The sequence below is a fragment of the Pogona vitticeps genome, chromosome 1 (genome assembly GCF_051106095.1).
Source record: "Pogona vitticeps strain Pit_001003342236 chromosome 1, PviZW2.1, whole genome shotgun sequence".
NCBI classification, from domain to species: Eukaryota; Metazoa; Chordata; class Lepidosauria; order Squamata; family Agamidae; genus Pogona; species Pogona vitticeps.
Genome location: NC_135783.1, coordinates 317,514,883 through 317,659,061, shown reverse-complemented (window position 1 = coordinate 317,659,061; position 144,179 = coordinate 317,514,883). Strand labels below are relative to the sequence as shown.

General features: G+C 40.5%; 1 protein-coding gene and 1 long non-coding RNA gene across 9 annotated transcripts; one reads left to right on the top strand and one right to left on the bottom strand.

Moving 5' to 3' along the window:
• Nucleotides 1-25,420: 25,420 nt before the first annotated feature.
• TTC6 (tetratricopeptide repeat domain 6) lies at nucleotides 25,421-141,491 on the bottom strand. Of its 8 annotated transcripts, none has more exons than XM_072986397.2 (37): nucleotides 141,359-141,491; nucleotides 138,966-140,057; nucleotides 136,532-136,612; nucleotides 135,310-135,411; nucleotides 131,561-131,647; nucleotides 130,685-130,747; nucleotides 129,251-129,340; nucleotides 128,259-128,345; nucleotides 125,344-125,526; nucleotides 122,425-122,567; nucleotides 110,891-111,100; nucleotides 103,666-103,825; nucleotides 101,974-102,078; nucleotides 100,435-100,533; nucleotides 99,761-99,826; nucleotides 92,705-93,216; nucleotides 83,245-83,710; nucleotides 69,867-69,996; nucleotides 66,555-66,730; nucleotides 65,151-65,287; nucleotides 63,304-63,473; nucleotides 61,946-62,066; nucleotides 59,140-59,290; nucleotides 58,099-58,181; nucleotides 55,620-55,696; nucleotides 52,999-53,159; nucleotides 49,482-49,616; nucleotides 48,305-48,454; nucleotides 46,386-46,526; nucleotides 45,621-45,734; nucleotides 45,362-45,481; nucleotides 42,981-43,054; nucleotides 40,477-40,687; nucleotides 36,001-36,153; nucleotides 34,464-34,634; nucleotides 31,779-32,004; nucleotides 25,421-26,136 (listed from the first exon to the last, which is right to left on the bottom strand). In XM_072986397.2, the coding sequence occupies exons 2-37, from the start codon at nucleotides 140,046-140,048 to the stop codon at nucleotides 26,000-26,002; spliced, it is 6,375 nt and encodes a 2,124-aa protein (XP_072842498.2). In that variant the 5' UTR covers nucleotides 140,049-140,057; nucleotides 141,359-141,491; the 3' UTR covers nucleotides 25,421-25,999. The 8 variants fall into 8 exon arrangements, 5 of the variants coding, with proteins under 5 accessions (XP_072842498.2, XP_078248649.1, XP_072842500.2 ...); XM_078392523.1 differs by lacking the exon at nucleotides 141,359-141,491 and adding an exon at nucleotides 140,683-140,766; XM_072986399.2 differs by lacking the exons at nucleotides 45,362-45,481; nucleotides 141,359-141,491 and adding an exon at nucleotides 140,683-140,766.
• Nucleotides 45,729-48,140, top strand: LOC144588944 (uncharacterized). Its single transcript, XR_013544717.1, has 2 exons — nucleotides 45,729-47,563; nucleotides 47,987-48,140. It is a non-coding gene; the product is annotated as an uncharacterized LOC144588944 (long non-coding RNA).
• Nucleotides 141,492-144,179: the final 2,688 nt, after the last annotated feature.

Genomic DNA, 144,179 nt, shown 5'->3' with positions numbered 1-144,179 from the left:
GTATCTCTTATTACCACAGGGATTTGCTGTTCTAGTTTTCCCTAGATCGGATGTGGAAAATATTTTTCCCCCATTCAGATGTTTTGATTACAACTTCCATAGTCCCATGCTGGGTGGGACTGATAGGATTTGTAAGCTGGGTGAGACTGATGGGATTTGTATTGGGGTAAAGCATTTGTAAGCAAATCAATTGAGGGAACAGAGGTCAGTATCTTTGGAAGGTCTGGAAGCCAAGGTTCCACCTCCAGGAACCACTGGGGCAGCACCAGCCCAAAACATGAGCACAATGTACCCCTCCCAAACCCAAACTGGACATTGCAGAAAGTCCAGTTCCAATTTATTATGGGGGACTGAGCCGCCCCCCATCCCCTGACTCTGCTTTATTGCAAGACCACCACTTCTGGAGGCTTCATCAGAAATGGAAAATGACATGTTTTTGCTGATTATTATTTATTTTAATTTGAAGGTGGGTAATGAGGAGCAACACAATGAGGGTTGAGCCCTACACATCCTAATTCCAGCCACAAAAGGCCCTTGTCCACACCCTCTGTTTCTCCAGTGCAGTGAAGTGTTAGCATTGAAAACACATCAGCAAATAAATCCGTGTTCACACGGACCTGGGACCATGGAGGATCAGAGAACAAAGTTGTCATCACTTCTTGATTTGCTGAGATTACCAGTGAACATGACAATCATCCTCAACAGTCAAGTGTAAAATAGGCGTAATAACAACCTTATAATTTTGCTGTGAGGCTAAACAGTATTGCAGTCCTATGTCCTCAGAAAACAAACGTTCCATATGAGTTGCTATGCAAGCAAATTTAATCTGTCTGAGGAAGTGAACTCAAAATTTTTCAGTTTTCCAAGTCTAGACTCGTTATTGAGACCTTCACTTGAATCAGCTTCCTGCAAAATCAGGCCCCCATAGTTGGTTGGTTAGTTTCATTTTTGCGTGCTTCTTTGTTTTGTAGTTTTGCATGTGAGTATATATGTGCCTGTGTGTCTGTGCAAAAAACGGTCATACTCTGTTAATGCCCTTTCATGTGACTCCTATTCAGGAAAGGTACCATTTTGTGCAAGCATTAAGAAATATGCCACTTGCTGCAGGAATTGTGGTAGTCTTATATAGATTGGTGTTTTTTTCTAGGGGCAAAAATAATTGTGAAATTCCACTATATTTCCTCTGAGATGTCTTGGGGAGGAAAAGAATGTCACACAGAAAAATCTTGCTGTGAGGAGAAAAGAGGGACTCCACCTCCTCGGCTTCTTACCAAGAGCCTCTTTACAGGAGAAAGCTGGCAATTAAATAAGAAAAAAAGAATAAAATGCTCTAAGAACATTCCTCTGTTTGTCTGATTCAAAAAGAGGCATCACTGTTGTGCACGTTGGCCAATTAAATAGCACAAAATGCTGTAGAAGCAATGGAGGTCAAAAACAAATATTTGAGAATAAAGTTAAGATAAAAACTGAAGGAGAAGTAAGATATATTTTGTGGCACTTTTAAGTTCTGGTCATTTTTATGTGAAGAAACTCTACTTTCAAGCTGATCCATTTACACGAGTACTGTGTGTCCTCTCCTTTTTAGCAGGTTTCCTCAGAACTGACATGAAAGAACAAGCTGTCTGGTAGTAGCTCTCCAGCAGCCAGATTATATGTACTATTCTTGGCTATCCACTTTGCAGTGTCATTTTAACCTCAGACAATGTAGAAGGACAGATATCTACAGTTGCAAAAAGTTGAAAGGAAAGATACGGGTGCTTCAAGCTCTCCATACCTTTCATGTGGCACTTTGCCCTGTCTCCCACCATTATCTTTGCTGCTGCTCCTCTTACTTAACAGGCCTTGCACTAGACCTCCGTAGCCTTACTAGCCTGTGGTGTTATAAACCCTCCGTCTGCACTCTGCACTACCCAGGGCATACCTTGTAGCCAGATTCCCACTCAAATAAAAGGGGCCAAAACCAGAAGTCCCCCCAGTATGCAATTATGAATTGTAAGCAAAATTACATCTAAAAGAGCTCACATAAAGCAGCAATACTGGGGAACAAAAAGAACCCAGTTTTAAATAGTACCACCTTTAAACAGAATACCAATACAATCTGTTTCATCTCAGTCCTTTTATGAAGATTCATATTCTTTAATATGCCTGTCTGTTGCAAAATTGTCTATTTTACTTTTCACAGTGCTTTTTTAAAAAAGGTTCCCCTTGACATTTTAGTCAGTCGTGTTCGACTCTAGGGGGCGATGCTCATCCCCGTTTCCAAGCCGTAGAGCCAGCGTTTGTCCATAGACAGTTTCCGTGGTCACGTGGCCAGCATGACCAGACACAGAATGCTGTTTACCTTCCCACCGAGGTGGTACCTATTTATCTACTCGCATTTTACATGCTTTCTAACTGCTAGGTTGGCGAGGAGCTGGGACAAAGCGACGGGAGCTCACTCCGTCGCGTGGATACGATCTTATGACTGCTGGTCTTCTGACCCTGCAGCACACAAAGGCTTCTGCGGTTTAGCCCGCAGCGCCACCACATCCCTCATGTGTTAGATATAACATTAGGCTAACCTAAGACATGCATGACTATAAAAATTAATTTGTATATGCACAGAGTAGATTCCACAAAATGAGCTGCCAGAGCATCAGCACACACACACCTTCTGGCCTGAAAGCTCTTCTTCCTAATCCCTACTTTGCAAGTGATGTTTGTGGTTCCCATTAGATCTGGAGGAAATTTTACTTGGTCATGTTTAGGACAGTTAATTCTTATGATTTAATATGCTCTATTAACTTGCAAGGCCCAAGCAGGTTAGTTCATGATAACGACCTTTTGGAGGTCATAAAGCCAGAGGATCACCATAATTCTGAGGCCACTTGATGGCACATAAAAGCAAAAACAGTACACCCTGTGGCTAATTCCTCACACTAGGAAAATCACCCACCCACATCGTACGGTGGGGGGAATCAATAAACAAATAATCCAGTACCAATTATGGGTATATTTGAGTTAAATCCAAGAGGGAATAGTCCTTCTCATGAATAAGTCCATATTATACAACAAAGGAAATGTTGCTTGGAAATTTTTTTGGGGGGGGGTCCTTCAGCTCCCCCAGTCTGCAGGGCTATGCCGGTTGAGGGATTTTGGAAGTTGTAGTCCAACAAAATATATTTTCAAAGCTCTAGATGGGGCATATGCAAAGCTAGGCAGCCGAGAGGTTACATAAGAGCAAGGAGAGAGATTGCCTTCATTAAGAGAAAAATTCCAAGCTTAATGTCATGGACTGACATGGAAGCTGATCAGAAGATTGTTGCACAGAATGTTGAGAAACATATGTGAGATTTGTTAGCCATGTTGGTTTGTTGTCAGAAAAGAGAAACCTTATAGCACCTTCTAGACTAGCTAGTTTATATTTTGTATAGAAGTGTGCCCAAACACACTTCTTCAGATGGAATGGAGTGTCTGTGTCAGGGGGGCGGGAGTTTAAAAACTGTTGGCATGAAGGGTATGTTGGAGGAGGACAACAATAGGGTGTATTGGTTCTGAGTGAAGAAGATCTTTAACAGACAATAGGCAATGATTAATTCTACTGCAATGGTATGACTGGAGACAAAGGCCCAGATGGCTGGCATCTCCCACTTGTACTTCATTAGAAAAATGACATCTATTTGGATGTCATTTGGAAGAATGAAGCTTGAAACTGACAGGATTGACATAGAAAAGGCCAAAGCCACCCATGTACATACTTGGGCAAGCTTCATAGAAAGAATGTCAATATAAGGTAAACAAAAACAAAAAAAACCTGGGGATCGGAAGTAGAAAAACAGGAAGTTGGTCCGTCCAGTATTATCCACCCTGTATGGCCATAAGCCTCCAGAGTGTCAAGCAAGATTGTGTCCTAGCCCTATCTAGATATCTCTGATGTCCTCCTCTGATCCAATGATACTCTTAGCTTCTGAAATCAGAAGAGGTCAGGTGTGTTTGGGAAGGTATTCTAGTTACAAAAGTGTTGTGGATACTGCATGGCCACCTGAGAAGGAGGAGAGGGAAAGGGATGCTTTTGAGAACTGTGGTACATCAGACCCTGCTGGGTGGATAGGTCTGGAATCTACTACCTGGCATATGCACCTGAACGTAGATTCTTTGTGCACTAGGCACCATATTATCTCATTCCTGCTCAGTCCCATGTGGAATGCCAGTTTGTTGTTTCTTTAAATTGCTATGACCTGGGCAGGCCAGATCATATTTTTGTCTCTACGAGCACCTTCAGACTGATAACGGGGTCACAATATTTATTAATGTGGGACTTCCAGTTGGGTGGCGGTGGCTGCAGATGGCTTGTTACTGAGCTCCAAGGAGTATAAGGTTCATTTGCATGATATAAGCTTTTAGCCTTCTTTTTACTGCCTGGGAAGTTTATTGCTGTCAACAAGGCAGTAACTATCAAAAGAATGCTTTTTCCCTTTGCTCTTGCTGGCTGCTGAGAGATGAAGGTCATAAGGGAATACCTGTGATAACAAGGCACTGAGCCAATTAAGATGGACAGACAGTTATAAACTCCAGAATTCTAAGGACCTGAAGCTATACCGTTATAGGATCTACCCATTTTGGATTAAATTGTTTAGGACTGAATAGCTATTTGATGCACATCACTTGTCGGCTTTGTCCCTCTTCGAAGTATATGACTCTTTGACAGTGGTTTGCAGAAAGAGGGTGGGGTGTCTCTCCAGATTGCTGGACCTTGTGTGGCTGTAGTACACTCAAATTGTTTTTGCAAGACTTAGTCTAACAAAAAGCAGAACATTTTGTGTCTGCGAAGGAGGGAGCAACCGCTGGTTTGTGGACACTGGAGAAGCTGGTGAAGAGGACTGATCTCTCTGGAATATTCTACAAGCCGGGTTGGGGCCATTTAAGAAAACAGAGAAGGAATACTGGAACAAGAGACTGAGATTGGATGACAGTTCACTGGAGGATTTAAAACTCTCCCCAGAGCTGATGAGAGACTGTCTGATCAGGCATTTAAAATATCTTACCCTTTACTTTTTACCTCCTATAGGTTTCGGTTGTTTTCTGTTAGCATAAGGTTTGATACTTTTAAATTCTCATTAATTTGGATTAAGGGTCTATTAACAATTATTGTGTTTTCAATTTGGATTGAATTCATTTTGAATTGTGGTATTCACTAGACAGGGATGTAAGAAACTGGGAATTTCTCCCTTACATAACATTACATTGGGACAAAGAAGTAGGAGGCAAGAGAAAATTACTAACTTTTTCCCCCTTAGAGAGGGTGGCATTACCAATAATAAGGACAATAATGATGATAACAATGATGATATATCTAGATCTTCCCACACTCCCAATTTAGACTGGTCAATTGATTATAAAGGTGGGATATATGGAATAGGGCAGGGAGACTTGGAAACTGATTTGGCAACACAGCTGGCCACAGAAGAGAATAATTTGGCCCAGGACAAAATATTTGCGAGTGGGGGTAGAAAGGATTTGGATGACTTCATGATAGCCCAGATACAGGAATTAGAACAAGGGTATATTTAGCCAGACAGAGTCTCTCTCAAAAGTAACTGAGCAGAAAGACGAGATAGATAATAGTACACCTTTTCAATAGGTAAGGGATATTTTAGATGAGATGAAGGTAATAAAATTATTTCTCTATGAATCTCATGAATTGCTAACAACCGTAATTGAGTTAGGCAAGCAGCCTAAAAACAACAGTGAACAAACTAACTTAGGCACTGAAACTCCCCAAACTGCATCTCAGAGCGAAGGAAAAGTCCTTAGAAAGAAGGCAAAGAACAAGTCAAAGAATATAAGCCAAAATAGGATGACTAAGCAATGTACAGAAGGGAAAAGATTAAACCTGAAGGGAACTAAAAATAGAGAAATGAAAAAGAGCAAAAATATAAAAAATATAAAGAAAGAGAAACAATTAGGTCATAAAATGAACTATAATAATTTATTTAAATTAGTAGAGGTTAAACCTAGAAAGAAGGAAAAGGCATCCAGGCCTCATAAAATAAAAAAAAAGGTGGAAAAGCCATAAGGTCCCTACAGCTACACACTTGAAGAATGCCCTCTCTGATAAAGAGAATATAAAAATAGGAAATGACCTATGGGACAATGTCTTAAATATTAGCACTGAGAGTGACAACCAAAGAACAATACAACTAACACAACCAAAGACCAAAGCTCCCTGGAAGCTAAAACTAATGGCCAATATCTTAATATTCTGTGGATACCCAAAATGGAAAGGTATGCTGTCTCAGAACGAACACAGGTGGAATTTAATCAAAATTCTACCAAGTTCAAACATAGATCATCTTTCACAAACTGAAATCTTGTACTACAACTATTCTCATGCTTGTGTAGTAGTTACATTTAAGGACAACATAGATCTACAGTAAGAGAAAAGAACTATCCAAAAGAGGTACAACAGTTGTCAGATATTTTAGAAATACAATGCACCCCATGCCCTTGTTAAGTCCCGAGGATAGAATGATAGACAGGATTAAGCCAGTTTTTGGTATTGAGCTGCCTAAAGAAGATCTCTTCAATCTGGAGGCAGATCTCAGGGGGCAAACAATAGAAGAGCAATATGGCAACAGTGATCCCATAGGACATAAGCAGGATAAGAATTATTTTATAGACAAGATTAAGTCAGATTTTAACTGGTTAGAAGATGACATAGAAACTAATCTCCTCTAGGCTTTTGGAAATTTACCAATAGGTGACCAAGCTTTTATGATAAACCGACTGGAATGTTTGGTGGCTACACTGAAGGATTTGCAGCGGGCCTCCTCTGATAAGACAGAACCAGAGAGCCATCCCTCTTCTATTCACAGGTCTCCAGAAAATATACTGGAGGAGATTAAAAACCACACTCCTCTGGAACCAACTATAATAATAAACAAAGGTGGCTTAAATTACAACTTGATTGTTCCCTCTGATGACCTGGCTCTTAACAAGATACAGCGGGACCTCAACTTACGAATGTCCCTACCTACGAACATTTCGATTTATGAATGGCTCTGTTCGCAAAAATCTGCATCGACATGCGAACGGAGCCTCGAACTACGAGCGGAAAAAAAGCAGGGGAAAAGGGCTAGAAATTCAAATTTCCCGCCTTTTTTTGTTCCATTCAAACCGTTGGTGACGAAGAGGCTGCTCTTTCACCCTAATGGTTAGGAAAAGGGACCCCCAGGAGGTCTCCAGTGGTGGTGGGGGACCCTGGGGAGGTCTCCCAGGGCTTCCTCACCATGATGTGATTGGACACCCAGGAGGTCTCTGGAGGCCTCCTGGGTGTCTGATCGCGATCACCCCCAGGTCTCCGATTATGGCGGGGAAGCCCTGGGAGCTTCCCCACCGCCATTGGAGACCTCCTGGGGGTTCCCTGCCACCACGATCGGCGCCTTCAGGCTTTCCCGGGGCAGACTGGGCCTACCCCCCCGGGAAAGCCTGAAGGCGCTGATTGCGGTGGTGGGGGACCCCCAGGAGGTCTCTAATGGCAGCAGGGAAGCCCTGGGAGACCTCCTGGCGTCCCCTGCTGCCGCAATCGGAGGCAGTGGCCACCCAGCGCTGGGAGGCTTGAGCTGAAACCCAGCCAGCTCAAGTCTCCCGGCGCTGGGCGACCGCTGCCTCCGCCGCAGCTGGGGGCGAGCAGCCGAATCACCCCGGCCAGGCTCAAGCCTCACGGCGGTAGTGGTCACAGTGGTGGCGATCACAGCAGCAGAGGACCTCCAGGAGGCTTTAGTGCTGTTTTCTGCTTTTTTAAAACTGTTCTGGGTGGCTTTTGAAGGGTGGCTTTGGGCTGGGGGGGGTTATGTTTCTGTGCTGTGTCTTTTTTTCAGTCCCAGCGTGGGACTTGCAGTGCTTTATTTTTAATTTTTTGGTATTTTTTTCTTCCCTTGGAATATATTAATTGGTTTTCAGTACATTCCTATGGGAAATGGTGCCTCGACTCACGAACTTTTCAACTTGTGAACACCGTTCCAATACTGATTAAGTTTGTAAGTCGAGGTACCATTGTAACTGAGGAGACGGTTCTATCTTCGGCTATGTCTAATAGAAAAAGGGCATTGAAGGATATACAACTTAACTTTGAACGAGATGAAAGGGAGTTCTCAGGAGAGAGCAAGTGTCATTACAGACGCACAATCACGGGTACCAGACCAGGATACAAATAAAATTGCCCTCATATCATGGAATATAAATGGATGGATCTGACTCTCCCAGGACACTGAATCAAGAGAGTATCTTTCCTCTAAAGACATTGTATTGATACAAAAAAAACTTGGGTCCAGGAAAAGGTGGAACCTCTGGGGTAGGTCATGGAAGATACAAGGGAGGCTTAGGAGTGTTGACTGCCACATCCCTGTGTGTAAGCATAAGGTTGCTGCCATCCTTCAAACAACATGAAATGCCCATCCTTGCTCATTTTGAACATTGGGATTTGCTGATAATAAATGTGTATTTACCCCATCAAAAGAAAAAAATCACAGACTCTGGAAATATGGACAGAATTTGAAGTCTATGTAGCAGAGCTGCATCATTCTTATCCCAACACATACAGTGGTGCCCCGCTAGATGCTTACCCTGCATGACTTCAAAATTGCTTGACGATGACATTTTTGCTTGACGATGACATTGTGATCGCAAAACAATGGTTCCAATGGGGTAAATTCTGCTTTACGTTGATTAGGAGCCTGTTTTTTCCAGCTCCACAAAATGGCTTCTCTCCCTTCTCAAAATGGCTGCTTTCCAGACGGAAGCTTCGCATTACAGCGATTTTAACAGCTGATAGGCGGTTCTCTACGGATCGAAGGGGAGACCAGGAGAGGTCCTGCTGGATGATGAGGTATTTCCCCATTGGAACATATTGACTGGTTTTCAATGCATTTCAATTAGGATTTTTTTTTGCTTGACGATGATTTTGCTTAACAGTGATTTTGCTGGAATGCATTATCGTCGTCAAGCGGGGCACCACTGTATGTGATTCTGGGAGGGGACTTCAACTCTCGTATGGGCCCTAATGATCAAGCCCTATACCATCAACATAAAGCATACCCTCCTACATCTGGCCTCTTACACCAGGCTTAACCTGCACATTCTAAATCCAGCTGAATTCACCTACCTGACAGGAACTTGAATGAGCCAAATAGACTATTTAATCATCTCATCAAATTTAATTCCATTACTGGAGAATCTGGAAGTAGCAACAAAATTCCAAAGCAACCATCTACCTGTCTCACTAATTATGAAAGCCCCTTTTTCTTACCTAAGAAGTGACAATCAATACCCACCCATGATACTTCCTGAGGGGGGAAATATACTATTGGGATAAAGATGGACCTGGATCTATGGACTTTCCTTGCATCTGACAACATGTAAAGCATTAGGACATCTATAATGAGCACGAGCAGCCCCGGTGGAAATTTATGAGGAGCTGATCTGCGAGCTGAAACAGTCTGTTACTGGCAAAGCAAAAGTGACCCAACAATGGCACCACCCAACTTCAAAGCCATGGTTTGATAAGGAATGCGTACTAGCTAAGAAAGTCTTGCAGAGCACCTACCAAGTCTATAAATTAAGTTCTGACCTGAAAGTGGCCCAAATCCTCCTGAAAGAGAAAAAAATCTACAAATAGCTGAAAAAAGAGGCCAAGAAAGAAAGTAGACCTTGTCTAGAGGGGCGGGGTAGAAATTGAATAAATAAATAAATAAATAAATAAAACTGGGAAAAATGATCCTAGCAGCAAAATCTAAGGACTCGACCCAGTTCTGGTGGCTGATAAAGATTTCTCCAACCTCTGGGTCAACACTTTGATATTGTTATATCCATTCAGATACATGGGAGAAGCACTTCCGAGACTTATATAAATATGCAGATGTGGCCCAGTTGAGATGGAATAGCACACTTGAAGATGCTCCACCATGGACACCAGTGTCAACCTCTTAAATATACATTTTAATAATAGCCCAGATGAAAATGGGGAAAGCCCGTGGAGAAGATCTGATTCCACCAGAGGCAATCAAAAATAATTTGGAATAGGAGGCAGAGCTTCATCGCGGTGCTGCCAGCAGCTCCTGGGAACAGCTCCCAGGAAAAGCTGGAACCACCCTGTCTGGGGTCCCTCTAGAAATGGGGGATCGAAGGGGAGACCAGGAGAGGTCCCTCTGAAGCAGTTGGTGAGCACCAGAAGGAAGAAGATTGGGCAGCAACCTGGTATTACTTCCCTCTGAAAATTCACCCGAACACAGATCGGATGCGGGAGCCATTTTGGCAGACAGCTGTGAGCAACTCCACCCCCACCCCCCCAAAGAGAGGAGAACAAGCAATACAGCATTGAAAATGTATAGTAACAAAGTAAGTTGAAGCCCTTGATTTATGAACAACCTCATTAAGCTGAAAAAGAAATAAGAGTGAAAATACTTGGACAAAAGAAGATAAGGAGCGGCGCGTTTTGCTTACCAGCCTGCTTCTTCAAAAACGAAAACTGATTCTTAAACAGAAGGCTGGTTTAAGGCCGAAAGAGAGACAGTGAGATGGAAAATTCTTTTGTTTCTGAAAAAAATCCTAGAGTGAAATACCACTGAACAGGCTTTAAGAGACTGAACTTTTGTGAATGCTGTTTACCCTGGACCTTTCTCCCTAGACTGTGTGGGACGCTGATAACAGAATCTTGCTGTATTTTTGGAGGAGGAGGAATAAGCTTTTGGAAGAATGAAATTGGACTGTGAATCATCAGCGAGACAATGCAACCGACTAGACTGAGGAGCTAGGAAAACCAGGACTGGAGTTGTTTTTTCTTTTATTGAATCTTTGGATTAATTACCTTTTTTATGCAAAAAGTTTTCAGTCTCTCTCTCTCTCTCTCTCTCTCTCTCTCTCTCTCTCTGAATAGTATATCAGGCCAAAGCAAAAGAAAATTTAAAAAAGAAGACAAAATGTTGTGGCATTTTAAAGACTAATTGCTTTATTTTAATGCGAACTTCCCTGGACTAATCCTCAATGGACTTGTTCACAAAAGCTCACATTAAAATACAGCTACCTCTTCTAAAAGTCTCTGGATAGTGTTCTTCCTGTTTCCAGGCTAGAGTGCACAAATGGTAGTTTTAGGAACAAAGTGAAGCAGAGTTGTATTTTGTTTCTCATGTTTCTTGATTACGAGATGTCACAGCCTAGGCCTTTGTCTACCATAAGAAGGAAGGGAGGCGAATAAACCAAACATCTTCCCTATTGTCCTTCCCAACTTGTGTTCCTCACTACTGCAACTGAGAGAACATCCTTATTTTTCATATCTGTCTGCACTAAAAGTGTCTGTTACCTTTACAGCATTTTTCCATTAATTTCTTTATTGACCCCATCAGTTTTCTAGGTTTTGAACTGGCTGGTTCCATTTTCATTTCTATAGGCCAAGAACAAGCAAAGTGACATTCTGAAGGTATCCATAGAATCATAGGATAATGTAGTTGGAAGGGGCTTATAAGGCCATCAAGCCCAACCCTTGCTCAGAGCAGGAATCCAAATCAAATGATTGTCTAGTTTTCTCTTGAATGCCTCTAGCATTGTAAAAAACTCAAAACATCTGAGGTAATTGGTTCCATTGTCATTCTGCTCTAACGATTAGGACATTTTTCCTGATATTCTACCAAAATCTGGTTTCCCATTATTAATCTGAGTCCATTATTAAGTGTAATAATGCACTCTGAGATGATAAAGAGCAGATCTTGTCCATCCTTTGTATGATAATCTTTCAAGTGTTTAAAAAGTGCCATCATATTTCCCCTCAGTCTTCTTCTCTCGAAGCTAAACATACCCATTCTTTCTGTCTTCCTCATAGAGCTTGGTTTCCATCATCATCTTTGTTGTCCTCCTCTAAACTTGTTCCAGTTTGTTGGCATCTTTCTAAAGATTCAATGTTCAGAACTAGACACAGCTCTTAATATGAAGCCTAACCAGTACCAAATAGAGGGGAACTAGTATTTCACGGGATTGGAGACTATTTAGTTAATGCAGCCTAAAATAACTTTAGCTTTTTATTTTTTTTTAATTTAATTTTATTTTTTTGCAGCCACACTGCACTGTTGGCTCATATTCAGCTTGTGATCAACTATTCCAAGATCCTTCTCTCCTGTAGTATTACTGAGCCAACTATCCCCCATATTTTATCTGTTGGGATATTTTCCCTTTAGAAGTAGAAATTTGCACTTATCTCTCTTAAATTTCCTTCAGTTGTTTTCAGCCCAGTACTCAAGCCTATCAAGATCTTTTTGGCCCTTTTTGAACATAGGGACACTGTTAGCCCTCCTCAGTTCATCTGGCATGTCACACATCCTCCTTTATTTCAAGAAAATAAAGACAGTGGTTCTGAGAGACCTGATCTTAAAGCCAGTTCCTTCAATAATCTTGGATGCAAATTCATCTGGCTCTGGAGATTTGAACTTGTTCAAAGTAATATTGACTACAGTGGTGCCCCGCATGACGACGATAATCCGTTCCATTAAAATCACTGTACAGCGAAATAATCGTCATGTGAAAACAGTTTCCCCATTGGAATGCACTGAAAACCGGTTAATGTATTCCAGTGGGGAAATTACCTCCTCGTCCAGTGAAGATCCTCCGTAGGGCAGCCATTTTGTGAGCGCCGATCAGCTGTTTTTAATTGCTATCTTCCGAAGCAGGGGTCCGGAAAACAGCGGGAGGCCATTTTGTGAAGCCGACGATCAGCTGTAAAGATCGTCCTTTTGTGATTAAACGGTCCGTGAAGCACGGACCAAGTCGTCGTCAAGCGGAATTCCCCCATTGAAATGCCTGTTTTGCGAATCACTATAGCGATCACAAAAGACATCGTCATGCGGTTTCATCGTTCTGTGGGGTCGTCATGCGGGGCACCACTGTATTTATTTATCACTCTCAAGCTGCAATCAGTTGTTGAGGTACAACTGGCAGCATAGCTTAGCTGGTTGAGCTCAATGGGAATGGGAGCCTGACAACATCTGGAGAACTGCTCTTTGCTCACCCTTGATATGCACTGTTCTAATTCTCATACACACCCCTCTCTATCACACACACCCTCACACACACACACACACACACACACACACACCTCCCCCTCTCTCTCTCACACACACACACACCTATGCACACCTATTTACTTTCTGGTTTCTCTATAAACTAGGCTTGTTTTACTACGTCATGTTACAGTGCCCTGGATGATCCAGTGTTATGGCAACGACCATGGCATGAACAGCCTGTAAATATCAAATAACACAATGTCTAAATAGAAAGCAACCTTTTATAGTTAAAACCAAACACTCTAGGGGATAACCAGTTTCCTCCCAGAGGGACTCATATGAAACTGGAGTGGGGAATTTTTTTTCTCTCTCTCTCTCAAATACCACATTATCTTGTAGGATAAACTGTCAAGATCTATACACAAGTCATGTGTAGGACTCATCTTTTACATTTCCTCTTTTCTTTCTGCATGGCAGCCAGTGATCTGAGCTAGGGAAAACCGTATCCCACCTCTGCAGTATGAAGTGCCCCCTCCCACAATTCTACAACTTGGTACTATTGCCCTCTTTTCCCTCCAAGCCCAGAAATCTGCTGGTGAAGATCAGATCCTCCTTGGTAGCAGTCCAGACTGATCGCTTTTAGAAGGCTCTTGAAATAAAGCAGGGCCACATGTGAACTTAAGGTGCTATGTTGCTAACTCCTGATCTTAAAGACACCCAGCCTTTCTTGCTGCCCTTCCTTGTAGTAAAAGGATTTACACAGATTGCAATGATCAATTTACTGGCCAGAACTACACCCTTACGAAGAAAAACTGGAAACCACTTCTGAATACTCTATAACTCAAAAAGATTGAAAAGGGTCACCGTAAGTCAGAATTGACATGATGGGACATATTTTTTATTAAATACGTGCAACAGGTTAAGCTGGCCAGAGATATAGTTGTGCCCAAGAAATCAGAGCTTGGAGAAGTTAATTTGGGGAAGTGTGATATCCAGAATCCCCAGCCACTGTGATCATTGGGTGATCTGGGAGAGAGAATCCAAAAAAGGAAGTTTTCCAAGTTCTGAAAATAATCACATTTGGATTGAAAGCTGTTGGGGGGGGGGAGGAATAGAGAGACATTGCCCTCTAGTCTTACTGAAGGTGATTTCTGCATGTTGCCAAGAATTTTGTCCATAATCTTCATCTGGGCATAATCCTCCACACTCCATGGTGTTGCTATCTCTCTGCTATATTTCCACAAGGGGAAAGGGGAAGAAAGAAATGTATAGGCAAGAGTGTGAAATGAGAGATTAATTTTCTGTATGAGCCCCTAAAGTATGACTGGTAGGGGAAAAACAAAATTTTGTTTTTGTTACAAGGATGTGTCATTCCATCTGTCTATAATCCTATTAAGCAAACTGATGTGTTCCAAGCAAGTCAGCACGTAACGCATGTGAAAGCCTGCACAGCAAATAGCGCTGATTGGAGAACATTCTTTCTGAGCAGGAAATTCTCTCTAAGGATCACAGCGGAGGGCACAAAATCTGCTCCAATGTGACTCAGAGTTGGCAGTAGCAATAAACAGCTATTAATGTTAGAGCATTGTGAGATGCTGACTTGGGAAATAATAATCATCATGAAATCAATGCATTATGATTTACATCAAAGCTAAATTGATAGCTGCTGCTGTGGCAAAAAGACAGGACGAGCTAGCAAACCAGCCTACCAGCCTGCAGCCCAAGTACTTGTTAATTCAAATTTATATGTCAAGTTCAGCTGATTCCTCTGTACAAATAGAGATGGCACCTTAAATCTATCATACGTTTCCATGGATTTTTGCTCACTTCATGGGGTGCATCTCAAAAGCACATGCCACAGAAATCTTGCTGGTTGTGCTAGTTTTAGTTTTTAAAATGGCACAGAACTATTTTGTTAGTTTTGCTGCAAGAGACCACACAACTACCCTTCTAGACTTAGGGTGCAACTACACAGAGAGGGAAATGTGGATGTAAACTCATACCAAGAGATATGTTTCTCTTCTATTTAAGTAGTCACCAATGAAGAGGAGGAAACACCTTCTAATTTAAGTTCTGTTGCAGTTCTGTTGGAGTGCCTGTAGGTGACATGGTTCAAAGGAACTGACTTAAAGAAGGCGTTTTCCTTCCTCAGTTACTCATTTCCTCATCTTATCTTGCCTACCAAGAGAGTTCTATTAAACTGTAATAAATGAATATATACATACATAAGCAAGTGAATGAACTGGAACTCTGCCTGCCTAGAAGAAGCTGTTGGAGGGGGAAGGGGGGGGAAAGAAGCATAGAAAGGCTTTGAGTAGAGTGAGCGCTGGTGCTGCTTGTTTGTGTTTGGGGGAGGGAGCTCATGAGGCAAGAGCTGAAGGGAAAATGCTTTGGCAAAGCTGATTCACATGTCCCATTGCATCATGTGATCAGCAGAAAAAATGGAAACCAGCCCACCCCAAACCCATAGTATTTCACACATTTTTTCTGATGTAATCAGGCTCTCTGTTAAGTTTTTCTCCTTCACTTTTTTCCCCTACCTGTCCATGTTCTTTCGGCAGCATCAGTAGATAGTTTGTCATTTTTGCATAACTACAGCAGTAGCCTAAACCTACCATTGCTTTGGGTCCAAGATGAATACCCAAGACACTGCCACCAGGGTCCAGGAAGTTGCCTGTTAAAAGGCTGGCCCATAATTCTGTGAAAAAATTGAACAGTCCTGTAGGATGTGTTGCAAGAAAGGCTTTCGCCAATATCTCACACTAGTCAAACTGGTGCTACAGTTGCATTTAAAATTAGAAAAATAATCAGACATGAAGCTTTTAAAAAGACAGAAGAACAACATCCAATAACAGCAAAAACAAAGCACTGGAATCAACAATTTAGGAGTCACATAATGTGGATTTTCCATAATAATATCAGAGTGCATAGGATCAGTATGTGTGTGTGTGTGTGTGTGTGTGTGTGTGTGTGTGTGTGTAAAATGATCCTATGCACTCTGATATTACTGAAAATTCACATTATGTCACACCTAAATTGTTGATTTTTATATATATATAATGATCCTATGGGGACATCTAGTGAGTAACCTTATACCAATACTGATTTTAAAATATCTATTATGGAACATATATTAACTCTCCTTAAAATAGCACACAGATATTTAACACGAATGGGCTTGGAACATGGGCATTTTATCCAAGCCAGATTCTAAGGAAATTTAGGGTAGTAAAATGTCCTGAAACAAACCCAATTGCACTGTCAGAAGAAGAACATTTACTTGCTTTCTCATGTCAGCTTTTGTTTGAAAAACTTCATGGCATCTTGTTTTTGTCCCGGTAGTCCTCACTGGAGAAACAAAACAACAGCCCAAATTCTGTTTGTGTAACATTGCATGACAGACACACACACACACACACACACACACACACACACACACACACACACACACACACACACACACACACACACACACACACACACACACACACACACACACACACACACACACACACACACACACCCGGTTAGGTCCTGAAACTCTCTAAGGCTCCTTATTGCCTTGGGCAAGCCTTTGGGGACCTCAGGATGGCAGCAAGGAGGATTTAATTGCCCAAAATTACTGTCAAATTGAATCAAACTGAATCAGTTACAGAGGATTTGACTCACTAAATCCCCATTGATTCTGTGGGCCTATTTTAGTGCAATTTACTATGCAAGGCAAGAGAATTTTGACTGTTGCTTAAAATCATGGATTGCTGCAGATTTAATACACAACAGTACATATAAATTATGGAGAATAAGGTTGTGCTCACGAGTAGGAACTACTGATTTAGTGCTTTAAACTAGAAAACTAGGGTTTTCTTGGGGAGAAGAAGGTGCAATATTCCCTTAGTTTTCTGGTATAAACCAGTGATGAAAAGAGGTGGAGGCATATAGAAGATAACCCAACAGATGATAGTAGTTCTATGTCTGGATATTTGTATTATATCCGAAAATAATTTTTTTTGCTGTTCTAATTGCATGGCTGCTAAAATCCTTGAAGTTTCTTCAGCTCACCATCCAGAGAATAACTGTAGAATTGAATGATGCGCCTTAGAGTGTTCTTTGAATTAGTAATACCCAACAGACAGTTTATAACAGCTGTAATTAAGAGACTGGGGGCCATATTTCCATCTAATTAAAGCTCGCCTCTAAATTGACAGTCATATGGAGAAAGTTGCCACATGCTTAATGAGAAGAAATTACCTTTGAACATTGACACTCTAGCTCTGGGGTACCCGGAAATGCTGAGGCACAAAAAAGAATGAGGAGAAGAAATCACCCTCTGGACTCATTACCTTTGTAATTTACATCAAAGCGAGAATTAGCTAGTATTCAGGTTAATCTACATTCACGTCTCCTCTAGGGAACTGCATGTCAATAGTCAGTTGCACCCATTTTCCTCCAAATCTTCTAGGTGCCTGAGCTGAGAGTAGCAAATGCTCATGAAACAAACTTGGCTACCCTTTTTCAGCCCGTCCAGGCCCAACTGGAAAGTAAAGATCACTTCAGGTAAGAAGTTCAACTATCTGTTGAATCTCATCTTAGTTTTCCCCACTTAGCTTCAACTGTCAAATTAGAACATGTAAATGCCACCTGCTTTATGTGCTTGGTTTTTCCTTCCTTTTCCTCCATGGTATAAGAAATATGGCTTCTTCAAAATTCCATTCCACAATACTAAAAACCTGCAGACACTCAGTATTCACAGCACTAGACGAGATGGATCAGTCTGACACAATCTATGGCAACCTCCTGAGTACCTTTCTGTGTAGATGTTTTTGAAATAAAAAAATTAAGGAAGGACAAATTTATTTTTTATTTATTTATTTATTGCATTCATATGCCACCCATCTAGACATAGTCTACTCTGGGCGGCTCATAACATATACAATTAAAACAAAAATTAAAAAGACAGAAATTAATCTCAGCAGCCCAATTGAGCCTCGGGGCAGCTAACTTGCCCCAACTGTCCCCATATCTTCTGGGCTCAGATTGGGCTAGCTAGTGACATGTGCATCCATCAACGGCCCAAATCCTGTTCTTTTAATTTTGTGCAGCATAAACTGATGATGTCATCAGCTTGTTCCCCTAGAAATTATTTTAATTAATTAAATGCTTCCTATCTTCCCATTTGAGGTTTCAAGACTAGTTTGGCTTTTGCTGTTGTTTATACTTAGGACTGCTGAGTTCCTCTGGAAAATGCTTTCGATCAAATAAACATTTTCCAACCTCCCTTTTCATGCATTCTCTTTCAACTCGTGTGATATAGCTGTTTTTCCATACAATGTGCTTAGTCTTCAATGTTCTCTTTTGATAAGCTGTATGTCGTTTTTGCCCGCACCCAAAACTTTCTGAGTCTTGACAGTCATTAGTAATACAGAATAGCTGCACAGTCCTTTTATCATTTTTCAACTATTTCCTGTGCTCCTACATTTTTCTTATGGATTTCTCATCCTTGTGCTAAAGAGAACTTGTTTGGAACTTCTGGCTCTGAAGGAGTTTGCCTCTAGTCATGGGGCACAAGATTGCTCACATTTCAGCTTCCCTGCAGATACAGGCATTCATCAGTAGTTTTACTGTGTCTTTGCTTGATGGCAACAAGTGTTTCACAAGGAAGATGTAACTCACTTTTTGCTTATGGCCCACCCCCTAAACCATGAAACAAAGTCAGCCTAATCTCGGCCCTTATCTCAGCCTGATCTTTTTCACAAGTTCCTTGTGAGAATAAAATGGAAAGCCAGGAGGTGATTTAGGGCATTGTAGAGGGCTTGGACAGTGGGTAGGGCAGAACAAAATATGTTCTCTGGAAATATGTTATCTGAATGGCAGATTTGGGAAAGCTGTGAGTATATCATTATGATACTGCATGTGCATCGTAAACCTTGATTGTACCGCATAGCACTTTGACAGATTGTGTGTGTGTGTGTGTGTGTTTAGTCGTTTAGTCGTGTCCGACTCTTCGTGACCCCATGGACCAGAGCACGCCAGGCCCTCCTGTCTTCTACTGCCTCCCGGAGTTGTGTCAGGTTCATGTCGGTTGCTTCGCAGACACTGTCCAGCCATCTCATCCTCGGTCGTCCCCTTCTCCTCTTGCCATCACACCTTCCTAACATCAAGGTTTTTTCCAAGGACTCTTTTCTCATGAGATGGCCAAAGTACTGGAGCCTCAGCTTCAGGATCTGTCCTTCCAGTGAGCACTCAGGGTTGATTTCCTTTAGAACTGATAGGTTTGTTCTCCTTGCAGTCCAGGGGATTCTCAAGAGCCTCCTCCAGCACCACAATTCAAAGGCATCAATTCTTCGGCGGTCTGCTTTCTTTATGGTCCAGCTCTCACTTCCATACATCACGACAGGAAAAACCATAGCTTTGACTATTCGGACTTTTGTTGGCAAGGTGATGTCTCTGCTTTTCAAGATGCTGTCAAGATTTGTCATCGCTTTCCTCCCAAGAAGAAGGCGTCTTTTAATTTCAGGGCTGCTGTCTCCATCTGCAGTGATCATGGAGCCCAGGAAGATAAAATTTGACACTGCCTCCATATCTTCCCCTTCTATTTCCCAGGAGGTGATGGGACCAGTGGCCATGATCTTAGTTTTTTTGATGTTGAGTTTCTTTGACAGATTAAAAATCCATATCTCTTTCAACTACCTATGAATATGAAAACAGTAATGAACTAAACATAACTTGACAAGAGGACTACAATACCAGTCCATCATCAGCAAAGCTGCTATAAAAGACTGGGAGTCAGGCAGAGCATTGGGGCAATGAAGCATGGTAGATGTAGCTCCACAGCTGAAGCCCAGCCCATTGTGAAACAAATTTTCCTCTGTTAGCTTAAAGGCCTAATTCCTACACCATCGCCTAGCTGCTTCAGCAATAAATATCACCAGATAGGAGCCACAACTACAAGTTGACATGTGTGTCCTTGCATCCTATTTTGGAGAGAAAGGCAGGACATGGACTTAATAAATAAATCAAAATCAATTTTTCTAATTCATATATTGTCACTGCCAGGGGGGTTATTTTATGTTATATTATGTTGATGTTTCATATTATTCTTGGTTGGGTTTTTTGTTGTTGTTTTTGATGTTGTGTGTATCTGACTTTTGTAAACCAACCAGAGCAGTGGCTTGTCACTAGATAGGTGTTATATCAACCAACCTACCTATCTACCAACCTCTTGTTCCCAGCTGTTTTATGTCTGGTATGAAATCCTAGCAGTTTAGCAGTAATTATGCATGGGTTGCAATGCTTTTGCATTTTGGATTTGTTGCTTTATTTTAATTTAACTTCAACAAAATAATTTTATACTGCAAACTAAAAGGGAAGAAATAGTGAGAATGTGTTTCTCTTCTTTATGCAGTATGCATAGCAGCTATTTCCAAGTGAAAGTACTAGCATCAGATATTGATAATACAAACAAACATTATAGAAAAACAAAATGAGCCTTGTGACACAAAACAAAATTTATAGATTTTGTCTCAGCTTTTATTGTCTATTATAATTTTAAAAAATGTTATTCGCAAAGGCTTTCACGGCCGGGATCTAATGGTTGTTGTGGGTTTTTCGGGCTTCTTGGCGGTGTTCTGAAATGTTGTAAAGAGAAATTCCATGCTGCCCTCTACTGGTGGTTCACTGGCATTTTTATTTCATGGTGGAACTTTATAGTGAGATTTCCAAACTTTTTAGCATTGTGCTTCCTCTTTGATTTTTGAGAAAGCATCCCATCTCCACACTTTTCATTTAGTATTAATCAACCCCCTTCACCCAAAATTTCAATTTGCAATTTAAAATTTAAAAAACCCTAACAAAAATAATTTAAAATAGCCATGAATTGTTTTTCTTAATGAAAAATTAAATTATGAAAAATCTCACAACCTTGCATCCTCCTTGGAATTTCTTCATACCTCCTCAGTTTGCAAACCAATGTTTTATAGGCATACTATGCTTTTCCTTAGAGAATAAGAAAACTTTCAAACTGGTTCAAGTTAAATTTAGCAATACAAACTTTCTCAAATTTCTTCAATCTAAGGTGAAGGATGAACTATATTTCCCCAAATATCCTATGATATTTGCTCCGATTTTCTGCATTTCTCCTCTACTTCCTGCACACCTTCATTCCTTGATCAATTTTGCTCATCTCTGTTTCCAGCTCTACAACATTGTACTGAAAAGCACTGACCAGAAAAGATTCGAAACATGGTCACACCATGGATCAGTATTATAGCACAAGCAACCTCAGTTTTTATTATTGTGCCAAGAATTCCAGCAGAGAACTTTTGGAAACTTTGGAGTTCTGGGTGTCTGCTGATGCCTTCTTTATGTGTGGGTGATACTGTTTTTTCATCCTAAGCAATGAGACTCACCACCACCACCACCCCAATGGAGGGAAGATATGGAATTATTTCTTATATGACATAAACCAACTACATGTGTATTAGTGGCCGACCAGCTTCAGGCTCTCTTGGATGAAACAGATGCCCTGGATCCATTCCAATCGGGCTTCAGGCCGTGCCACGGTACAGAGACGGCATTGGTCGCCCTGTATGATGACTTGTTGAGGGAGACCGACAGGGGTAAACATCCCTGCTGGTCCTCCTTGACATCTCGGCGGCCTTTGATACCGTCGACCACGGTATCCTCCTGGGGAGGCTCTCTGAGCTGGGAATTGGTGGCCTGGCACTTGCCTGGCTCTGTTCCTTCTTGGAGGACCGACCCCAGAGAGTACAGCTTGGGGAGAATGTCTCGGCCCCATGGAGTCTCAACTGTGGGGTTCCACAGGGGTCAATTATTTTCCCAATGCTGTTTAATATCTATATGAGGCCGCTGGGCAAGATCATCAGGAGGTGTGGGGCATCGTGTCATCAGTACACTGATGACACCCAGCTCTACATCTCCTTTTTTCCAACTGCAGGTGAAGCTGTCCTGTCCCTTCAGCGCTGCCTGGGGGCTGTATTGCAATGGATGAGGAAAATGGGCTGAGGCTGAATCCGGACAAGACGGAGGTTCTGAGGGTAGGTGCCCTCACTGTTGGTGGGTTGGGCGACTCCCTCTCGTTTGGGGGGGTAGCCCTTGCCGCAAAGAGTGGAGTCCGCAGCCTGGGGATCCATCTGGACCCGGCGCTCACCATGGAGACTCAGGTGGCGTCGGTGGTCCACACAGCCTTTTTCCACCTTTGGTGGATAGCCCAGCTGCGACTCTATCTTGATGTGGGGGCGCGCACTACCTTGGGTCATGCACTCGTAATCTCGAGATTAGACCACTGTAATGCGCTCTACGTGGGGCTACCTTTGAGGCTGACGCGGAAACTCCAGGTGGTGCAGAATGCGGCAGCCAGACTCCTTAGTGGAGCGAGAAAACACCATCACATATCTCCTATTCTGGCCACATTGCATTGGCTGCCCATTTGGTGCTGCTTCAAAGTTCTGATGCTTACGTTTAAAGCCCTAAACAGTTTAGGGCCTCGATACCTGGCAGAACGCTTACTCCCACCCAGTTCTACCAGTGTCACTCGAGCGAGTCAGGAGGTGAGGCTGAGGAGCCTGACGCTGAGGGAGGCCCGGAAGGAAAAAACAAGAAACCGGGCCTTCTTGGCAGTGGCTCCTCGCCTCTGGAACAACTTACCTCCGGAGATTCGCACAGCCCCCTCGCTGGGCATTTTTAAAAAACAACTGAAAACATGGATGTTTAGGCAGGCCTTCCCTTCTCCAGTTAATTCCTAATTCCTTCCTCTCCTTTTTTAAAATGATTTTTTTTCCTTTTGCCATCTTGTAGAAATCCTCTTAATTATGTAATTTTTTTTCTCTCTCTATTATATATACATTTTTCACAGAGGTAGCTATATTACCCTGTTTTAGCATTTATAGAAAACAAAATGAAAACAAAAGTATTGTCACACTGTTATGACTAACACGTTAATTTCTATGTTAGTTTTTGTGGATTTTCATTCACTTCCTTTGTAATTCATGAAAACTTGCTCTGAAAGAAATCTGCTAGTTTTAAAAGTACAATACTTTTTTTTATTTGTTTCATACCTACATTGTTATCCAAATACTGATGCTTAGTCTGTACCACTTCAGCACATAAGCTTCAGAAACTATTTTCTATGAGAGCCTGACTACATCAGTTTAAATTACTTCTCTTATGTGACACCATGGAAAAGCAAAAGTAAAGAATGAGAATAAAAATCAAACAGAATGGAAAAATACATTGCAAGAAAAAGAAAAGTCAGCACCTCTGAAAGACATTGACGTTAGGGATCTTTTGCTTATTATGAACACAAATTATTTCCTCAGCACAGAGGCACTGATCTCTTACAGAAAAGGAGATGATCTACCATTTTTATTATTAGCTTCTACCTCCACCTTATTTTTTTACATCAAAGACCCTTAAATATACATTGTGGCAAGAACAATGAACTTCAAGACAATTACCTGCTCTTCCTCTGTGCAGCTGAAGGTGGATCCCACTGGCAATAAGAACCGCAGTTAAATTGATTTAAATGTTATTTAAATCTATTTATAAATTCCCGGGCACACGACGCATGGGTGAAATCAATTTATTTCAGCTACAAAGTGAGTTGGGTTTTTTTTCTAACTGTCTAGCAGGGGATTTTTAAAATACGTTGCTTCTAAATTGATTCAATTCAATGTGGTTTTGTAGATGTGCTCACTGCTGTCATTTTAATGTGTGCCTATGTGGATTTTCGGTGGCAGGGGCACCACCATTTTTCCTTTTTGTTTGTTTGTTCTTAAAATGTTTAGCACGGCATCACTTCATCAATACATTTGGCATTAGAATCACCTACCCTATTCTCACCATTCGGCCAACAAAGGAGCCAGCAAGGCAGTAGAAAGCCAGAGGGCCCAGAGTGAACGCAGAGCATGCATGCCAGGGCACAGACAAGTCAGGTGCAAGGTCTGAGGCTCTAGCATTGGAAGTCTCTCCCCCCCCCCACATTCCCATTTTTCCAGTCATCTGGAGCCACCACTCTGGTGTTTTCCCCACGGTTTCTAGCTATTATTATGATATCAGATAGCACCTCATAGACACTCTATTTAATCATGTATCACTTATTTTAAAAAATACTTTAACCAAAAATGTAAAAGCAAAAAGCAAAGTGTGCTGCTTATATACCACCCCATAGTGCTTAAAGCACTTTCTGGGTGGTTTACAATTTAATTATGCAGGCTACACATTGCACACACACCCCCAAGCAAGCTGCGTACTCAGTTTACCGACCTCAGATGGATGGAAGGCTGAGTCAATCTTGAGCCGGCTACCTTGGATTGAACCCCGGGTCATGAGCACAGTTAGGGCTGCAGTACAGCAGTTTAGCCACTATGCCACGAGGCTCCTTAAACAGAAATTGAATCGATTCCAGTGTAAATTGCCAAACTGATTTTAACTACAGTGGGGTCTCGACTTACGAACGACCCAACTTGCGAACAATTCGAGTTACGAACCTGCCCTATAGGGAAAGTAAGGACTCGACATGCGAACTTCCCTCGAGTTATGAACAGGGGGAAAAGTCCCCCCTCCCTCCCCTTAGAGGCTTCTGGAGGGGGGGAAAGGGTCAGAAACTTAAAAATAAATACTGTACTGTTAAATAAAGTCACTTACCAGGCCTTGGTAGCCCTCAAACCACAGGAAAAAGAGCAGGAAAGAGCTAAAAGCCAACACCCAGAAAGAGCCTGGCAGCCATTTTGTGGTTTTCCCCGCTCCTCTCCCCGCCTAACAGCTGATCGGCTGGCTCTGAGCAGGCTTCTGGAGGCTTGCTCAGCACCTAAAAAGCCTGCCTGAGTGCCTTTGTGCTGAAAAAATCAGCACAACATGCTTTAAAACATTATTTAAAATTGGCTTCGTTTTTTTAAAAAAAAAAGAGTTCTAAAGTGCTGCCTTTAGTGTTCCCTGCCTTCCCTGAACCTAAGGGGGAAAAAGAAAGAGAATATCCCCCTCTAGTGGCAGAAGGCAGAATAGCAGCTTCCCATTAGTTTCTATGGACAGAAAAGAGCAGATACGGATTAAATGGTTTTCAATGCATTCCTATGGGAAATGCAGATTCGACTTAAGAACTTTTCGACTTGAGAACCACCTTCCAATACAGATTAAGTTCTTAAGTCGAGACCCCACTGTACCATCAAAATAATTTAAGTGAAAGTGAATACACCTACCAAATTATATACCATGTGATTTTACAGAGTTTTTTTTAAAGTCAGGAATGAAATCAAGGTAAATCAGCAGTGTGACCGAGACTTGACTTAGGAGAATGAAAGTGAAGAATATGGGGAAAGTCTCAGGAACTGTCATCTGCTTTCCTTGCACAGCTTTTTGAACAAACTGTCAAGAAGATTAGATGCAGTAGTACCAGTTTCGCATATTTATTTTACTTGTACAGAAATTGTAATTCTACCCTCATAACACCTATGTTCTGCACAGAATGGATGGCCTACAACAATATAAAATTATAATCTCATAAAATATAATAATAACACATTTAACACAATACAAATATTAAAATAACATTAAAATAAAGAAACACTTATTGGCAACCTTACTGGTTGAATAGATTGGACTTTGAGCGAGATGTATAAGCTTTTACAATCACCTTGAAGATTCCAGCAACTTTAGTACATGTTTTCAAAATATTATAATTTAATTCCATTTACCAAATAATATATTTATACCAGCTTCAACCAATTTTGATTTCAGGGAGTGAACACACAAATTAACATTGAAATATATAATAGGATTCATTATATGTGAAGATTCCTATTCTGTTGATGAAAATAAGATAAATACAGAAAATTGTGTAAAATGTAAACATTACAACAACATATTTAAGGCATTAGTGCAAATTTAATACAGCAGATAGCAACAAATGATGTACATTATAAACCATAATAATGGAAGCCACTGTATTTCTATATATATTTTCAACCAGTGCTGATAAGCTCTTGGATACTGACAGCTTTCTTGTAATCAGCAATAGCTTCTCTAATGAAACCCATTTTGCCACGAATATCAGCTCTAAGCTTGTACATCAGGGAATCGTAAGGCTGAATTGATAGTGCTGGAAAAAAAAAGGTATCTTCTTAAGGTAAATAATAACTGTATGTGCCATCAGCACTCTGCCATCTTTTCCCAGGTACACTACAAATCCCATAATCAAAAAGTCACCTAGGGATGGTGGTTCCAATATAAGTGGAAACTTTTAAACTTAAGAATTACATGGGTCCTAACACTGGATCTCAGCTTCCTACCCATTGGAAAAGAAAGACAAATGCACATGCAACAAGACTAAATCTACACAGCAGTAACAATTCCTTGAACCACTTTCAAATGTACTTCTTCCGGAGCAGAAACAATACCCATAATTAACAAAAGGCTAAGTGGTGCTCCTCTTAAAGTCTTTTATAGACACTAAAGTAGCTGTGTTAGGGAAATGGGCTGGTGGGGAAACAGTAGGACCATTGGAAGAGGAGCATCCCTAAGGCCTACTCCTGTGGCCACAGCTCCCTCCTCAATCTTTTTTCCTCCTAATTCACGAGCATGGCACACACCAATCACCCAGGCAACAACAAAAACCACAAATTAGATTTCAGAAATGGTGGAACCATACCTTCTCTACCTACACTTGGCCTCCCCACTCCCACCCTGTAAGATGTAAAAACAAATACATTGTCATATTTAAACAAGCACTGAATTCAAACAATTCTGAAGAACATTCTAAAGAATTCTTAAAAAAAAACTTCCAAGAAAAGGAATTACGTCTCAAATATATGTGCATGTGTGTGTTTACTCTCAAGTAATTGGGTACAGAATTGCAGCCTGACAAATTTTACTATTATCTAATAAACTAGAGGCCAATTCATAACATCAAGATAAACTGCTGACACACAGGCAGTAAGTAGCAACTTCAGTGCATAGAAAATATTTTGTAATTTATAATGTATAAATTGGTGATTTTTCTAATGTTTGATGGACAAACAAATAAATGTAATATTAACATGCCCATTTTAATTCATTATTTCTTACCACTGGTCCTTTAGGTTCTAATTTTCTGGCATTCTGCAATATGACACTGAAATAAATTATGAGGAAAATATCTTCTTGAACATCCCAGAGCTCTCCCTCTGTTGGATGACAGAGCAGTGTGTGTGAACTCTCTCTGTTCAAACCTAGTGTATTGTTCTTAGATGTGGTGAACTCTCTCTTTGTAGAGTAAAATTTTAAAAAAATCTAATGTCAGTCTAATTTGCTTCTAGATTGTGAGAGGAAATGGAGATGCAGGTGTCATCTTCTCTTTTGTCTCAGGCAACAAGACATGAAGAGGTTACCTACCTGTAACCATAGTTCTTCTAGTGGTCCTCTGTGAATCCACACAATTGAGTTGTTCTGCGCCTGCGTTGAATGTCTCGGAAGATTCTAGAGCTTATAGACACATAATTAGTGGGGCATTCCCCTGTGGAGTGCATGCTCCGCCCATCCTGATTCCCCTCAGTTTGTGATAATTGTCCACCAAGTAAAGGAGTTATTTCAGACAAAGTGTGACAGACAGAGGGGAGGATGGGTGGGATGTGTGGATTCACAGAGGACCATTAGAAGACCTATAGTTACAGGTAGGTAACCTCTTTTTCTTCTTCGTGGCCTCTGTGAATGCACACAGTTGGGTGACTAGCAAGCTCACTTACCAGATGGTGGGACATCACAGTAGGAAAGATGCCAGGACAGCTCTGCCAAAGCTAGCATCACCCCATGCTCTAACATCTAGATGGTAATGTCTGATAAAGGTTGACGGGTTAGACCATGTAGCCACACGGCACATGTGAAGTAATTCAATTCCACACTGGAAGGCACTAGATGTTGACAGCGCTCTGGTGGAATGTGTCGTTGAATGACCAGGAGGCGATTTGCCTGATAGTTCATAAGCCAATGAGATGGTTTAGATGATTCATCGAGATATAGACTGCAGAGAGGCTGGTGCTCCTTTGTGAGGACCATGGAAGCATAGAAAAAGTCTACTTGATTTCTAAATGGCTTGGTCCTGTCAATATAGAATGCTAGAGAGCGTCTTACGTCTAGTGAATGGAGCATGCACTCGAGAGGTGTAGATGGTGATGGAAAAAGAGTTGGTAGAATGATTGGTTGATTGATGTGGAAATCAAATACAATATTGGGCAAGAAGGAAACATCAAAATACAGTGTGACTTTATCCAGATGGAACTGTAGAAAAAGTGGGTCTGAACGAAGGGCAGTGAGTTCACTGGCTCTTTTAGCAGATGTTATTGCTACCAAGAAGGAGGTTTTTAATGATAATAACTTAAGATTGCAGGTAGCCATAGGTTCAAAGGGTGGATGCATAAGTACATTGAGGACAAGTTGTAGGGACTATTGAGGGACAATACATTGGCATGGAGGACGAATATCATTGAGTCCCTTGAGAAATCTTTTTAAAGTTGGGTGAGAGAAATGTTTAGCTGATTTAGAGTTGTTAGGTTGATGAGCAATGATAGCTGAAATATATACTTTCAATGTAGAGTAAGACCGTCCAAAGTTGAACAAATGAAGAAGGAAGGTGAGTAGAGTTTTCAAAGAAACTGGGATCTCATGCAGGGTCAGAAGACCAAGCAGTCGTAAGATCGAATCCACACAACGGAGTGAGAGCCTGTTGCTTGTCCCAGCTCCCGCCAACCTAGCGGTTCGAAAGCATGCAAATGCGAGTAGATAAATAGGGACCACCTTGGTGGGAAGGTAAAAGCGTTCTGTGTCTAAGTCGCACTGGCCATGTGACCACGGAAGATTGTCTTCGGACAAACGCTGGCTCTATGGCTTGGAAACGGGGATGAGCACCGCCCCCTAGAGTCGAACATGACTGGACAAAAAATGTCAAGGGGAACCTTTAAAAAAAAGAGAACACTTTCCATTTGTTTTTATATTGGAGCTGTGTCGAGGGTTTTCGGGACCGATCAAGCATGTCCTTTATGGTGGGAGTATCCCTCAAACTGTCAGATTAAGAGACGGGATGTCCGGGTGGTAGATCATCCGTCGTCCTGTGTCAGAAGGTTGGGGACCAGAGGGAGCTGGACCAAGTCTGTTGACATCGACCTGAGGTGGGTGAACCATCGTTCACCATGGCCACCATGGAGCAATGAGAATTGCATTGGAATCGAATTGACGGATTTGAATGATAGTCCTTTGTATGAGTGGTATAGGAGGAAATAGATAAAGTAGGTCCTTGTTCCAATCCATCATGAATGCATCCCTGATCAAATTTCTGTCAACACCTGCTTAGGAGCAGTAGCGTTGGCATTTGGTGTTCATTTGAGAGGCAAAGATATTGATGGTAGGATCACCCCAAAGTTTGCAAAGGATGTCAAATATGGTGTCATTTAGAGACCATGCATCCTCGATGTCAGTCAGCTGAGATGATCTGCCAGGAAGTTGTCTTCTTTAGCTATGTGAACTGCTATTGAGAATATGTGGTGTAGACAACACTATTCCCATAATTTGAGGGTGAGGTAAAGGAGAGACAAAGAATGTGTGCCTCCTTGCTTGTTCACATAGTACAGAGCAGTGATACTGTCTGTAACAAGCTGGACTGCACACCCCACAATCAGTGGTAAGAAGGCATGAAAGGCTCTGTGAAAGTAGAGGAATGATAATGTCTAGTATCAGCATCTAAAAATGTCAGGGTCAAATAAATTTATTGAGAATCCTGAGATCGAGTATGGGTCGAAGTACTCCATCCTTTTTGGGTACAGTAAAGTATCTGGAGTAAAAGCCATCCCTGAAATTATGTGGAGGGACTGTGATAATGGCTTGTTTTTGTAGGAGAAGGGAAACTACTTATTGGAAAATTGTTGAATATGGGGTATTTTTTATTTTTCCAGTTGGTCGAGATGATTTAAATTCAATAAAGTAACCATGTTTGATAAAAGAGAGGACCCATTTATCATTAGTTATAGACTGCCATGAATGAATAAATGGACTTAGTCTCATTTGAAAGTGATTCTGAAACCAAGGAAATTGCAATATAAGATTACGCTATTGCTCACCCTTTTCTGAGGTCAACGAAAGGGCTGATGACACTGTTGGTGTCGATTTCAAAAGGGTAATGGTGCTGGTGTTGATTGTCCCTGAAATGGCTTATCAGGTGCTTGTGGAGTATACTGTCGATACTGTTGAAATTGTTTATTTGTTTGTTTGTTTGTTTGTTTGTTTATTCGATTTATATCCTGCCCATCTGGTCTGGTCGACCACTCTGGACGGCTTCCAATAAGGTGTATATGATAAAACATAAGGATTTTACAAACAGTCCATAACACATACAATAATAAAATGAATAATAAATGAAAGAAAAAATAAAGAATTAAATATTGACAGGAGGGAAGGCCTGAATATACAGCCATGTTGTTGATATGGTTGTTGATAGAAAGGCTGTTGATGATATTGTGGATGCTGTTGGAATCTGTAGGGTTGTTGTGCCGAATAGGACTGGGCGGTTTTATGTATTTTATGCAAATTTTCCATAACTGTCAGTTTTTTTATTAAATAGTCTGGAGCCGTCAAATGATTAAATCTTCAATGTTTAGTCTTTTTCGATAATGTTTTGTCCTTTTTAGAAGATTCTAGGTGTCAAGTTGTGGATTTCGGTGTCGATCCCGACTTCGACTCTGATACTGACTTCGACTTCTCCTTGGTGTGTGGAGAAGGAGTTGTTGGAGTAGGAGCAGGCAAAGGTGGAACTTGCTGCTCAACTTGAGGGTCCGGTGAGTGTGTAATCTCCATGGGAGCCGGATGGAGTGACTTCTCCCAAAGGGACGATCTAAACCTTTGGAGCCGAAGCTTTAAGGCTGGTTTTGTCACCTTCGTACATGCAGCACAGGAATGAGTTGTGTGTTGCTCCCCAAGACAAAAAAGGCACAAATCATGCCTGTCGGTTAGTGAAATTTTATTTGAGTAAACCACACACCATTTGAACGGCCCTGAGATGGCCATAAAGACTGGGCAGAATAGGATGGGAAACTGGTTGAGAAGGGGGGGGAGACAAAACGCCGGTAGAAAAAAATGGAGAAGACTCACAGGGGAATGTCGATAAAAGGAATAATAATAATCATGAACAAAATAGGTTGTTTCAAATATGATTAGAATGCTACGATCTGAAATTGTTCTCTCTATCCGAAAGAGGTCAGAATGACACGGCAGAAAAAAGGAACTGAGGGGAATCAGGATGGGCGGAGCATGCGCTCCACAGGGGAACGTCCCACTAATCATGTGTCTTTAAGCTCTAGAATCTTCTGAGACATTCAGCACAGGTGCAGAACAACCCAATTGTGTGCATTCACAGAGGCCACAAAGAACTTTTGGTTGCACATGGACCACACAAGGGTCCCCTAAATAGAAGAAGCCTGGTGCTGATGGTTTTGACCCTAACTAGTAGAAAAAAGATTAAAGGGACATTCATAATAGGAATCACTCCTGTCCTAAGTGGTTTACCCAACCTGGAGCCTTTTTACTGATTAGTTCTGTACGAATAATGAAGAAGCACTGTCCATGCGTGCTTAGATGTTGGATGAGCTCAAATGCCTCACCTTAGCAGCACTGTTTGCCCTTCTGGATTCAAAAGGAAAAGTTTTACGACTTAATTTCTCCATTAAAATAAATAAATAAATAAGTAAAGATATCAAGTGTATATAATCCAAACATTACTACCTTTTGAAATGTCTTCCTCAGCTTGCTCATATTGCTGTAGCATGTTGTACAGATTCGCCTTGTTAAAATATATTGCTGCAGAGAAAGGAGAGAGGCAAACTGCCTTCTCAAAATCTTCTTTTGCCTCTTCAAAATTTTTTAGCAGTGTATTGGTAATAGCTCGATTCAAGAATGCAGATTCATTTTGGGGATCAAGTGTCAGTGCCTTCGTATAGTAGTTGTTTGCCTATAAAATTATGAAATAGAAATGTTGCTTTCTGAAATAACTGAATAGTTTTGTTCAGAGTTATAGTCTAATAAGACACATTTACAAAACAAAAGACATTTCTAAAAGACATTATTTAAAAGTAAAAAGCATAAATAAGTTTAAATAATCTTTAGCCTTTAAGCATATTAACAATATATACATACATAATTATTTTAAGTACTCATCCAGCCAAACCAATATGATTATAAGGAAGAAGATCCATGTTGATTATGTTGCTGGCTTCTACAAATGAAGTCTGCTGCTACACAGGGGACAGTCTAGGTGGATGATGTACTCCATAGTGAGAGAACAGCAACTGGCCAACAAACTTCCATATGAACCTACCCGGCAGTTAAGATCTAGCCAGGGGGGCCTTTTGAAAGAGCCGTCCCTTAAGGAGGTAAGAGGGACGGCTTGTAGGCAAAGGGCCTTTTCAGCAGCTGCCCCCAGACTATGGAATGCCCTCCCGACTAAGATTCGTCTGGCGCCGACGCTGATGACATTTTGGTGCCGGGTCAAAACCTTCCTGTTCCAGAAGGCTTTTAATTGAAATAATATTAGCTGTGGGTCCGATGGCAATTTTTATATATATTTTAATTGTATTTTAATTGTTCTAAATTTTATTGTATTTTAAATGTTGTAAGCCACCCAGAGACCTTTGGGTAGTATGGGCGGCATATAAATTAAATAAATAAATAAATAAATAAATAAATAAATAAACAAACAAACAAACAAACAAACAAACAAACAAATGACCTGCTCCACTAGAGGTTTTCCTCCTTTTAGAAGAAGGAGGAATCTTTCCAAGCAACCCCCTTGCACCCTCAAATTAAACTGTGGGTAATGGATATTAAGCGGCAGTGAGTGTGGACAACGTGAATCAACTTGCCATCACAAGCATAAGCAGCTAGCAAAGAAGTTCAGCTAGCACTGAGAGATCACACAAATTAGGAAGAAACTAGCAATGTTGCCCTAAACAGCAGTGCCAGCAGTTGTATTCTGGAATCCAAGTCCCACACCCCTGCAACAACAGGGCACACTTTTTGGGAAACTGTATTGACAAGCATGGCAGGGATTTGTCCTCCAGATATATCACCTTAGAGGAAGGACATGGCAGAGGTACAGGTGTGCATGCAGGATCTCTGCAAATCCAAAGAGACCGTCCCCTTGTCTTACCAGGCTGGAAGGAGTCTGGACGTATGACCAAAGTGGTAGCAGCTGCACCCCGCTGAAGATGACACCATGAATATGATCAGATCATGCCTTCCCATCCCAAAGGACAAATACAGGCTATTAATAATAGCCTATATTTGTCCTTCGGGATGGGAAGGGGTTTCCAAACTTTTCACATGGAGAGCCACATAATAGATTTGCAATATTTCCGAGGGCCGAATGAATGTATGCATATGCATGTATGCATGCACTCCCACCCAGCCGCTTGCACATATGCACGCAGTCCTGCTCACCTGCATGTGCACACGCACGCATGCACACACACACACACACACACACACACACACACACACACACACACACACACACACACACGGATGGCTGGATAAAAAGGCCAGGCGGGTTGGATGTGGCCCACGGGCTGTACTTTGGAGACCCCTGGGCTATAACCAGAAAGCAAGATCAAACAGTGTGAACAGAAATGCTAAAAAAGATAAATAAACAAAATGTGAAACAAAATGTACCAAATATAAGATGAGGCCTATTTGCCATTAGATTTAGATAATATAGTTGAAATTAACAGTGAGAATTGCAGTACAAACACCAAGACAAATGCCTATCTAATCACACTCTCAATAAAAAAAGCTAATTGTGTGCTATCAAGTCAATTATGACATATGGCAACACTTTTCAGGGTTTTTCAAGTAGAGAGTACCCAGAAATGATTTACCATTCCCTTCTTCTGGTGGCATCCCAGGACTTTGCAGCTTGCCCAAGGCCACACAGGCTGCCTCTTACCTGATAAGCATCATTATCAGCTTACCATACAATATATTCTACTGTTAAAATAGCATTAATAGTGTATTTATTGTAGAAACAGCTGCTTTTGCATTTCATAGGATATTTAATCACTGCTTAATAATCCCCCATGAGACACTGCCAGATATCAGGCTACAGCAAAACCCAAGCACTTCCATAGCTGTTCAGTTTGGAGAGGATGCAGACCTGCTGGCGCTAACCAGATCCTATGATATCTGTGCTTCCAGGATCAATATGATCAACAAGGTCAGCAGAGTTCTTCCTCTGACATTGTCCTCCAACCCAAGAATTTATGCACTGATTTGGTTAGGCTGGAATAACAGCTGTGAGTAACCTGTCCTTTTACTTAGAAACCAATACGTTACAGATCACAGTCATGAGTAAAGCATTGCTAACTCGAAGAGAAATTTTCAGAAAAATCTGGGAGCACAGAATGAAATACACACCTGTGAGAACTGCTTGTTAACGAAGTAGATATTTGCTGCATTGTAATATGCCAAAGCATATTTGGGATCAATGGTGATAGCCTGCTGATAGTCTTTCATGGCACAATTTAAATATCCCATAAACTGGTTAATGACACCTCGATTTGTAAGCAATTCTGCATTGGTAATTATCTGAAATATAGTCAGAGGAAAACAAAAGTTTGTAAGAACAAATACACAAAGGCTATATCTGACTAAAATATAATGTGCATCTCAAACAGAACAGTAAACTTCAAATTACAGCATCAGCGGAAAGGGAATATTTATAGCCTAAGAAAAGATGCAGAGTTGCAATTTCGTCTCTTCCATTCTGTTTCCTATATTAAAAGGATGATTGCAGAATAGCAACCTATATTAGGAGATCTGTCTCCATTCACAGAGTACACTGGTTGAATGGAAATGTGTGCGATTGATCAGAATTTGAAAACAGTATAGAAAATATTATCTATTATGATAATTTGTTGGATACTTTTTAAAATAATGAGAAGAATGATTTCAGATTTCATTTTTAACTTAAGAGAGCTCATATTTGTTAGGTTTTGATATAATAAATAGCATGATTTTAATTACGATTTCATTATATTTTTGCTCAGCTAGGGATAAAGAACTATATAAAATCTGGGAAGTCTTTTGTAGTGAAATGAAATGAGCTCTGGTTTAAAACCTTGGAATATTTTCCATGGAATAAGAGCTCTGTTGTGCCAAATATCAATAGTTAATTTCATGTAATGAATTAAATTTATATTTATTTATTTATTTATTTATTTTATTTCTATCCCGCCTATCTGATCATATTAGACCACTCTAGGCGGCTTACAGTAAAAACAACAATGTAATTTTAAAACTTTACAGCAGAAACGTAAATTAAAAAAATAAAGAACAGAATAAGAAAAAAGATCGTCAAGGGTTTTCTGTTGGGAAGGCCCGCCTATACATCAATGTTTTTAGTTGTTTCTTAAAAATGCCCAGCAAGGGAGCCGTGCGAATCTCAGGGGGCAAGTTGTTCCAAAGGCGAGGAGCCACCGCCGAGAAGGCCCGGATTCTGGTCTTTTCCTTTCAGGCCTCTCTCGGCGTATATTAAAGATTTTCACTACTATCATTAATAATTTGCTCTTACAAACAAATTAATTTTTGGTGTTTACTAACAATTAACAATTTACTAACAAATTAATTTTTAACATAACGTGCTTGTTACTGAGAGTAAGAGCTGGAAAGGAAATAAAGTGATTTGATTTATTAAATGGGTCAACTGAGTGAGGGATTCTGTATCTGTGTCTTTTGTGTGACTGTGCAGGAGGTGGAAAATAATGGAAGAATGGTACATGAGATAAGTAGTACGATGTAGAAAAAGGCCACAGGTATGGTTCATGTGTACCTAGAGGTCAAAGATAAGGAATAATTTATTAGAAAACTGAAGAAATAATGTAAGTGATTAAAAGACTAATTACAAGCAAGAAAGCTTTTCAATTCTGACTAATACCAGAATATATTTTTTTACCTTTAGTGCAGCATTTGTATCTTGAAAGGCAGCAAAAGTATCACCCATTTGAAGACAGACTATGGCTCGTCCATCATATGCAATGTGACATTTTGGATCAAGAAGAATGGCTGCTGTGAACTGGGCCCAAGCTTTCTGAAACTTTCCAAGAGCCTAAAATAATTTGATATAACCATTAAGGAAATGAGATAATGGCAGGCTCATCCCATTAAAAAGTTGCTTGAAGTAATAAACTGCAAGGAAGAAAACCATTCTTTTCTAATTAAGGGAATATGTTGGCTTTGGTCGTCCCCTATAAATTTTAGGACAGAGATGATGCTGGCCATGGTAATCAGTCATGGACTCTACTGTAAACATATGATATATCTGCATACATCACAAATTATATGTAAAAATCAAAATCTAGGACTTCTCAATTAAACATAACAAGAACACGCCATGAGAATGTCCACCACATGTAAATCACAGATTCGTATAGTATGGCCCCACCAAATATTATTGGACAGCATTATTCTTTCTGGTTCCGTATTCTTAGTCATACTGATTTTTAAAAAGCCAGCCCTCCATCATGATTGTTTGTTAGTCTTTAACATTGTTTGTTTAAGTATTGTAAAACACCCTAGGTTTTATGTATTTGTGAAGGCTTTCACGGCCGGGATTTAATGGTTGTTGTGGGTTTTTCGGGCTCTTTGACCGTTTCTGAAGGTTGTTCTTCCTAACGTTTTGCCAGTCTCCATGGCCGGCATCTTCAGAGGACAGCACTCTGTGCTCTGGTGGAGATTGTTTGGGAGTTGAGTATTTATGGCTGTGAGATCAGCTTTTGTCCTTTTCAGGAGATGGGTGATTATGGTGATCAATGTGTTTTTGTTGTGGGTGTATTGTTGTGATAAGGAGGAGAGATTATCTGTCACTGTGGTTGACTATACGGACTCCCCAAAATCCACAAGGACTCAATCGCACTCAGGCCCATTGTAAATGCCATCGACTCCCCAACATATGAATTAGCCAAATACCTAGTGACCCTCCTACAGACCCACATTGGACAAACCTCATCCTACATCAAAGACTTAGGACATTTCATAAGCAAGATCAGCGTCCTAAAACTTAACCCTGGGGACAGACTGATCAGCTTTGATGCATTATCTCTGTTCACCAAGGTACCGATAAAGGACACTCTGACACTCATCCAGCAGATCTTTCCAGAAGACATCAAGACCCTTTTCAAACAGTGCCTAACCAGCTATTTTCAGTGGGATAATGAATTCTATGAACAGACAGATGACGTGGCCATGGGGAGCCCCCTCAGCCCGGTTATAGCAAACTTCTACATGGAGCATTTCGAAAAACTGGCCCTGGTTTCAGCACCTTTTGCACCCACAGTCTGGTTCCGATATGTGGATGACATCTTCACATTTTGTTGCCACGGTGAAGAAAAACTGGAAGAATTTCTGAACCATCTCAACAGCATCCACTCAAATATACAATTCGCCATAGAAAAAGAAACAGGGGGTCAACTTCTGTTCTTAGATGTCATGGTCATACACAAAACTGACCTCCGATTGGGACACAAGTTCTACAGAATACCCATACACACAAACCGGTACCTACACAAAAACTCCAACCACCACCCACAGCAAAAAAGAGGCATAATCAAAACACTGGTACACCGTGCATATTGGAACTGTGAAGCTCAGTTTCCCAGCACTGAACCCAACCATTTGAAATGGGCTCTAAAGGCAAATGGCTGCTCCAAAAATGAAATCACATGAGCCATCAAGCCAAGAAAACAACACCAAACTGAAGAAGGAAAACAGCCAACCACAAACAAAGTATTTCTGCCATACATCAAAGGGGTCACGGACCGCATGGAGAAACTTTGGAAAAAACACAACTTACAAACAGTATTCAAACCCACCAAAAAAATACAACAAATTTTACGGTCAGCAAAGGATAGAAGGGATCCCCCTCACCACTGCAGGAGTATACCGGATACCTTGAGGTTGTGGCCAGGTATATATTGGAACCACAAAACAAAGTATCCACAACAGAATCAAAGAACATGAGAAACATTGCAGACTAAAACAACCAGAAAAATCGGCAGTAGCTGAACATCCCCTAAAACAAGCTGGACATGAAATTCTATTTCAAAATACTGAAATACTGGACAACACCAGCAATCATTACATTAGACTGCACAGGGAAGCCACTGAAGCAGCAGAACGTCAACAAAAAAGAGGAAAGTTTGAAACTCAACAAAATTTGGTTCCCAGCACTGAAAAATACAGCATGCAAAAGGTCAACGAACTCTACCCAGCCACAAGGACCAGTGATCACTACACACAAAAGATCAGCTAATGCCACCCATCAATCACAGTGACAGATAATCTCTCCTCCTTATCACAACAATACACCCACAACAAAAACACACTGATCACCATAATCACCCATCTTCTGAAAAGGACAAAAGCTGATCTCACAGCCATAAATACTCAACTCCCAAACAACCTGCACCAGAGCACAGAGTGCTGTCTTCTGAAGATGCCGGCCACAGAGTCTGGTGAAACGTTAGGAAGAACAACCTTCAGACATGGCCAAAGAGCCCAAAAAACCCACAACCCTAGGTTCTCTTGAAGAAAAGGGTGGGGTATACGTACAACTGAGAGGAAACATTTTGCCAATCCTGGTGGAAACAGGGATTCCGTAAGAAGGGATTATTGAGAAGGCAGTATAAAAGCCAGTGACAATCCACAAATTGAATCAAGAAGATGAGCACTTGAAAACTCTTTGAATTGTTTTTTTCTTCTTCACCTTCCTGGCTTTTGTACTCTTCAGTGAAGTATGAGGTCTTTTATAATTAGGTTGCATAAAAGATTTAGGCACAGATGGAATGGGGCATCCACAATTGATCCATTAGAGATGCTGCTAATACCGCCAGCAACACTAAGCCTCTGATATTGTGACTGCAGATTTCAACCACCAAAGATACTTGGAGTCAAGAGAGCTGACCCACTGTAGAAGTATTGTCACGAGTACTTCATCTTAGATATTCACGTAGACAAAGAAGCTATGAATAGCAACATGTTCTGAACAGTTAAATCAGAGGCTTGAAGAGACTTTTTCCAAAAATGTTGCCTTAATTTGGCCTCTCTGTTCTGGAGACTAACTTTGCTGAAATCATAACAATTGGAATACTATTGTGTCAAGCATCCACCACCAAGACAAAAGGAACACCTTGTATGATCATCTGAGGAGACAATATTCTCTCTAAAAATGACACATTTCTTTAAAAGTCACAGCTGCCATAAACAGAATCAAAAAACCAGTCACAAGATAACCAGAAGATTTTCCCCCTCCTTTTGTTTTAAGAAATAAGACAGGGAGAAAATCTTTAAAACAAAAACAAAAACAAAGAGCTGAAAATGAACCAAAGCAACTCAACAAATACATTGCAACAAGAAATTTCTGTCTGATGCTCTCAGAGATGCAGATGAAAATGACTTAAGGTAAAACCATTATGGTGGGCCCAAGCACATGGACAGAAGGGTGGAGGAGGGTTCCTTCCAAAACCTAGATAGAGCCATAATCTTAGAACTGCAGAGCTGGCAGGGATGCTATGGATCATTGAGTCCAGCTCCTGTCAAGGAAGCTCAGTGGGTAATCAAACTCCCAACCTCTAGCTCTGCAGCCAGATACCTGTAGTGTCGATAGTTATAAACTTGTCTCTGTACAGGGCAAGAGACCACAGAGGAGAAGAAGAAAACAATACTGCTGTCTTCTACGGGTAGTCCAGGGATTTAGTAGCAGGAAGCTGTACTATTTCCCATTGCAATTCCTTAGAAAAACAGACATGTAAAAAGCCTTTTCCAAGGTGGCAAAACTTGGAATTTCACATGTTGTTAAATAGCAAGAGTGCTGGTTAAAACACATACAGGTCTTAAATAAACATGAAATATTTGTATTCGTATCTCAAGGGCAAGGAGGTGGGATGACAAGTCTCCCTGCTCAGTTGTTGAGTGCTTGGCTGTATGGAGAGGTGGGGAAGCACCAGCCAGGCTACTTCCACTATTGGCACTATGCAGCTGATGACAGCTGTGCATGCCACGTTTAGAGCAGTAAATGGGCCTGAAGGTTCTAGGGGGAGGGTTTGGTTTCTGCTGGTACCCGTGGTGCTGATATTCATATTCATATCTCTCAGGGATATGTATACGAATATCCCATGCCTAGTCTTAAATAATTCAGAGGCCATAAACTTGTTTTCATTCACTAACACTAAATTTAAGCTGGATTACAGACAAAGGGAAAGAGCTGTGTCATAATTTCTCTATAGGTGCATATAATTTAATCCCAAAAAAAGGAGTTAAAGATTCTCAGGTATTATAAATGAACCAGTCCTTGAAACAATTTCACAGAAAATGATCAGGTTAACCTTCTTTTCAACAAGGTATTACAGCCACATTACAGCCGCAACTGCATTACCTGCAAATTGTATCCTAAGCAAACTCTGGCCTTTATAGAAATTGGATTCAGATGTAAAGCTTTCAAGAAGTCCTTCAGGGCTTGTTCCGTGCCTTCCACATGACCATATTCCAGGTATGAATTCCCTCGTCCAATGTAACCATCCAGAGAAAAAGGATCTAATTTAAGGACCTTAGAAAATGACTGCACAGCTTCTTCATATTTCTGAAGCCTAAATCAATATGCATATGAAGGCTATTGTTACTATCAGAATGCTTAATGCAGAATACTTTAAGATACATTTTAACAAGAAAGGAAGCAAAAGAGCATACATTAATTTTGTTTACAGACAGCTTCTGGCTATAATTTCCTATTTCCAACATATTTCTCCTCTCTATCCAACATTTTCTTATGTGGCAAGATTTATAACATTTATTTATTTAGCTATCAGAACAGCTCTGCCAAAATTCTGTCACAAATTGTACCAGTGAAATCAGTTGGTTCAGATGCAATCCCCAATTTGCTATTTCTCCAAACCATCCAATTATGGTTTCTGCATGCTCTGCAAACCATGATTACACCCTGGTCACTAATCATAAATCATGGTCTGCTGGTGCATATGAAATGTCAAAACATATCAGCTTCTAAGAAATCTTGTTTATTTTAGAGTGTTAAGTGAGGGACATTCAAACCGTTTATCAGAAAACCTGTTTTGGATTATTGTGTGCTATGTGTGCACTCACGTACATGACATTACTGAGTTAAATATTAGGATAGATGACATTTGATAAATTGTTCTCGTAACTAGAGATATGCATGAAATGAACCATGAACCCAAAAACATAATAAAGTGGGTTGGTTCATGGTTCACCAACTAGTTTGTGGATCCCATTTTTCCAAAGCAAAATGAAATGCCTAACATTTCCGTCTGTGGCACTTTGTTTGCTTTGGCAAAGTGAGAGGCCCATGCACTCTATTCCCAATGCCTCCGTCACCTACACCTACCTGTTCCTGCCACTGCCACTGCCATCACTGCCAGTGCCATCCTTGGAGGCAGCAGGTCCAGCTTCCCTGCCAGAAGCCATCTGCTGCCTCTTAGAATGTGCCCACCTATCAGCTGGGTGGTGGGTGGACACTCAGAAGCAGCGACCCAGCTTCCTGGAACTTCTTCTGGGCATGCACTCAGCTGACAGGGGAGCACATGCTCAGAGACAGTGCCCAGTTTCCTTGCCAAGAGCCTGCTGCCATCTCTGAGCATGTGCCTGAAGAGGCAGACAGAGGCTGCACAAACCAGATAAATAAACCGCAAACTGGTTTGTTTTCCAGATGTTTGTGGCCATGAACCACAAACTATCACAAACCACTGTTTTTCCGGTTTATGCCCATCTCTACATATAACACAAAAGCTACATACAGTCTTTAAAATATGCATTTCATTGTATCAAGGCCTCAGAGTAAGGAGTTAAAATGACTTCTTAAACTAACAAAAGTTACTTATATCATATCATTTTTTTCCTCCATGAAATCTTCTGTAGAATTTGTAATAAAAAGCAAAGTTTGCTGCTTATATACTGCCCCATAGTGCTTAAAGCACTCTTTGCGTGGTTTACAATTTAATTATGCAGGCTATACACTGAGAAACATGTCCATAAAAAACATGTACATCACCATTCCAGAATATTTATATGCAAGAAGTACACAGAAAGCATATGGGCATGCCCAGGAGATCTGAGTACATAATACCTATTACTGATATCCCCTCAATAATTAGAACAGGAACAGACAGCATTATTCTCATGCAGTTGTGCTACAATAGCTTGAGTATAACAATTTATAATGGTCAGAGAAAAAAAGCTTGCAAAGCCAGAGGTTAAACCTTAAGCTGCCTACTCAGTTGGTGTGAAACATCCATCGAAAGTGTTCTTTTACAGTTAAATACAGACTAACATTTTTCTTGAAAGAAGTGATAGAAATGAGAATCAATAAACATCATGCAATAGAATGTAATGTCATTACCATGGATTGAGTAACTGCACCACATACACACTTGTAGAGATGTGTGTATTAGTCAGTTTATCAAAATAACATTTAAATAACTATATATCTAGCTTATTGATTTTCAAATCAGTGCACAGGTCTAAGAAGCTTTCTGTGGAATGCTGTTTCCTAGCAACCACTAGAAAATAAGCAAAAAGATAGTGAACCATTGCGCTACAAAAATGGATAAAGAAAAGAGGCCTGGTTCCTCAGGAAGAGAAAATCCCTCACCTTTAATTCAAGACTAGCTCTGCCACATAGGATAGTGAAACCCCCTGCTTGAGAAGGCATGTGGATGAGAAAGATGGACAGGAACTAGTGTTCAAATGGAGTCATTTGTGCTCCATATCAAGCAGTGAAATTATCTTAGGTTACCTCTGCTTTCTTGTTCATCTTTGTCCACTACATCTCTGCAAACTCGTAACTGTAACAAAAGGTGACATCAAAACACATATTCCAAACTCCTGCTGATCAGTATTTAATATTACCTGTGACAACAGAGTCCAATAACCTGAAGCAGTTTAGTATCTTTGGGTTTACTCTGTGCTGTCTCTAAAAAATCCTAAAAACAGAGGAAGAGAATACTTGTTATGCACCTGATACTGATGTTGGAGGCACCATCCAATAAGTACCAGTAGTAGAGATGGATACGAACTGGAAAAATGATGGTTTGTGGTTCATAGCTACCCACAAACCACAAACTATCAAAACTCTGAAAAAACAAACTGGTTCATGGTTGATTTTTCAGGTTCGTGCCAGAGTGTGGACTGCCTGCCTGCCTGCTTCTCCCCCAACCACTGTCTCTGTGACCTCCTACTTTCTCTTGAAGTCTCCACTGCCCCTGTCACATCTATTATGACAAGCAGCTAGGATGGTTGCCTGTGCACATGAGCCCAGTGATCAGCAGACAGGTGGCTGCATGAGCACAGGCAGCAGGTCTTGTTTCAAGGACCCAGACCTACAGCTTCTGTGGAAGCACCCACCTGTCAACCAGGGCACAACCACTGCCTATGTGTACATACCTGCTGCTCAGCTAAGTGGTGGGTGCAGATGCACACCCAGCAGTCCCAGGCCTCCTGCCTGTCAGGATGGTGGCGGTGGCTGTGGTGGCAGCTTGAAGCCTGGGTATAGAGCTAACGGGGGCAGTAGGAGGTGGCTAAGTGGTCATCTCCTTTTGCCAAACAAAGTGAAGCACCAAGGGGAGAAAAATCCAGTGCTTTGTTTCATTTCAGCAAAATGGGATTTCCAAATGAAACAATTCACAAGCCCAGTTTGGGGATTTTTTCTGGCTTGTGGTTTGGTTCCTGCCCATCTTTAACCAGCAGTAATGACCCCTGTACGCTTGCTATGAAATAGATTCGTTTTACTGCTGAGTGTTATTTGAGTGATTTCCTCACAACAGAAGAACTTGCACTTAACACACTGGGGATAAATTAATTTTATGATTTCACCATATTTTCCATGTATAAGATGCCCCCAATGTATAAGATTCCCCCCCCACTTTTCTAACCCAAAATTTCTTTCTTTGTAAAGAAGTGGAGGGGGAAGGCAGGGATCAAAGCGATTTGATTCCTGCTTTTCCCCTCCACTTTCTTGGGAAGAAAGTGGAGGGGGAAAGTGATTCCTTCTTTACCCCTCCACTTTCTTGAAAGTACTTTTCCGCACCACTTTCTTTGCAAAAATCTACTTTCCCCCGTCACTTCTTGCAAAAATAGTTGAGGGGGTGCTTTCCCCCTCCACTTTCTTTGAAAAAAGTCAAGGGGGGAGCAGGGATCAAAGGGCTTTGATCAAAGCGTTCCTTACATTACATTACATAGGCATCCTTCAGTCTCGAGAGACTATGGTGACATGCTCTGAATTGAGGAATGTCCTCTCCAGAGCATGAAGCCCGGGTAAGGTAATATGGAGGATAGGCTGTTACCCAAGCAGCAGATCCCCCCTCTCCACATTGCTGAAATGGTCCAATGGAAAGGCAAGAGCCAATACAATTGGTTCCAGCAATGTTGCAGGAGTTGGCAGAACGACATGAGCTGCCTTCGGGACTCCAGCTCCGGATTTTGCCTCTAGGTTAACTCCTGAAGCCTTTTCCATGAGTGGATATAGCCACAAGGCAGTGGAGGTTTGAAATCGGAGTTTTCCTTCTCCTAGATGTGCTGCCTCCCATGGCTGACGAGCCCCACCTATATATCAAAAGAGAATTTCATTATTAAGGCTTCCAGGAGCAGAAACCCACATTATTATCCTCAGATGTTTTTAGGAAAGCCATAGAGGACAGTATATGTGACCCATAAGGCACATTTTATCTGACTTATTAGAAACCATTTTTGACAGCTATCTAGATTATGCATTCTGTACTAACTCTGCTTTCTGAGCCATCCTCAAAAGTATCGGCATATACAGTGTAAGACAAGTAATATACTGTAGATGGGAAGTTACCATGGCCTGAATTACTGTGAAAAGGTTAATCCTGTCCAGGAATCACTGACAAAACACTCAAACTGAACTTCCTATAACAAAATTGAATCCTAGAGGAGCGCCAAGCTGTAACTGCTCCATCAGGGTACTGCAAACTTACCAGGGTCAGATGTCCACCCAATTCCTGGACCAAGCAACCTCATGTTTTTTGTTTTTTTTTTTGTGATTCAGTTTTAGTTTACTAACAACTGATTTTTTTCATTAAATATATTTCTGAACCAATCTAAATAATTGCCCTATCCATAGGGTAGGATGTTTTGTTACTTTGCATTATGTTTTTGATACTGTATCAAACAATGGAATTCATAAAACCTTTTTTTTTCAAGCTGCTGCACTCTATATTAGAGAAATAGGAAACATATTTTTAATATACTGAATCAAGAAAAATCTATACCTCCAATGCATTAGTATATTCTTCCAGTTCTGTGTAAAGCAATGCACGGTTGATCAACACTTTCAAGACAATGTCCTTGTTTGCTTCAAGAAGAAGAACAATCCCATAATCTATCAAAGCCTATAAAATATATATTACATCATAATTGTATGCATTTGTAGAAACAAAGAATTCTCCACTGTATGAAGATGCTCGAGTCTTTATTAAGTCAATTGAATAATATTCTATGAATGCTAATTTTACATAAAATAAAGCTTACCTTTTTGTACTCTTTCAGCTGGTGGAAGGAAATTGCTCTATTATAATATGCCAAAATGCATGTATTGTCCAAGAGTGTAGCATTAGTTAAATCTTCAGCAGCCTCCTTATAGGTCTATAAAAAGATAGCATAGTATTAGATGTTATCATCTGAGATCACAGTAAACCTGTGTATATATATAAAAATAAAAACTTTGTGCATCCGCTGGTAGGAATTTTATTGATCTTCCTTCCAATATGCAGCAGTGGCCCCCAGTGGTCCTCAGTGAGAATGGCTCTGAAGGAATAACACTGCATAATGAAATACTGTACTCTTATTCCCGGGAGGATTTTTTTTTCAAACTAATATGAACATTTGTTTCCAATGCCAGCAATGATGTTATCTCATGACTAGTATCTTTCCCACTAGGCCATCAGATATGAGTAAACATGCACAGGATTACAATGCTAATCTTTGAACTTCACAGAACTCTTTTTATTATCCATATCAATTTCTTTACCTTATGCTATTACCGATAGAATTATTTTACTAGAGTTAACATTATCCAATTCTGAAATTTTATTCAAGTCTTGTTACTCTGCAAGTTGTTATTATGATGAAAGTGTATTCCTAAAGCCATGTTCAATTATGATTGATTACTTCATTCATCTACAAATCAACAGCTTCTTCTGGTCCAGCAATGAACTTCAAACATACATCTTCATCTGTGACAGACTTTGCATATGCGTCACTCCCAAAAATTAAGACAAGAGTAGGCATGTTTACCCTGTTATAAAATTTCAGGACTCCTCTGTAAAGGTAGGCTCTCACACTTCTGGGCTCAATTTTGATGGCTTCAGTACAATTCATTATTGCCTTAGAAAATCTTCCTTTGCTCCCATAATAAGCAGCTCGACTTAAATATGCCTTTTTCCAGACAAACATAAACACATTACAGAACAAAACCAGCTGGGTATACTCCAATGACATCATATTGTCTACATGATATTGACTTATGATTCTAACAGAGGAATAAAAAGTGTAACATTTTCAAACTCTAACCTGTCCAAAATGTTTTGTAAATGTCACTAGAATCAGGCATGTTAACAAGAAGTTATCATATACACACAGCAGCCAAAAGCATTTCTATGTAATAAGCATTTCTATGTAATAAGCATTAAATGAAAACTAGCTTATAATCTGCATCTGGGAAAATGTTTTTGTCCTACTAAATCATGCATTAATTTTGTTGCAATTCCCAGGAGGAATAAGAATGCACAAAATGTCACAGGGCGCTATTGTAAATATAATCCATGCTATTGGCCAGAATCCTATTATGACTTTATTCTGGAGTAAGTGAACGTGTGTAAAATGTGGTGGTAAATTGTAGCCTTTTAAAAGGTACTCGGTATATGACCAGCCATGTAACTAGGTAAAGGTAGAGGTTCCCCTTGACATTTAGTCCAGTCGTGTCCAACTCTAGGGCACAGTGCTCATCACCATCTCCAAGCCATAGAGCCAGCATTTGTCTGTAGACAATCTCAATGTTTTAAATGGGTTTTTTTCGCTGTGCGATGATCGGTTCCCTGCTCTGGGAATCGATTTTTGCTTTAAGACAATCAGCAAACAGCTGGTCATCGAGTTTCAAAATAGCCGCCGGCTGAAGGAAATGGCCCCCCACTGTTTTCTAGGACGGATTCCTCGCTTTACAGGCACCGAAAATGCTTGCCATATGGAGGATCTTCACTGGACGAGCAGGTATTCAGCCCATTGGAACGCATTGAATGGTTTTCAATGTGTTTCATTGGGTTTTTTTATTTTGTTTGACGCCGTTTTCACTCTACAGCGATTTCACTGGAATGAATTAACGTCATCAAATGAGGCACCACTGTATATGGATGAAAGAATGCCTGGGGAAAGTGAATGAACACTTGTAAATACATATACACATAGGCTCTCCTGAGGTAGGGTTGCCAGATACACGGGTACTAAAAGGAGGACATAGAAAAACAAAAAGGAGGACAAAGGAGGACATATTGGATGTTTCATTTGAATTGTTCCAGATTAAACCCACAATCAATACAATTTTATTACAATAGCTGCCAATAAATGTCTCTTAGTGAACTGACCAAGAAACAGTCATGTTAAAAAATAAAAATAAATTCAATGGAGGCTTTTTTTTCAAAATACCAGGGGTGGGCAGGCAGGTGGGGGTGGGGAAAACCAGGGGGAAGGGGGTCCTTCCACCTCTCCCCCTCCCATCCAAAATTATAAAATAAAATATACAAAAGCCTGACATTTTATCTTTGCCTGCCTGACGGAGAACATTAGGCTAAAAAGGAGGACATGTCCTCCTTTTTCCTGACATCTGGCAACCCTATCCTGAGGGGAAAACCACATAAAGCATTACAATAAGGGTACTGTACTAATGGAAAGTATTGTGGTGATGGATAGATGTCTTCATGTTATTTTACTTTTTTGGTTATGAAGAGGATTTAACTCACTTCTTAGTTGCTTGTGTTGTTCAGACAAAAATGAAAACATATTCATGACCATTCTTAAACATACGTAGGTGTTGGTACAAAGCTTTTTCCTAAATAAGGAAAACTTAATTTAACAAGAATCAACTTTCCTATTAAACTTAATTTTTCCTCTACTATTTAGTACTTACGGCAGACCTTCAACAATCAAATAATGAGCTTTACCTGAAAATGCTTTGGTGAAACACTAAGTGTTTTATTAAAATCTAATATGCATTTAGCTTGCTGAAGTTGCATTCTGCATAGCCCTCGCTGATAAAATGCATCTGCATAATGTGGGTATAATCGAACAGCAGCAGTAAAAGCATCACATGCCTAAAAAGATAGTATAATAGGCTTTAATAAATATTTTTCAAATGGTTGGAATATTAGCATCTAAAGTTAATTTAGTAACATTCTTCATATTTTACTTTTTAGTTCAATTTATAGCAAATTTGGCATACTGTGAAAATACAGACACTACAAGATAAAGCACTCAGTTTTTAATATATATCACAGCATTTCCTTCTATAAAATTGAAGTTTCAAAGATGAGAAAAAAGAGAATAGAAATGCATTTTACATTTAACTGCTAAAACAGGTAATTTTAAAGATCTTTCTCTGCAGCAAATCGGGGATAATGGTTCTGAACACATACTACTTTGCCAGATAGTTTGTTCATACAGCTCCACATATACCATAGTTAGTTCTATGAATTATTTATAATCAACATGTATAACCTGCTTTTACACATACCATGAAGTATAACTAATAACAAAGATGCTAAGAACATTACAATAAACTGCATATGAAAACAATAATAGTAAAAATTTAAGGACAATACCATAGGTTTAATGCAATAGTACAACCATACTTAGGAATGACAAGATTAAGCTGGTGGGCCATAAGCTTTATTGAACTGAAGTCAATAGCAAGGGAACTTCATGAGTGCATGTGGGTGGGAAGTTCTAAAGTTTGTGCAGAGCCCATTAAAATGCTATCTTCTCATGGCACCAGTGGCATCATATAAACTTTACATAGCAGAAACATATTTTCCCCTAATCTTAATACTCAAGCAAATTCATAGTGTGGAAACCTGTTATTTTTAAAAAAAACTGGACATAAGTTGGATGTACTATAGGGGTATGGCTGAAATGATTTCAATAATTGCCTCTTCATCCCAATTCCCAAATTTCCTTTCCTGGAGTGCTCAAAAAGAGTTTAATATATATTTTAATATTTAGGAAATTAGTGAAGAATGACTTAAAATATTTCATCTCAGAATTCATTTTCAACTCAACAATCAGAACTCTAATCTACAATACTTAAAACCAAGAATACAGAACTCTAAAAAAAACAGTTACCTCAAACAAAGAGATCTGTTCCATGTAGCACTGTCCTATTAAAAAATACATTTCTGCAGCTTCAAACGTATTGGGTGGATTTTTTGCAGTGCCAGTCAGCAACTTTAACGCCTGTTTAAAACTAGCTATTGCATCCTGTAATAAAAGGTTAATGACAATTTCTTTTTATTTTAGTGTTGTAGATTATCAGCTCCTGTACCTATACCATGAGCAGAAACAGCAACCACCAGCCCAGCCCACTCCACAGCCTTTGAGAAAGGTCTTTCTGTTCCGCTTTTGCTGAGACTCCAGAGGCTGGATCTGGTGCTCTGACACTGAGTGACAGTCTGAACTGATAAACCAACACCATCTGTCCGAGTCACATTGTCAAGTCCCTATGAACCCACTGCCACCTGGCCCCACCTCCACACACCTGCTGCCACCATCATCTTCAAAGCAAGCAAGCCTTGGCCCACCCACACACTGGTTAGCTGATAGGCCGGTGCAAGCAGGCTTTCTGAAACAGGATGAATGTTCTAGTATGCAGGGTGTCCAAATACCTTTCACTGTGATGCTCTAGCCTGCCACTCTTATAGGCCAGGTCCTCCTACCTGCTGGCCTATCAGCTGGGCTGTGTATGCACAGTCCCAAGCCTCGGGGCCAGGACCAAAGACTCAGACAATTGGACTTGGGGCTTGGGACTCGAACCCTGAAACTTGCACTCAGACTTGGGACTCAGTCCTGGAGACTTACCAAGAGGGTCTGGCTGAGCTGATACTAAGCTAAGTGAGTCAGTGCTAAATCCAAAACCCTTTGAGTTCAGAGATGTTGGAAATTACAGAGAGTTACCATGATCCTGGTTTAACTATGTGGCTATGAGTCAGGCTGAGAGGGGTTTGGATCTGGCATAATTTTCCCCCACCCACAACCTTTTTAGCTCATCTGCTGCCTGCTCTCAGCTAGCACAGCAATTGTGTCAGCAGATCTGAGATAAGCTGGCATAAGGGTAGTTGTGCCAACACAAGAGGCTTCTGTCTATTCCAGAGCTACAAGGACTTGCATATCTTTGAGTTCAGGTCATACTGCTAGGCAGTAAAGTCATGGTCCTAGCCCTAAAGAATGACTGAAGGACTGAGTTGTTCCAATGTATGTAAATATTGTTTGGTAGAAAGCAACCTGACTGCAGAAAAGAAGAACCGGCTACTGGAAAGGGCAGTCTGAAATGGGGAGATAACCAACCTTTAGGCTGATTTTAGAATAATTAGGTTTAACTATGTCATATTGGTTTGGTTATAGAAGAACTGAAGTAAGTAAGTTGTGCGCCATGACAATTCAGAGTGTTGCCTTCAGCTTGGGATATTTTCTTGAACAAAAACAAAAATTATTGTGAAACTTTAAAGCTGAAAAAATATTTGGGGGAGATTTTGTGAGTTGCAATCTATTTCTTCAGACATAAGGATTACAATTCTCGTACTTAAACACATCACACATGAATAAAAAAATTGGATTGTAATCCATGAACACTTACAATGAAATACTGTATTTGATGGCATATAAGACTTTTTTGCCCTGAAAAACATGCCTCCAAGTGGGGGGGTCGTCTAACCGCCTAGAGTTGTCTTAATTGACTAGATAGGCGGGATATTAAATAAATAAATAAATAAATAAATAAATAAATAAATAAATAAATAAATAAATAAATAAATAAATAAATAATACGCTGGGTGCACTTCAGTTGGGATAGACATAGCTGCCCATAGTGGCCTTCCGATGCCCACCCACCTCATTCTACATACCATCCAGTATCGCGCGGTATCCAGGGGCTTCCCCCACCCAAACCGATGAAAACCCCAACAGCCCACAGCGGATATATCCACGTGTCCCCGACAGGCAGCCTGCACAGGCACGGAACTCACCCCGTTCTCGGCCAGGGACTCCCCAGTGCGGATGGGAAAGGCAAGGCTGCCGGGGCCTCCGGCTACCGTCTTCGGGATTCCCCCTGCACCCACCGAGAGAAGACGGACGGAAGTGGGTAGGCCGGCCCGCAAACACAGGCTGCACCATCCGGGAAGGGTGTCCCTGATGCTCCTTCCCACCCCTGGGCCTGCCGCCGAAACCAACGCAAGCCTCCTGGGGTTGCTCAGGCGCGGCTGCTCCGGCTGGTCTGCCCCGCTGCCACGGCGTCCTCCCCTCCCAGCTTCCAAGCCCTCGTCGGGTGATTCTCTGGCTGCTGTGACTGAGGGTGGAGGATCTTATGAAAAGCGGGCTCGCCCTCTCGGTCTGCCCTGCCGCCACCTATCCGCGTCCTTTAAAACCTTCCCCTACCACCTCAGGTAAGCCCTACCATCGCTTGGGCCCCAATCCGCGGCACGCCTCGCTATGGGGGGAGGGGGTAAAAGGCAGAGGGAGGGGTAGTCTTATACAGCAAGAATATAACAAACTCTACATTTTGAGTGGAAATGTTGGAGTCGTCTTATCCACCCAGTCGTCTTATATGCCGGCAAATACGGTAAGTGTGTTAGCCTTAAATGTAACTCTGTTAATGCCTCATTAACTCTGGGCAGATGAAGCTAGCACAGCACAAAGGGTAATCCTAAAAACCGTGTTTTCTGGAGAAGAAAGTGACTAATTAGTTGTTTTTTTAACTGTGATTCTTTGTGCAGATCTGTGAAATCACACTAATGAGACTATGGTTTTGCACCTGCACAGAGCATGATTCAGAACCTTCTAGAGCTAAACCACAAGGCAGGAAGCCCACCTCTATCCTTCATCACACATGTTTACAGTACACGAACCTTGGGTAAAGACTCTCAATTCTAGTCTTCTGCGCACTTGAGAAAATAAGCAGACTAGACACAAGAGGAGAGGAGAATGGGTTGTGTGAGCTCACCAGATAACCCCTTGAAGAACCACATTTAAAAGCAAACCCTTGTTCTTCATTGGTATCTCTGTGACTTACACTACTGGAGAGTGATAGTACAGAAAAAAGACCTTGTCCACTTGTATTTCTACTTAAAACCATCTTTCCTTCCCCTTTCATAGCTGGCCCATACCTTCCTGGCACAGAGCTAGGGCATGTATTCTTTTGGAGATGATTCATGGAGATGCAAAACAGCTCTTTGTTCTGCCTTCATTGACCAAGAGTTTAAATAAATTGCACTGAAGATAAAGCCATTTTAAGTACTGGCCAGACTGCACCAAATTTCACAGTGTGGACAGGCCTTTCAGAGATAGAACTGAGATCTAAATTAGGAACAAGAATGCTCATATGTGGGGCTATCTTACACCAGTAATCGGAACATTTCTTTAAAAGTGCCCCAAAGGTCATAAAATCAGTCTAAGCCTGCAAAAAACAAAGAAAGGTTGGCTAACATATTACTGTCTATAACACAGAAGAACAAATGTTTTGTGGTATAAGAAATGTTGACAGATCAAGAAGCCAAATATTCATTCAATCCCATGGCAAAAGTCTATTTCAGCCACACCCATTTTCCCCTTTCCATTCAAAATTACACAAATGTAAGAGTGTTTCTTTAACCTTGTGTTTTCTGGCTTTCATTTGGATTTTTCCAAGCAGAACAAACATGGCAGGCTCAGGCTCCTGTTTGGTAACTGACAGTGCACACTCAATAGCTTTGTTATGATTCTGACAAAATGACTGAACGAGTGCTTCTTGAACAAGAGAACATTCAAGGGATCCTGGAAGAAATGTAAAGAAAATATTTTTGATGGGTTTACTAATTTCTATAATTCCACAAATCCATACTAGAGATGGGGATGAATTAAAAAATGAATTGCAAAATTTATCAAAAATTGCTAATTCATCAATTTGTATTCATATGACTAATGCCCCAACAAATAGGAATCAAAAAATTTGAGACATTTTTGTTCATAAATTCATTGGGCTATAAAATGCCCCCCAGGCACCCAGAGACAACAAACTTGAATAGGTGCTTCCCCTGACTGTCCTCTACAATCCCTCCAAGTTTGGTGAAGACTGGGTTTTGGATGTCCATGTTATACATCCACAAAGAAGACCCATCCAGAAAAGATCCGCCCCAGGAACCTAGAGACACCAAAATCACAAAGAAGCTTCCCATGACATTCCTGTACAATATTTTCCAGTTTGGTGAAGATTGGGTTAACACACACATACGTGAAAAAAAGGAACTTCCAAAGCCAGCAGAAGATCATTTCTAGGGTTTTGAAATCAATGGTTTTTGAAAGCAGCTGATTTCTGAAGTGGATTAACAGCAGATGTTTGCTGCCATAGGATTCTCTCAATATAGTACTAATCTACTACGACAAACAGAGGAAGGAAAATCCAACAGACAAAATGATTTCAAAGGTTTTTAAGGGGTTATAAAGGGCTTTTCCAATTTCTTGAAAAACGATTTCTGATTAGAAATCAGTTGGACTTAATGAAGGTCACTCAGCCGCTGTGCAGGGAGACTTGTCCTCCCTCCCCATCCCTGGAGTAGGTAGGCAATCGGGAAGAGAGTGGCACTCTGGGATTAATTGGAAGGATGAGCGAGGCTGCTGCTGCCACCTGACACATGACTGGACTGTCTGGCCCCAGGGGCCAGACCCTTGTTAAGTTCAGCTGTGTGGGAATATATGTATACAAATACCCCCATCTCTATTTCTGATCCATTTCAACCTGATTTCTTAAGAAAGAGAGAAGATGGGTGGGTACTATGGGCACAAATTCCAGTGAGATTTGCCCTTAGAGCACCAAGAGCAGCCCATGGAAAGGATGAGCTCTCTGACTCCAAGATCCCAAGCTGCATTCATCCATCCCATCTATCCATCTATCCGTCTATCCGTCTGTCTGTCCATCTTATCTATCTATCTATCTATCTATCTATCTATCTATCTATCTATCTATCTATCTATCTATCTATCTATCTATCTATCTATCTATCTATCTATCTATCTATCTATCTATCTATCTATCTGTCTGTCTGTCTGTCTGTCTGTCTGTCTGTCTGTCTGTCTGTCTGTCTGTCTGTCTGTCTGTCTGTCTGTAACTCTACCACTAGCTGAAACTACACTAGCAGAAAGCAGTTTTGCATAATTCAGCCTTAAATAGTTTCCTAATCAAGGGATGGTGCCTGACAAACCTCTGTAGGAAGCCTGTTCCTGAAGAAAGGGGCCACGAATAAGAGAGTTCAGTTCCATGTGTTTGGGCTTCCTTGGGTGTTTCAACTGTTAGCATCAGTGACTATGAGGAGCATGTGGGATGGATACCTGTTTTCTGAGAGTCTGCCAAATATCAAGGTCCTAAACCATTAAGGCTTAGCATTTGATGTCATTCCTGCCATGTTCATCAGTGTCACCACTTTATATGAATGATGTGATACAGGCCTACACAACTTGGGGTGAAATCTAACTGAGAAAAGCCACTCATATGATGGCAACTGCAGTGTTTTTTCTCCTCCTCTGCTTTCACACAATTGGTTGCACCACTATATGATTGGTGTGAAAATGAGAATGTAGCAGAGGGGAAGAAATGCTTGCATAGTTGTGCAGTTGTATAAACGAATAGGATTTTGGCAAAAGTACAAGGCAGAACATGTATGCAGTCATGCATATGTTTGACTACCATAACCCACCAAAAAGGCATGATTTATACAGGCATTCATACATAAACATGCTAGTGTGATATTATATGCATGGTTGGAGGGGATCTGTGGCTCCTGAATATCCCCCTACTAAATGTGTTTAGAATTTACAAATATATGAGCCACATAGTAGAAGTCCTTTGAATATGCAGCATTTGTTTCCCTGTTCATTTAGGGTTGAAGAGAGAAAAACAGAAGAAATATTTTGTGACCCTCAGCCCGTAGCAGTAGCAGCACAGTATCATCACGTTCTGTTTTAAATATTTTCTGAGATCTGTGCCAAGCACCAAAGAACAGTTCCACAGGCTCAATGGGATGTTGAGTTTGTTTTTTCTTTGAAGCAGCAGCATCTCATGCCATCTATCAAACCACTTTTGAATTGGGAAGGGAAATCTAAAAGAAATTGTAACTGGGCTTGAGGGGTATCTGCTTTACAACGGAAAAAAATTATAAACAGTTCCATTTAGGATGTTTCAAGTAACTCCTTGTACTATGACCATGTTTCCATAGAAGTCAAAACAGAAATAAACCTCACCTTGGTCCATTTTAGCCACTTGGTATATACAGAAACTTGCAAGTTCATAATTCTTCATTGCGAGTAAATACTGTCCTCTGAAAAAGAATTTTAGCAAATCTAAATTGCTCAGAACTTCTGCACTTTAGTTAACATCTCAACATATATTAACAGAGCATTCCTAAACAGGGGACAGTTAAGTGTTCCTTTGCTCACCACTTCTAAAATATTGTCAGCTTACAGTAGTCAATGCAGAAGGCAGTTCTTTCTATTCTTTTTTTAACTATTCTTTTTTTCAAAGCTCTTTTATTCCTATAGGTCCTAATCCTGGAGTTCCTCTTGGCAATGAAGGGGCCATGAACTTCAAAGATCCAAGATCACCTTCATCTCACCCCTGGTTTGTATGTGTATTTGTAATTCCTATGAACCAGTTTAGCATATTGGGTGAGAAATCTTGAAGAAAGAGATTGTGAAAAGTTACAGTTCAAAGAGAGAAAAACAAAGCTGGTAAAGAACTGGATTACTGTTGTTTAGGACTGAGTCCGTCAACACATTAATTGCAATTTATGTGCATAAGGGTGTATCTGGAAGGCATGTTCTTTGTAGCTTTGGTATAACTTGTTATCTGTGTATTTTCTTCTGAAGTTTTAAGGTAGTACTTATCAGAACTGCTGTTTTTTTTTGGGGGGGGTGCCTATAGGACTATACAAGAGAAATTTCTGAGAGACAGGAATGCTTTAGGACTCAGAGCAGAATGAGATGTTATTGATAGCCTCTGATGAGAGCTGAAAGCATCTTACTTTTGGAAATACATATTTAAGGCAGTCTTTAGTTTTTAAGAAAATCATACTTCAAAGAATTCTGATATTTAAGTTCTGAAAATTAATTTTAAACCAAAGCAAGCTAATTTGTAGACTTCAGGAGGTGAGAAAAGCTCATGTTGTATATTCAGGTGCTTTTGCCAGTTAAGGAATCTTTTCTTTTAATGATGGATTTTCTGCTATATTTGTTTGTCCCCTGAAAAGATTATGGAATAAAGAGAGCTTGCTGTATATTTCTTTATAGTAGTCTTTTGCTGGTTCATCAGGGACTCTCAATCTCTTTTCATACAGAGACACTAAATCTAGTTGTAGATTACATTTTTGTTGAAGTTGTTTATTTACAGGTTTTTTAAATGCAAATCTTTACAAAGTTTACAGTTAAGTTTGCCACACGAAAATACTACTAACATGACTGGAGAATTAGGTGCATCTGGAGGTGCTCTTCATCTAGTTCCCATGTTTCTCCCAAGGTTAAAATTTAACAGCTCTCATAAGATTAAAAACATGTAATAGGATTAAAAACAGGTTCTGGCTCGTTTGGAGAGACCTTTCACAGACTGATCTCCTTCTACAGACCTGTTACTTTGCATGAACAAAGTGACACTGGAATAAGGCAAAACTAGCTTGCTCTCCCTCATTATAAATTTAGTCCACCCAGATCATAGGCATCCTTCAGTCTCGGGAGACCATGGTAACATGCTCTGAATTGAGGAATGTCCTCTCCAGAGCATGAAGCATGGGTAAAGTAATAAGGAGGATAGGCTATTACCCAAGCAGCAAATCCCCCTTCTCCACATTGCTGAAATGGTCCAATGGAAAGGCAAGAGCCAATACAATTGGTTCCAGCAACATCGCAGGAGTTGGCAGAACGAAATGAACTGCCTTCGGGATTCCAGCTCCAGATTTTGCCTCTAGGTTAATTCTTGAAGCCTTTTCCACAAGTGGATATAGCCACAAGGCAGTGGAGGTTTGAAATCGGAGTTTTCCTTCTCCTAGATGAGTTGCGTTCCATGGCTGACAAGCCCCACCTACCCGGCCTGCTCTTTAACAGTGTGCAAGTATGATCCAACCCTTAGAACTTTCCTGCCTCCCAGGTGTATACAAATCTAATTAGCTTTCCTATTTACCATATTAGGGCCAGAGATAGAAAAAGAGAAGCTGGTCCTGGGACACACTCATTTTAAGTTTCCCAGGGGAAAAAAAGTTTCCCAGGGGAAAAAACTCAGCAAAATGCCCATGCAAACTCAGCAAAATGCTCATGCAAACGTACCTGGCCTTCAGCCTCAGCCCAGCTTCCCAGGGAAAAGGCCCAGGGTCCTGGGACACGCTCATTTAAAGCAGAAATCCTCACCCTCTAGGCCCCACCTCCAGGCCATGTGGTGGGGGAGACAAAACAAAGAAAACCCAGGGGGGAAAAACTCAGCAAAATGCCCATGCAAACGTACCTGGCCTTCAGCCTCAGCCCAGCTTCCCAGGGAAAAAGGCCCAGGGTCCTGGGACACGCTCATTTAAAGCAGAAATCCCCTCCCCTAGGCCCCACCTCCAGACCATGTGGTGGGGGAGACAAAAAAGAAAACCCAGGGGAAAAAAAAACTCAGCAAAATGCTGAAGGGCTAAATAGGACTAAAGATATTATGTAACAGTATATTAAATCAGCCCCAATAATATTAGAATGTTACCTTTTTAAGCACAAGTGTGCTGAGTTGGGCTGAAGATGAATGGCTCTGTTTATATCCTTAACTGCACTCTTTAAATCATGGATCTGTTATTTTCAGAAAGACAAACATTTATTATTCCTAATTTCTGGATACTGCTATAACCTTCAGTGCATCACCTGTGACAGAAAATGTGTCTTTCTTTGAACAGTTTAAAAACAGCTTTTCATAAAACTATAAGCATAAGTGTGGCCTAAAACAGTGGCCATCCAGTTCCACATTGTCCCCATAGTATCTAGAATAGTACAACTATATTCCAATATCAGAGTATGCACAAAGGAACATAGGTAAAGGAAAAGGCTCCCCTTGACAAATTGTTCAGTTGTGTCCAACTCTAGGAGGCGGTGCTCATCCCCATTTCTAAGCCGTAGAGCCAGCGTTTGTCCATAGACAGGTTTCCGTGGTCACATGGCCAGCGTGACTAGACACGGAATGCTGTTACCTTCCCACTGTGGTGCTACCTATTTTACCTACTCACATTTTACATGCTTTCAAACTGCTAGGTTGGCAGGAGCTGGGACAAGCAACGGGAGCTCACTCCGTCGCGTGGATTCAAACTGCTGATCTTACAATCTTGCAGCCCAGAGGCTTTGCGGTTTAACCCGCAGCGCCACCATGTTCCCTGTACAAAGGAACATAGGGAATAGCAAACTATGTAGAGCAGATCTAAAAAACCAAAGGATTTTAACACAACTTCCAAACAAATAGGTGGAGTATTATGCTAGGTGTCAATCTGGAATGTATAACATAGTCAATTCAAATGTTTCTTTATGGGAATTTGCCGCAGGACTGTGTAAGAACTTTTCTCTTTCGACTATACTGGCTGCTATTTGGCTTGCAGGCCTAGAAGTGAAAGAATTGTGCCCACAAAGGAAACAGTGAGCCAGGCCTCTAAAACAAACATGATATGCCTTCATTCACACAAAGAAACGGCAGAGAGGAAGTTAGTTACTCATCACAATTGCTTGTTACAGAAATTTTAAAAGACAGATAATTAATAGGTACCTTGTTATATGCTTGCGCTCTGCACAAATAAGGTCTAATATCTAAAGGATCAACCTGAATGGCATGAGTGAACTGTCGAATAGATTCAAAATAATGATCCAAGTGTAACATGAAGATCAGTCCAATATTTACATAAGCTTCAGTAAGAGTCCTAAAAATAGAAACAGAATTTATGAGTGCTAGATTACATAATATGTCTTTACAGTGTGCAGTTTCATAGCATCTACTGCATTAAAACACATGTACCTTCAGGGCTCTTCCCCATAGAGCATTTTCCTCTCCACCACTTTCTGTCTAGGTGCCAAATGCTTAAATGGTTTATTGGGATGCATGCAGTCATGTTTAGAAAGCCATGTCTCTTCTTCAATGATTTTTAAATAATCTTGGGAGGAAAACTGGAATGAACTACAGTATTCTGCTAGAACACTGTTGCTGTTTTTGTTTTGCTTGCATGCTGCTGTAGCTTTTTGTCCCTAACATTCACTGCAGATCCATTTCTATTCCCTTTAAGAAATCAGCATTTCCTTTTTAAAAGGAAAAAAACCTCCATTCAATAATATTCTTGAAGGATTTCACGGCCAGGATGCGATGGCTGTTGTAGGTTTTTCGGGCTGTCTGGCCATGTTCTGGAGGTTTCTCTTCCTAATGTTTCACCACTCTCTGTGGCCGGCATCTTCAGAGGACAGGAGTTAGAACACAGACTGAAGATGCCAGCCACAGAGACTGGTGAAATGTTACGAGCGAAAAAAAAAACCACTCCTGAACATGGCCAGACAGCTCCAAAAACTTACAACAACGATCTGTTCAATAACCTTGAAGAAATTGTGCAGAAATCTTTAATAAATAAGCTTCTATTTATGTGATTTATTTATTGCATTTTTATGTCAGTTTCTCTCAGGACTTGAGGCTCTCACAACATCCAAATAAATAGGAATTAAAACAAAAGATCTAACCCATTAAAAAGCTATTAAACATGGTAATATGAAAACACTGATCTGAAAACTATTTTTGAAATGTAAAACATTAAAAAGACATCTATCTGTAAAGGTGATGGGACCTTAAAGAAGGTCTCCCTGATAGACCTTAAGACCTGAGGTTAACATGGATTTTTGTTGCTGTTGTTGAGCAGTGGTATAGTATAACTGAAAGCTTCCTGATAAGAAGATCTTGCCATCTACGCTCCACCCTCCACTTTTTTCAGTGGCATTGTTTTAATTCCATATCGTAGGAGGAATAAACCAGGCAATGCAATATATGCAGACAGAGTGTCCCATGATAGTCATATGGACAGTGCATCACAAAGGATAATCAGAGACCTCCTGATACCTTCTACCAACACTGAACCTTTGGTCTGAACTACTACTAAAAATTTGGGTGTACAACATAAAAATACAAAAGCAATGAGATATTATACAATAGGCTCAAAGTCATGGCAGGAGTTGGAATAATTTCAATAATACTGTAGCTCGCTTTTCATAAGCCAGCACAAGAATGTGCTTAATCGGCAAAGCAGTGTTCCTTTGGTTCCATGCTTTTCCTCTGGCTTATCAAAGATATGAAAAATGCTTATTTAATAAATTATTGGGAATGGATATGTCATAGAAGCATAGAATTGTGGAACTTGAACAAATCCCAAGGGTCATCACATCAGACTCCCTCGTGAAGGAGGAAATAAATGGCTATAGTTCATATGAATTTTTCTTTCTTGCAATTTGAATCTGTAGCCACAGCAGATAAGCTTGCTCTATTGTCTTCATAACAGTTCTTCAGATATTTAAAGATGGCCATTACACCACCTCTCAGTCTTTTCTAGGAAAAAACATATCCAGCTCTTTCAACTATTCTTCTCAGAGTTTGGTTTCCATATCTTTCACCTTTTACCATCTCAGTCAATCTCTTCTACATACTGTACATTACAGCTTCTCAATCTTTTAAAACTGTGCTGCCCAGAACTGGTTGTAATATTCCAGGTAAGGTCTAGTCAAAGCAGAACAGAGCAGTATTGCTACTTCCCTTGATCTAGGCACTATACATCTATTGATGCAGTCTTGTAATGTGTTCATGTTGCTGTTGACTTATCCAACCAATACTGTTCTCCCCTCCATATCAAAACATTTTTACATAATCGTGGCACTCCAAAAAAAGTCACACAACTAAAAATGAAGATAAATTAGGGGGACCACTTTCTAAAAGAAGGAAGAAAAGGGGCTGGGCAGCTTAGAGACCTCTGGGTAGAGTGGGCGGCATATAAATTAAATAAATAAATAAAAACTTTCAATGATGATTTTATGGCACTGAGTAGAGAACTGAATACAAGGAAGACGTCTAAACAGGAAGATGCTTGTTGTACTCTTGGAACATGCATGGTGAAGAAACCACAGTCCGCTCTGCCCAAGATGAGAGAGAACAAGAATTCCCTGAATAAAGTTCGAAAAAGTTATACATTCTCTTTGAGCAAGTTGAGATCCCCAGCTGTAGAATGACACATAAAAAAATATTTAATGTGACCTGATTCCATGGGATGACTTCACTTGAAAGCAGCTTAGCTATGGTTGTTTCCAATTTCAGAATATAGGATAAGACTGTTTTGTTTCACCCTCAATGAAGCAAAAATTTTCTTGCTGTTATTACACATTTGTAAAAGTTGCTAAGTTTTTTTGTTATTCTTTATCATTCTTTTAATTTGAATTGTATCTTATTGTCTTAATTTATTATTATACTGTGTTTTGTCAACTTTGATTAACTCTAAAGGTTCTTATACTAAAGTGTGAAAAATTAAGCAAGGAAGGAAGGAAATAAGATGTACCTGTCCAATTCTAGTGCACCTTTAAAATCATAGATTGCCAGCATCCACTGTTTCTGTTCTGCATACAAGACTCCACGGTGAAGGAAAGCACCAAGATTGTCATAACTGTCATCAAGAAGTACTGGAAAAGAGAAAAAGAAGATATTTAACTTATTGTATAGATTTTCCTTCATTGCATCTTAAAAAATAATGTATACTTCTCCGAGTATACAAGAGTCAATTCATCGTTTATTAAATGATTTCTGCTTGGTTTGTCATATACTGTATTGTTCTGCCACAAGACATTCTCCTTGCAAAACTATAGGTCTGATTTTTATTTTATTTTATTTTTAGTAGTGGAAGAGATACAATTGTATCCATATATTAAGTAAATTATTTTAACATGATGAGAAAGAATTGTAAAGTATCTACACGAATTAAATGCAAACAAAAGTTTGTTGTGAAACATTTGCTCATATATACACATAGTGCAGTATTTGAGAAGTTAAACTACAGCAACCAAAGCCGGCTAAATACACATTGATAAAATGTGGGCCACCCATATCTAACTAACACTGTTAATGTTTTGTTTAAATCACATCCATCATAATCTCCCACTGTGCCTCCTTGATGGGGACTAAACCCAATGATCCATAAGGTCCCTGCAGTTCTAAGATTATTATTAAAAAGTACCAGGCACAATCAAAATGATGAAAACACTGACTGGTATTACACAACAGATACAAGTTTTAACCAAAAATCAAAATATTGACACAGTATGTATGCTGTTCCTAATATTGTCTTTTTTGTAGTTCTGATGATGTTGTTTCTGATATCTGCAACTGCTTATAATACTATGTGAAATTTCTTGATATTGCTCCCAAACCCCCAATAACTACAAAGACCACTGAAATGTGTTTCATCCACAAGATGTTTTGATTGCCAGATCTCTGTATTTTGTTGGTTTTTCCAATTCTTTATATTCAACTCTGGCATCCCCTAGAATTGTAATGTCAATGATCCAGACATTTCTTCATTATATTACTATGTCTGGTGTGTTATGTTCAAGGTGTCTATCAGTCTGGATCTGAAAATCCTACAAGATCTTGATTTTGCCATTTTCTGACACCTTCTCTATCTGACGTTCCCATGGGTTTTTGGAGGCTGGCAAGCTATATTTTTTCGCATAATGACCATTGAACTAATTTTACCACTCTATCTTGTCTAATTGTGTGATCTGTTTGTGGAGTCTGGAAAATCACAGATTAGGTGTAGCACAGTTTTATCTTTGTCTTGGCAGAGTCAACATTTGTTGTTAGCACTAATTCCTTGAGTCTTGTTATTATTAACGTAGTTTGGCCTGTACATGGAAGTGATACCAGAAATGCTGAAGTCCTGCAGGGCTTGTTTTGGATCAATCTTCCGCAAAATACAACCTCTATAGTAGTACGCAAGCCAATTGCGAGGATTCAAGTGAATCGCAGCAGAGAAATCCTCAGCTGAATTTTTATATTGCTTTTGTTTAAGATGTGCTCTTCCTCGATAGGTTCTAGAATAAAAGCATATGCCTTTTAATTTTCTAACCATAATTTCCATAGTCTGCATTTATTTATATGTTGTTTAAATGCAAGCTATGTGCTAATTGTATCCCAGTGTGTTTAATGTCATTGAAACATGTCAAGAACAATATCAACCACGTATTATCAAATCATGGCTCTCTCAGAGAAATAAATTATAATTGCATCATCTGGATTTGCTTCCAAGTGGAAATGCTCAGAAAGGAGAGGCAAGAGGGGGAAAAAACTAATGGACAATTTAATAACATAAAGATTAGATTAGAGAAAACAATTTGTAAAAAAAAGTACTCATCTTTCATTTGGCTAAAAATAAAAGATAAGTTATTGTAGCGTTCTCCCTGCTCATCAATATTCATGTTGAGATTTGCATGCACCAATGGGAGTTGTTCAGGGGAGCAGTTAAGGAGGGAGAAGAAAAAGGAGGGAGATTAGAAGAGGAGGAAGGGCATTTGAGTTGGGAGTTTGGAGTGAAGAGTGAGAGGGTGGTAGAGAATAGAAAGGAATATTGTTTTAGTTGAGAACTAACGACACTGACTGAACTTTTATTTCTTGTAACAATAAACAATTTCTACTTGGTTTTTAAATGACACGTTGACTGAAACGCTGTCTTTAATATTGAAAAATGTTGAGGTAATCTCAGCTACACTAGAGGCTGTTCCAAGTCGTCCATACAAAGCACGCTACCATAGAGACTGAATGATGCCTAATCTTGATGTAATCAACTGGTTACAGCTGGCAGCCGAACAGCACGTGGCTTGTGCCTTTGTTTGGTGAAACAACCAAGGGGCAAGCGGGAATGTGACAATTATTTTTAAAAATGCTGTACAAGTTAGATGCTTTTACAGACCTACTACTTTCTTCTAATTTAAAAAAGAAAATACAAGGATTAAGCACACGATTAAGTTGCAATATTAAGAAAATAAAAAGTGTCACAAAGAAACATGACTAAAGCCAACATAATAACTTTTACTCCAACTGAAGCACAAATATAGGAAGAAAAAGTCTATGTAGCTAATTCCAAAACCAATCATTTCTTATATTATTGCAGTGTCCACATAATGAATGGGGATTCATGAAAACAAACTTCCTTATTTTCACTGTCTCTTTGTAGCTTCAACGCACCCAGAGGAGTGAAGACCTTTGAAAACTGAGTAAAGGCACTCTAATGAGCAGATGATCTGCCAATTATTGGAATAACATAGTTCCAACATTCTTATACAGTTTCAAAAATATTGCCATGAGTATAACATTTATTCTCCCTTCTCTCTTGCAATCTACCTTTCCATAGATTCCCCACTGTGCCTCTTTTACAGAGGTTGGACTCAGTGATCCAAAAGTCTCTTCCAGCTCTGCAGTTCTCAGATGATTAAGTATGTTCACAACTATGAATGCCTATATTCATATCTACTCAGTTGCAAGTTCAGAAACCATATGTACTAAAAGCAAAGATCGTCAAACACAAATACAATCCATCACCACTATGGATAGGGTAATATGTACTTTCTTCTTCATAAACACATTATTTCCATGATATTCATATATAAGGTAAACAGACAGACACAGAAAACACAGGTGCTCTCCTACACTCTATATTCTGGATAAGCTATAACTACTGATACTTCTCATTTACTCTTACAATGTTTGCTTACCTTGCTTCGGCATTATTTGGATCTTCTTCTATCACAGTTGTAAAATCATTAATAGCTACATTCCAGGCAGATTTGTTAAAGTAATATATTCCATGCTTCATGAGTGCATCTATTCTTTTGGGATTATAGCAAAGACACTACATTGAAATTAAAAAAAGCAACATTTCCATAATTGCCGTATTTGCTCTTACAGGTTTAACAATCCTATAAAATGCAAGTAACATTATTTTATTTTAACATATTTCATAATTGAAAGGGCAAAAATACATTAGTTAGAATCCTATTGGAATCTGTATAAAGTTTATCTAACCTGCTGTTGCTAGTTGATAAGGTATCAGGGTGTATCTTGGTTACTAGACATGCCTAGCACCTTCTCAATTAGCTACAGCAAATTACACAAATCTTATATGAACACCAATAGGATTTTAGCCACTAAGTTTTTAATTATTTTAATTAGTTCATATGTGAAGTAGTAGCAGCTGTAATCTTTTACATACTTTCTTGAAAATATATCACCTTGAGCAAAATGAGACTTGGTTCTAAATAGACTTATACCAAATTGTATTGTAAATATAGTAGGATTACTAAATGATTTTGTTAATAGGTTAGCTAACTTATCTAATTAAATCAGCTACTTTAAGATCTGGCTTTTGGTTATGTGTCATATTTTAATGTGAATAACTTTGCTGAATTCCATGCTAGTAGACATGGAAAGCTCTGGCAAATGGCTACAGCCAGAATCTGAAGAATACACAACTAATTTTGTGTGCTTAAGGTTGTGAAAATGTGAGTTCAGTATTGAAAGGATACTTTAGAGAACAGAATGGAAAATAAGCAACATTCTCAGATAAAGTTAGTTATGTACAAAATGAAGTTAGACACAAATTAGCTAAGCTATTAACAAAATCATTTAATAATCTTACTTTATTTACAATACAATTTGGTATAAATCTACTTAGAACCAAGTTTCATTTTGATTCTAAGGGTAGTAAGGGATTCTCTTACTACCAGGCCTACAAAAGAAGAGGGCTAAAATTGTAGAGGAATCTGAAGACATAATTTAAGCACTAGGTCAAATGTGTCAGCTAAACTAGACATTTTGAAGGAGATGTGTAAACAGTGTATTAACTTCCTACCTCCCCAGTATAAGATACAGCTTCAGAGGCTTCAGATAGAATGAAGAAAGGGGTTCGAGCAAAGCAAAGAAGCTACTTAACTCTTCCTTTTCTTCCCATTTGTTTATTCAAACTATTCTCCCTGATTGCTTTCTACATATGGAAAGAAAGTTAGTCCTATATATTTTCCACTCTTTGAGAAACATACTTTCAACAAGTCCCCCCAGGATACAGAACAAGATCTCCTATTTCTTTCGATTCTGAAGAATATATAGATAGTAACACTTACTTTGGAATAATCTTCCATCGCCAATAGTAAATCACCTTCTTGTTCATAGGCTTCACCTCTCTTGTAATATATTTCATCATCAGTAGGTCTACATCTCACAGCAAGAGTGTAATTTATAATTGCTAAAGAATTATCCCCTTGCCTTTTATATATATCAGCTCTTGACAGATAAGCATCTATGTATCACAAGTGAACAACAAAACATTAAACAATCTCTTAATCCTTATTGCAGGAGTTGACAAAGTGTGGCCATTCATTCATTCATTCATTCATTCATTCATTTAAAACTTAAACCTCACCCATTTAATGAGCATACCACTACTCAGAGTGCCTTACAAAATATTATAAAACATACAGGTAAAAATATTAAAACCATATAAAATGTATTAAAAGAAAACAAACAAAATCCTTTACATCAGACCTGGGCAAAGTGCAGCCCGAAGGCCACATTTGGCCCGCAAGCCGCTCCTCTCCGGCCCGCGGACAGTTTTGAACATCAAAACCATTTACAGTGGTGCCCCGCATAGCGACGATAATCTGTGCAGCAAAAATCGCTGCAAAACGATTTCGTCGCTATCTGGTTTTAAAAAGCCCATAGGAATGCATTGAAACCCCTTCAATGCGTTCCTATGGGCTTAAAACTCACCTTTAAGCGAAAATCTTCCATACGGTGGCCATTTTTACTAAGTGAGGAATCCGGGCAAAAACACAGTGGGCGGCCATTTTTTTTTACCCGGCGGCCATTTTGGAACCACCGATCAGTTGTTGGAAAATCATCGCTATGCGATGATCGGTATGCGAAACAGGGTACCGATCATCGCAAAGCGATTTTTTCCTATCTAAATCATCACAGTGCGATTGCTTTTGCGATCGCAAAATCTTCGTTGCTACACGGATTCGTCGTTAAACGGGGCGCCCGTTAAGTGAGGCACCACTGTATAGCTTTTTGTCTAAAGTTGATCAGCTGCTTATCTTTAACATACCACAAAAAACCTCTTTAGTATTTCTGAAGATTAACAAGTTTAAAATAAAAACAATCATAACATCACTGTTTCATTTTATTTTTAAATAAAGTTGGTTCGGCCCCCGAACACAGTTCAAATTTTTCATTTGCCCCCCTTATATAAATTAATTGCCCACCCCTGCTTTACATGTTTTTGGACTGCAACTCCCACCACCACCACTACCCAACATAGCCAATGAGGAGGAATACTGGGTTACAACATCTGGGGGGCCAAAAGTTGTCTGTTGCCTTATCAACAAGGAACATACATGTTTATTTAAAAATTCTTAGTACAAACTTTTGAATCAATTTTTACAGAAAGATGTGAGCAAAATCTGCAAATATATTCCTATGAAAATCTTTCTGCTTTCTTGGAGCATCATAGCAAAAGATGACTAATCCCAGTCAAACAGACTGAATTGATTTAAAAACTTCATAGGTTTAGCTTCCAAGTAAAAAGTTTAATAAAACAATAAAATATCAAGTTTTCAACAAGGAAAACACATCTTATCGTCTTCAGGATTACGAACAGCATAGTAACTACATTGCTTAAGGTGCAATAAATAAACAAACAAACAAACAAACAAACACTTAATGTGATTACATCACAAAACATTCCAGGTGTACTAATTGCTTAATCAATTTTCTGCTGTTCTGATTAGATCAATTATAGGAAGCCACAAGTCACTAAATCTTTCTCCTTCCTCCCAGTTTACCTCATTATTTCTTACACATACTTCTAAAGATTCCCTTATCAGTTTAAAATTCCAATAGTGTGACTGAAACAGTTTTTTTTTTGTTTCAATAAAGCAGATACTAAGTTTCCCAGACATGTTTTACTAATGCAGACTTTTCTTCCTGACCCAATCTAAGATAGAACTGCTGTTCTCTGTATTGGATTTCAGTCCTTCTTCCTGTCTGTCTTACATATGTCAAACCACATGAACACGGGATCTCATGAACACCAGGGAGCCCTAAACCCCCAAATCTTTCACAGGCTGCATACACTGACTATTTTTTAAAGGGTCTAAAAACTGCTTTAATCCCAACCTTCTTTAACAAGCTTTCTACCATGCTGCAGTAGGTCAAAACAGCAACATTTCTTATCAGGTCCTTCATTGGAAATTAAATATTTTAAGTCCTTTCTCTACATCTGCCTAAATGACTCAGTGGGCAAATCCAAATTGATCAAACTACAAAACTCTTAGATAACCTTTCCCTTTATAGTTGCTAGTAGAGATGGAGACAAAGCACCAAAATGGCGGTTTGTCTTGGTTTGTGGGTTGTCAAACTTGATGACCCATGAACCTTGAATTGCCCCACAGTCACCCAACAAACCATGAATCCATTTGTTGGTTCATTGGGTCACATTTTTTTAGATAGCCCCCAGGAATATCTAAAAATAAAAATGAAAAGACCCAGCCCCCACAGCCTTCCTATGCCACACAGTATAGGAAGAGGAGGAAAGGGGTCAAAGCGATTCCCCCAGTCCCTGCAGGTTGGCTTGAGGATGAAAGTGGGACCCAAGCCATCCTGCAGCCTCACTGTCTTTGCAAAGGCAGCAGGGCTGGGGGATTGCTTTGATCCCACTGATCCCTTTCCTCCTCTGCCTATACCGTGCAGGCATAGGAAAAGGAGGAAAGAGGAACCAAGCCATCTCACATCCCCAGGGTTGGGATTCCCTTTGGGCAGGCTTTAGCAAGCCTCCTGAAGGGAAAATCTTTCTCTGCTTGTGCCCCCAAGGAACAGCTGATCCCCGGGGGCATAAGCAGATACGGAACAAAGACATGAATATAAAAAGAGTTATATTTGTTGCTTCCTATTCGTTAGGGTCTCTAGACCTCAAAAATACGAAGCAACAAATATCTGACAAATCAGAGATATTCATTGAATTTCCTGATTTTTTTATATTCCGCCCCATGTCTAGATGTTAGTTAAGACAATTTCAACATCTTTTAAACTCTAGAACAGACAACTCTAACCTAATCCAATATAACCTAATAACTGGAAAGTACCCTATGGATCATTGAGTCCAGCTTCTGCCAAGGAGGCACAGGGGGAACTGAACTCCCAGCCTCTGGCTCCACAGCCAGGTACCTAAACCACTGAGCTGTCCAGCAGGTCTAAATAGCTTACAATGAAATAGATGATGGTATAAATGGAAATAAGTTCACTCTGCATGTTTTATGGAATTAGCACAGGACATGACTGTTTCAAAATATAAGAATCTTAAGTGCATCATTCTATTATGGAGGTCACACAAGAGGCCCAAGCCAAATTTTGGATAACAAAATTCCAAAGATACTTGCCTGCATTATTCTTGTTGCACTTTATTATGAAATTCAGGTCTTCCAGTGCTTGAAGAATTTTATTATGGTAAAGAAAAAGTAAATGTCTGTGCCAATATGCATTAACCAGCTTTGGTTCTAAGCTTATTGCCTGTGAAAAGTAAAGAAACAGATTGTCAGTTGCAATTAAGCATGTTTATTAGAGATCGGGATGAATATAAAAACAAATCACTATTTTCAACCAATATAGCTGATTCATCGAATTTTAAGTCCCAACAAATACGACTTGATGAATATTTTTCCGATTTTATTCATCAATTCATCAATATTCATCTATATTTGTTACCCTTTCGGGGCCTCTCGATGCTATCTCTGAGCTTGCTGGTGCCAATCAGAGCTCTTGCCCATCAGGAGATCCTGGATTAGCATGTTAGGCAGCCAATAGTGCTGCTGAAAGAGCTGTGGGGGATGTAACTTTTACAGAGGCTTTATAAGCCTTTTCCCCAGAGCCACTTCCCACTTCTGTTCTGATTCTCTCCAGAGTGAGAACAGTTGCTGTTGGCTGGTGCTTGTGTGCTACTTGCTTGCTAGCTGTGGCTGTGCTTTTTTCACTTCTGTGGTGGCAAAGCAGACACTTCTTTTTCTTGTTCATTTTATTACTAGAACTTTACTGGGAATTTGGGGAGGGATTTCTTTAGCGGATTTCAGTTAGCTTAGGCTACTTCTTTATTATGGTAACTTCTTTTTTGGACGCTTGTGTTCACAGTGGGGGGAGGAATTTGGTGTGTGACCGTGGAATCCCTTTCCCAACAACATTTAATTGCTGTGGTTGTGTGTGTGTCTCATTCTGAGACTTAGTTGGCAGGGCTTTAAGTTTAAAAAACTTAGTTACTTTTGGAGCCTTGTGTTAATTTGTGTCTCTTCAGACACAGTGGGTGGGGGAAATTTGGTGTGTGACTAGGTCGGTCAAATACCTCAGTGCCCAATGGGCCCACAGTCTACTTTGCTGCCAATTGCCTCAGTGCCCAATGGGGCCAAAGTCTACTTTGCTGTCATGTGCCTCAGTACCCAACAGGATCAAACACTACCTCAATAACAAATATCTCATTGCCTCCTGGGGCAAACTCTTCGTCACTGGCAAATGTGCTGTTGCTGAAGTTAAACTCTACCTCAATGCCTCATTCCTCTGTGTGGCTGGCAGAGACAAATCAAACTCCCTCAATGCCATCTGTTTCTGTGCCACATAATAAACTATCCTGGGGGGACCCAATTTGTGGGTGAATAACTCAGATGTCCGATATCCAATCTTCACCAAACTTGGCAGGCATATTGGGGAAAGACATAGGAAGCTTCGGTGTGATTTAGGATTCTCTAAGTACCTGGGGGGAACTTTACTGGGGGTGTCCTCCTTGTGACTATATAACTCAGGTATCCATTACCCAATGTTCACCAAACTTGCTGGACTTGTAGAAATCCATCTTAGGAAGCTTCCCTGCAAATTTGGTGTCTCTAGCTCCTTGGCAGTTTTATAGCCTTTTAAAGCAAAGATGAATTGATGAATCAATTCGTGGATTCATCAATGATTCGTATTCATTGATTCATTAACCTTGATCAATCATGAATCACAACAAATTGCCATTTTTTAATTCATCCCCATCTCTAGTGTTTATACATTCCAGTGCATATAAGCAACAAACCTCAGCAAAAGAAAGGCTTCAGCCACTCAGTTTCAAGAATCCAGGACAAGTGTCAGTCACAGTGAGCTAGAAGCAGACTTTACTAAAACAGTACTCAAAGCACAGAGAGGTCCTCTATTATCCATGCAAAGCTCCAGTTCGAAAGAAGCATATTTATTTATTTATTTGGCTTTTAAACCGCCCATCTAGATAAATCTACTCTGGGCAGTAGATTAGAGATGGGCACGAATCTCAGTTCAGAGGTTTGTGCTGGTTTGTATGCATGTTCCTTTTCCCCACCTCCCCAATTGTATTCCTCACTCACCCACCAGCATGCGATCCTCTCTTTCTCCTCTTTGGTTGTTCAACCAGTCTCTAGTAGGAGCATAGGCTTCCCAGCCCCACCTCCTTAGCTGATCAACCACTCAGACAAGGAGACAGAAAAGGAAAACCTATGCTCCTACCAGAGACTGGTCAAACATATCCACTATAGGCTAAAAGCTCTGCATGTCATCAAAACTACTAATGACATCACCACTACTGCTAACAGCCTCTGATATTTCTATATTGCACTGCTTTTTCAGCATAGTGACAACAAAACTTAGAAAAATACATTTTTGGAGTTCAATAAGTATCAGCCCAACAAACCTCTGTCATTTGAGCATTCCATAAACTATGCACCACTACACAAAATGCTCAGATGTTACCTAATTAAGAGTTAGAGCATAGCTGCTTACATGTGCAACAAATGTTAGATATGTATTGCAGAATAAGGAATGCAGCTTCACAATTATATAAGATATTCATGACACATATTTTAGTTCAGGCTTGAAAGCCAAACAAAATTTATGCTGCCATAAATTAGCTGACAAGTTTCAGCTGCAAATTGCCACAAGTTAAGAAAGGCAGTGTAGCTGTCAAATGCCAAGTAACATGACTGATATATTAGAGCAAATGCCTAACCAGACTTTTTACTTACAGGAATTCACCGCTGAGATTTACACTAGTGGGCATAACTAATAAGATCCTGGCCTATGTATTATAAATGAGTAGAATATAACACAAAAGAAACAGCACAAGTTCTGGGGTCACCCGTAATTAGGGTGTGAGGTGGGTCTGTTAGCCAGTCAAAAAGAGCTAGGAACCATGCCTAGAGTGACCTCATTTTGAGGCCTACGTGTTGCACTACTGATGTCATAGATGCCATAGTGCCAACGACGTGTTGAACTGTTAATGCAGGTACCAGTAAATGAGGGGTGAAGATGCAAAGCAATTATATCAGGTTGAGTCATTTGTCTGTTGGGAGGAATGCTTGGGTGTGAGTGGAGTCTAAGAGTGCTCCTATATAATGGACAACCCTTGTGGGCTGTAACTTGGATTTTTGTATGTTTACAGCAAGGCCGAGATCACAGAGAATGGACAGTGTAAAGTGAATGTTCCATTGTGCCTTGCGATGGGAGGAAGCTATGAGGAGCCAGTCGTTGATGTACGAGAAAATGTGGGTCTTGTGAAGTCTGAGGTAAGCTGCAACAGGAGCCATGAATTTGGCTCTGAGAGCTGTTGTGAGTCCGAATGGGTGTATTTTGAATTGGTAGGCTTGGGATCCAAGCTGGAAGCGGGGATAGGGCCTGTGAGATGGATGGATAGAAATAGGTGTCTCTCAGGTCTATAACAGCAAACCAGTCATTTTTTCAGAGCAGGGGAAGGACAGACTTGAGGGCAACCATACGGAATTCTGTCGTAATGATGTAGAGATTTAGTTCTCTGAGGTTAAGGACAGGGCAAAGGCCTCCATCCTTTTTGGGGATGGTGAAATAACAATAGGAAAAAAACTCTGCCTGTTTGGTACAGTCATGCCCCGCTAGATGACAACCTCGCTGAATGACGAAACCACAGGAAGATTTTTTTGTGATCACTATAGCGATCGCAAAATGATGTTTCCTATGGGGGATTTCCACTTGACGTCTTCGCAAAACGACGATTTTTCCGGTTCTGCAAAATGGCTTCCCTTCACAAAATGGGTGTTTTCCAGACAAAAGCTTTGCAAGACAGCGATTTAAAACAGCTGATTGGCAGTTCTCTATGGGCGATCTTCGCTGGACGACGAGGTATTTTCCCCATTGGAACACATTAAACGGTTTTCAATGCATTCCAATGGGGATTTTTTCTTTTTTGGCATGACGCCAATTTCGCTGCACAGCGATTTTCCTGGAATGGATTATCGTAGTCATGTGGGGCACCACTGTATATTGGTTCTATGGCATCTTTGAGCAGTAGTGCCTGTATTTTGTCTTGCAGGGTTTACGATGGAGGTGTGATGGTATGCGATGGTGGAGGGAGCCAACAGAACTGTATGCAGTATCCGGTTCAGATGATGGAGAAGAGGCAAGCATCCGTGGTGATGGATTCCCATACAGGTAAGTGTTTCCAGAGGGTGGGGGCTGTTTTGGATCTTGGCCGGCTGGACATCAAACATGGTGTTTGGTTTTGCAGTCATTGTGCCTGGTTGTGGCCTGTTGATGTGGTTTGGCCCAGTAAGGTTGTTGCTTGTAGTAAGATGTGTAAGACGTTTGCCTCTGAGGTTCCTGATGGAACTTCTGGTAGGAGTTATAAGGGTGCCATCATTGAGTGAACTTAGGGCATTGCTGGTATGTAGGATAGACTCCCCATCAGCTAGCAGCTGTTCTTTTCTTTTGAACATTTTCTAGAATATTGTCTGTTTCAGAATTGAAAAGATCTGTCCCATCAAATGGGAGGTCTTCAATACGCCCTCTCGCATCTTCAGCTAGGCCAGTGGTTCTTAGCCAGGAGAAATCCATGGAGGTAGCCATGGATTTAGCTATGGCATCGACAGTTTGTCTGTCTGACAGCATTTGCTGTTTTGCAACTGAAAGCCCTTCCTGCTGGAAGGTTTGAGCCAATACCTTTTTGTCCTCTGGAAGTGCTTCAGTGAAGGTGGACATATTGTCCCAGAGGAACTGCTGGTAAACACCCATGGCTCCTTGCTAGTTGGCGACTCTTATGGTGAATGCAGAAAAAGACTATATCCACCTACCCATGAAGTCGATCCGCCTGCTGTCCTTATTGGGCGGTATGAGAATATGACAATGTCGAGATTCGAGACTGGGGAGCCTCAAAAAAGATTGGGTTCAGGGCTGGTTGTTTCCAAAGAAAAAAACACTCCCAAATCATGAACTCGATAAAGGTTGTCGATGCGTTTCGACATTGAGTGAGACAAAGCTGGTTTTGACCATGAGCATTGGGCAGTGCTAACTAGGGACGGTAACATAGAAATGAGGTGTCCTTGGAAATCGGATCATAGAGATGATCCGCTTGCACAGTTGTGGGTCTATGTATTTGGAGATTCAGGGACTTAGCCGTGCACACCATCAATTGTGCATAAGTTTGAAAGTCCTCCGCTGGAGATGGAGGGTCGGCATCTGCTAAGTCAGACTCCAGTGATGTGAGCAAAATAGATGATGTTTGCAGTCTGGGGTCCTGTTTGGAATGCTCGGCTTCGTATTGAGAATACCATGGATCGACCTTGGTATTGAGGGGCTGTGGCTTGAAGTATTGGTGCTGATTGGATGTTGATGTCGAAGGCGCATCCATGGACAGATGTTGAGGGGTGTGCATTGGCATCGATGCGGCATCTATGGGCAGTGGTCGATACTGAAGATCATCAATATCAGAGCTAGTATCTTGATGATGGCAAAATGGAGGCTTGGAAAGTGGTTGATATCAAGGATTGTTGATATCAGAGCCAGTATCTTGATGGTATCGAAATGGAGGTTGCTGCCCAGATGGCATAAATGTCAATGGGTCGCATTGGATGGGTGTGGAGTAGATAGATGCCAGTGATGCAGAGCAGGATGATATATTCTTATGGACAGGAAAATAACGATTTTCTGGAGCTGCAAATGCACCCTGAGCTGAGGAGTATTGATCAGCTGCTCTGGGTTTTTTAGGTGCTGCCTTGTGGTAAGCCACATGGGTTGCTTGAGGATCATAAAGGTAAGACTGAGGGCTGCCGTGAATGAGGCCTCTGATGTGGCACCACAGTCGAACTGGGAGAACAACTGGTTGATAGTGCTTGGCAGGCTTATTGGTTGAGCCCTGATTGGGGCAAATAGCTACCTGATGATAGTGCTGAGTGTGAGTCAATTCCACATGTGAAGATATATTGCTGGTCTCGCATAGCTGGTGCCCTTGATGATGTGTCGGAGGCTGAGGTGGTAGGCCTGTTGGGACCGAGTAGGGCGCAGTCTCAGGTTGCGTTTCAACTCCTTGCATATCGGGCGAAGCTGGGAGAGCCAAATTGTTGAGGGCTAGCCAGGGAGGATGTGAGCTGGTCCACCCGCTCCTCCCATTCTGGTGACTGTGATGAATATGGTTGATGAGGTGGAAGCACTTCATCCGAGAGTGAACCCATGCATATTAGTAACCGTTGGGGATTTTGCCTTCGAAGATTTAGGTTTCTTCGGTGGCGAGCGTTCCTGAGCCAAAGGTGGATAGTTTCCGTTTGGTGGTTGTTTTCTATGTCGATGATTTTGGCATCAAATGTTTGGCTTTGTGCCCCTTAGCGGACAATGTTGAAGGGGCATCAGAGTGCAATTGCGTGGCTGAAGGGCACTGTTTTGCCATCTCTGAAATGGCTTTATCCATGGCCTTAGCTTGTGAGGAGGACTTACACGCAGGCTGAGCCACAGATTTTGTAGACTGGAGGGATTGTTCCCGAAGCTTAAGTCTAGAAAAACTACAACACAATGTTTAAACAGGCCCACGGGGGCCATGAAAAAATAAAGAAAAAGGAAGGCGGGCTTCAGCCGTAAGGCCATGGTAACAAAGAAAAAACCCACTGCTGCTGCTTCTTCTTTTTGAAATAATATCTCTAGTGCCATGTTTACAGTAATTGTTATAAACAATAGAGTTCTTGCACACTTGCAATTTGCAGGCTGATAAAACAGGTGGAAAAAGAGGGCATGTATGCTATGCTGCTAAAGATTCACAACTATTTGTTCAAAAATATCCTGTGCCAATAATGACTATGAATGTACCTGTAAACTGTATATCGCAATTATGTTTTCCTATATGACCATGCCACATCATGGCATGGTCATATAGCAAAACCTAGACAGCATCTTAAAAAGCAGACAAATAAATCACTTTGCTGACAAAGATCCACATAATCAAAGCTATGGTTTTTCCAGTAGCGATGTATGAAAGTGAGAGCTGGACCATAAAGAAGGCTGACCGCCGAGGAATTGATGCTTTTGAATTGTGGTGCTGGAGGAGACTCTTGAGAGTCCCCTGGATTGTAAGGAGAACAAATGTATCCATTTTGAAGGATATCAACCCTGAGTGCTCACTCGAAGGACAGATTGTGAAATTGAGGCTTCAGTACTTTGGTCATCTCATGAGAAGAGAAGACTCGCTGGAAAAGCCCCTGATTTTGGGAAAGTGTGAAGGCAAGAGGAGAAGGGGACAACAGAGGATGAGATGGTTGGACAGTGTCATTGAAATGACCAACAAGAATTTGACCAAACTCCGGGAGGCAGTGAAAGACAGGAGGGCCTGGTGTGCTCTGGTCGATGGGGTCATGAAGAGTCGGACATGACTTAATGACTAAACAACAAAAATGCCACATCATAGAAACTTTCACCTTCACTTACATTACAATGGTGCCTCTACTTATGACCATAATCCATTCCAGAAGGTGGAATGTAAGTCGAAATGGTCATAAGTCGAAGCATGCATTCCCATAGGAATGCATGGGAACGCAATTATTCCATTCCAGCCAAAAAAATACCCCCCCCCAAAATAAAAATAAAGCACTGCAAGCCCCATAGGGCTGCAAAAACAATAACAACCCAAAAATAAAGACCAAGCGCCACGCTGGGACTGCAAAAAAAAAATCACCAAAACCGAAACAACAAAACATCACAGAAACATAACACCCTCCCAGCCAAAACCCACCCAGAAAAGTTTTTTAAAAGGAAAAAACAGCACTTTACCTTGCCAGGCAGTCCCAAGCCACCTCGATGGCACTCACTCCCTGGCTGCAGCTGAGGCAGTGGCAGCAGGGCCAGCCATGGCGGAGGGCAAAGCTGGGGCAAGCAGCCGAAGGTCCTGGCCAGGAGGAGCCTCTCCTTCCAGCGGGGCGCAAGTGCGACCATGACGGTGGCCCAGCTCTGGCGGCTGCTCATCAGGGCTCCTCTCTGCCCTCCACGGGGCCGATGCCGCCACCACCGCTGGCTCCCGGTCCTCAGCAGAGGGGCAGAGGGGGCCCTGATCCCAGAGGAAGGGTCCTCCCGTGCCACAGCCTCATCCTTCCTGGCGGGTTGCGCTCAGTCCTTGGCCCCACGGGACCTGAACCCAGCAGCAGCGGCATCAGCCCCGTGGAGGGGGGTGAGGAGCGCCAAGGGCTGCCCCCACCTCCCCCCACCGCTGCATCCCTTTCCCTAACTGTTGAGGCAAAAAAGCTACAAAGAAGCAGCCTCTTTGCCACCAATGGTTAGAAATCTGAATTTCCCACCTTTTCCCCCTGCCTTATTTTGGTCGTTAGTGGAAGCTCCAGCCGCAAGTAGAAGCAAAATTTTGCGGCTGGAGTTGGTCGTAACTTGAAATGGCCGTAAGTAGGGACGGTCGTAAGTCAAGGCACCACTGTATAGCAGGAAAAAAAGCCAAATGGTGCTATTAAGAACAAAAGGATTAAAAAGTAATAATTTATATGACATTCATTCCAGATTAACTGCATCTTTTTAAAAAGCAGATTCTAAATGATTTAAATGGTTGTGACTAGAAATGTTAAAATTATTTTTAAATTCCCAAAAAAAAAAAAAAAAGAATTCTGGGGGGGGGGGGGCAGGAAAAATTTTTTCCAGAATAGAAATTTCCATTTCTCAGTCAGTCCAGTCTAGACAACTTCACACACATACATTTTTTTTCTGGGGGAAAAAAATCCACACACACACACATATTTTTTTTCTGGAACAATCGCAATTTTTAGAAATTTTACATCTCTAGCTGTGACCTTTGAAATCTTAACAGTTTGTATGAGAGAAGAAAGTTTAAAATCGTTTCACTGTTTCTAAAGCCACCCTGAGTTTGCTTTGCATAGAAAGGTATGATTCTAGAAATTTCTAGTATAAATAGCTTACCAGGAGACTTGTGAGAGTTACATACTGATAGGCCTCTGCAATAATCATGAGGTGGTATGTCACCAGTGATAAAATGTTGTTGTCACACAGTAACTACTGAGGGCATAACAATCTTCTTCTGTCAAGCACATTCAATGTCACTGTAATCATCCTTTGCACAGTCAATACTGTCAACCATAACAAGAAGATTATATCAAGATGTGATGTGGAGTTTATCCAAGCTTCATCTGCTATGCATTCCCCACAGTATAGTTGCTGTCAGAGGATGAAAGAAGCTTACAGCTCCATTATTTGTTTTCTGTTCCTGACTTGGTAAGGCAACATACTTTAGAATGAAGTGAGATTCCCCTACTCCTGTCACAGGATGCCTGCCTTCAGTACACAGAGTCATTAACCTGTATGTTCACAGCCAGTTCAAACAGTCATAACTGAAGCAATCACCAGTCCAACTGTAGCATTTGCAAACATGCTTGAACAAATAAACAAGAATCTGTGAGGGCTCTAGAACTTTTCCATGTTTAGGCAATGAATACTATCTCAAGAATTTCCAAGTGGATAGCCATGTTAGTTTGTTGCATCAAAAACAAAGAGTCTTGTCCTATCTTGTGTTGTTGTTATTTAGTCATTTAGTCATGTCCGACTCTTCGCAACTCCATGGACCAGAGCACGCCAGGCATTCCTGTCTTCTACTGCCTTCCCAAGTTTGGTCAAATTCATGTTGGTGATGACACTGTCCAACCATCTCATCCTCTGTTGTCCCCTTCTCCTCATTCCTTCACACTTTCCCAACATCAGGATCTTTTCCAGGGAGTCTTCTCTTCTCATGAGATGGCTTAAGTACTGGAGCCTCAGTTTCATGATCTGCCCTTCCAGTGAACACTCAGGGTTGATATCCTTTTAAATGGATAGGTCTGTTCTCCTTGCAATCCAGGGCACTCTCAAGAGCTTCTCTGAACACCACAATTCAAAAGCATCAATACTTCGGTGGTCAGCTTTCTTTATAGTCCAGCTCTCACTTCCATAGATCACTAAAAGAAAAAACATAGCTTTGACTATGCGTACTTTTGTTGGCAAGGTGATGTGTCTGCTTTTTAAGATGCTTTTGCATAGTCAATGAAGCAGAAGTAGATGTTTTTTTTCTGGAACTCTCTGGCTTTCTCCATAATCCAGTGCATGTTAGCAATTTGGTCCCTAGTTCCTCTGCCGCTTCGAAATCCAGCTTGTGCTTCTGGCAGTTCTCGGTCCCCATACTGCTGAAGCCTACCTTGGAGGATTTTGAGCATAACCTTGCTAGCGTGTGAAATGAGTGCAATTGTATGGTAATTGGAGCATTCTTTGGCACTGCCCTTCCTTGGGATTGGGATGTAAAGAGATCTTTTCCAGTTCTCTAGCCACTGCTGACTTTTCCAAACTTGCTGGCATATTGAATGTAGCACCTCATCAGCATTATCTTTTAAGACTTTAAATAGTTCAACTGGAATGCCATCACCTCCACTGGCCTTGTTGTTAGCCAGGCTTTCTAAGGCCCACTTGACTTCACTCTCCAGGATCTCTGGCTCAGGGTCAGCAACCACACTATCTGGGTTGTTCTGGGACATCCAGATATTTCTGGTATAATTCCTCTGTGTATTCTTGCCACTTCTTGGTATCTTCTGCTTCTGTTAGGTCCCTCCCATTTTTGTCCTTTATCATGTCCATCTTCGCACAAAATGTTCCTTTAATATCTCCAATTTTCTTGAACAGATCTCTGGTTTTTCCTTTTCTATTATTTTCCTCTATTTCTTTGCATTGTTCATTTAAGAAGGCCCTCTTGTCTCTTCTTGGTATTCTTTGGAAGTCAGCATTCAATTTTCTGTAACTTTCCCTATCTCCCTTGCATTTTGTTTCCCTTCTCTTCTCTGCTATTTGTAAGGGCTCGTTGGACAGCCATTTTACCTTCTTGCATTTCCTTTTCTTTGGGATGTTTTTTGTTGCTGCCTCCTATACAATGTTACAAGCCTCCATCCATAATTCCTCAGGCACTCTGTCCACCAAATCAAGTTCCTTAAATCTGTTCTTCACTTCCACTGTGTTTTCATAAGGGATTTTGTTTAGATTTCACCTGACTAGCCCAGTGGTTTTTCCTACTCTCTTCAGTTTAAGCTTGAATTTTGCTATGAGACGCTGATGATCAGAGCCACAATCAGCTCTAGGTCTTGTTTTTGCTGACTGTATAGAGCTTCTCCATCTTTGGGTGCAGAGAATATAGTCAATCTGATTACGATATTGCCCATCTGATGATTTCCGTGTGTAGAGTCACCTCTTGTGTTGTTGGAAAAGTGTGTTTGTGATGACCAGCTTGTTCTCTTGACAAAACTCTATTAGCCTTTGCCCTGCTTTGTTTTGAACTCCAAGGCCAAACTTCCCTGTTGTTCCTTTTATCTCTTGACTACTTTAGCATTCCAATGCATAAATGGGATTACTGTGATGCTGAAAGGTCTGCTTTGGATTTGTATTGAAATCATTCTATCATTTTTGAGATTATGTCCCATTACAGCTTTTCCCACTCTTTTGTTGACTATGAGGGCTACTCCATTCCTTCTACGGGATTCTTGCCCACAATAGTAGATATGATAATCATCTGAATTGAATTTGCCCATTCCTGTCCATTTTAGTTCACTGATGCCCAGGATGTCAAAGTTTATCCTTGTCATCTCCTGTTTGACCCCATCCAGCTTCCCAAGGTTCATAGATCTTACATTCCACGTTCCTATGCAGTATTTTTTCTTTGCAACATCAGACTTTCCTTTCATTTCCAGGCATGTCCACAGCTGAGCATCCTTTCAGCTTTGGGCCAACAGCTTCATTAGCTTTGGTGCTACTCATACTTGTCTTCCACTCTTCCTCAGTCACATGTTGGAGGCCTTCCAACCTGAGGGTCCCATCTTCCAGCGTCACATCTTTTAGCCTTTTGTTTCTGTTCATGGGGTATTCTTGGCAAAGATAGTGGAGTGGCTTGCCAATTCCTACTCCAGGTCTGAACACTCAACTATGATCTGCCCATCCTGGATGTCCCAGCTTTGGATAGCCCATAGCTTCACTGAATTACTCAAGCCCCTTCGCCACGACAAGGCAACAATCCATGAAGGGGTGTCCTATCTTACTTATTAACAAATGTGTTGTACCAGAGGATCTTGGGAACACAATATATTTCACCTGATGTCAGATGCTTGTACCACAATAAATGTATTATTCTATAATACAGATTATAGTATATATGTAATGTAATGTAATCTCTTGTATTATTACTTATAGTACATATATTACTATAAAAATATAGCACACTGCCTATTTGCATGCCATACACATTTTGTATTATCCTCACCTATGGACAGATATATTTTATTTCAATGTTGTTACTTATTCATTTGCTTCCTGTTCCAAAGAAAACCACCTCCTCAGGAATGCTGTACCTTTTTAACTCTTTGTTCTTTCTAGGTAAGTTAAGACTAAAAGTAAAAAGCAATTAGTAGCTGATAATCCACCCAGGTTAGCTCCTTAGTTTCCTACTCTCTTGTCCCCAGAGTAACTTCTCAAACACATTTTGGCACTTCTAAAACCATCATCCCACAAAACATGCATTACATCCAATTCATCAGTAAATCGGTTTTATCATAGATCATCCCTTCTCAGAAGATCACCACCCAGCCAACAGGAACCATCTCCCAGAAGAAAACTTCTTGTTTTCTTTCTAAGATAATATTTATCTCTTCTTTCTTCTCTTTGTTATCAAAGATTCAGCTTCCCATAAGACCCACTTCTTGATTTGTCCCATTATGATTAGTCCTGTGGGATGTATGTTTTGTTTCTGTTCCTCTGTTTGCCATTACATTTTTCACCATCCCTGCAATGGCACGTTATTCTCTCCGCCTCCTGTCTCTAAAAAAAATCTTATATGCTGCTGAGACAAACTGAATACTGATTTGAATTTTAAGTGATGCTCAATTTAAAGCTTCATATTACTTGATTTTCCTGTCACTTCTAATACATCAGTATTCTTCTGATCTAAGAGCTGGTATGTGTTCTATTCTGAGTCGGCTAATGTTACTTTTTTGGACTACAGCTTCCAGAATTCTCCAGAAAACATAGTCAATAGTCATAGCTGTTTGGAGAATTTTGAGAGCTATAGTCTAAGAAGGTAATATTTCCAAATTTTCTTCTAATATAGGTACACAGTGTAATTTCCCAATGGCACACAATTATTCCTGGTTCAATATTAAAAAAAAACATGTTTACTTAATACATATGTATACACAAAGTAACAAGTGCAGCATCATTATCTAATTATCTGCTAAAAGGCTAAGGTTCCAGATATCTATCCACAGTGAGTTTCTCCATGTTAAATGATTATCCATTTTAATTGAGAGAAAGGGATACATAAAGATACTCAGTCATGCTCTGATATGAAAGGGATGTTGTTCCCTTTTCTCAACATATTTGGCATATCAAGAGTGTCCAAGCTTTTCAATAAGGTAGTAAAAAGCAATTAGTAGGTATAAAATGAAATATTAGTTTTAAACTAACCTTTTCCAAATCGTCCATAGCTGCCTTCATTTTGCCTATTTTCCTGTATAGTGCTCCACGCCTACAATAATTAAATGCAGATAAACATTCTTCATTTATCTGACTTATTCTATTAATCTCAGACAGACATTGCTCAAGTTCCTCTGTTCTGCCTTCTATAAGAAGAGGGTTCACTGAATCTGTTATTTCTTTTTCCTTTGTTTCTTCCTCTGGTTCCTTTTTGCTTGATACTGACTTATCTTCTGTAGATGGCCTACTAGGAGGGTACAGCTCATCAAACCATTTATTCCAGATCATTCTGACGAAAAGATAATCATCGGTGTCTTCAGGCTTTCTACCTTGTTCTTCCAGAAATTTTGCAAAATCTAGCCAACATGGAAGACTAGGACTTCGATAATGTTGAACTGCTCGAGATACTTGGATTATGAATTTATTATGTGTAGGAAGCTTCCCCAGAGACACTGACCTGAATTAAATAAATAAAAGGAAATATGTAATTAACACGGACACAAAGGTACATAATATTCAAGCATTACACTGTATGAGACAGATCCAGCTAGAGATAGTGAAAAACAAAGCATTTCACAAATTCTCCTTCACTTTATTAATATAGAAACTGTTCAATTTTACATAGAGCTCTGTAACTGTGCAAAACTGGCAAATAAATGCGTTAACTAGCCTAAAGCAGTAGTGGCCCAACTTCATACAAGAAGTCCAAATGACATCTACCTTTCATGGTGGTTAAATCAACCTAATAAGCCAAAAGAATAGTTCAGTAGTACCACAGCAGATACTGTGCATATCCTCAGACAATTTGTCTGCTCCCTGCAGTACAAATCCTTACAGTTTGTTCTTCTCACTAGACAATGTTCTCTCCTGTATTTCTTTGTTTTAAACTTATACTTTACCTGTTTTGTATAAAAGAACTGAAAGCAAAAAAATGGTTCTTTCATATAACAACTCTCATCAATTAATAACATTTATTAAACTTCCTTATTTTTACCATCACTGTTATTCATTTGCTTCATGCTGCTAAAACCATAAACTAATGATCTGCTGTTTTTAATAGCATGCCTTACTTTCCTGCCTAATAGTAGATTGAACCTGGACTTAGAAAGATGGCACTAATTAACTGGAAAAAAAATATCACCAATGGCTTTTGCAAGTGCTTCTGTATGTCATGGTAGTGCCACTGGTGGCATTGTGCAAGGTGTTCAATATCCCAAACTCAAGAATGAGCAAAGTTTGCTATGATGGGAGTGGGGGTTAAATGGAGCACCGCAATTTGTGGACCATGAGAAAAAGAAGAAAATAGAGAAACAAAATAGTTTCCATTTAAATAAAATGTGTATTTTTTCTTCCTACCTGGTTAATGTATATCCAGAACACACCATATGGAAAACTGGATTCAATTCTGATTAAGGAGGAGTAAAAATTGGAAGACTATGCATATGACACCAGGTTGCTAGCAAAAAATAGCAGTTATCAGAAACAATGACAGATAAAGGCTTAAAAAAAAGGACTAAAGCTGAAAATTTAGAAGACAAAAATGTTGGCCAGTATCCTATTGCTGAAGAACAGCAGTGTTAACTGCAACAGCATAACTTCTATTGGTAAGCCGTCAAAAGAGTTGTCATTAGTTAAAGAGCCACCACTTGTATTGTTTGTTGCATGGCCAGTCACACAAGCTGCATGTTACAATGAATGGAAGGGATGACTCCTTAAATAGTGGCAATTCACCACTGTGATTTATGCTGTTGCACTTACGCCAGCTTACATAAGTAATAATGCTCTGGCCAATGAAGACAGTAAATACAAAAGAATAGGTAACATTGGTGTGGAGAAGGAAGAATTTGAAATTCTGAATTTGTATACTTTAGTTCAATCATAAACCAAAACAAAGACTTCAACAACAACAAAAAATTAAAAAGAGATAAAGCCTGTCTGGACCGTTGGTCCAGATAGGCGGGATAAAAATCAAATAAATAAATAAATATAAATAAATAAATGAATAAATATAAGTAAGTAAGTAAGTAAGTAAGTAAGTAAGTAAGTAAGTAAGTAAGTAAGTAAGTAAGTAAATAAATAAATAAATAAATAAATAAATAAATAAATAAATTGTAAATATATCCATTAAGAAACTAGAGAAGATCCTTATGTGTAGGGATGTGACACCAGAAATGATAGATTATGCTATTCCTAATTATTCTGTGTAGATGTGAACACTGGTTAATGAAGAAAGCCGAAATGACGTGCTGAAGGAGAGTTCATGGACTGCCAGAAAGAAAAATATGCAGAGTGGGCTAGACAGTAAAACTTGATTTAAATCACTATTTTGACATTAAGTATTATTCTTGCTAGCTGTTATAACCTTAATATTTAAACCTAGATGAAGGGTTATCATTCATTTTTAGAATAGTAACTTTTCAGCTGAACTTTATCGTTCTATAAAAAATTAATGATTATCTGGTTATTTCCCATTTGAAATTGATAAGTACAAAATTACTGCAAGATTAACTATATCCAGTTTAATAGATTAATCATTTATATTTGGGCAACTTTTCTGCTGTGCTTTATTGGAAGGAGAAAAATGCTCATTAACAATAAGAAATTAATTGTTTTATTTTACTAAAATAATAACATTTGTAGAAGTACAAGTAGATTGATTAAAAACTAATCTTTTTATAATGATGAAAACATTTGACCTATAGTTTCTCTTAACCAGAAAACCATCTTTAGATAGATTTTTACTTAAAACATTTAATCAAACAAAATTCAATTTAAATTTTAAGAGTCCAATTTAAATTTTTAAAAAAATGTTTTTTAATCATTGATTTGTATCCACCCTACAAATAAGTGAGTTTTAGATCAAATCAATCTTGTACTCTCACTAGAAAATGAAATGATTGAGCTAAAGCTACCGAACTTTGGGCATGTCATGACAAGGCAAGATTCATTGGAAAAGACAATGATGTTTGGAAAAGTTGAAGGCAATACGAAAAGAAAATGACCTCATATGAGATAGCTTGAAAGAAAGCCACAACAGTTAGTCTGCAGTATGTGAGAAGGGCTATTAATAACATGACCTTCTGGATCACTAAATCATAGTTTCCATAACACAGAAGAGCCTTGATGGCACATAACAACACCTTAACAACACTGACACCCACTGGGCTTCAAGGGTGGGAATTAGCTATGCCACTTCACATTGACATAGTTTAGATATCTGATTCTGCTGCCTCTAACTGGAATGAAGGGACTGTGAATCCGGCAGATCTAAGGCTGTCTGACACTCAAAATGCCCCAAAACAACCCTTTTGAGGGCTTACCAATAGAAGATTGACAGGTTACCCACCTGTAATTGTAGTTCTTCGAGTGGACCTCTGTGATTTACATCCTGGGTGATCCGCACCTTGGCGCCAAGGCTCCCCTTCCAGTTGTGTCAACCGCCGCTACATTAAGCAGAATGGTGCGACAGTGGGAAGGACGGACGGGATGTGTGAATCAAAGAAGTCCACTCGAAGAAGTACAATTGCAGGTGGGTAACCTGTCGTTCTTCTTTGTGGCCTCTGTGGATCACACCCTGGGTGACTAAAAAGCTGTCTTACCTGGAGGCAGGGTGTCATGCCAAAGTAGAAGCTAGAACAGCATGTCCAAAGGTCACATCAGACTTTTAACGGAGATCAAGTCTATAATGCCAGATTAAAGTGGGCGGCTGTGCCCAAGTGACAGAGGCGCAGATGTTTGGAAGAGGTACGCCGCGTAGGAATACCACAGGGGTCGCCACTGCTCTAGTGGACTAAGGGTGAATCACCTTCAGGACTGGTCTGCGTGCCAGTTGATAGACAAGGTGAATGGATGAAGCAACCCATCTAGATATAGTTAGAGGAGTCACCTGGCAACCTTTAGTAGGTGGTTGGTAACTTATGAAAAGTCAAGGTAAACAGCTGAAAGGTTGGGTGCGTTGGACATAAAAGGCAAGGGCTCCCCTAACGTCTAAAGTATGGAGGATTCTTTCTTGAGTTGTGGATGGTGACAGGAAGAAGGAAGGAAAGATAAACAGCTGAGAGAGATAGAATTGAGATACGACTTTGGGGAGGAAAGAAATATCCATGGATAGTTTGACTCTGTCCGGAAAAAACTGTAAATAAGTATAGTCATGACGTAAAGCCACTAAATCAATAGTTCATTGAGCTGAGGTGATGGCGACGAGGAAAACCATTTTGAAGGTAAGTAGCTATAAATAAATTGAAGCTAAAGTTCAAAAGAGCTTTAGTAAGTTGTTGCGGTACAAGCGTTAGTGACTATTGTGGGGAAGGTGGGCAGGTATCTGGGTAGATATGAGATAGACTTTTAAGAAAATGTTTCAATGTTGGATGCTTGAAGAAATCAACTACCAGACAGTTAGTGAACTGATAAGAAACTATGGCAGAGAGGTAAACTCTCAAGGAAGAGAGGGAAATGAAGAGAAGAAAGGCTGATAAACTTGAGATGAAGCAAAAAATGTAGAACAGTAGCAAGTGATGGGTAGACAAAAGGCAATGAAGAAGTTTCAGTGAAAGATTCAAATCTGTTCCGTTTATACAGGTAAACCTTTCTTTTTGTTGTTTAGTCGTTTAGTCATGTCTGACTCTTTGTGACTCCATGGACCAGAGCATGCAGGCCCTCCTGTCTTCCACTGCCTCCCAGAGTTGTGTCAATTTCATGTTGGTAACTTCGGTGACACTGTCCAACCGTCTCATCCTCGTCCGCTTCTCCTCTTGCCTTCACACTTTCCTTACATCAGGGTCTTTTCCAGGGAGTCTTCTCTTCTCATGAGATGGCCAAAGTATTGGAGCCTCAGCTTCAGGATCTGTCCTTCCAGTGAGCACTCAGGGTTGATTTCCTTCAAAATGGATAGGTTTGTTCTCCTTGCAGTCCAGGGGATTCTCAAGAGCCTCCTCGAGCACCACAACTAAAAGCATCAATTCTTCGGCAGTCAGCTTTCTTTGTGCTCCATCTCTCAATTCCATACATCACAACAGGAAAAACCATAACTCTGACTATGCGTACTTTTGTTGGCATGATGATGTCTCTGCTTTTAAAGATGCTGTCGAGTTTTGTCATCGCTTTCCAAGAAGCAGCCGTCTTTTAATTTTGTGGCTGCTGTACCCATCTGCAGTGATCGTGGAGCCCGAGAAAGTAAAATCTGTCACTGCCTCCATCTCTTCCCCTTCTATTTGCCAGGAGGTGATGGGACCAGTGGCCATGATCTTAGTTTTTGATGTTGAGCTTCAGATCGTTTTTTTCACTCTCCTCTTTCACCCTCATTACGTGTTCTTTAATTCCTCCTCACTTTCTGCCATCAGAGTGGTATCATCTGCATATTGGAGGTTGTTGATATTTCTTCTGGCAATCTTAATTCTGGTTTAGGATTTCTCCGATCTGGCCTTCCGCATGATGTATTCTGCATATAAGTTAAATAAGCCAGGGGACAATATACAGCCTTATTGTACTCTTTTCCCAATTTAGAACAATCAGTTGTTCCATATCCACTTCTAACTGTTGCTTCCTGTCCCACATATAGGTTTATCAGGAGATAGATAAGGTAGTCAGGCACTCCCATTTCTTTGAGGATTTGCCATAGTTTGCTGTGGTCCATACAGTCAAAGGCTTTTGCACAGCCAATGAAGCAGAAGTAGATGTTTTTCTGGAACTCTCTTTGATTGACAGAGGACTTCATTAGTGAGGTGGAATCCTCCACATTGCCAGGTGCAGAACAGGTAAGTCTGGGTGGAGTACTTGGGCATTGTTCTATGTGAGGAGGTGGGGCAGGTGAGGGAGGTGGTGTCACGTTCCCGGGGGTTACAACAGCAGAGTCCGATAAGCCAGTCCTATGTCAGGAAGACAGGGAATGCAGAGCCAATTTCCAAATACCAAAGCCAATTCACACAACGTAGTCCAGGGTCAGAGTCCAAAGCCAAAACACACAATGTAGTCCAGGGTCAAAGTCCAAAGCCAAGGATCCAGGGAACAAGGTTCAAGGTTGTCAGGAGCATGGATGCAAGCCAGAGGTTTGACTTGTTGCTTCCATGGGTTTTCAGCCATCTGAGAGCTGCTTATATAGTAAAAACAGCCCTTGAACTGCTGGAAACCTTTTCATCATGTTAGAACTCAGGGCTAGTTGATCAGATGTTTCTGTGGGCAGCCTTCAAGTGATCCTCTGACCTTTTTGTCATAAGTCTTCCCCAAAGCCTGGCCCGAAGCCTGTCTACTGGGGGAGGAGAATCTGGAGGCAATTCAGGTGGTTGTATTTCTGATTCCTCAGCATTCTCCTCAGCTACAGTTAACCCTTCAGGTTCCAGATCTTTGGCTGCACTCATGACAGGTGGTGAATGTGTGATGAGAGATTGTGAAGGACTGGAAACCAGGGGTTTTTCAGCCACCATGATGGCATCTGGTTTGTCTTGTAGGCGGATGTCACCCCGGGGGTTACAACAGCCAAAATCTGATAAGCCAGTCCAGGGTCAGGAATACCAAGAATGCAAAGCCAATGTCCATAAACCAACTCACAGAATACAGTCCAAGATCAGAGTCCAGAGTCCAATACACAGCGTAGTCCCGGTTCAGAGTCCAGAGTCAGGAACACGGTTCAAGAAGCGTGGATGCAAGCCAGGGGTTTTGACTCGTTGCTTCCACAGAAATTCTGGCTGGCTAGGAGCTGTTTTATAGTAAAACAGCTCCTTGAGCTGCTGGAAACCTTTCCATCCTGTTAATACTCAGGGCTAGTTGAACAGATATTTCTGTGGACAGCCTTTGAGCGATCCTCTGACCTTTTTGTCCTAAGTCTTTCCTGAAGCCTGACCCCAAGCTTGTCTGCTGGGGAAGGAGAATCTGGAGGCGATTCAGGTGTTTCTGATCTCTCAGCATTCTCTTCAGCCTCAGTTAAGTGAGTGTCTCGTTAGGCCTTGCGAAGGGAATGAGTTACGAGGAGCCATTTGTCGATATATGGAAATATGAGAATTTTTTGCAACCTGATGTAAGCAGCTACTGGTGCCATGCACTTGGTGAATACTCTTGGAGCTGTTGAAAGGCTGAAAGTAAGCCTTTTGAATTGGTAGGCTTGTGATCCTAGCTGAAATTGAAGGAATTCTCTATGTGAAGGATGTATTGAAATATGGAAGTATGTGTCTTTGAGATCTATGATAGTGAACCAGTCATTTTTGCGCAGTAAAGGAAGAACTGATTAGAGGGTAACCATACGGAATTTTGAGGTAATGATGTACTTGTTTAACTCTCATAGGTCTAAGATAGGGCAAAGACCTCCGTCCTTTTTGGGTATGGTGAAATAGCAAGAGAAATCCCTTCGTTGTGTTATGAGAAAGGTTGTATGGCATCTTTGAAGAGTAAATTTCTTATTTCCTCTTGTAGGGTTGGAGATGGTGGAGTAATGATGTGTGTTGCCGGAGGAAGTTGGAATGGATGTGGTAGCCGTCGCGGATGATGGACAGTACCCAGGCATCTGTAGTGATGGCTTCCCAGACAGGTACTGTAGGTGTTTCGAGAGGGCAGGATAGTGGGGTTGTGTGCGATCTTGGTCATGGGAGTCAAATGTGATGTTTGGGCTTGCAGATGTTGCACTTAGTAATGAGTTGTTGGTGGGGTTTATTTCTTTGGTTTCTGAAATAGGGTGTATAAGATGTTTTAGAGAATAACGTTGGAATTTTTGATACCGTTGTCTCCATTGATTTTGTTGGGGACATTGTCGGTAAGATGGATAAACTCCCCAACGCCTAGCTGCTGATATTTTCCTTTGCATGTTTTCCAAAATATCATCAGTCTCAGCATTAAAGAGGCCTGCCCCATCGAATGAAAGGTCTTCAATACGTGCACGGGCATCCTCAGCCAGGCCAGCTGTCCTTAGCCAAGAGAAATGTCATAGGGAGCAGGTTGGAGTTGATGTGGGTCATGGTGATATGGCCATTTCGACACCGATGGCTGTCGAAATTGAGGCCCGCCATGAGAAGGTATGGCTGATCTGGATAGAGCAACTGGCTGATTGGTGGTTGCAGTCTGTCCGGTCGATCACTGGTCAGGGCAAAAGGCAACCCGATGAGAGTGCTGAACACGGGTCTGAGCCACGCGTGATGAAATAACGGCTCCAGGGACTGTTGAGGTCGATGTCTCTGAGGAGCTCGTGGTGGACGATCAGATGTTACCGAAAAAGGCATGGTCTCTAATTTTTGTTCGGAGTCGACCCTGTCAGGTGAAGCAACTGCAGAAGCGTCGCTCAAAAGAACAGAGTGTTGAGGACTGGGAGGATAAAATGTTAATCGATCGACTCTGTCATCCCATTCCAGTGATTGGGAGCAGGGTTGATGAGAGGGGATTCTGTCATTGTCAGAAGACGAACCAACAGAGATTGATTTGGCGGTTTATTGAGGCTGCTGAGAAATGACTGCAACTTTAGGTTTATGCTGTTTAGGTCTTTTAGGCAGATAAGGCTCTGGAACTGAAGGGGCTTCAGTGGACATTTGACGTTTAGTGGAGAACTTCGATATCGAGGATTTCGGTATCGAGTGCTTCAATTTATGGGTTTTTAAAGTTTTAGACAAAGTGTACAGAGTGTTGGAGTGGGATGGTATGGTCGATAGACATTGTTTGAGGCTTCAGAAAGAGTCTTTTCCATTGCTTTGGTTTGTGAGGTGGCCTTACAAGGAGGTAGGGCCATTTGGTTGGTTGAAGGGATTGTTCCCAAAGATGGTGTTTTAATCTGGATAAGCGAGAATGGAGGACTCTGCGCTTGAAGTTCTTACAATGCTGGCAGGAGGACGTCTGGTGTACTTCTCCCAAGCAAAAAAGATACTTGCCATGGCCATCGGAGAGTGATATTTTGTTATCACAGACCACACAGTGTTTAAATAGGCCCAAATGGGCCATGAGTAGGAGAAAATGATTTGAGGAGAAAAAAGAATGATGAGGGGTGCTGCGGCCAGAAGCCAAGCAAAGTAGAAAAGAAAAAAATCTCTGATGATAATGAATTTGATCTAAAAGTTCAAAGGAAAAAAGATTGATAACAGGAAAGAATCAAGAATAAACTCTCTTTCTCTTTTACTCACAGAAGCAGAACTATGAGGCTCTCAATGTGGCAGTTGAAAGAAAACTGAAAGGGGAGTCTTGGTGCCAAGGTACTTATACGAGGGGAGAGGGGCCTCAGTTTTGCTACCACAGAAGCTCTAGAACTTTCTGATGATGCTCTACACAGGCACGGATTGCCCAGGGTGTGATCCACAGAGGCCACGAAGAAGAACTATATCTGTGCAATTTTCTGGAGGCTGTGACACAGAGGTATATTGGCTATCCAAATCAGGTCCAGCCAGCAGATCTGGGACTTTGGATTGCTCTTTGATGAAAGTCTTATATGAATTTAATATAAAATCAATACAATTATGAATATATATTTTGCAAATTAAACTACAACCTTTTAAGAATCCGTGGAGGTTCATTTAATTTCTCACATACAGTTTCCAATACTTGAGGAGTAATACATCTCCCTGATTTCAGTGATTTCCTTCTAGATGTTTTCTTTGGGAAAACTATGTATGTAATCCCAGCTTTTCGCGCTTTTTCAGCAAGGGCTATGTCATCCAGAGGTGGAACATGCTCAGCAGGTTCTGTAGCAGAGGAAAAAAGACTTCCTGCTGCTAATTTCATTGTACTTGTCAGAACGGAATCAGAATCTCTTTCTGTAGTAGAAATTCCCTGACTGGTAGGCAAAATTATCTGATTAGGAACAGTTTTGATTTCCTGAAGCTTTGCAGAAGAAATTTTAGTTTCTGGAATAACAGCTTCAGCATCTGCTGAAGAAATGTGTTTCTTCATAATACTAATCTCTTCCATAGTGGTTCTGAAATTTGTAGAAATCTTTAAACTTGTTTTATCTCTGTATGATGACAATTCTGGAGCACTTTTTGTTCTTCTAATTGAATCTACCTGTAAGGAAGAAAAATAGGAAATCTCATTTTGCTTTATATTTGTTTGGGAGTATTCTAAAGAGCAATCAAAACACTGTAAGATGTCATAAATAACACTGAAATATGCTGAAATGTGCATCAGTATATCCCAATTAAAGAAAAAAAAGTTTTAAGACTTGTTTAAATTAAGGAACATGAATGTACAAATCTTAACCTGACCAGATTGCTGAATCAAAGCATGTTCCAGAAGGTTTTTAACTGAAATCATATCAACAGTGGGTCCTGATGGCAATTTTTAGAGCACTCTATTTTTATTTGTATTTTAATTGTTTTATCTTTTTACTGTATTTAAATTGTTGTAAGCTGCCCAGAGACCTTTGGGTAGTGTGAGCGACATATAAGTTAAATAAATAAATAAATAAATAAATAAATAAATAAATAAATAAATAAATAAATAAATAAATAAATAAATAAATAAAGAGAGAGAGAGAGAGAGAGAGAGAGAGAGAAAGAGAGAAAGAGAAAGAGAAAGAGAAAGTGTGCGAGACCATTCCCTGTCTGGACAGTGCCACTGAGGCCATGGTACCCATGAAATCCAAGGCTGCACCAGGAACTAGTGCCTCAACATGAACGCTGAAATTCCCCAGAAGCATGAGACTAAGAGACTGCAATCTGGCAGCAAAGTCCGTCAGCCTCAGAAGGGATAGTGGTGGTTCATGAACAGCTGATACACCAACACTAGCCCCAACCTGTCCCATTGGTCAACAGACACTCCAACCCAGTGTTGGCTAGGGAAGCAATCATACTAACCTTGATAGAATTTTTAAATACAATGGCAACGCCACCTTTCTGACCCTCCAGTCTGCCCTGATGGTGAACACAGTAATTGTGGAGCAAATCTGAGAGACAGCTACCCCACCTTCAGCATTCGCCCAGGTCTCCATGATACAAGCCAGGTCAACTCTTTCATCATTAATAAGATCTGCAATTAGTTGAGACTTGTTCTGGACTGACCTGACATTCAGCAACAAAAGGGTCAGCATGGAGACCATGAATCGAGCTGATTATCTTGCACCCGGGTGAGGGCTGGAACACTAGACCCTGGGATTGATATTAAAGATAGAGGCTGACTTCTCCTAAAACAACCAACATTCCTTTCAGCACCATATCTTCCTCTTTCCCATCACCACCAGAATCTACATATGCCCTGTAAGAATGGTAGGGGCCCTCCCTGGGAAAAGTTAGGTTACCTACCTGTAACCATGGTTCTTCTAGTGGACCTCTGTGAATTCACACAAATGGGTTTCTTCTGTGCCTACACAGGATGTTCGGAAGATTCTAGAGCTTAAAAAAGAGCAACAATTTAGTTCCCCCCCCCCCCACCAGGGAGCTAGCTCCTCCTCCTCAGCCTTCCCTTCAATTCCTTGTAGTCCATTGTTACCATATAGAATAGGTATTAAAAATAATAGCAACGTGACAGACAGAGGGGAGGATGGGAGGGATCTGTGAATTCACAGAGGTCCACTAGAAGAATCATGGTTACAGGTAGGTAACCTAACTTTGTTCGTAGTGGGCTCTGTGAATGCATACAAATGGGTGATTAACAAGCTTACTCACCGGATGGAGGGCCATCACAACAACAAAGATGTCAGTGTCGCCCTTCCAAATGTGGCATCCTTCTTAACCCTGATGTTGAGGTAGTGCTTTGCCAACATCAGAGGATTGGACCAGGTAGCCACTCTACAGATGTTCTGTATCTGTATTCCACGATGCAGAGCGGTTGATGTTGAGACTGCTTGTGTGGAATGTGCTTTTAAGCTGTCCGGTATCATTTTTCCAGAAAGTTGGTATGCCATCTGGATGGTTTGGACTGTCCACCTCGATATAGTTTGAGGGGAAGCAGGGGCACCTCTGTTTGGTCCATGAAAGTATATGAATAATCTAGGCGATTGCCTAAAGTACTTTGTCCTGTTGAAGCAGAAGGCAAGGGCCCTTTTGACATCTAATATGTGGAGCTTGCACTTCATTGGGATAGACAGAGACGGGAATAGCATCGGTAAAACTATAGATTGGCTAAGGTGAAAGTCCGATACCACTTTAGGGAAAAAGGAAATATCAAAGTACAAGGTGATCTTATCAGGGTGCAGTTTCAGGTACGGAGGATCCGACCTCAATGCGGCTAGTTCACTGGCTCTTTTTGCGCAGGTGATCACAACCAGAAAAATCGTCTTCATAGAAAGCAACTTTTCGTTACAAGTGGCCATGGGTTCAAATGGCAGTTTCGTGAGTACCTCAAGAACCACTGGGGAACAATGCATTGTGATGGTGGTCTGATATTCTGCAGACCTTTCATAAATTTCTTAAGAGTCGGATGAGAGAAAAGTATAGCAGACCGGAAACTGGGCAGTTGATTAGCTATTATGGCCAATATATATACCTTAAGGGTAGATTGTGAGAGTCCGAGGTTAAATAGGTGTAAGATGAAGGTAAGTAAAGTTTTGAGGGAAGCTGGGATGTGGGGGGTCAGTCTCTTGGATTGAGTAAACTTGATAAATGATTTCCATTTGTTTTCGCAGTGGACAGTTTCTGTGCCAGATCTAGAATTCTGTGGAACTCGGGGTTATTCTCCACACGATCGGACTCAGGGATTGTACATCTGGGTGGAGTGTGGATCTGTCGTTTTGGGATAGAAGAGCTGGCAGTGGAAATAAGTGAAAAAAAATTTTTTGATATCCTTCTCAGGTAGGTGAACCATGGCTGTCAGGGCCACCATGGGCCAATCAGTATAGTTTCCGTTCCGTACTGAATGATCCTGATAACTGTCCTTTGGAGCATTGGTATCAGTGAGAAGATGTAGGTTAGTTCTCCTGACCAATCTATCATGAAGGCGTCTCCAAGAGGCTCAGTGTCTACTCTCCACCCTGGAACAGTATCTGGGACACTTGCATTGTGTTGAGTTGTGAAGAGGTCCAGCATTGGCTGGCCCCATTTGAGGCAAATGTCCTGAAAGACCAATTCGTTCAGTGACCATTCGTGTGCACAGGTAGGCAGTCCGCTGAGACAATCTGCTAGATAGTTGTCCTCTAATTATATGTGGATAGCTTGAGAAAAAATGTGGTGGGCACGGCACCAGAATCTTATGCTTAGGTGGAGGAGAGGCAAGGAGTGTGTTCCTCCTTGTCTGTTCACATAATCCATGGCCATGGTGTTGTCTGTAACAAGCTGACCCGCTTTTCCCTTGAGGTGCAGCAGAAAGGCTCGAAAAGTGTTTATAATGGCCAACATCTCCAGTTGATTTATACGGAGCGCCTGTTCCCTTTTTGTCCACAGGCCATTTATCCGGAGCTATTGACAATGAGCTCCCCATCCCATCTTGTTCTATTTTAGTATCATCTGCAATGTTAGCCGACCTAAGCCATGCATGTCTCTTGATTGCTATCAAAGTTGTCATGGACTTCGATGCCGTGTCTGCGGTGTGCTTTGCCACTACTCTTCGTTGTTTCGCCAGAGTTGTAGCCTCTGTATATATATTTATTAGCTCCAATTTTGTTGGTTCGGGTGCTGTTTGCAATGTAGGGAGCATTTTATCCCATAGATTTCTTTGATAGGCGCCCATGGCTGCCTGGAAATTGGAGATCCTAATTAGTAGCACTGCTAGCAAGTAAAGTTTTCTCCCCAAAGAGTCAATCTTGCATCCCTCTCTATTCATTGGGGCCATAAAAGATCTGGTGCGGGACTTGTACTGTGTAGATTCGACTACTATCGAATTAGGAATTGGGTGTTTGGCTTAAAAGTCCTATTCCGAGCTGTGAGTTTTGTAGTGATGTTCCACTCTGCATGGAATCAGGAGGGTTGAAGGTGGCTTGTCCCATGATTCTTTCACAAGCTTGATCAGTGCTGGGATAAGGCTTAAGCTGGGTGGCTGTTTTTTATCTTGTTCTAGATTGTGGAATACGAGGTCCTTCTCCTGTTGCAGAGAGATTTGTACATTAAGCTGCAGGGTTTTAGCCATGTGCAGTATGAGTTGGGCATATGATGTGTAGTCCTCCGACAGTGATATCTGAAGTATATGCACAGGAGTGTTGGCTTTGAGATGCACCCTATGAAGAAGAGTCTTCATTACAAGAAGACAGAGAGGCTATCGAGGGTGAACTGTGTAATTCCCCAGTGTGTGCCCTTGGTATGGGGTTGATGTCCGACTGTGTAGATGCCGAGAAAGGTTTGGTGTTGATGTCATGTGGGCCAGAGTAAAGTTTGGTTATATCAACTGTTGGTCAGCTTCCGGTGTCTCTAGATTGTTTTTTTAGGTAAGGTGATTTCTGTTGCCACTGTCCTCTTTCGAGGTGGTCAAATTAGGGAGGTAGAAGCATCCTCTCGGTGTCGAGAAGGAATTCCCAGCTGGGGTGTCATAGGGAAAGTACCAAACTCGTGGGGGTAGTTCGGTCCCCTGTATTAATCTTGGTAACCATAGCCATGGTATGGGTATGGATGGTACTGATCAAAGTAGTGGTAGTCATAGTGTGGCGGGCCTTCGGCATGGCAAAATTATTCGTCATGCGTATAAGGTTCATATGGAGAGGTATGCTTACACTTCTCCATTCTCTTTTTCTGAGCGCATTGCGTGGACTCCTGTTCCGATTCAATGTCAATGTCTGCCTGCCCTGAAGATCGAGGGCTCGAATGGGCCATGGCCGGGCTGGAAGGTACATCAGCCTCAAATAGGCCTGAGTTAGGAGACATGATAAGTATGTCATGAGGTGCCTGGGCTGGAGGAATTGCATGCTCCTCTCTGTCTGAAAGCCCAGGGTTCTCCCTTGAAGATTCCTCCATGGGTAATGGGACCGGAGGAAGGGGTGCGGTGGTCAGCTTGGCAATTTTCTTTTGCTTCTTATTTTTGTCTTTTTCCTTTTTCTTTTTCGCAGAGTCGTCAGACCATGCCTGAGCCCTGACAGAGGCTGATTTGGATAATTTCTGAGAGTCTTTAGGTTTAGTAAGTATAGATGTTGAACTGGATAGAGATTGTGCAGCCGGACTAGAAACGGTCTTAGCAGCCTCCGGACAAGGAGGGTTAGACAAGGGAAAGGTTTGCACCTGCATAGCAGGATTCAAAGTCTTTTCATAGAGAAATGATCTTAATCTCTGCAGTCTAAGCTTAATTGCTGGCTTAGACAGGCTCCTGCATGCGGTGCATGACAGGGTTTGATGGAATTCCCCAAGGCAAAATAAACATTTATCGTGCCCATCCGTTAACGGAATCATACAGAGGCAAACAGAACACCTCTTAAAGCCCCATCATCATCATAGGCATCCTTCAGTCTCGAGAGACTATGGTAACATGCTCTGAATCGAGGAGTGTCCTCTCCAGAGCATGAAGCCCGGGTAAGGTAATATGGAGGATAGGCTGTTACCCAAACAGCAGATCCCCCCTCTCCACATTGCTGAAATGGTCCAATGGAAAGGCAAGAGCCAATACAACTGGTTCCAGCAATGTCGCAGGAGTTGGCAGAACGACACATGCTGCCTTCGGGACTCCAGCTCCGGATTTTGCCTTGAGGTTAACTCCTGAAAGGAGCTATAAAAAGTAGGGGAGATAATAAAAAGAAAATGAGGGGGAACTCCAATGGTTGGAGGGGGAAAGGCAGGAAGGCACAAAAAGAACAAAATGTGGGTTCTAATTACTGCAGGGGGGGGGAAACAAACAAGATTTAAGGTTGAAAAGATGTGACAAATAAGGATAGCTAAAATCTAGAATCACTTTCCTTAATCGCTCTACTGTTCCTCACGTCCTAACCTAAAGGCGGAAAAAAAAGAACTGAAGGGAAGGATGAGGAGGAGGAGTTAGTTTCCTAAGGGAGGAAACTAAATTGTTCCTCTTTTTTAAGTTCTAGAATCTTCCGAACACCCTGTGCAGGCGCAGAAGAAACCCATTTATGTGCATTCACAGAGGCCACTATGAAGAAAGACAAGACTACCTCACTCCAGGAGAAGGGGGGAAATAAATAATAATAATAACAGTAATATTTAAAAATTGATTAACTAGCCCCACAAGTAAAAGGTGCCTAGGATAAAATCAAAGTACAAAACACATTACTTAAAATATCTAACTAATAAAAAGGGGGCAAGTATGCAAAAAAAGAAAAAATAATTAACAATGACAGTAACAATAACAAAAATAGTAGTAATATCAATAATAAAGTGTTAATGAGAAGGAGATATGGTAGGGGGGAAATGGAAAATGGAATTACATACGTATCCAGTCTTCGGTTCACATGAACATGTAACTATGAAGATAGGAACCTCTATGGATCCAGCTCATTTTCAGGAACAGTAGATCTGAATCCAGCCTAAATTTCAGCTAAACTTTTAACCCAAAACAACAAAAATATACTAGATATAAATGTTATTCATGTCAACTCTGAAGAAAATCCCACTGAGACCAATGAGGTTTATTTTTATTAAGTGTGCCCAGAATTGTACTCTAAGTAGATGCATAATTAAAAATATTTGACCACGCTGCAGACAAAAATAGTGCCATGCAATATAACAAGTAAATATTACAATACCTCTGATTCACTTCCAGAAAAAAAAAGCTGTGGACAAGAACTACATCGTCTACGTAGTGTTAAATTCTACAAAGAAAAACAAAGGTTAGTTTATTATAGTTGTTCTTAAGAACAACAACATATTTTAATACATTTTTTAAAATCTATGAGCTATGCTTAAATTATTAATGTGCATGGAAATATTTAACTAAATTTACTTTAGGAATGTTAAAATGTGAGACTAATATGATTGCTTTTTACATTAAATTAAACTGACATGATATGTGTAGGCAATACTGATTACCTCTAGAGTTTGAGTAGAAGTGCACAGTGAATTTTCTTTCTATTTTATTGTGGGACCAGTGAGAGTCCCCCCTGACCACAAGGGTGGGTGCTCCACTTCTTGGAGAAGGTCTGCCGGATTCCCCATACTCATCTGTGGACTGGGGCATTGGTGGGATGGAGGTGGATGACACCCTCAAAGCCAACAGATGTGGTGATGGCGGGGCTTGGGCTTAAGGAGAAGCAGGAGGCAGAGGAGGGGAACAGGTGGGCAGATGGCATGGACTTGGAAGAATGTGAGGCTCATCAGGTACACTTGGGTCTGCCAGGACCAGGCATGGTGCTGAGAGGCTTGAAGGCTCAAGAATCAGCACAAATTGTGGCATATTACACAATACTAATGTGATACACACTGAAAGTATGTTGTCAAAGTCGTCATCAGAATCTGATTCTTCTTTGTCTCGAAGATCACAGGAAAAGTTTTCATAAATAACTCCACTAATCAAATTGCTCTGGAAAATAAAGTATATTTTGTTTTATTATTAATGTAAATATGAACCCAGGAAACAGTGTTCCAACTTTAGTTTATTTCATAAACCTCAGGCTGACATTGTATATAAAGATCAGAACTGTACAATTAAGATTTCTCAGAATCAGATTTTCAAAGTAGATGTCTAATAGTAGGTTTCAGCAACAACAAAAACAAAACAAAAGCAAAAAACTAACAAATGTATCTCACTGTGAGCTTTTGTAGACTACCATCTATGTCTGAAGAAATAACTAGTAATTCGTAAAAGCTCACAATGAAATAAATATTTTAAGTTTTAAAGGTACCACAATACTTTTGTTTTGTTTTGGAATCAGATCATTTTCACCTAGAGTGGTCATAACTGACCAGATAGGCGGGATATAAATAAATAAATAAATAAATAAATAAATAAATAAATAAATAAATAAATAAATAAATAAATATCATTTCCGCATTGGTCTTACAGAAGAGACAACATTTTCTGAGTAAGTCAAACAGTACATTTTCTTCAGGCAAACTGTGTTTGATATGCGATTCTCACCCTTTAGAGTTACATAGGTTTCTTTCTTATACTTAAATTATTTAATCAATGATTTTTACTTGTTTTTATTGTTTTACAAAGACTATAAGCTGCCTTGAGCACTACTTTGTACTTGAAAGGGGTGTGTGCAAATATAACTAACAACTAAAACAACAGCCACAGTAACAACAACAGTATGACATCGCCTAATTCATTTTTATATTGTTATGTGTCAGAAAGTTAGAACTGACTTATAGCAACATAATAGGGCTTTCAAGGTAAGTAAGATATTTATGGAGTGGTTTTACCAGTTGTACACCTCCAGTGCACTTCCATGACTGAGTGGACATTTGGACCCAGGGCTTCTGGGTCCTAATCCATCACTCTATCACCTCTCTGTATCAGAGCAAAGCAGTAAGAATTATATTCTTAGAACTGCAGAGCTAGAAGGGACCCTATGGATCATCAAGACCAGCCCTTCCATAGAGCCTCAATGGGGAACCAAACTCCCAACTTCTGGCTCCACAGTCAGGTACCTAAACCACTGAACTGAGTTCAGTGAAATTTCTGCAGCAATAATATAATAATTGTATGCTGTCAAGTCGATTCTGATCTATAATGACCCTTTCCAGGGTTTTCTAGGGAGTACTCAGAAGGAGGACTCAGGAGTGATTTACCATTCCCTTCTTCTGTGGGCAAAATGGGGCTGGGCAAGACCATACAGGCTGGTCTTCTCCCAGGAGGCCCATTGAAGGCCCAACCTCTGGCTCCACAGTCAGATACCTAAACCACTGACCTATCCAGCCAGCTAATTTCCATATAACCTATTAATTGTATATCTCAATATGGACACTCCAAGGATAAGCAAATGTGGTGTGTTTCGAGTATGTGCATAAAGTTTACCTCATACTTTGAAAATAAGGTTTCTTTCATAAGAGAAAGAGAAGCAGCGAATTTTTGTGGAGCTGGTGTCCAAAACATTTTGAGCGACGCTGGATGAAGTTTCACCTTCAAAACAATTTTTTAAAAAACATTAGTATATAAACTGTTATTGTATTACAATCCTAGACATATTTCTTCCGAATATTGTACTTATATGGCTGAGCCCAAAGCCTTAATTGCTAGAGGATCACAGGGAGGAGCATTCTTGAGAAACTGAAACTGCTTAGATGTCTCTGAAAGAGCTATGCAGCCCTGTATTTGCATTACTAATTGTTGGATGCAGTGTTGTTCCCTCCTTCCTGACAGCTTGTATCTGACTATGTGATGTTTTATCACAGTGTATTTGGAAATCTAATACAAACTACTTCACCATATTCAGGAACTGGCAGTTCCAGAATGTGAAATACTGGGCAGGAATTTTATTCAAATGCTAGGCAACCCTCTCTGTACTTCACTCCTGCCTTTAGATGTGATTAGATGGCAAGAAAGGATTATGTCTGATCATACTAGAAAGGGTCACTCTGCCAGGAACAATTTTCCTTAAAGTGACCCTTTTGTTCATCAGGAAGTAATTCCAGCCCAGGCCCCCAAAATAGTAGCTCTGCTGCTGGTCCAAACCCTACAGCTTGGATACAGTGAAGTCAAGCTAGAGGGTTACTCCCTGTATATTGTGTGATTGCCAGGAAATAGTTCACACTGAACCACACTACAAGTAGTCCAAAAAACAGGTTACAGTGGTGCCCCACTTGACGACGATAATCCATTCCAGGAAAATCACTGTTAAGCAAAATCATTGTCAAGCGGAAAAAGCCCCATTGGAATGCATTGAAAACCAGTTAATGCGTTCCAATGGGGAAATACCTCATCGTCCAGCGAAGATTGCCCATAGAGAACTGCCGATCAGCTGTTTAAAATTGCTGTCTTCCGAAGCTTCTGTCTGGAAAACAGCCATTTTGCGAAGGGAAGGAAGCCATTTTTTGGAGCCGGAAAAAAACCATTGTTTTGAGAACAAACGGTTCGCAAAGCAGGCACCTAATTGACATAAAGCGAAAAAAACCCATAGGAGCCATCATTTTGCGATTGCTATAGAAATTGCAAAAAAACTTGTCATCAAGCAGGGTCGTCATCAAGCGGGGTCATCATCAAGCGGGGCACCACTGTATATGCTTTTGTGATCCACCCTACTCTGCTGGAGGGCAGGCTGCTGTGTGCTTGGTAGATCTGGTACAGAAACTAGCATGTTACCTACCATAATACACAACAGCAGAGTATACACACTTTAAGGCCATAATCTACAGTGACAGAATATTCTCAGGAGCAACTGAAATGAGACCAGAGCTATTCTAATAATTGAATTTTATTATGAATACATGCAAACTTTATGGAGGAAAGGAAAGGAATGTGAAGAGGAAGAAAGCCACTGAGGCTCCTTGATTATATTTTTGTACATAGATAAAGGGGGATGGGGTAGAAGTTGGAAAGCTACCTTTCTTTCCTTATGCTCTCTGACACCTTACTATACTTTTTTAAAATAACTACCTCCCATTTCTTCTTACAGAATACCAGGACAGAACTAGAAGGACAAATATACTGTTATACTTTAAAATATTGAGTTTAATAAAATACATTATTAGAAGCATTATTTAGTCTTACTTGCTTTCCTAACAATTCCAATTGAGGTTTTTCAACATAATATTCGGCTACTCTTTGCCATTCAGGCATACTTCTTGGTGACCGTGGAGGCAGAACCTTAATTCCATCTTCCTGACTGCTTTGGTATACTTCTGAAATAGGAAGTCCTTCATGACAAATTCTGAAATAAAATAAATGCTGAGCAATCATGGAGCTATTTCTCAAGTATATTAGTAAACACAATACTGTTTACTCAGTCCATATTTTAAAATAACAACAACAAAAAATATAGCACCTACATCAGAAGAAGCAATGAAGCATTTACTATTGACTTTTATTCCAAACACATTGCCCAAAGTGCAAGTAGGATACAAGTCATGTGCCAGCACTCACAGAATATTAGCCATTGCCTCCATCTGCCCTAGGTTTATGAAGCAGAGGAAGAACAACAAGGCAACCCAGCAACTAGGATATTAAAATATGTTATGTGGCTTCACTAATTATCAGTATTAATGCAACAATCTAATCTCTCTCATTTGTATCTCTACAATTAAGTAGCACCATCCCACAATACCACAGAAAGAGATTTTAGATTATGATACGAGCATCTTAATGCTCACTTCAAAACAGTGGCAAGTCTGGATAAATAGAAACATCCAGTAAAACAACCTTCTAGAGTTATATCTCTCCTTGATTTTAGTGCACTGGAATGGGAAACTGGCACAAGCACAGGTTGCAGGTTTCATTCTAAGTTTGAACCATAGTAACTAAAATTCATGGATTGCTGCCTTGTCGTGGTGAAGGGGCTTGAGTAACTCAGAGAAGCTATGGGCTATGCCATGCAGGGACACCCAAGATGGACAGGACATAGTGGAGAGTTCGGACTAAACGCCATCCACCTGGAGTAGGAAATGGCAAGCCACTCCAGTATCTTTGCCAAGAACGCTCCATGATCAGAAACAAAAGGCAAAATGATATGACGCTGGAAGATGGGCCCCTGAGGTCAAAAGGCGTCCAACATGCTACTGAGGAAGAGCGGAGGAAAAGTACAAGTAGCTCCAAAGCTAATGAAGTGGTTGGGCCAAAGCCAAAAGGATGCTCAGCTGTGGACGTGCCTGGAAGTGAAAGGAAAGTCCGATGCTGCAAGGAAAAATACTGCATAGGAACTTGGAATGTAAGATCTATGAACCTTGGGAAGCTGGAGGTGGTCAAACAGGAGATGGCAAGAATAAACATTGACATCGTGGGCATCAGTGAACTAAAATGGACAGGAATGGGCGAATTCAGCTCAGATGATTATCATATCTACTATTGTGGGCAAGAATCCTGTAGAAGGAATGGAGTGGCCCTCATAGTCAACAAAAGAGTGGGAAAAGCTGTAATGGGATACAATCTCAAAAATGATAGAATAATGTCAAAATGAATCCAAGGCAGACCTTTCAACATCACAATAATCCAAGTTTATGTACCAACCAGCATTACTGAGGAGACTGAAACTGAACAATTTTATGAAGATTTACAACACCTTCTAGAACTGACACCAAAGAAAGATGTTCTTCTCATTCTAGGGGACTGGAACGCTAAAGTAGGGAGCCAAGAGATAAAAGGAACAACAGGGAAGTTTGGCCTTGGAGTTCAGAACGAAGCAGGACAAAGGCTAATAGAGTTTTGTCAAGAGAATAAGCTGGTGATCACACAAACTCTTTTCCAACAACACAAGAGGCGACTCTATACATGGAAATCACCAGATGGGCAATATCGAAATCAGATTGATTATATTCTCTGCAGCCAAAGATGGAGAAGCTCTATACAGTCAGCAAAAACAAGACCTGGAGCTGACTGCGGCTCTGATCATCAGCTTCTCATAGCAAAATTCAAGCTTAGACTGAAGAGAGTAGGAAAAACCACTGGGCCACTCAGGTATAATCTAAACCAAATCCCTTATGAATACACATTGGAAGTAAAGAACAGATTTAAGGAACTAGATTTGGTGGGCAGAGTGCCTGAAGAACTTTGGACAGAGGCTCGTAACATTGTCCAGGAGGCAGCAACACAAACCATCCCAAAGAAAAGGAAATGCAAGAAAGCAAAATGGCTGTCCAACGAGACCTTACAAATAGCAGAGAGGAGAAGGGAAGCAAAATGCAAGGGAGATAGGGAAAGTTACAAAAAATTGAATGCAGACTTCCAAAGAATAGCAAGGAGAGACAAGAGGGCCTTCTTAAATGAACAATGCAAAGAAATAGAGGAAAACAACAGAAAAGGAAAGACCAGAGATCTATTCAGGAAAATTGGAGATATTAGAGGAACATTTTGCGCAAAGATGAACATGATAAAGGACAAAAATGGAAGGGACCTAACAGAAGCAGAAGACATCAAGAAGAGGTGGCAAGAATATACAGAGGAAGTGTATCAGAAAGATTTGGATATCCCGGACAACCCAGACAATGTAGTTCCTGACCTTGAGCCAGATAACCTGGAGAGTGAAGTCAAGTGGGCCCTAGAAAGCCTGGCTAAAAACAAGGCCAGTGGAAGTGATGTCATTCCAGTTGAACTATTTAAAATCTTGAAAGATGATGCTGTTAAGGTGCTACATTCAATATGCCAGCAAGTTTGGAAAACTCAACAGTGGCCAGAGGATTGTAAAAGATCAGTCTACATCCCAATCCCAAAGAAAGGCAGTGCCAAAGAATGCTCCAACTACCGTACAATTGCACTCATTTCACATGCTAGCAAGGTTATGCTCAAAATCCTCCAAGGTAGGCTTCAGCAGTATCTGGATCGAGAAGTCCCAGAAGTACAAGCTGGATTCCGAAGAGGCAGAGGAACTAGAGACCAAATTGCTAACCTGCGCTGGATTACGGAGAAAGCCAGAGAGTTCCAGAAAAATATCTATTTCTGCTTCATTGACTACGAAAAAGCCTTTGACTGTGTCGACCACAGCAAACTATGGCAAGTTCTTAAAGAAATGGGAGTGCCTGACCACCTTATCTATCTCCTGATAAACCTATATGTGGGACAGGAAGCAACAGTTAGAACTGGATATGGAACAACTGATTGGTTCAAAATTGGGAACGGAGTACGACAAGACTGTATATTGTCCCCCAGCTTATTTAACTTATATGCAGAATACATCATGCGGAAGGCTGGACTGGAGGAATCCCAAGCCGGAATTAAGATTGCCGGAAGAAATATCAACAACCTCCAATATGCAGATGATACCACTCTGATAGCAGAAAGTGAGGAGGAATTAAAGAACTTTGTAATGAGGGTGAAAGAGGAGAGTGCAAAAAACGGTCTGAAACTCAACATTAAAAAAACTAAGATCATAGCCACTGGTCCCATCACCTCCTGGGAAATAGAAGGGGAAGATATGGAGGCAGTGACAGATTTTATCTTCCTGGGCTCCATGATCACTGCAGATGGAGACAGCAGCCATGAAATTAAAAGACGCCTGCTTCTCGGGAGGAAAGCGATGACAAACCTAGACAGCATCTCAAAAAGCAGAGACATCACCTTGCCAACAAAAGTCCAAATAGTCAAAGCTATGGTTTTTCCTGTCATGATGTATGGAAGTGAGAGCTGGACCATAAAGAAAGCAGACCGCCGAAGAATTGATGCCTTTGAATTGTGGTGCTGGAGGAGGCTCTTGAGAATCCCCTGGACTTTTATTTTCTAGTCAAGGTCTACTTGTAACATTGTATTCTGCCCTTAACCTCAAAGATTTAATTTACCATTATTTTAATCTTATTAGCACATGCCAACAGTGACATCTACTGGTGACTCGACACTTCTGTAGTGAAAGAACAAGTGAAAAGGCAAACAAATTGATCTGTACCAAAATGAAAATCTTTACTAGCGTGGTGAATATAATTGTTATAGTCAAGGACTTACTGGATGATGTTCATAATATGTCCCCTTATATTACTTTTGAGATTTTACTTTCTTTTGTAATATTTCTGAAATTTTACATTCTTTACTTTTATATACTCTTTCCATAGTTTTATTTTCTATTATTCTTCTATTATTTTGGTGAGAATAGATAGTAACATTAGGAAATAAATAAGATACAAAATATATATTTCAAATTTAAAATATTGATTAATAAGTATATATATTACACTAACTGGGAGGGAAGCCTCATTATGATTCTAGCTGCACTGCATCTTGAACCTAGGCCGATCCCCTGCAGATATACATTGCTGATATCAGTCATCATAGGCATCCTTCAGTCTCGAGAGACCATGGTAACATGCTCTGAATTGAGGAGTGTCCTCTCCAGAGCATGAAGCCTGGGTAAAGTAATATGGAGGATAGGCTGTTACCCAAGCAGCAAATCCCCCCTCTCCACGTTGCTGAAATGGTCCAATGGAAAGGCAAGAGCCAGTACAACTGGTTCCAGTAACGTCACAGGAGTTGATAGAATGAACAGAACTCCCTTCAGGACTCCAGCTCCGGATTTTGACATTGCCAAAACTTGCCTTCATGCCAAGGACAAATTATGTTTTTCGTTATGCCCTATCAGATTTATTTTTTAAGAATATACATTTTAGGAGAGCTTCTCCCACAGATCTGAGCTTCAGAATTTTGTAATTTGGTGATGGTTTTGTAATAATTAAACAAAAATCATGATTGACTTCTCTATAGTGAAACAAGTTACAACTTATCAAAAACTGGACCAATCAAGGATCATGCATGTACTGTATATGTACAATTATGTCCTAAAGAAGTCTTACTGCACAAAGGACAGGTCATCTCCCTGTTTTACTATGAGATAACACATTGTGTCATGATCTTACCCCTAAATTATACCTGCTGGGTAGAGAATAGGGTCCTTAAAAAGTTTTCTTTACACTGGTGGAGACAAAGTGTAATCATGGGAACCTATACTGCCATGGCACCACTATTGTCCGTTAATTTTACTTTCTTTATTCCCTTACAGCACTTTACAAGTTTTGCTTTCTGTTACTCCTGTGTATTTGCTGTTAAGGGTATTTGAATAGTAAGATAAGAAGGAAACAAGTAAGGTACCAAAATATATTTCACATAAATATATTGATTATTAAGTATGTAGGTCATGCTATCTGTGAGTTTGCACAACCACTAAACAGGGAGATTATCTAACCAGAATTAATTCTAATTGTGCTCTGTCTCGAACCCATCAAATTGCCTGCAACGCTGAAGAGGCATCACTTCTATGACCGAGACCCAGACACCACTATTCACAGTTGTAACAATACTCCCAACACAAGGAACATGAAGTTCAGTATGCAGGTGGACTATATGCAGGCAGGAGACTCTGTTGCCAGCAAATCTCCAAATACAGGCAAATTCTTACAAAGTAATTTGGGATGACAATGGACATGACTTCTCTTATTAAAACTAGACCTATTTCTACTGTTAGCTACTTATGACTCATTCTTCCTTCCCAAACGTAAGCCAAAGCATACAAAACAGTAGAAACATAAAGTGCAGGAAGAATTTTGATCAAATTCTTTGCAGTGTGTGTAGTGGGCGGGCAGGTGTTGTGTTTGCTACTGTATCTCTCCCAACAGATGCATCCAAATGCAAAAGTGAAAGATTAGAAAAGAAGCCTACGGAAACATAACTCAACTATGAGAAATTGCAGCACCTTCAAATATGAAGAGGTAAGATGCAGTCCATGCACCATATGCAACAGATTATTTGTTTTTCTTACAGCCACTGAGATGTTGAAATCATCTGCACATTCTAGTTAATAACTGTCATTCTTCCTTTTAAAAAACACTCTTAAAATCCCATATTCCATAACACAATGCAAATATAAACAAAAAATTTTTAAAGTGATATTAAAAACCTAGCTTAGATAGTTGACTTCAAATGCTGTATGATCAAACTTGACATTCTAATAAAAAAAACCCACAGGATTTCTTGCCTCCATCACAAAACCAAACCACTTTTTCCCATTAAGATTGTACAAAATAGTTCTGCAGAAAAGTAATATAAGAACATAAGACCATAAGAACAGCCCTGGTGGATCACGCCAAGGTCCCATCTAGTCCAGCTTCCTGTATCTCACAGTTGCCCCACCAGATGCCTCTGGGAGCATACGAGACAACTAGATACCTATCTTCTGATACCACTCCCCTGCAACTGACATTTTGATGCACCTTGCTTTGAAGCCTGGAGATTATACATCCCCATCGTGGCTTGTAACCTGCAGTGGACTTTTCCTCCAGGAATCTGTCCAATACCCTTTTAAAGGCATCTAAGTCAGATGACAGCACCACATCCTGTGGCAAGGAGTTCCACAGACTACCAACACACCGGCTAAAGAAATATTTTCTGTAGCCTTTTCTCAGAAGGGAGGTGCCCCAGCCCAGTCATCATTTTAGTCACTCTCTTCTGCACCTTTTCCAGTTCCACAATGTCTTTTTTTGAGGTGTGGCGACCAGAACTCTACACAATATTCAGGTGCAGCCCTACCAGGGTTTTGTACAATGGCATTATAATGTGAGGTGTTTTGTTTTCAATCCCTTTTTTAATGATACCTACCATGCAATTGGCCTTCTTCACTGCTGCCGCACACTAGCTTGACACTTTGATTAAGCTGTCCACCAGCACACCAAGATCTCTTTCCTGATCCATCATGGACAGCTCAGAAACCATTAGCTGATAACTAAAGTTTTGATGTTTTGCCCCAATGTGCATTACTTTACATTTTCTTATGTTGAAATGCATTTGCCATTTTGCCACCCATTCTCCCTGTTTGGAGAGATCCTTCTGGAGTTCTTCACAATCCCTTCTGGTCTTCACCACCCAGAAAAGTGTTGTTTCATCTGCAAACCTGGCCACCTCACTGCTTATCCCAGTCTCCAGGTCACTGTTGAACAGATTCAAAAGCACTGGGCCCAGAACAGATCCCTGGGGGACTACGCTCTTCATCTCTCTCCACTGTGAAAATTGCCCATTGACACCTACTCTCTGTTTCCTGGTTCTCAACCAATTCTCAGTCCATAAGAGGACTCTTATCCCCTGACTGTGGAGTTTTCTCAGCAGGTGAGGTACCATGTTAAACACCTTCTGAAAATCCAGATAGACAATATCCATTTGTATCAGTTTATGTTTATGTCACCAACATGCAGAAGTCCAACAAAAAGCATGAAAAAAGGCTGTGTGAATTGACGCTTCTTACAGAAAATCAACACTAACTGTAACATTCACTGTGCTGTCCTCCAAAATTATACAAAATATTTGCTGCTCATACCTTTCTCCTTCCATTTGTTCCTCAAGGGCAGCAGTGGCTGGAAAGAAATCTTCTGATTTGTGAGAGGTAAGATTAACCGATGGCAATAAAACATGATGGCCCTTTTTGTCTAAGGTATGGTGCACTCTGGACACAAGCTGCAGATTAATAGGCAATATACATCTAGGATAACCTGTACACAGAAGGTGAATAAGTGGGTAATCCACATCTCTGGAAAAAAAATAAAAATCAGGTCAACATTTTATGCATGTAATATTAAGTATAAATCTACCAGTAGAATGCAAATTTCTAAGGATTTTCTATAATTTAGAAACACTGTAGGTCCCACGGAGTTTAATGGAACTAATTCTAAGGTATGTGTGCATAGGACTGCAGCCTTAGTCATACTATAAATTGGAAGACCTTAAGAAGAATTTTCTGCATTATCATTGAATAATAATTATCATTAATGCACATTTCAGGTACCACATATTTCTTCCACAAGTCCCCCATCAGTACCACTAGGTCAGCATCCCATCCACACAGAATATTTCTTCAGAAAGTTCAGACATCATTAGTGGAGCTCCTTTGGTACTGGAGCTCCTTGTGGGCTTTGGTACTGGAGCTCCCAGTGGAGATCCTTTAGTAATTATCAGGACTAGCATTGATCTGAAATCAGTTTTCACATCCCAGTAGCCTCAACAGATTTCATATCAGACAAAGAGAGGATGCAGTTTCATTGACTACTTATTATTTTATTGTGGTCAGTATTAGAGATGGGGGTATTTGTATATGAATACCCCCACGCAGGTGGACATAACAAGGGTCTAGCCCCCAGTGGCCAGACTGTCCACTCACCTTCTGCTGTTGCTATGGGCTCCGTGCTCCCTTCCTATTGCTCCGAAGCTCGTGGTCTGCAAGCCACTCTCGTCCTTCCACCTCTTGCCAGGGGTGGCTCGCAGACCATGAGCTCTGGAGCGATAGGAAGGGAGCACGGAGCCCGCAGCAACAGCAGAAGATTTGTGAACAGTCTTGCCCCAGGGGGCTGGACCCTCATTATGTCCACCTGTGTGGGGGTATTTGTATACAAATACAAATGCCCCCATCTCTAGTCAGTATTATCAAATATTGCAGAAAGCAAAAAAACAACAACCAACCAACCTTCAGTCAAGCACTGGTTACTTTTTAAATTATATTATGGTGTCACTGAGAGGGCAGGCAGAACTCTGTGCTACTCTACATATGCTCTTCATACAATTTTCAACTGTTACAACTGCAAGAGTGTGAATAGCGTAAAAGACATTCAAATTAACAATCCTTATGTACTGCTATGAAATTATATTGAATCATGTAGAAAAGAGAAAGGAGAAGAATTTGTAGATAGCAGGCCTATTTTTCCAACCAGCTTAAAACTGAACGGTGCATTTATGAATTAGCAATAAAAACACTGATTTGATTTCTTATTGCATGTGTTTTAATTTAATTCTGGAATAAAATATTTCTGCCACTCTCTCTCAAACAAGAAAAGTTATAATTTTGCATTTCTTCAACTATAATATAGCTCTATCTGGTTAATTAAATAAACAGGGCCACCCACTAAAAAGCTGCCCTTATATATTTACATTTTTCTAAGAAAATAGCAGGTTGTCCACACCATACATTTTAGTGTCCTTTTGCTTGATCTCTAAAAGTAAATTTAATCATTTAACCAACAAAAATGGGACACTCTTAACAAAACCTAAAATATTTAGAGCATGTTACAGGTGAAGGTGTGTGTTTTTACAGCACACACTCTCCTTAAGCAGTCTATTTGTCATCCTTTGAAAGAGAAGACCAGAAAAACCAATACTATGTGTGTGGCCTACATTAACCTCACTTAATGCACTCAATAACTTTTTTTTTTACAAAATCATGCTTTTTCTGCACCATTGATAAACTGACAGTAACTTTTTATTGAAGTAAAATACTCATTGTCTGCTGTCATTATTTGTTTTAATATATAATCTTGCTAACCAAATGAACTTAAAGCAATGTAGATAAGCAATGGCATGCACAGGGTCACTTAAATGCCAATTTGACTGTTTCATAAACTTTAGCATTCTTTTTCCATGAGTTTATTCTCAGTTACTTAATTGAAAGTAATATCCATTTACAAACTTCAGACCTGCTATAAAAAGGCTCTCTTCCGTGTCCAAGAAACCTTTCAGGGCTTGAAGCACAACAAAAGCTAATAATTAAAGCTTTCTTCCTGCATCAGTAAAATAGTGAAGGGATAACCCTGAACAGACCAAAAGAAGCTTTACCATAAGACCTGCTGTGCAGAAAGACTGCAAGACTAAATGGAAAGTACAACATAAAATGATCCAAGACAATCATATAAAGCAGCCTAATAGCAAATACATTTATTGAAGTTTTTTAAAAATTGCAACAGAACTTAGATCCATTCTTCCATTCGCAGCCAGTTATCTTTAAAAATTAATAAAGTAATTCATTCATAAAATAAAGAAAGAAGCTATTCCAGAAAGGAAGCTCTACATGTTAACCCCAGCTTGCCACAAAAAAGAAAAATGGTTATACAGGGCTCACAAACAGGATAAAGAGTTGTATGAGACTCTTGTAAACTACACCTATGTTAATACTAAGTCTAGTAGTATAACCTCACTTTAATTATTTGTAGTGTTGGTATTTGTCTTTTTAGTTTTCATTTCTTTATTCACTACCCAGCAAATACCTGCATCATTCTGTAACTCTGTCTCCATTCTCAGTTTATATTGGTTATCATTTGTTGTATTTCCAACCGTCTCATCTCCTGTCGTCCCCTTCTCCTCTTGCCTTCACACTTTCCAAACATCAGGGGCTTTTCTGGGGAGTCTTATCTTCTCATGAGATGGCCAAAGTATTGGAGCCTCAGCTTCAGGATCTGTCCTTCCAGTGAGCACTCAGGGTTGATTTCCTTTAGAATGGATAGGTTTGTTCTCCTTGCAGTCCAGGGTACTATCAAGAGCCTCCTCCAGCACCACAATTCAAAAGCATCACTTCTTCGGTGGTCAGCTTTATTGTCCAGCTCTCACTTCCATACATCACTACAGTAAAAGCCATAGCTTTGACTATGCGTACTTTTGTTGGCAAGGTGATGTCCCTGCTTTTTCAGATGGTGTCGAGGTTTGTCATCGCTTTCCTTTTAATTTCGTGGCTGCTGTCACCATCTGCAGTGATCATGGATACCAAGAAAGTAAAATCTGTCACTGCCTCCATATCTTCCCCTTCTATTTGCCAGGAGGTCATGGGGCCAGTGGTCATGATCTTAGGGTTGTTTTTTTTAATGTTCAGCTTCAGACCATTTTTGAACTCTCCTCTTTCACCCTCATTAAGAGGTTCTTTAATTCCTCCTCATTTTCTGCCATCAGAGTGGTATCATCAGCATATCTGAGGTTATTGATATTTCTTCCGGCAATGTTAATTCCAGCTTGGGATTCATCCAGTCCTGCCTTTCGCATAATGCATTCTGTATATAAGTTAAATAAACCGGGGGACAATATACAGCCTTGTCATACACCTTTCCCAATTTTGAACCAATCAGTTGTTCTAACTGTTGCTTTCTGTCCCATGTATAGGTTTCTCAGGAGAGAGATAAGGTAGTCAGGCACTCCCATTTCTTTAAGGACTTGCCATAGTTTGCTGTGGTCCACACAGTCAACGGCTTTTGCATAGTCAATGAAGTAGATGTTCTTCTGGAACTCTCTGGTTTCTCCATAATCCAGCGCATGTTAGCAATTTGGTCTCTAGTTCCTCTACCCCTTTGAAATCCAACTTGTACTTCTGAGAGTCCTCAGTCCACATACTGCTGAAGCCTGCCTTGGAGGATTTTGAGCATAACCTTGCTAGCGTGTGAAATGAGTGCAATTGTACAGTAGTTGGAGCATTCTTTGGCACTGCCCTTCTTTGGGATTGGGATGTAGAGTGATCTTTTCCAGTATTCTGGCCACGAGTTTTCCAAACTTGCTGGCATATTGAATGTAGCACCTTAACAGCGTCATCTTTTAAGATTTTAAACACTTCAACTGGAACGCCATCACCTCTACTGGCCTTGTTGTTAGCCAATCTTTCTAAGGCCCACTTGGATTCACTCTCCAGGATGTCTGGCTCAAGGTCAGCAACCACACTATCTGGTTTCTCTGGGATATCCAAATCTTTCTGGTATAAATCCTCTATGTATTCTTCCCACCTCTTCTTGATATCTTCTGCTTCTGTAAGGTCTATCCCACGTTTGTCCTTTATCATGTCCATCTTTGCACAAAATGTTCCTTTAATATCTCCAGTTTTCCTGAACAGATCTCTGGTTTTTCCTTTTGCTTTTCTATTATTTTCCTCTATTTCTTTGCATTGTTCATTTAAGAAGGCCCTCTTGATAGGGATTGCCATAAAAGAATATAAATTACAAATTAACAGTGCGCTTTATTTCTTTGTCATCTTTGTGCATAGTTGATACACTGACATATCTGGGGAAAGGAGTTGGTATCCTAAAGAAATCAGCCCCTCTGTCTTTAGTAAATTGTTCCAAAATTCTGTATTAATTCTCAAATACAGGTTCAGAGCATATAGTTCAACAAATATGGAAGACAACCACCCCAAATTTATCAATTTTATGTACATCAACAAGAAAAATATCATTCAAGACCTAGAAATCTCTCTCTTAGATTGTGCTTTCACATCTTATGGAATGGGTAGCTTCTGAAGCTAGTGCAGAGTGGGCCAACTACCGGCTGCAACAATCTGTCTCCAAGCCCTGTCGACAGGTGACTCATTGAACTAGTAGGACTTAGTACTAACTCACCATTCAATAACTGATTCAGTTAGTCTATTCTAGTTGGGACCAGCACTTGGATTTAGGCCTTGTCTGATTAAAAAAAATCAGTAAGGGGAAAAAAGAGGGTCCTCAGTTCAAGCGTCTGCACATTCCAAACCAGGCTACCAAAACTAACAATATTGTTCATTTGTTAGTATTATAGAAGTGGTTCCCAAAACAGTATTGAGAAAAGCATGTACTAGTTCAACTGCCAGATATCAAACTCTGTTCCTGGGTATGGTATACAGTGGGGTCTTGACTTAAGAATGGCTCGAGTTAAGAACATTTTGACTTAAGAACCACTCTCATAGGAAAATATTGACTTGACTTACATACTTAGATTTGAGTTAAGAACTGAAAAAAACCCACGTGGGAGGCAGGGAAAGTGCAAAATTTGAACTTTCAGTTAACTGTTGGCCAGTGAAAAGGGTGCCTGTCTGCTTCCTCACTCCTCCCAGCGTTTAGAGAGTGGATTGAGAAACTTCAGACTGCCTGGACTGTATTTTCCCTGCCTTCCCTGAACCTTTCTTGACCTAAGAAAAAAAGAAACAAAATATCCCCATCTAGTGGTCAAAGGCGGAATAGCAGCTTCCCATTAGTTTCTATAGAAGGAAAAGAGCAGATACGGATCAAATGGTTTTCAATGCATTCCTATGGGAAATGCAGACTTGACCTGAGAACTTTTTGACTTGAGAACCGCCTTCCAATACGGATTAAGTTCTCAAATCAAGACCCCACTGTATGGACTTAATGCAGTACAAATGTTAGTCGAAATAACAGCCTATTTTCAGCCATGCTTCACTATCTAGGAATGTAAATAATATATGTAAGTCAAGGAATTTAGTAATACATAAAAATAATGTATTAAACATTACTGGAAGCTGCTTACACCAATCGGATCTTTGGAGCAATATTTTCCACACTGAATAGCTATGGTGCTTTACATTTTCAGACAGAAGTCTGCCACCAACTGGATTGACCACAACTGAACCTGGGATCTTCACCATTTGAAGCATGTGATCTCAGTTCTGTTGCCCTTTCAGGCAAGTATCAGGAACAATATAGCTTTGCAAGAAATTCAGATGAGCTCTTCTGCACTCAATTTAAAACATTTGTGCAATAGGTGATCTTACACAAATCACAATTCTAAAAGCCCTCTCAATCTGAAATATGGAGATAATGGGTAAAACACTCTTACCTAGCTATAGTGGCATAACAGCATTAATATCTGAAGGTGAAGAGCCTAGTTAAGAAATTACCTGATAATGTCTATAATGATTTCGTAACTTGAGGCAATCTGCCTAGAAAAGATACACTATTTTCACTTATAGATAAAGGTAAAGGTTGTGTGTTTGTGTTTAGTCGTTTAGTCGTGTCCGACTCTTCGTGACCCCATGGACCAGAGCACGCCAGGCCCTCCTGTCTTCTACTGCCTCCCGGAGTTGTGTCAGGTTCATGTTGGTTGCTTCGCAGACACTGTCCAGCCATCTCATCCTCGGTCGTCCCCTTCTCCTCTTGCCATCACACTTTCCCAACATCAGGGTCTTTTCCAGGGAGTCTTTTCTTCTCATTAGATGGCCAAAGTACTGGAGCCTCAGCTTCAGGATCTGTCCTTCCAGTGAGCACTCAGGGTTGATTTCCTTTAGAACTGATAGGTTTGTTCTCCTTGCAGTCCAGGGGATTCTCAAGAGCCTCCTCCAGCACCACAATTCAAAGGCATCAATTCTTCGGCGGTCTGCTTTCTTTATGGTCCAGCTCTCACTTCCATACATCACGACAGGAAAAACCATAGCTTTGACTATTCGGACTTTTGTTGGCAAGGTGATGTCTCTGCTTTTCAATATGCTGTCCAGATTTGTCATCGCTTTCCTCCCAAGAAGAAGGCGCCTTTTAATTTCAGGGCTGCTGTCTCCATCTGCAGTGATCATGGAGCCCAGGAAGATAAAATTTGACACTGCCTCCATATCTTCCCCTTCTATTTCCCAGGAGGTGATGGGACCAGTGGCCATGATCTTAGTTTTTTTGATGTTGAGTTTCAGACCGTTTTTTGCACTCTCCTCTTTCACTCTCATTACAAGGTTCTTTAATTCCTCCTCACTTTCTGCCATCAGAGTGGTATCATCTGCATATCGGAGGTTGTTGATATTTCTTCCGGCAATCTTAATTCCGGCTTGGGTTTCTTCCAGTCCAGCCTTCCGCATGATGTATTCTGCATATAAGTTAAATAAGCTGGGGGACAATATACAGCCTTGCCGTACTCCTTTCCCAATTTTGAACCACTCAGTTGTTCCATGACCAGTTCTAACTGTTGCTTCCTGTCCCACATATAGGTTTCTCAGGAGACAGATAAAGTGGTCAGGCACTCCCATTTCTTTAAGAACTTGCCATAGTTTGCTGTGGTCCACACAGTCAAAGGCTTTCGCATAGTCAATGAAGCAGAAGTAGATATTTTTCTGGAACTCTCTGGCTTTCTCCATAATCCAGCGCAAGTTAGCAATTTGGTCTCGAGTTCCTCTGCCTCTTCGGAATCCAGCTTGTACTTCTGGGAGTTCTCGGTCCACATACTGCTGAAGCCTACCTTGTAGGATTTTGAGCATAACCTTGCTAGCGTGCGAAATGAGTGCAATTGTACGGTAGTTGGAGCATTCTTTGGCACTGCCTTTCTTTGGGATTGGGATGTAGACTGATCTTTTCCAATCCTCTGGCCACTGTTGAGTTTTCCAAACTTGCTGGCATATTGAATGTAGCACCTTAACAGCATCATCTTTCAAGATTTTAAATAGTTCAACTGGAATGCCATCACCTCCACTGGCCTTGTTGTTAGCCAGGCTTTCTAAGGCCCACTTGACTTCGCTCTCCAGGATGTCTGGCTCAAGGTCAGCAACTACATTGTCTGGGTTGTCCGGGATATCCACATCTTTCTGATATAATTCCTCTGTGTATTCTTGCCACCTCTTCTTGACGTCTTCTGCTTCTGTTAGGTCCCTCCCATTTTTGTCTTTTATCATGTTCATCTTTGCGCAAAATGTTCCTCTAATATGTCCAATTTTCCTGAACAGATCTCTGGTCTTTCCTTTTCTGTTATCTTCCTCTATTTCTTTGCATTGTTCATTTAAGAAGGCCCTCTTGTCTCTCCTTGCTATTCTTTGGAAGTCTGAATTCAAGTTTCTGTAACTTTCCCTATCTCCCTTGCATTTTGCTTCCCTTCTCCTCTCTGCTATTTCTAAGGCCTCGTTGGACAGCCACTTTGCTTTCTTGCATTTCCTTTTCTTTGGGATGGTTTTCGTTGCTGCCTCCTGGACAATGTTACGAGCCTCTATCCAAAGTTCTTCAGGCACTCTGTCCACCAAATCTAGTTCCTTAAATCTGTTCTTTACTTCCACTGTGTATTCATAAGGGATTTGGTTTAGATTATACCTGAGTGGCCCAGTGGTTTTTCCTAATCTCTTCAGTCTAAGCTTGAATTTTGCTATGAGAAGCTGATGATCAGAACCGCAGTCAGCTCCAGGTCTTGTTTTTGCTGACTGTATAGAGCTTCTCCATCTTTGGCTGCAGAGAATATAATCAATCTGATTTCGATATTGCCCATCTGGTGATTTCCATGTATAGAGTCGCCTCTTGTGTTGTTGGAAAAGAGTGTTTGTGATGACCAGCTTATTCTCTTGACAAAACTCTATTAGCCTTTGTCCTGCTTCGTTCTGAACTCCAAGGCCAAACTTCCCTGTTGTTCCTTTTATCTCTTGGCTCCCTACTTTAGCATTCCAGTCCCCTAGAATGAGAAGAACATCTTTCTTTGGTGTCAGTTCTAGAAGGTGTTGTAAATCTTCATAGAATTGTTCAATTTCAGTCTCCTCAGCAATGCTGGTTGGTGCATAAACTTGGATTATTGTGATGTTGAATGGTCTGCCTTGGATTCGTATTGACATCATTCTATCATTTTTGAGACTGTATCCCATTACAGCTTTTCCCACTCTTTTGTTGACTATGAGGGCTACTCCATTCCTTCTACGGGATTCTTGCCCACAATAGTAGATATGATAATCATCTGAGCTGAATTCGCCCATTCCTGTCCATTTTAGTTCACTGATGCCCAGGATGTCGATGTTTATTCTTGCCATCTCCTGTTTGACCACCTCCAGCTTCCCAACGTTCATAGATCTTACATTCCAGGTTCCTATGCAGTATTTTTCTTTGCAGCATTGGATTTTCCTTTCACTTCCAGGCGCGTCCACAGCTGAGCGTCCTTTCGGCTTTGGCCCAACCACTTCATTAGCTCTGGAGCTACTTGTACTTGTCCTCCGCTCTTCCTCAGTAGCATGTTGGACGCCTTCCGACCTGAGGGGCCCATCTTCCAGCGTCATATCTTTTAGCCTTTTGTTTCTGATCATGGGGCGTTCTTGGCAAAGATACTGGAGTGGCTTGCCATTTCCTACTCCAGGTGGATTGCGTTTAGTCAGAACTCTCCACTATGTCCTGTCCGTCTTGGGTGTCCCTGCACGGCATAGCCCATAGTTTCTCTGAGTTACTCAAGCCCCTTCGCCACGACAAGGCAGCAATCCATGAAGAAGAAGGTAAAGGTTACCCTTGACAAATTGTGCAATCATGTCTGACTCTAGGGGGCAGTGCTCATCCCATTTCCAGGCCATGGAACCAGCATTTTGTCCGTAGACAATCTTCCATGGTCACGTAGCCAGCATGACTAGACACAAAATGCTGTTACCTTCCCACCGTGGTGGTACCTATTTGTCTACTCGCATTTTTACATGTGTCACGTTCCCGGGGGTTACAACAGCCAAAGTCCAATAAGCCAGTCCAAGGTCAGGAATACCAAGAATGCAAAGCCAATGTCCATAAACCAATTCACAGAATACAGTCCAAGGTCAGAGTCCAGAGTCCAATACACAGCATAGTCCAGGGTCAGAGTCCAGAGTCAGGAACACGGTTCAAAAAGCATGGATGCAAGCCAGAGATTTTGACTCGTTGCTTCCACAGAAATTCTGGCTAGCTAGGAGCTGTTTTATAGTAAAACAGCTCCTTGAGCTGCTGGAAACTTTTCCATCCTGTTAATACTCAGGGCTAGTTGAACGGATATTTCTGTGGACAGCCTTTGAGCGATCCTCTGACCTTTTTGTCCTAAGTCTTTCCCGAAGCCTGACCCGAAGCTTGTCTGCTGGGGAAGGAGAATCTGGAGGCGGTTCAGGTGTTTCTGATCTCTCAGCATTCTCTTAAGCCTCAGTTAACCCTTCTGGTTCCAGGTCTTCGGCTGCACTCATGACAACGTGCTTTCAAACTGCTAGGTTAGCAGGAGCTGGGACAAGCAACGGGAGCTCACTCCATCACGTGAATTCAAACTGCTGGTCTTTCAACCTTGCAGCCCAAAGGCTTAAGTGGTTTAAGCCGCAGCACCACCACATTCCCCCCCTTTTTTTCAGTTATACACGGAATTTTGATCATTATCTGAAGTAGTGTATTGATCCCTCCCTGCATGGGTTTTAACACCTTATGGAGGCATCGTTGTTTTGGAACCACCACAGTCAGAGGTACATTTGATGAAAATGAGAAGGTTTTTTTGTTTGCTCTCAGGCTGAAGAAGTCCCATCCAAAGGAGGCTAGACTGATTTGCTCCCTGTTCTCATTCCACATTTTTATCCAAAGGAGCCTTACATGCTTGACAAGTTGCTGTGGAAAGGGCTTTTAATAAGAAGATGTTCTATGTATTTACTGATGCTGCTTTAAATTGCTCTTAATTAAAATATGTTATAATATAACAACCTGTTTAATTCTATTTTGTTATTTTATGTGGGATTTTATATATATTTTAGTTAAGGTTGTTGAGAGCTGCCTTGAAGCTCAGTTTCTTATGATGTTTAAAAATTTGGTATATAAAAATAATTTAAAATAAATTTAAACATAGTATAATTATATTATAGCTAATTTGGTATGAACATTTTGTGCTGGGATCCAAATTGTTGTTGCGGCACACATACACTAGCCCAATAGAATTTCTGATCTTTTTCCTTTCAAAAATGACTTCCATTTTAAAAACAGTTTACAATATTGCATAAAGTCTGCTGTTCATCTAATACTGCAAACTTTTTTTCAAATGCAGGTAAAGGTGGGATAAAACTCAGACAAATATGTAAATGAATATTTCCTACCATACAGGTTATAACAAGAAACACTTGTTTTTGTACCTTTTTGGTTACTTTTGTTGTAAATTAGCTGTAATCCTAATTTAAGGGGAAAGATAAGATATAATTCAAATAATAAGGAAATAAAAGTTACCATACAAGTTGCTGTAAAGCAGAGGCCCCCAACTTTTTGGGAGCTGTGGCCGGCTGGGGGGAGCAAGCTCCATGTGCAGGGGGGTGGGAGCACCCCTGCGTGAGCATGGCGGGCATGTCACGCTCACGCAGAAGGGTGCTGCAAGAGCGTGACACACATCCACTGTGGGTGCGAGACACACACACACACCCGCATGAGCGTGACATGCTCACCGTGCCTGCATACAGGGGCAGAGATCTGTATCCGTGGCCCAGTTATGTCAAGCCCACAGACCGGCACTGGGCCGCAGATGGGGGGGGTTTGACAACCTCTGCTGTAAAGGATTACAAAAAGAAACACATTGAACAACCCAGTGCACTATAATACCAGGAACCCAAATTAATCACTAGTACTAAATGATACCAATTTGTTCTCTTAAACTTACTTGATCTTTGTAGTCCACGTAGAAAGCAGAGATAAAGGCTGTGGTTCAGAAACATCTGCTAAACTTTTCTGGATTTCTACTGGTTTAACCTTTGAAAATGCTTTTCCTTTTATTGTCAAACCCATGCCTGGAAACAGAGATTCCTACAATAAAAGAGGATTTTGCCCATTATCTCCATATTCCAGATTGAGAGGGCTTTAGTAAATTATTAAACTAATCTGTACATGAAAATAAACAGACAAAAATCCCACAAAGACACTCAACTATGAATTACTGAATGTGGCTTGGTACATTGTGGAAATAACTGGATATTTCATATTTTCTCAGACACATATTTATACAGTGGTGCCTCACATAGCGACGATAATTGGTGCAGCAAAAATAGCTGCAAAGCGATTTCATCACTATGGGATATTAAAAAGCCCATAGGAATGCACTGAAACCCCTTCAATGCATTCCTATGGGCTTCAGACTCACCTTAAAGTGAAAATCCTCCATACGGCTGCCATTTTTGCTGCCCGGTAAGCGAGGAATCGGCGTGAAAACACAGCGGGTGGCCATTTTGTTTACCCGGCAGCCATTTTGGAACAGCCAATCAGCTGTTAACAAATCATCACTTTGCGATGATCAGTAAGTGAAACAGGGTACCGATCATCGCAACGCAATTTTTCCCCATAGGGAACATTGCAATGTTAATCACTATTAAAAAGTTAATCGCTATGCGATTCCGTCGTTAAACGGGGCACCCGTTAAGCGAGGCACCACTGTACTCTAAACTGTTTTTACACTAAAGCTACCAGCTCCTCTCTGTTGTTTTGCTAAGAGCCATATACAGAGCCATTTAGATTAACATTTATCTAAAGTAAATTGGTGAAAAGCATTATTAAAGCCAGAACTATTAAATATATAGAAATAATTTCAACTGCTAACCCAATCAGAATAGACTCATTAAATCAATGAGACCTACATTGTCTTAACAACTCCAATTCATTGAATGGGTCTACTGTACCAGGGACAAGCAACTGGATTTAGCCCAAAGAATAAAAATGCTTAATTAAGATGAATCAGCAGGACTTCTGGAAAGAGGAATTTCACTTTACTTTTCTAATTTTTTGCAAGTACCAAGTATGTAGACGAAGTATGCAGACAGGTAGACATTTGTCTAGAACAGTGGTTCCCAACCTATTTTGAATAACAACCTCTTTTTATAATAGCCAAGTAACGTGCGAGCCCCCATCACATTTCCATAAAGAGGCCTTTTTAAGGGGGTAAACTCATCCCTTCTCAGAAAGTAGAAGCTTCTTTCTTCCCCCAAAGGTCCTGTTTCTCATACATATACATACACACCAATTTTATTATAATATCCCATTCCAAAAAGTCAAGAAAGAAATTATTTAACAAGGGCTGCAACACATATATAAGGCAACCGGCTTGACGGTCACAGCCCTCCAGGTTGGGAAACATTGGTCTAGAATTTGAAAAGGATTTTGACCAATGTCCCTCATCAAAGGTTCCCAACTAAACCTATCAATCATGGGGTAAGAAAACACTTTTATAGAGTGGGTCTGGCTCACTGACCTCATTGAGGTCAATGATTTCTCCTTTACCCAGAGATATACTGTCTTCTGCTAGCAAACATACACCACTGGACTCTGGGTAGTAGTGGAGAAAAATAATTGATGGAATCATCTTAAGATAAAGCTATACGACCTTGTAAGATCTAACATATCATTTAGATCCACTATTAGAAAAACTGACAGTAGCAATCTAGTACTAGAGTGAAATGTACCACAAGCAATCAATACTGTAAGCAAGCAATACAAACAGTTGAAAGCTAAGCTATTAGGATGCAAACTACTGCCTTTACTGAAGCATTCCCTTTTCCAGCAAAAAAAATACGGTCATCACAGGAACACAGGAAGCTGCCTTGTACTACATAATTTGTCCATCCGGTCTAGTACTGTCATGTCTGACTGGCAGCAATTCTCAGAGTTTCAGCAGGATTACTTCCAAGCCCTATCTGGAGATCTCTCATCTAAGTCTTAATACACTTAACCTACTTAGCATCCAAATCATCAGAGACAACTATTTTTGAAAATTAAAAACTTCCCCACTGTCCTGTGGCTTCCAACAGTTTCCCCATCACAAAAGGGATAACATGGGAGCCCTGGAAATGGGGGTAGGTTTGGGGGAGGAATTGGGCATGTTTTTCTTTCTAGCAACATGAATATTTTATTTCTAGCAAGTGGGACATGGTGGTGCTGCAGGCTAAACCGCAGAAGCCTGTGCTGCAGGGTCAGAAGACCAGAAGTTGCAAGATCGAATCCTGTCGCTTTGTCCCAGCTCCTCACCAACCTAGCAGTTCGAAAGCATGTAAATGCAAGTAGATAAATAGGTACCACCTCGGGGGGAAGGTAAAACGGCGTTCCCTAGTCATGCTGGCCACGTGACAATGGAAACTGTCTTCGGACAGGCGCTGGCTCTATGACTTGAAAAGCGGGATGAGTGCCACCCTCTAGAGTCGGACACATCTGGACTAAAAATGTCAAGGGGAACCTTTACCTTTACCTTTCATTTCTAAAAAAATCATTGCAGCTGATGGTGTCACTAACTTTACATGATATAGCTAAGCAAACAGGATTTCAGCAATATTCAGTTTTTCTGTGTAGTATTCAAATAGCTTGATGGTGCGTGAGTCTTTGTTAGTTTCTTTATTATTGTTGTTGTTATTGTTATTGTTGTTGTTGTTATTACTACTACTACTACTACTACTACTACTACTACTACTATTACTATTATTAGTTTTAGTTTTAGTTTAAGTTTTAGTTATATGCTGCATTTCTCCCAACAAGGGACCCAAAGCGACTCACAATTAATTAATTAATGGCAAGTAATTAATGATACTTATTTTTGTCTTACCTCTGATCCTTCAGTTTTACATTTCTTCCAATCTTTTGCCATTGAAGAAACTGATTCTTGTATCTGTTCAATCTCTAAAGATGAACCTGATTCACTTTCACGTATACTCTGCACCTCTTGCGAAGGTATTCTCAAGCCACAAACTGGTTTCTCTTCAGCTTTTTCAGTCAATTCTTCTTGTGTCTAAACAGGTATTTTAGTCTGGTTATAATTTCTACTTTCCTAAACCACAAAAATCCATTTCTAATCTAGCTAACTACCAAAGTATTTCACTTATAGATACATCATAGGCATCCTTCAGTCTCAAGAGACTATGGTAACATGCTCTGTATGGAGGACTTTGACGTTGTATGCAAAGCTGGAGTGTCCTCTCCAGAGCATGAAGCCTGGGTAAAATAATATGGAGGACAGGCTGTTACCCAAGCAGCTAATCCCTCGTCTCCATGTCACTGAAATAGTCCAATGGAAAGGCAAGAGCCAATAGATACATCTGTATTCCAAATAAGCATGATTTATATCAATCAATCAACAAATAAACATATACATACATACATACATACATACATACATACATACATACATACATACATACATACATACATACATACATACATACATACATACATACATACATACTGCCGCCTAGAGTGGTCGCAACGACCAGATAGGTGGGATATAAACAAAACAAAACAAAACAAAACAAAACAAAACAAAACAAACAAACAAATAAATAAATAAATAAATAGGTCTTACATTAATTTTTGCTCCAAAAACGCATTAGGGTTTATTTTGAGGAGATTTTTTTTCATGTACAACAATCTACATCTATTTAAATACAGTCATGTCATCATTATGTGCTGTTCCACACCTCCTTTTCTTTTTCATTCCCTGTCTCTGTTCTCTTTCCCTGCTTCCTTGTCTCCCAAGGCAGTGTAGCTGCAAATAGAGGGAACACCGTTCCTGGACTTTGATCCCTTCCCCAAAAGAAAAAAAAAATGGTATTCCCGAACAAAGGAGTGTAAGATGTTCTGTTTATGCTAATGAAGAGAAACTGAAAAGAACTTGCTTGTTTGGTTGGTTGCTTGGTTTGAGGTTCTTTTGGTAGAAAGAAATATTGTATATGGATGGCCATTTCAGGTCTATTACCACATGCAGTAAGTACCACTAAGTGCAGTAATTACTGGGCCATTGCATTAATTTCCTATGTAAGCAAAGTGACACTCAAGGTGTTGCAACAAAGACTTTTACCCTATATGTAACCAAAAATCCCTGATGTTCAAGCCGGGTTCCAAAAAGTAAAAGGCACTAGGAATTGTATTACAAACATATGTTGGCTCCTATAGTATACCAAAGAATTTCAGAAGAATATCAAACTATGCTTTATAGATTACAACAAAGCCTTTGACTCTATGGATCATGAAAAGTCATGGATTGTTTTAAAAGACATGGGTGCACATCAATACTTGATTGTGCTAACACTAATGCAATATTCTGCACAGGAAGCTACAGTTAGGACAAACATAGATAAACAAACACATATTCTCAGTTTTTAGTTTACTATATTTTAACTAATATTCTACAAATCAGAACCTCCAAGATGTAAGAGAGACCCAAGCATCACTAGATGATTATGAAGATCAAAAAAATTCTACGTAAAATTAACAAAATGGGCAAGTTTTTGAATTTTTCAGAACTCTTCATTAAACAACCATGCTATAAAATTTGGGGTTAAGGTAAGAGGAGCAACTATAAATCGATATGCTGATACCTCTGTCTCATGCTGACTCTCTTTACTAGCTGTTTGTTTTCAAGAACCATGGGTATCACATCTGGCCCATTTTTGCCTTAACCGTAAATCTAATATCACTCTTGCTTGATGAAGAGTTGCAAATAACTTCAAAGCTCAAGTTGTGTATAACATTTTAGTAATCAAACAATTATTACTCAATCTAAAACTGTAGCTAGTATGCTGTTCAATATTTACTTGTATAGAACTACAACTGAAGAAACCATCATACCATTTCATGAGATCTTGTTTGTGTGTCTGATTGCATGTGACTACTGCCTTGTCAGATCATCTTCCTACTACATGTGTGTACAAATGTTGAATGGGATATTAGCTTTTGTTTCTATGGATGAATCACACATCTACTTTTTCCTAGATGATAATTAAACTCCCTGTCAATGTTCACATGTTCACATCTACAAAGAACAAAACTGTATGTCTTATGGAATTCAAAGATGGGGGGGGGGAATGCCAGAACAACAGTTTGAAAAAAGAATAACACTATGATTAAAAAATGAGTAAGGAAAACTGGGAAATATACAGGGATTGAAAAATTTTAGAATGTCTCACCAGTCAATCAAAAATTTCACCAGTCAGCATGACCAGACTATACACTTGCAATTTATTGGGATTGGGAATTACTGACTTATACCCTCAGACTTAGGTTGCTTTATTACCTGCATGCCTGTGGGGTGGTGAAGCTTGTATTTTGAATGCTTTTCTTTTGAATGTCTCCAGCAAAAATAAAATTGAAAGCAAAAGCGCCTCACCTCTTAAGGAGCCAGGGTTCTCACCTACCCCAGGATGTGTCCTTGTCTGGTTGAAATTTGGAACAGGGAATCTCCATATTCTCCAGCATGGGACTACTCTACATTCTCCTGCAGAGCTATATCTCTATGTACCACTAGAGCTCTCTTCTTGCAAGAAGAGGGCAGTTTTCCTTTTGCAACGGGAGGGGGAGGGGAGGACTGCGGGATTAGAGAGAGAAAGAGAGAGGCGGAGGGTAAGAAGGGAGGCAGGGAGGGAGCTGTGACTCGTCGAGGAGCTTTTTTCAATCATCACAGATGAGTGGACAAGCGCATTTTTCAAGCCATGGAAGTATAGAATATTGTGCATTTGTGCATTTCACCTCAAGCTTGGCAGTATATTCCTCTTTGGGGGCCTCTTGCTGTATTTTGTAATAAATGCCTCCTCTTTGTGAGCTTCTTGATGTGTCCTGGGGAAAATAATAAAGGAGGAAAAACATTTTCTAAAACCATCAGTGAATGTAACTGTTATGAATATTAGTGAGACTTTCAAAACAAAAGAGAGAGAAATAGTAAACTCTCCTGCAAATAAGGAACTTAAATTCCAGAAATAATGAAGATGATTTTAAAACAGAATTTGTTTTCATCTTCTTGGTATCAAATTCTTATTTTGCTGAATTTTCCAGATTTGCTTTGTTTGGGAGAAGTAGCCTAACAATTTGATGCTACTGTATGTCAGCAAAAGACGATTAGGCATCACAGGACAGTCAAAAGAATTGCTACTAAACATTTACAATATTTAACAGGACAACATGCATATTGAGAACAAAATGCATGACGTGGAATGAAAGGCTAAATGGACTAGGTCCACAGCATCCCACTCCCTGAAATTTCAGAGCCAAAACTTGAGGCAATAAGATGTCAAGTCAGGTAAGCAAGACAGGCAAGGTTTGGGAATGGAAAATGAACAATTTCTGGGACTGATGACTGTGGAATTGAGTAGGGAAATCCATGTAAATGGGCCTGGAATCTGAGAAAATACAAAACAAATTAGGTTAAACAGCAACTCAGAAGTGGGAAGTATAAACTTTTGGAAGTTACTAGTCACAGGGCCAAATTTCTCCAACAGCTGCAGATATTTTTCCTTCTATACCTGACATTCCATATCACATACAGTGATCAAACTATTTCCTCCATTAGTGCTGCCTGTCCTGAGATTTGTCTCCTTGTCTGGAAACCTGGAGATGCCCAGCAATCCCCTGAGACATCAGCCAGTCCCCTGCAACCTTATAAAGGATATCTAAAAGAGCAGCTTGGAAAGAAAATTAAAATCTCAACAAAGAATGCAACATGAACAGAAACATATTTGTTTCACCTCAACTTTGGCAGTCTCTTCTTGCATTTGGGAGGATTCTTGTTGTGTCTTGAAAGAAACATTCCCCCTTTGTGAGCTTCCTGGGATATCCTTGGAAAAGAAATAAAAGTTGGCAATACACTTTCTAAAACCATTGCCACTAATAAGAGCATGAATATTAATGAGACAGTCAAAATAAAGAGAAAAAATAGCCAAAGTCAAATTAATGGTTCAAATCAGAAATATTAGCTATATCAGTGATATCAGATCTGCATTGAAAATAACAGTGCATTGTTTGTAATTCAAGTAAAAAAAAAACAATACCTAACATAACAGCTTGGAAAGAAAATAAGATCACCCAAAAAAAGTTAGCAGGGAACAGAAAGTAGGATTTAATGTGAAATGTGCTTATCATCAGTAAAGAATAGGAAAGACAACATCACTTCTTGTGGAAGAAGTTCTTGCTGATAGTTAGAAGTAGAGAACAGATCTCCTAACTTCTGATACACAGCTATCAAGTTTCTGGGTGGAGAAACCATTAATCCTGGAGATCATTTCCAAACTCCACCTTAAACAGACAAGGTTCTGTCCCAGCTAGAAGAACAAGTTATGTTAAAAGACCTCATATACACATTAGGCACTTGCTATTCTGACCAACTGAATGGATAAGCAAGTTCCACTATTCCTGCACATCTGTTGCTTGGCAGTTTTGTTTCCACCATCCTATTACTAGTCATTATCTGAAGGTATCAAGGTTCCTGAGGAGGAAAGCCTCCGCTCAGGAGCAACAATGTGACCACTAAAGGAAATAAATGGCTCATAATGAATTTCAAGCCTCATGAGTGTCGACAAATCATCTAAAGGCCTAAGGATTCCAAACTAAAATGGAATCCTTAGGCCTTTAGATGATCAATATCTCTATCATAGGTTGAGAGTTACCTACCAGTCCCTGTTCATCTCTGGGATCTAAGAGTTAAATAGAGAGAGCATCTGAGGATCTGGAAACTGACAGCTCTAGGATGGCAATGCGTAGAAGGCGTTCTATGGTTTAATACTGTATTCATTTGAGACAATTCTGATTTTATCACTGGGATAGAACTTGAGGCAATAGCTATCTAACATAGTTTAAGATCCCATGATCATGAACATCCAGGCATCTCAGACACCACCATCCTGGTTCCAAAAAGGTCTATAAAAGTACACTGAGCCCTCGGGATAAAAGAAATTGCCCACAGATAATTGAGTGGGCATAAAGCTTCTGAAGAGATTCTCAAGCAATATCTCAGGAGCAAAAGAGTTCAGCCTGCTACAGAAAGGACCAAGCAGTTCCTTCCTGGGAAAAACATAAAAGTTGGCCCAGACTTCTACTGTTATTTATTCTATCTTTCCACTGAAGAAAAATGTGAACATTAAAATTTTTAGTTTTTTCTTATTTTCAGAAGAATTTTCTCTTACTTTAGAGGCTTCTTCTTCCTCTTTAAAGAAAATGCTTCCCCTTTTTGAGCTTTCAGGTATGTCCTAAGGAAAATAAGAATTAAAACAATGCACTTTCTACAACCATTACTAACTAGAGGGGGTAGGCAAGATGTGGGGGCTTGGTGGACAAATTAAAGACCCCAACCCCCTTCACAGGCAGCAACAGGCCCAGAAATGGCTGTAAAGCTATTTCTGGAAAGGAAAATAATCAAACAGAAAGTGCATGGATGGGGGAGGGGAAATTTTGGGGGACTTCCCAGGCTCCAGGAGCAGAAAAACATTAATCCTATTTAATCCACTTTTAAAAAATGTTTTGGAGGGCTTGCGTCTTTGCATTTTTACATTGGGGACTGTAGGAGCCCCCAGGCAGAGCAATAATATGCTAGTGGTTCACATAGAGCCCACAGGCCACCCTGTGCCCATCCTGAAACTAGAAAAAGATCAATTAATGCAAATTGGAGACTATGAAAACAAAACAGAAAATAGGATATGGAACAAAGACATTTAAAGATAAAAATAATATGAACGTTTAAAAATAAGTGTTGCTTTCAGCTTTTTATCAATTTTTAAATCTTTAGTTCATCAATTTTTGGAAAGAACTCAAAAGAATCTGATAAACCTGTCAGATCTCTGTGAAACATTGCCCAGCCTAATCTTGCCAGTCACTGGATTTCATGTAGACTAGAATGCTACTAAATTTTACCAAACTTATTCATATTTATACTGGGAACAACAATATATAGGATGTCTTTCAGTAATAAGAAAAATGTATGACTAAAACAGTTTGGAAAGACAGTGGGAGCAAGAGAAAAGAAAAAAGCAGGGAACAGAAAAGTTTATAATTCTGTGTTTCACCTCAACTTTGGCAGTATCTTCAACTGTTGGGGCCTTCTGCTCCACTTCATAGAAAACACTTTCCTTCTGTGGGCTTGCAGTTGTTTCCTCAGAAAAATAATAAAGGACACTAACAATGCATTTTCTGCAAGTAATGTATGATCCAAATAAATGGTCTATGATCAAAAAACAGAACTGTGTACTATAGATAAGCTATCGTACAAACAAGCTATAGTACTTTTTGTCCCTTCTTAGCAAAATTCACAGGAATGTAAAGCAAAGAAAGACCATAATGAAGGTCATAATGATTACACTTCCCAAAAGTACATTTATCTGCCAAGCAAAACCACTGCTGTCCAGTAAGAACATGAATAAGGTTTTAGAAATGAAGCAGGGAGGAGCATATGCTGTTCTTGATTATAAGATTTAACTATAAAAATAATATACTTTTTAAAATAAATAAGTTTTACTTTTAGCTTTCCAGAGGTAACACATAATATCTTCAGACCATATATAATAGTATAATTAAATGTAAGCTGTGTTGCGGAATGGCTAAAACAAGCTACACTATAGCACAGTGACGGTGAAACTTTTTGAGCCCGTGTGCCCAAACGGCAACACAAAAACAAATTATTTCTTTCAAAGTGCCAACGGTGCAATTAAATCTGAATACTGAGGTTTTAGTTTAGAAAAAAACAACTCATACAATTGTCTGAACTAATCATCACCTTTTGTCTTCAAAGAAAAACAACAGAACTTTCAATGATACAAATACTTTTATATTAAAAAATATAACCATTAACTGTAGTAAAGGAAAAAAATATTAAAGTAATACAGTAGTGCTCTGCATGACGAAGATAATCCGTTCCATTGAAATCGCGGTTTAGCGAAATCATTGTCATGTGAAAACCATTTCCCCATTGGAATGCACTGAAACCTGTTTAATCGTTCCAATGGGGAAAATACCTCGTCATTTTGCGAAGATCACCCATAGGGCAGCCATTTTGCGAAGCGCCGATCAGTTGTAAAAATGGCTGTCCTGCGAAGCATGGGTCCGGAAAACACAGGGCAGCCATTTTGCGAAGCCGCTGATCAGCTGTAGAAATTGTCGTCTTGCGAATAAACGGTCCGCGAAGCACGGACAAAATCATCATCAAGCGTAAATTGCCCGTTGGAATGACTGTTTTGCAAATCACTATAGCGATCGCAAAATCATCGTTATGCGGATTCATCATTTAGCGGGGTCGTCTAGTGAGGTACCACTGTAAATTGTACACAGAGCCTGAAGCCAGGTAATTTATACAAACTTTTAAAATAATTATGTGCATGTATTTTTTGATAAGAGATATTCAACTTGGCATGCTTTTGCACCATTAATGTGATTTTTGATGTTGCATGCATGCTGATAATTTGTCAAATCTTGGCTCATATGCTGTTAGTTTGAGAGCAACACATGCAGCACCCAGACAAGCCAGATAGTGTGGTTGCTGGCCTTGAACCAGATATCCTGGAGAGTGAAGTCAAGTGGGCCTTAGAAAGCATGGCTAATAACAAGGCCAGTGTAGGTGATGACATTCCAGTTGAACTACGGTGGTGCCTCATATAACGAGTGCCCCGTTTAATGACGAATTCGCATAGCGATGGCAAAAATGGCATCGCTTTTGCGATCGTATAACGAAGGTGCCTATGGGGAAAAATCGCTTTGCGATGTTTTCCCCATAGGCACCATTTTCCCCCAGCTGAACGGCGGGAGCCTCCAAGGAGCGCTCCCACCACTCAGCTGGGGGAAAATGCCTGCGGTGGCCTTCGAAGGACCCTTCTGAAGGGTCCTTCTGAGGCCACCACGGGGGGAGGGTGGGGGGATCCGATGCCTGTCAGGCATCCGGATCCCCCCGCTCTCCCACCCTCTCCCCGCAGCTTGGATCGGACCCGCGGGGGCTAGCCCTGCCATGGTTGGACGCCCAAGAGTCCAGCCATGCCCGGGGTAGCCCCTGCGTGTCGGATCCAAGCCGGATCCAAGCCGCAGGGGGAAGGTGGGGAGACCCGATGCCTGTCAGGCATCCTGGGCTCGGCAGCGCAGGGCAGCGGGGACAGGGTGGAGGGGTCCCCCCACCCACCCTGTCCCCTTCGCTGGCAGCCACCCCTGCCGCTTTCCCCAGCCTGGATCGGGCTCCTGGGAGTCCGATCTCGGCTAGGGAAGGCAGCGCGGGGCGGCGGGGACAGGGTGGAGGGGTCCCGAAGGCTTCCAGGCTTTTGCCTGGAAGCCTTCGGGATCCCCCACCCACCCTGTCCCTGCCAGTTTTTAGTCCATTGGAACGCATTAACCAGGTTTTAATGCGTTTCAATGGGCTTTTTTATTTCGCTTTACGATGTTTCCGTATAGCGACGTTAATCCTGGAACGGATTAACGTCGCTATACGGGGCACCACTGTATTTAGAACCTTAAAATATGACGCTGTTAAGGTGCTACACTCAATATGCCAGCAAGTTTGGAAAACTCAACAGTGGCCAAAGGACTGTAAAAAGATCAATCTACAGCCCAATCCCAAAGAAGAGCAGTGCCAAAGAAGGCTCCAACTACTGTACAATTGCACTCATTTCACACACTAGCAAGGTTATGCTCAAAATCCTCCAAGGTAGGCTTCAGCAGTATGTGGACCAAAGAAAAGCAATCCAATACCCTCCCTGCTTTCCTTCCACCAGAAGAAAAAACCTTTCTCTTGAGGCACAACTTTTGTACGTAACTAGCTGTAAAGAAAGAGGTTACAGTGGCTGCTAAAGAAGAGTTCATAAATATACACATATTGTCTTTCTTTTAAAGTTCTTTTCCATTTTTTTAAGTAGTTTTTATTCACTAGCTTTAATATACAGTATGTTTATTTTTTTAAAATATTGTAATTTATTATATTTTTGGCCTTCTTAATGTTTGTCTTCTAAACAATTTGTAAATTTTCTCTGGTCTCTTTATTTGGAGACAAGCATAAATAAAGAGAGTGAGTGCATGGATGAATGAACTAGACAAGCTGGGAATCAATTTAGCCTCATTTTACTATTTAAATAGCCATACAACTACATTTTGTTTGCCAAACTAGGAGCCAGAGTCAGTCTTGCCATTAGCCACAAGGAAGCAGCCACTTTAGGCAGGAGCAGATATAGCAGTGCCACCTATTGCCCTTTCCCAGAACTAACTGCCATCAGAATTTGAGGGCCACTTCTCAGCTGAGGAAATGAAGAGGACATACAGGTAGTTCCCCCTCTCCAAACCACTGTAGCCCCAAGGACTATCTTCAGGGACAGACATATTTGAAATAGCCAGCTCCAAAGCAGGTGATCTAGACAGGCACCATAAAACAACAAGGACCCTCTTGGGAACAATCTCTGTTCCACCTTTCCTTCAACAATGGGCTGGGGATCCCAATCTCCTGTTGCTGCCTTTGCTATCACCACTGCTTTCTTTGCCACCCACCTACTCTTTCTTCTTTGAATGTTTGAGAGGTACTGGACCAGTGGTGGGCAGCTCCCATATAGTGAGAGGTGGCTCTTCTCTTTCTACCTTCAACAGTGGGAGTGCTTGTACCACTTCTGCTAAGAGCCATATATAGATAGCCTCAACATTCATTTTTCCTGTCCTACATAAAACATTTTCCCAGGAGCAGATCAGTTGCATATACCCCCTTGCTTTAGAAGCTTAAGAATCAATTATGTATTCAACGCACAGGATCAGATGGTAAAAAAAACATGCATTTCCTTAACAGCAGGTTAAACTGTACCAGTTTTGTTTGTTCAGTATCTGCTGGTGTAACTTGTTCAGTTACAGCTTCAACTGGAGATTCAACTTCTGTCATCCAGAGTTCTGTTCCAACAGATGATGACTGTATTGAAAAAGGAGAAGAATCAATATTAAAATAAAAAGTGTAATTTATTGGAGAATTTGGCTAATTCCTTTTATATTTAGCAGAGTATCAGGTACAAAAAACACCAGCACAGAGAAAGAATGAGAGTATAGCTTAAGTCTCAGTAACCCACCTCTTTTCACATATATTAAAAATCATTCTGGAAGCATTTTAAGTGGGAAAGGTATCTTAACTTACAATTGCTGTCTATAACTACAGCCAGTAGAACAACAGAAAAGATAGGGTCTCCACATGTGGGAAAGAACTCTCCATGCTTCCTGCATGCTCAGAGGTCAAGAAAGGAGAGAGGCTAAGAAGCAAATGAAGTGAAGCAAACAATCAGGAACAGGGAAGAGGCAAGCCAGAGGTGGGAAAAAGAAATTTATTGATAGGTTAGTGGCAGAGGACAATCAGTTTGTTGTGAAGAGCCTCCTACCACTATTACCCAATGCAAGATAGTTACTGTATTATCGCTTCATAATTTCTGGTGGCATATTCTAGTTCTGTGTGGAAATACTTGTTTACAGCTGATTAAAGGGCTTGGACCAAAACTACAAAGCCAGTAACTCAAATTAACACTTTTCTATGGTGTTCACTGGGTGACCTCCATCAGCAAACTTTGCTGATAACGTCAATGAGTTATCTTGACTAGAGACCAGTTCTTAGCCTAACCTCCCTCACAGGATTGTAGTGAAGGTTTTTAAAAAAGAGCAGAAAGAAACTCATGTATGACACCATCTATTCCTTGGAGAAAATATGAGCCATAACTTTAACAATGATAATATGTTGTGGCATAATTTAGATTCCTTTTTTGTATTTCCCAGTGATAAGAGTTTAATGAAAATTTCTTCAAATCCACTCACTCCAGCCAAAGCTCCACTTGTCACGTTATATATTATTCTATTATCTACTATTCTAAGGTCCCTTAACTTTCCGTGACAACATTTTGGGGAGTCAGCAGGATGTAGATGGGGGAGAGGAGAATCAATGCCAGCAGCCCATGTGCAAGTAAAATGTTTCAGTTACCCCAAGTCTTCAGTTAGTTTGATTGCAAAAGACATAATAATGTTATTAAACACAACAATGTGTTGAAACTTACTGGTGTCACCTGTTCTGGTCCTGCTGATGTAACTTCCATAGCTAATTCACTTGACTGAGTTTCTTTTTTAACAGCGGGTAGCTTTATTTTACAAAAAAAAATAATAATAATTTTAAAAATCAAACACACAACTGTGTGATAATACATTTAAATCTCACTGCTGGCATTTGCTGCTCTATATTTATTAATCTGCAGTGTTACTCCCATTACCAATTTTTCTGTTATCTATCACCAGAGCTATTTGATCATACGTAGAAACCAACATATCTTCACAGTGCGTGATCTAACAAGTTTGAAGTAAACACAAACTTGATAAAATATTTGTTGATGCTTCATGCTGTCAAGTCAGAACCAACTTACAGTGACCCCAACAAGGTTTTCAAGGTAAGTGAAATATTTAAGGGGTGGTTTTACCAGTTGAATTCCCCCAGTGAGTTTCCATGGATTGAGCAGGGATAGTAAAGAACAATAAATAACAAAGATGTCCAGTATCCTCTTTATCTACACCCACGAAAGCCAACAAGCTTGTGCCCAAATGTATCTGGTACCTTGTGTGCACATCAAGCCTCATTTTATTCAACGGGACAATCTCCAACTTATGGAACAGCAAGCCAGAGATCACATGAAGTGCTATGCCAACAGCGCATTACACTCCATAATTAAAAAAAAAAAACCAACAACAACTGGCTACTATCTGTTGAAAACAGGTGGCCTGGTCTATGAATCCCAGAAAGTATGTAGCATCAACATCAGATTAAAACCAAGATGCTCTATGCTCCCAAATGTAAGTATTTTACATTTCAGCAAAATTATGTCCTGTACAAAACACAAATCATGGTATGACTGGCTGGGAAATGTGGTTCTTGAATGGGGAGAGGGATTTCTTGGTTTCTATGGGATAAAGACTTCCTTTTTGAAGGATCTCTGTAGTTTTAAACTAAAATCTCTAATGTCCAAGGAGAACCAGGGGCAAAATATTTGGTGAGGTCATAAATGATGAAGGGTGCTGCCTGTTTTAACATGTGAGATGCACAATAGGATGACACTATATGTACACAAATCTACATCTGAAGTACTAAATATCAGGGATTCAAACAATTTAGTTTAATAGGCCAGATGTTCCTGTCATTGATAACCACTTAGGAATCAGAAACCAGCAGCTGTGACTTCTGGAAATTAGAGACTCTCCCACATCCTTGCAGCCCCCATCAACTTCCCACTAACAAAAAGGATCCCACAGAAGCCTCGGAACCTTCAAAGTTGCAGCTGGAAATGTTTTATTTCTGAAAAACTGTCACAACTGGTGACATCAGCCTTATGCAGTGTAAATTATGATGCTGGATTTCAGCCAGTTTAGAGTATATCTGGAATTCCCACTAAAAAAAATCTTAAAAGCATATCACTAATTATCTTTCTGTTGCAAACCTATTAATTTCTGGACACGACGCAAGCAGCTTCAGACTTACAAAATGCCTACAAGTTTGAATTTGCATAGGCTGGAGGAGACTGCCTCCTTCTGTATATATATCACATTCAGTAAAAATACACATCAAATTAAACATCTCATTAAGTGCTTTGTTCATAAGGTATATTCCCTAGGAACCTAGTCTGAATATATTTTTGAAAAACCACATAATCTTGTCATTACTCTTTCATTTTACTTATTTACAGCCATTTTAGTTTACCTTAAGTCTTCAAGATGAAGCAGGATATAAATAAATAAACATCACTTCGTATTCTCGAAGGTTTTCACGGCCAGGATCCAATGGTTGTAGTAGGTTTTTCGGGCTGTTTTGCCATGTTCTGGAGGTCTTTCTTCCTAACTTTTCGCCAGTCTCTGTGCCTGGCATCTTTAGAGGACAGGTCTATTGTGGCCGGCCACAAAAACTGGTGAAATGTTAGGAAGAAAAACCTCCAGAACATGGCCAAACAGCCTGAAAAACCTAGAACAACCAAACAGCACTTTTTTGCAGAACATACATACATCATGTACATACAAAGCTCTTCTGTTGATACATCTATTCAGCTACATAATTCTTTTCTACAATGAATGCATTTAAATTTGATCAATGTTATTGCTAAAAGATAAAGAAATTTAGAAAAGGGACAAGAAATATTATCCCTGTTACTACTATTTATCTAAATTTCTGTATTATAACACATTGTAAGCTTTACGCCCAAAAATGCAATTTTAATTTTTAGTCAACCAAACATGTTTAGAAGATGTAGCCATGTTAGTCTGTGCTAACATATCAGACAAAATAAATCTTACGTCTGAGGAAGTGGACTTGTCCATGGAAGCTCACATTAAAACATAGCAGTTACTCTTTAAGGTGCCACAATGAGGGCTGACTTTCAATCAGTTTTGTTTTCTGTTGTTCGTTTGTGCCTGATTTACAATTATACTGTATTTAGTTTGTTTTGTTTCACCTACTTCTATTTTTATGTTGTAGTCCTGGCCAAGGATACTCTCCACGAGTTCTTTGATCCTCAAGTCTGAGGCAGTTGGAGCGGTAGATGTCAGGGATGCAATTATTTCATCAATAGATCGCTGAGATGGTCCAGAAGACAACTTATGAGCAGAAGCCTGCATTTGTGACTTACTCCTTGAAAAATATTTTACATGCACTTTTGAAATACCTGATCTACTTCTACTCAAAATTTCTTCCATAGATTCTGGAACAGACTTTGCACTAGATGAGGCACTGTCTTTTTTGCTCTGCGGTTTTTCAAAGTCAGCCAGAGAACCCTGTGGACTTCGTTTTGAATGTTCTTTAGTAATTTTAGATTTTTCACTTAAACTAGAAATCACAGAATGTGAGTCATCCGTTTCTGTAGTGAAAGTGCTGGGTACTGCGATGATATGTCTTGCATGTTCTGAAAGTATTTTTTTGTCCGTTTGTTCTATAAGAGTACTGTCTTGTTGTAGAAAGACAGGGGATTTGGACTGTGATTTTCTCCTAACAACCTTCTGATATTTAGCTTTTTGTGGAGGCTCTGGTTTCTTTGATATAGTAAGTTGTTTGCTCGTACCCGCTAAAGAAGCTATTACTACTGGTGCTTTTTCACCTTCATATTCTAGATTATCACTTTTACATTCCAGATTTGCCTTTCTAGAAGCATGACTCTGTTTTTTGTCAATACTAGGTTCCTTTTTAGAAGATATTTTTTGCTGAGTTTTGACATCTTCTGTTTGGTTTTGTGTGTCTATTATGTCAGGAGAAATCCTTACTTTTTTTTTAATTTTAGCAGTATCTAATTCAAAAGGAAATTGTGCACTTTCAGTAAATAGGAGTGGAGCTTCAAGTCCTGAACTCTGCGACAAAATAGATTGCATAGATTCTTCTGGTGCTGTCACTTCCAACAAAGGTTTGCTCAGATCTGTAGGAGCAGTAGTTGTTTCTTGTTTAAACCTCAGAAATTCCCGCCGAGATTCTTTGCAAATATTTTCACGTTCCTTAAGTATATTCAGCTCTTCTAAATATCTTAATCCAAAATGCTCATGTTTTCTAGCCATTGTTTGCACCTTGGAGAAAACAAGCATAGAATGTTGTTTATGCAAATCAAGTTTATAAATCAAATGACAAAGAGGTTTTAATATTTTTGACTTTGTAAATGAGCAAGCTTGTGATAATTCCTCAGTTTGACTACTTGAACCTCTCAAAATCTTTGCAAGTAATACTAACTCCGAAAAATGAGAGGAAACCAAAAAATGGCAAACCTATCTCCAATCAGAAAAGGGAAATAATGATTAATAATCTCCAAATATTGTCATTACAATTTACTGCCCACATATGCTACATCTGAGATATATATGTCAAACAAAGCAGGCAACCAGTATATAAAAATATATAAAACATTTAATCTGCTGTTTTCTAAAAAAAATGTATTTTCACATTACCTTGAGTGCACAGTTTCTATAAGGGCTGTCACCCAGGAAGGTAAAAACTGTCACCCAGTAAAAACTCAGGAAAACAAGTTGATTAGTTCGACATAACTTTGCACATATGTAAATGCAGTAAGTGTGAAGCAATTTGTTTTTTAGATAGTCTCCTATTTCTTGGGCAAGAAGGGATGGTAAGATGTTGTTTACCATCTGCCATTTTTTACAAATACTGGTAGCAACATATGATTTCTATGTATCCGTTTACCTTTCTGATTATCTGGTATATATGAGGTTGACTTCTTAGTCACACAGATGTTATTCAAGTATGAATTTAGATCTTTTGCCTTCTTCAGTTGCTCTAAATAAATGCACACATGTAATACAGCATATCTGTGAGGAAAGTAACAGCCCAGTTATGGAATGGCATTTTTATTCCACCAAAAGTTAAATCCAACAAACTTAACTTATACTTTTATTAAACACTACAATACTAATCTCCTCCTTCTAGGGGAGGGCGCTGGCCTACTCTGCCTTTAACGGCTTCGCCCCAACCGAAACTGCAACTGAAGAAGTATTTTTTCGGGGCAGAGATGGGCAAACCTGCAGCCCTTGGAAATTTCCAGTTCACAGCCCTTGAAAAACTAAAAAAAAATAAAGTCAACTTTACTTGGCATTGACTTCAGCACAAATTGTTTCATTGGATCGTTCTTACGACTCGCTACATAAAACCCTCCCAGCAAAATATCTTAAGCAAAATCCCTTGGTGAAAGGGGCAAATTAAACCTCTCACAAGGGTCCCGGATCCCGCGGTCCACTCGGGCGCCCTTCTTCAGGCGGACTCTCAAGGAGCAGCAGTTAAAGCTCCGCTGAGGAGAAGGGAAGGCTCGCTTGCCTCCTCCCTTGCTCTCACTCCCTTCTTCCCTCAGTGCAAGTCGACCGACCCCGAGGCCCGCACGACCCCGCCAGCCCCTTAGCTCTGAATCCACAAGATCACACTCCAGGGGGCCTCAGTCCCGCAGCGGGCGGCGGTCGCTCTCCGCTTCTCAGGTGCCGAAGGCCATCGCTGCTCTGACCAGCCGGGGGAAGGGAGGGGGGAAGCGCGCGCGCGGTTACTTAGCAACACACTCCGAGGCAGGCCTGCCAGAAAAGAGAGAGGGCCTTCTGGGATTGCGGATTGACGGAGGGGAAGGAAGTTTGTTGTTGTTTAGTCGTTAAGTGTCCGACTCTTCGTGACCCCATGGACCAGTGCACACCGGGCCCTCCTGTCTTCCACTTCCAGAGTTTAGTGAAATTCATGTTGGTGGCTTCGATGACACTGTCCAGCCATCTCATCCTCTGTCATCCCCTTCTCCTCTTGCTTTCACACTTTCCCAACATCAGGGTCTTTTCCAGGGAGTCTTCTCTTCTCATGAGATGGCCAAAGTATTGGAGCCTCAGCTTCAGGATCTGTCCTTCCAGTCAGCACTCAGGGCTGATTTCCTTCAAAATGGATAGGTTTGTTCTCTTTGCAGTCCAGGGGACTCTCAAGAGTCTCCTCCAGCATCACAATTCAAAAGCATCAATTCTTTGGCGGTCAGCCTTCTTTATCGTCCAGCTCTCACTTCCATACATCACTACTGGAAAAACCATAGCTTTCACTATGTGGACATTTGTTGGCAAGGTGATGTCTCTGCTTTTTAAGATGCTGTTGAGGTTTGTCATCGCTTTCCTCCCAAAAAGGAGGTGTCTCTTAATTTCGTGGCTGCTGTCACCATCTGCGGTGATCATGGAGCCCAAGAAGGTAAACTCTGTCACTGCCTCCATATCTTCCCCTTCTATTTGCCAGGAGGTGATGGGGCCAGTGGCCATGATCTTAGGTTTGTTTGTTTTTTTATGTTGAGCTTCAGACCATTTTTGCGCTCTCCTCTTTCACTCTCATTACGAGGTTCTTTAATTCCTCCTCACTTTCTGCCATCAGAGTGGTATCATCTGCATATCTGAGGTTATTGATATTTCTTGCGGCAATCTTATTTCCCGCTCGGGATTCCTCCCAAGGAATCACATAATACTGTACTCATATTACCCAATCTTGCCAGGAGGGGTGACTGAGGAGCCTAACGCCGAGGGAGGCCTGAAAAGAAAAAACAAGACACCGGGCCTTTTCGGCAGTGGCTCCCAGGCTTTGGAACATGCTCCCCCCACGAGATTCGTCTGGCCCGCTTGCTGGGCATTTTCAAAAACCAACTCAAGACCTGGTTATATAGACAGGCCTTCCTTCCAGACTCTACGTAATTCTCTCTCTTTCTTTATCTGTTCTGTTTTGTGTTAATGTAAGAAACCATTACTTTATATTAATTGTTTTTATTACGTGTTTGTGAGCCACCCGGAGTAGACTATGTCTAAATGGGCGACATATAAGCTCAATAAATAAATAAAATAAAATTAAATTAAAAAATAAATAAATAATGCATTCTGCATATAAGTTACATAAGCAGGGAGACAATATACAGCCTTGTCGTACTCCTTTTCCAATTTTGATCCAATCAGTTGTTCCATATCCAGTTCTAACTGTTGCTTCCTGTCCCACATATAGATTTCTCAGGGGATAGATAAGGTGGTCAGGCACTCCCATTTCTTTAAGGACTTGCCGTAGTTTGCTGTGGTCCACACAGTCAAAGGCTTTTGCATAGTCAATGAAGCAGAAGTAGATGTTTTTCTGGAATTCTCTGGCTTTCTCCATAATCCAGCACATGTTAGCAATTTGGTCTCTAGTTCCTCTGTCCCTTCAAAATGCAGCTTGTACTTCCGGGAGTTCTCAATCCACATACTGCTGAAGCCTACCTTGTAGGATTTTGAGCATAACCTTGCTAGTGTGTGAAATGAGTGCAATTGTATGGTAGTTGGAACATTCTTTGGCACTGCCCTTCTTTGGGATGGGGGGGAATAGGGGTGTGCATTGAGGAGAGCACCCTCTATGGAAAGAGATAAAGGCTGCAGCACAAAATGAGTTCCGACGGGGAAGGTGGGGAAAGAGGGACCATGGAGGAGAATCACTGTGGGCCGGTGGATATCCATCGATGGAAAAGGCTTCAGGAGTAAACCTTGAGGCAAAATCCAGATCCGGAGTCCAGGAGGCAGTTTGTGACTGTGCACAGTCACGCTCTGGCAACTCCTGAAACGTTGCTGGAACCAGTTGTATTAGTTCTTGCCTTTCCATTGGACTATTTCAGTGACTTGGAGAGGGGGGACTTGCTGCTTGGGTAACAGTCTGTCCTCCATATTATTTCACCCATGCCTCCTGTTCTGGAGAGGACACTCCAGCTTCACATATGATGTTGAAGTTTGTGGGGTGATACAAGGAGATCTACTGGTAGTTCTCTAAGTGCTCTGCAGTGGTCAGCAAGGGATTCCAACTGCCTTATAGCTGATCCATATGAAACCTGGGCGGTGAATGAAGCTGAGAGGAAAAAGCCTCAGTTCATTCAAAATGGGATGTTGAAAGAGGGCTTTGCAGATTATTTTTTTACAAAGACAAATAAGTGGGTTCTAGATTATATCAAGACTGAACTCTTCTTTGAAGCGAAAATGACTAAAATGAGAGAAGACTGTACTTTGGACACACCATGAAAATACAAAATGCACAGGAAAAGACAATAATACAAGCAAAATTAAAGGCTGCAGGATAAGAGGAAGGGTGGATATGAGATGGATTGACTCAATAAAGGAAGACTTTGCCAGAGCAGAGTTGCTATAATGAAAGAACATTCTGGAGGTCATTAATCC

Excerpts from the sequence above, each read along its gene's own strand:
- TTC6 (XM_072986397.2), bottom strand. The coding sequence starts at position 140,048 with ATGGCTAGAAAACATGAGCATTTTGGATTAAGATATTTAGAAGAGCTG. Across the intron at positions 83,711-92,704 it reads CCTCCACGGATTCTTAAAAG|GTCAGTGTCTCTGGGGAAGC; the intron begins GTTGTAGTTTAA and ends TATTTAATTCAG. Across the intron at positions 45,482-45,620 it reads AGCTGAAAGAGTACAAAAAG|GCTTTGATAGATTATGGGAT; the intron begins GTAAGCTTTATT and ends TATATTTTATAG.